The 115123-nt window shown below is 39.1% G+C and overlaps 5 protein-coding genes across 12 annotated transcripts; 2 read left to right on the plus strand and 3 right to left on the minus strand.

Moving 5' to 3' along the window:
* Positions 1–22948: 22948 nt before the first annotated feature.
* On the plus strand, positions 22949–37569 carry mapk13 (mitogen-activated protein kinase 13). The gene is made up of 12 exons (XM_026927901.3): positions 22949–23320; positions 26554–26683; positions 28024–28082; positions 28706–28811; positions 30006–30035; positions 32569–32616; positions 32764–32878; positions 33099–33170; positions 33403–33482; positions 33777–33855; positions 35778–35951; positions 36457–37569. Exons 1-12 carry the CDS (start codon positions 23124–23126, stop codon positions 36540–36542), a joined length of 1176 nt encoding a protein of 391 aa, XP_026783702.3. The 5' UTR covers positions 22949–23123; the 3' UTR covers positions 36543–37569.
* Positions 37570–40150: 2581 nt separating this feature from the next.
* brpf3b (bromodomain and PHD finger containing, 3b) lies at positions 40151–55291 on the plus strand. Of its 4 annotated transcripts, none has more exons than XM_026927894.3 (13): positions 40151–40740; positions 42673–44216; positions 44950–45106; positions 45312–45443; positions 46266–46394; positions 46734–47046; positions 47640–47918; positions 48263–48817; positions 49301–49382; positions 49808–49902; positions 51625–51716; positions 53016–53170; positions 53919–55291. In XM_026927894.3, exons 2-13 carry the CDS (start codon positions 42706–42708, stop codon positions 54100–54102), a joined length of 3684 nt encoding a protein of 1227 aa, XP_026783695.3. In that variant the 5' UTR covers positions 40151–40740; positions 42673–42705; the 3' UTR covers positions 54103–55291. The 4 variants fall into 4 exon arrangements, with proteins under 4 accessions (XP_026783695.3, XP_034162660.2, XP_026783696.3 ...); XM_034306769.2 differs by having other exon boundaries at positions 40180–40295; XM_026927895.3 differs by lacking the exon at positions 40151–40740 and adding an exon at positions 41114–41619.
* Positions 55292–56515: 1224 nt separating this feature from the next.
* nr1h5 (nuclear receptor subfamily 1, group H, member 5) lies at positions 56516–68547 on the minus strand. Of its 3 annotated transcripts, XM_026927899.3 has the most exons (11): positions 68383–68547; positions 65525–65665; positions 63141–63494; positions 62371–62511; positions 60563–60714; positions 59840–59935; positions 59133–59232; positions 58914–59030; positions 58726–58818; positions 57741–57854; positions 56516–57047 (listed from the first exon to the last, which is right to left on the minus strand). In XM_026927899.3, exons 1-11 carry the CDS (start codon positions 68516–68518, stop codon positions 56839–56841), a joined length of 1653 nt encoding a protein of 550 aa, XP_026783700.3. In that variant the 5' UTR covers positions 68519–68547; the 3' UTR covers positions 56516–56838. The 3 variants fall into 3 exon arrangements, with proteins under 3 accessions (XP_026783700.3, XP_026783701.3, XP_034162662.2); XM_026927900.3 differs by lacking the exon at positions 58726–58818; XM_034306771.2 differs by lacking the exons at positions 57741–57854; positions 58726–58818.
* Positions 68548–69690: 1143 nt separating this feature from the next.
* Positions 69691–81438, minus strand: slc66a1 (solute carrier family 66 member 1). 2 transcript variants are annotated; one of them, XM_026927902.3, is made up of 8 exons: positions 81322–81438; positions 78080–78275; positions 77011–77140; positions 76703–76790; positions 75136–75308; positions 74876–74968; positions 73756–73941; positions 69691–70902 (listed from the first exon to the last, which is right to left on the minus strand). In XM_026927902.3, the coding sequence occupies exons 2-8, from the start codon at positions 78271–78273 to the stop codon at positions 70819–70821; spliced, it is 948 nt and encodes a 315-aa protein (XP_026783703.3). In that variant the 5' UTR covers positions 78274–78275; positions 81322–81438; the 3' UTR covers positions 69691–70818. The 2 variants fall into 2 exon arrangements, with proteins under 2 accessions (XP_026783703.3, XP_026783704.3); XM_026927903.3 differs by lacking the exon at positions 81322–81438 and adding an exon at positions 79734–79882.
* Positions 81439–82783: 1345 nt separating this feature from the next.
* On the minus strand, positions 82784–109618 carry trim33 (tripartite motif containing 33). 2 transcript variants are annotated; one of them, XM_034306286.2, is made up of 20 exons: positions 108746–109616; positions 100470–100588; positions 100159–100306; positions 97691–97823; positions 96011–96127; positions 95632–95746; positions 95169–95315; positions 93040–93157; positions 92645–92925; positions 91574–91750; positions 91267–91476; positions 90996–91134; positions 90608–90671; positions 90011–90161; positions 89110–89519; positions 88397–88520; positions 88114–88188; positions 87259–87411; positions 83764–83814; positions 82784–83586 (listed from the first exon to the last, which is right to left on the minus strand). In XM_034306286.2, exons 1-20 carry the CDS (start codon positions 109377–109379, stop codon positions 83368–83370), a joined length of 3585 nt encoding a protein of 1194 aa, XP_034162177.1. In that variant the 5' UTR covers positions 109380–109616; the 3' UTR covers positions 82784–83367. The 2 variants fall into 2 exon arrangements, with proteins under 2 accessions (XP_034162177.1, XP_034162178.1); XM_034306287.2 differs by lacking the exon at positions 83764–83814 and having other exon boundaries at positions 108746–109618.
* Between the last annotated feature and the right edge of the window lie 5505 nt (positions 109619–115123).

Genomic DNA, 115123 nt, shown 5'->3' on the forward strand with positions numbered 1-115123 from the left:
TGCCTGATGTAGTGGTAATATGAATCACTACATGCTTTTTAAAAAGTAGCAAAAGAGTATGAGATGATGGCTGAAAAAATCAGCAGGATTTTCCAGGTGCTGTATTTCTGCATCTGTTGATCAATTTTTATCGTATCTTTTATAAATCATTTACTCTTAACCAGAGAAAATAGCCTGTAGAACAGTTTACATCTACATCCAGGTCGACTCTGTTCACACTGAAATGTACTGTATTGGGTGTTTTATTTTTTTCATATTTGATTCAAGAGTATTAGTAGAAACAATTAAAAATGGGTCACTAGGGTTTTTTATGTAATTTCATTTTTAAAAATTAATCATTTCCTAATTTAGTGTGTTGCATGAAAAAAAAAAAAAAAGAAAAAGCTGTTTCTTTGTTTTTCTTTTTTTTTCTTTCCCTCTTTCAGCTGCTCCCATTTCGGGGTCGCCACAACGGATCACCCATCCACATATTGTTTCTGGCGCCAGTTTTACACCGGATGCCCTTCCTGATGCAACCCTGCCCGTTTTCTGGGCTTGGGACTGGCACTGAGAGTGCACTGGCTTGTGCAAACCTCCAGTGGCTGGAGTTGGTTTCCTGACCGGAAATCATACCCGGGCCATCGCCGCATGCTAGCCTCTAGTCCACTCTTGTTTTCCCATTTACATTTCACAATTAAAAACGACAACACAACATACACAAATGACTTTTTAGGATGTAGAAAAATGGCCTTGTGAAAAATTATCTCGTCTTTTTTTTTAATTAAATCATTGAAAGTGTTTTGTATAATTTAAATCTAATAAAAGGATGTGGGTTTGATCTTCTTGTGTGTGTGTGTGTGTGTGTATGTGTGTGTGCTTCAACAGCTTTCCCCAGCTCCAGAGGTCAGAGCCAAAAAAAGCCAAATCATTGTCTGTTTTAATGACAGGCCCAAGTGACACATCAACATAACAGTTTAGTTCAACCAAGACTCAATCGACGAAAGGTTGCTTTCTGATATTGTATTTTTAATTACAGCTCCGGCTTCTGCTGTGTTCCCCCACCCCTTCCTCTTCCTCTCTGTGTTTAGGATGAGGGTGCGTGGGGTAACGTGTATCTCATGTCTGGTGAGTTGTACAGCCGCCTGTCAATGTGTCCTTCACGAGCCAGTGCACCACTAAGAAGTCATTTATACCAGCCGTCCCCCATATGGCTGCATTGCTATTCCAGCAGAGGCACCGCCGCCACTGCTCATAAAAGCCCACGCCCGTCAGCCTTTTTAAAAAATGGCATTATCCCGCTTAATGATGCAGCACTTTAATAGCAGGAGAGGAAAAAACGCAATAAAGAGGCTCCTACTAGAATACCATCAATGGCAGATAATAAAAGGGAAATTTGTCATTCACGACGGCGCGTGTCGTGTATCAGCACAAAATCTGGAGTGGATGCCGTTGCAGCCTGTGTGCGTGTTACACTGCGGAGGTGAGCTTGTACAGACACACTGCACTCTCTGGGGGGGAAATGTGCTCTGACAGGCAGAGACAAGATGGCAAAGGTAAGATCCTGCAGGGACCTCATCATACAGGAAAGGCACTTCCAGTGTTCTTAGTGTTTGATATAATCCTCTATGTGTGTGGTTATGTTTTTATATCTTGGTGGGGACCAAATGTCCCCACATGGATAGGAATATCTGACAGTTTTGATCTTGTCACGACATCTGGTTGGTCCCCACAAGGAAAACTTACTGAGGTTAAGATTTAGCATAGCATAGCATAGCATTAATTAGCTGAATTAATAAATATATCAAAAACTACTCTAAATTGGCCATTGGTGTGAATAAATGTGTGAAGGTTTGTGTGATGCCCTGCAGCGCCCTAGCATCCTATACACAGCGTTCCTGGGACAGGCTCTGGATCCACCACAGTCCTGGTCAGAATAAAGTGGCTAGCGAAAATTAATGAACAAATCAATTATTTTGGCTGTTTGAGAAATCTTTATATGGAAATAAATTATATGGATGGTAATATGGGAAAACCTGTCAGATGTCACTGTGGTTGAATTCTGACAAAAAGTCAAAAAAGACAAGAAATCAGGTTTCAGCCAAGTTTTCTGCCTATATAATACTTTGACACCTCAACTTGAAGAAACTCTAAATATATATTTACCGAAACAATTTGGGTAAGATGCCAGTTTAACAAACATGGTGGTAAAACATATCCAAAGCTGTCTAATTATGCCTATAAAACTTTCACACAGGGAATGTTAGCTTTGATCAAGTTGTCAGATAGTTAGATGTCATAGTGAAACAGACATAAGCCTAATCAATTCAGTTTGTAATCGGATACTGGATGCTCCTGTGCCACAGTTAGAATGAGATTTCCTACCTTTACACTTTTAGGGGTAACAAAAAGTTTTGAAATGCTAGAACTTTACATGTGATTGAGGTATATGCAAAAAAAAAAAAAGAAACATATTTCAGTTCAAGGAAGTCTTTTATTTTCAGAAGTATATATAGTGAAAATTTCACCATGTGAAGGGATTCCCAGGCCATGACTCATATCAGAATAACCTGTTCACATGCCGCACCAGGGATACAGAGACTCTGAAAGTCAGGAGGTCAAGGTACCAGATGCAACAAACTCAAGCATAATCACACACACTGTTGAAAACATTGGCCATGTTCAACGTACACTGAAACGCATTATTCTTTCTGGCCAGTTGTATGGATCAACCAATTTAAATTAGATAAATGGTCTCTAAAAATGTTTCTTTAAGATGTCTGGAAAAACAACCTAAAAGTTAATTCATAATTAGTCAATCAATTCACCTACTTATAATTTTAAAACAGTTACCAAAAAGTTCCTGTTCAAATGTTCATACCTCTCACTATCAATTTAAAAGGTCTTTCATTGGAAAGCATTCGCCTAGACCTCCAGAGATCACAAGTTCAAATCTCAACAACGAGACAGCCATCCATGGCCAGCAGCCAAGGGAGCAAATTCGCCATGGTGTCTGGGTCCGAAGGATTGGCATACTCTCTCTCTCTCCTGTCAATCAAAGCAACACCAGCCAATAATGGGTGTCTGTGAGCTCCTGTATGTGGAAGAGGGTAGACAGCACTTTCCTTTCGACTGTGAAATGCTGGCCTGTGATGCAGCATGAGCAGCAGTTCAAAAAGATAGAGCTGGCTGGCTTCACGTGTCTTGGAGGTAGCATGTGATAGACTTCACACTCCCCATTTGGTAGCTGTCGTATGATAGGTCTGGTTGGTAAATGGAAATTGGCAAGTGACCAAATTGGGGAGAAAAAATAGTCTTTCATTCACATAACCCATAGCCCTGGGTTAGTTCATTTCAAAACAAATATGGACAAGTTGCGGACAAAAGTCGCATGACACTTTTTGTCCCAATGACAAAACTAATGACACAAATGAGGAGTTAGTTTGCCAGTCATGATACCCCAAACCCTGCCAAACAAGTGAAGATGGTGCTCAAGACAGAATCAGCAAGACACTTCAGGTTCAAGTGTATGCAAAAACTCACCTGGATACCATTTGTCCAGGAGAATGGTAAACCTCTGTGGCAAGCATGTGATGAGTGAAAAGTGACATTAACATTTTCTACAAAGAAAGAAACAGCCTTATACTCCTAAATCTTACAGAATTTATTTTGAGTTGGCACCCATGGACATAGACCTTAATGTTCAATGATCTTTATACCAGGAATAGCATTGGCAAAACATTGCGCAGTGTCACAAACTCTTTGTGACAGTTTTTATGACCACCAGCACCCCATCTGAGATAATACAAGGCCAAGGGTGGATGTAAGTAGTTCACATCTCATTTTCTAAGTCATTGCTATTGTTGGTCCTTTTAGCTTTGGTTCATTCTATTTTTATGCACTTTGTGTGTGATTAAAGCTGCTATAGTTGGTGCACTGGTGGTTAACCATGTATTATGTTTTCATTGTTGTAGGTAGGTTGATGGGTAATTATTTGGTGGTAGCCTGGAGCTATGTGTTAAGTGGTCCTTGTGAGAAACCCTTGATAGCATCAGAATTGCATAAATATGGCCTCTCTTGTATGAGTTCATAAGTGCACCCTCTGAAAAATAGCTTAAGAGGTGTAGCGTCTTTCATACCACAGCTTGCAGAATGGTATGAAATTGAGCTTACAAGCCATGAGCAGAAACACTGAGGAGTTTGTAAGTGCTCTAAATAAAAGGAATCCTTGAAACTGAAAAGCAAATATGCACTCCTGAGGCATCATTGTCTTAGTCTAGTGTTGTGAGTGAACTGCAATTGAAAGAGATTCCTTGGTAAAAGTAACGAATGTAATTAGAAGCAGCTAAACTCTTAAGCTGGCTTTATATTGCATGATTTTTTTTGGTTGTGAGTTGAAATCAATGGTCTTAGATTGCATAATGAAAAGTGCTTACCAAAGGCCAATTTAGTGCCACTGTGACCAAAGACAGCCTATGACAAAGTTATTTTTAATTTTTAAAATTAAAATCTCAGAGTATGACCGCTGCTATGATGCTTGTCTAAAACCCAACAATAGGAAGAATGGCATAGGATTGCAAAAAAAAATTTTTTAAAGACAGCTACAAATACAGTAGTGGCAATGGGAAAACATAACCAAAACATGCTAATTCCCTCATGCTCTCTTTGAAGAATGTTTCTGTTTGTAAGACGAGCCAAGATTTTTTGGAATCAGTAATAACCTTAACAGACCACTGTCATGTCAGTGCCGGAATGTGCGTTGCACTACAGTTCCCAGAATGCACTACCGCATACAAACATTGCCAACCAGGACTACACATCTCAGCACATGCACTCACTGCCACGTTCTAGATCACCTGATGTCTGATTGCACACACCTGGACTCAATCTCACACACACAAACACACACACACATAACACACAAAACACACAAACATTCAACCAACACGAAGTATTGCTCAGAGTCTGCTCTTCATGGTCCCAAGCCTTATTTCACATGCATACTGTTTTCTGGTTTTTGATCCTGTTCTCACGTTCTTGTTTTTTGATTCTGGTTTTTGATCCTGTTCTTGCTTTCGATTCTGGTTTTTGTCTCTCTAAGTGTGTTTGCTGATTGCCTGACCCTTTGCCTGTTTTTGGATTTTGAAATTGAACACTGATTTGGATTTGTTCAGAATTTATTCTGAATTTCAGATGTGTACAGAATAAATTTAAGCTGAAGAAAATAGATCAGTAGTTTTATCTAGCAATATTAGAACAACAACAAAACCATAAGTAAGAATGTGGGAGAAGGGAGTTTTGGAGTCTGTGACTGATGTTATTAGGAATATTAAATGATACGCTATTTTCTGAGAACAGAGAAAACTACTACATTGCCACTACTTTGAAGTGGGCAAAGCAGGTTCGAGGTTACTGACAAAATTATACTTGCAGTCCTTTTCAAGCAAGGTTTGCTGGTTCATGCACTTCTTTTAGATCAGAATTCTTTGGAAAAAGAGCAGATTTGTCATTCATTTGTTAAAGCCATGTTTTTCTAATGTACTTGCTATGCCTGTTGATTTGACATTGAGGGCAGTTAGTGTGTCTGAAGTAGAAGGAAGCAGTGGTATTTATAACCCACTTGAAGAGTTTAATGAAGGGATGGATATTCCTTTGCATGCAGAAGAGGCTAAGCATCTATCACATTTGACATTTTATTGCGAGGTGGCTGTTGAGCAAGTGGAGCTGTTTGCCGGTTTATTTCCTGATGCTCGCTGTACTTTTGTTATGGAGTATGACACTGATGTAGGTTCTTGCTGTAGCAGCATGTCACCCATTATTGGCTCTGAAAAATAGTTGAATACATACCTGGTTGTAACTTAGATCAACCCAGAGTTATCTGTCAGTAAGCATGAAAGGATATATTACTTCTACACAATTTATAGGATTCTTAATTCCATTTAGAAGACTAGCAGTCACCTATTATCACAAATATGATATATGTAGATACATGGGAAACAGTTGCATCTGGCATATTTGTAACCTTCAGTTACTCCTGTCATGCCTTTTGGAACGTGTAATTCTCCTGCTACTATCTGCCTCCTAGTAAATAATATGTATTTTAGGATCTCATGGGTCTGAAGCTATCTTAGATGATACAGTCATGTCCAGTGTGTGTGGATCTTTCCTTTTTCTCCATTTTTTTCAAAATGCAGATCCAGAGGAACCAAAGAACTGAGATTTCAGGGTGCCTTAGCTTCAGTGTAAGCAAAGTTTCCAGAGGAACTCTTCGGGGAGGAAGGTGTTACAACCACCTACATGTCTTCTGGCTTAGTGTGACAGTGCAAGACAAGTAGGTGGCGACTATAAAATTTAGTCAAACATGAGACCTGCTGGGCCAAGGGGGAATAAAGGGAAAGTCCTGGGTCTCCTGGGGCAGACAGGTTAGAGCTGAGGCTCTTTGCTGTTATAACATATGTAGACGTGTATTCAGCATAAGGAACATATCAACTCTGATTTGTTAAATTTCTATGCAAAATAATATGATACAGTAAAGTGACAAATCTGAACAACTGGCTTGAATGATTCCTCAGATCGATCCTATTGCACATGGGGTCCAATGTTTTTTTCAGTTCCCCAGTCACAATTTTTACTTGCAATTAGTTCCCATTTACTGTTTGACACACAAAAAATGGAAGATAAACTTATAACCTTTGTTTTAATCTTATCCTGTCATATACCTCTCAACAGATGTCAATAGAGACAAAAATATAGAAAAATGAGGAAGGTGCTTGGAAGGAAGCAGCTGCACGAGATCGTTGATGTCTCCGGTAAGTGCACATAGCTAGTACAATTAGCTTGCTTTGCTAATCTGCCCATGAAGCTAGTACAAAGCCTAGCACATAATATGTACATCAAACTGAATTTGACACTGATTAGCGACTAAAAAAAGCTCGACAGCGCACACCCACAAGCGACAATACTAGCAGTTGGTACCTGCCCACAAGAGACAAGCGACAAGTGTGATTTGTCACCTGCTAGTGTGAATGTAGAGTTATGGAGCCATAACTGCATCTAATCACTTCAGCTAAAGTTTGTGTCTCTTTTTTATCTTACAGTTTCTAAGATCTTCTTCTTCAGTATTTGCCATTAGCTTTTTTTTATTGCCCAAAACAACATAATGATCTTTTTTCTCAGCATTCTTAGGCCTCAAGATGTGTAGGTCTAGTGTATTTACCTAATGATGGCAGCAAGGCTGTAGTGATGTGAGCATCTCTAACAGGTCTAAGATAACTGTAGGCAGCTGTTAAGGTTTGGTAAACCTGGTGAAACTCTTGGAACCTAAGACCTAGCTATATTCACTGGAGGTTGAACCAATTGTACCTGGTCAAAGAAATCTTGGGGCCTGTTCACAGCACTGAAAACATCAGTTCAGATGCTCGAGAGGCCATATAAAATACATTTATTATACATACTGGCCAAGAGGACAACCTGAAGGCAGAAGGGCAGAAGCTCAAGCCCCTGGGGCTTATCCGTACACATGCCTGTCACGCACCATTTGCTTCATTTTTTAAATTTTTGTGACACCATTCATTATATTCCAATGGCACTATGTCAATTGGTATTTTTAATGACTAACACTTGATGATAATTTAAGAGTGCAGCCCTCTATGCATTATACATTATCATCCCTATTGCTTTCACTCATGAATGAATAATGTAATGAATATTATATCTGAATAAATAATGATATAATCTTGCTTAAGAAATATAAACCCTACCATTCCCCAAAACGAAATCGTGGTGAAGGAAGTCCAGTAAGAGTAAGTTAATATATTTTCACCAAAGAAACGTAATGAAGTGGTAATTAGTGAGATGGTCAGCCTACTGCTGTGTTCCTATGCATTTCATATGCATCAATATGCTAAATGACATTTATCACGTATACAGCGACTCCATAAAATGACCCCAGTTTTATGTGAGATAACTTGAATTTAACAACCACAGTCATACTGCAGCCATGTAAGCAGAATTAACAGAATTGCATCTCTGATCTTAACCCTACTGTGGACCCTGGGTGGTGTTTATAATAACATCAGAGAATGAATTTTAATATCCTGCCTGCTCTGCATTTATGCTATGTACATAATGAATTTGATGGAGGCGTACAGTATGCTGGCATGTAAAATAGAAGATGCCAGTAATACAAAGGCATTGTGCCAGGACAAGTAATTGTAATATATTTTGTGTGTGTATATGTGTGTGTATTTATGCATTTTAATATTACAGTCTCATGGTAACAAAAATAAAGAAAGAAAGAAAAATCTTGCCTGAAATGATTGCTTTGTTCTCACATTTACATTTTCCTCATTTCTGTTTGCCAAAGGAATAAAAAAAAAAAAAAAAACCTTCAGTTGTGAAAGAACATGATTAAATGTGCCACTGCAGCTTCGACACACTGTGTTTCAAGGGTAATGGACAGAAGTGAGACAAAATCACTTTAATGGCAAACAAATTATGCTTAAATGACAAACAAGCAATATTTCAGTTTCTTATACTGAAGTAATAAGTTTGCATTATCATTTTAGAAAAAAAAACCACATGCTCTAGAAAATTAAACAGCCTCCAATAAATATTTTGGAAATTACAAGACATCTGCACTGATGATCCATATGGGTGGAGAAATTAAGATGCATTAGGTTAGGAGATACACAATATGGCCAAGAGTATGTAGAACCTGACTATCACACCTATATGTGGTTCTTCCCCCAAAGATGGAAGCACACAGTTGTATAGGATGTCTTTGTATGCTGTAACATTACAATTTCCCTTCACTGGACCTAAGAGGCTCAAAGATGTTCCAACATGACAGTGCCCCTGTGCACGAAGTGAGCTTGATGAAGACATGGTTTATCAAGGTTGGAGTGGAAGAACTCGAGTGTCCTGCACAGAGCCCTGACCTCAACCCCAGCGAACACCTTTGGGGTGGACTGGAACGCCAACTGGACTCCAAACCTCCTCACCAAATACTGTATCACTGTCGGACCTCAGTAATGCTCTTGTGGCTGAATGAGCACAAATCCCCAAATCTAGTGAAACCCTTCCCAGAAGAGTGGAAGTCATTATAACAGAAGGGAGGGGGACTAAATCTGGAATGGGATGTTCAAGAAGCACATATAGTTATGATGCTCAGGTGTCCACAAACGTCTGCCCATACAGTGTATGTAGATGTCTACTGTATAAGTGTGTAATATACCAGTATGGTGGTCCACCGTGAAGAATAAACAGATACACCATTAATGATAGTTTATACCGCAGTGATTTAGAATTCTGGAATCTGATTGGTCAGAAGTTGTTGATTTTTTTTTTTTTTTGTAACAGCAGCTCTGACAATAGTGTAGTCTGTAAGGCAAATCACAGGTTTATATTAATGCACTTATTCTAATATGTTATCATTTCTATAGTAACAAATTATTCACAGGGAGTTTTAATGCAGATGCTCCATACAACCTAAGCCTAATATTAAACAGATTACAAAACATAATAATTAAAAATTCTATGCACGAATATGGTTAAGCTTGGAAAGGTTTATTTAACGTTTCTGGAAGGAGTCTCCATTGTTAGCACTTTGTAACAGTCAGAGGTAAAGCTGTTCCTTTAAGTTTTCCACTATGGGGAAAAATGGAAGATGTTGCATTTTGCAGTTTCTCAGGGCCAAGATGCAAAAAAAGACTTGTTTCACAAACATTCCACAACCCTAAACGTAACTATAAACAGACAAAAAGTGTTTATCGCTCGATAGTAAATAAAGTAAAATTTAAATGCTACCATTGGCAAATTGTAGTGGGATAAGAAGAATAAAACACTGCGCTTTGCAATAGGCTGGATCATACCACCCTGACGCTGATTACGTTCCTATAACAGCACACCCTGTAGTGGTCTAGTGTCTAACTCATGCTCTAACCAAAGCACATATCAACATGAAGATGAGGCGGCCTGGCTCTTCATCAGCATGTCTCTCTTTCTGTCTCTCTTTCTCTGTTTCTTTTTCTGTCTCTCTGACTTTCCCTCTACCATCCTTCCCTCTCTCTTGCTCTCTCTCTCTCTCTCTCTCTCAGGGTCTGGCCTGCTGGATCCTCAAGTCACACACTGAGCATCAGTGTCACTTTCCCTTGACAGCAGGCCAAGAGGAAGACAGGCATGAGTAACACATTTTCACTCTGAGTTTAATACTTGGTGACATACATCACAGCACGTATACACACACACACACATCCAGACCCATGTACCTAAATGGAAACCAACCCCCATCAGCCCACACATACATTAATAGAGACACAACCATGTAGTCATTGTGAGCCCTGTGGGCTGGATAATTAGGGATAGATTTATGAGGCTTGCATGGTAATGTTAAAGTCTGTGTACAAGTAACAAACACAGATGTTGAGTAATGACTACAAAGCTAGTCTGGATTAGACCTCGGGATCTAGTTTTCTCATTTAAGAATACCATTCTGGGATGGCTGCGGTACATTCTGAAGTGTTCTTGATGTGGTTCCACGTGGGACTGTGAAAGTTGATTTTTGAGAGCATCAATACGTATATAAAACAACCTGGTCTCCCATTACTGGTTACAATCCGCTGCGGATTCATCAGTTGTGGCCTTCAGATTCATTGTTCTTTTAGCGCTGAAAACGAACATACGGTAGATGCCGAGGTGATGACAGGAACGGCAAGGAAAACAATCACAGCAGCGCAAACACTGCCAAAGGCAGCCGAGAACGAATTATAATCAGCAATGAGAATCACAACTTTCAGTCTTCTTCCTGATGACTTTTTATTTTCCTTCCGCTCCACTTCAGCTTGTTTTGAAAGACATGCTGTTGTTTTTGTTTGAATTCAACAGCACCGACTATAGCCTACGTTCCGTACTGGGCAACAGTCAGTATGTTTATATTCATGAGGGTTTTGTTTTTTGCTGAATGCCAACAAGGTGTTTGATTCAGCCTACACAGCGAGGCACTGAAATGAACATAATTGGTCAAAGATTATTTCCCACTGGTGGTTTTGTAAACAACATAAGGCGTAGTAGTACAATGTAGTAAAGAACACAATTTTATACCACAGGTTTTATATTACAGGGTTATGTTTATGTGCTCCTTCTAATGTTATCGTTATAGTAACAGCTAATTCGCTGGGACCCGTATGGCGGACGCTCTGCTTAAACAGATTTTAAAAGTGTGTACATTTTCTCTGAGGAGATATTTATTAAACATTTATGGAAGGAGTCTCCAGTGTCAGTGCTTTGTAACAGCCAGCGGTGGAGCTGTAACTTTAAGTTTTCTGACACAGAATCGAGGGCTTTATGATTTCTCGGTAACATGACAAGCTGCATTCTTTTTGTCTTACTAACTTCAAGAAACAGAAAAAAGAGAGATGACTGAGGACCAACTGTTTATCTAACATCTCCTAGAATGTAAGTGATAACAAGAACTTGTTTCGTGGATGTTCCACAACATTAAATATAATTATAACCGGTATAACGTTTATAATGAATTATAATTATTAAAAAAAAGGTAATAAGGTAATAAAATATTTGGAATTCTAAATGGTATAACATTTGGAAAATAATCAACTGCAGTGTGGTAACAGAAACTCCGCTTCATTTCAGGTCACATCACAACCCCGTGCCTTATTATTTTTCTCTGACAGCACAGTAAAGTGTTTTATTCATTATTTATCTAATCGTTATTTAACTACCTGGGGAAGATAGCAGACTGTGTTACAGTGATGTAGCAGTAAATTGCCTATAACAGATAAACACATGACGACACATATAAGCTATTCATGCTTCGTTAAATGTATATCATTTGGTATATCGAGCAAAAATAAGAGCATGAACATAAAAGTAAGCTGACCCAGTTCTAATTTGGCTAGCATCATATAATGACATGCAATTTGTGTTTAGTTAGCTGAAGCTAGTAGTTTTTAAAAAATAATAATAATAAAATCTGAATATTCAACACCCCCAGACCAACTACCACCCCCATTAAAAAAAAAAAAAAAAAAACATTTTTTTTTTATAGCCTGATAATTAATCAACATGACTGACAGGTAACTACACCCGCCTCCTTGTCCCAATTGGTGAGATGTTGGTGGCTCACACATTTAGTTCATCTTCTGATCTTCTGGTTCATCTCATCATCTTTACAGATGCTGTTACAGAATAAAAGACTCTTAGAGCAGATATTTTAACAGCCACCATGATGTGAGAGGAACTTACAAATGATATTTTGCCCTAAAAAATCACAGAGCGCACCTTTAAGAGCCAATTATCTGCCTTTAAATGAGTTTTAAGTCCTCTAAATAAAGGTAGAAAAGATGCAACCTTAAGGGTACCACCTGAGTGATAAGCATTCCTCCCCGGAAATGTACAAGAAGCGCTTTTTTTTTTTTTCTGGGACAGTACAACATATTCTATCATTTCACCCTCACACCTATCATGATGAAAAGGTATTAATAAAAGGTTCCTGCTTTTGGCTTGGTACTACTTCCTTGAAACTGCTATATAATTCTAGTTATAAAAAAAACTACAGGGTTGAACGGAAGAAACCATGAGCCAGTAAATCACTTTTGGATCACAGGTTTGAGATTACATGATTCAAAGGAAATGACACACTTGTGCTTGAAACCTCCTCTCCTCAAGAGCAGGTGCTGAATGGAGTCCGGGTGTGAGATTGGTTATTTCAAAGTAGAATACCAAGAAAAATAGTCAGCACTAAATGTCTGTCCATTCAGGCTTATAATGACTATCCCTTATCGTGTGTAGTGTTTCAGACTACGTCGGAGCACTTTGCCTGGGAAACGGCGAGCGAGATAATGTAGGGGTGAGCGCCATGGCTAAACAATGACGAGCCGAAAGAGCTCTCATGTGTTTAATTTCACTGTGAATCCAAATTAATAAGCAAACAAATCCATGCATAAATAATCTAGGAGATAAATAAACGGCCGGCAGCACAACAGAGTCTGCAGCACAATGGCATCTCATTAAGGAAGCACAACAGTGACATGAAGGGATGGGTGTTTGATATATCAGAAATACAGGAAGAATGACCGGGGTTGAAGCTGAGGAGAACTTTGCAGGACTGCTCTATAGCTCTCATCAGGTCTCATCTCTGTACGTAATTGATGCTAATGACTCGGCTTGTTGCTCCCTGAGTGTACTTCCACCCATCATACAAAGTACACAGTGCACAGGCTAATGGCATTGTGAGAGGAATTAAAAATATGTGGGAGCGTGTACATTGTGTATGCGTCAAAGTAAAAGAACAAGACCTTATTGTCCATCTCCCACCTAATTTCAATTTCTTTGAAACAAATGAACCATGCACAAGTCCGGGGACTTTTTCTGAGTCAGAGCACGGCTGGCAGGAAGCAAACAGGTCAATAAGAGCAAATAAAGAAGCTGGTAGGGGAGAGCGTGCGCATTACCAACCGCCATTTACACACCTGTCATTCTGCCAGTGCTCAATAACTCGACTCATAAATAGTGAGAATAAAACAATAAACCTGCTGATACGCTCACATTCTGGCAGCATGGAAATCATTTAATCACACTTTGAAGCCCAAGGAGCTTGTATAAGTATGCTATGAAGCCATGTGAAATCTTTAGCAAGCCCAATATTAATAAAAATACGAATGGACCAAGAACTGTAAAGATATGAGCTGATATGAGATGCAATCTCCATAACATCCCTGACATTCTACCATGTTCTGTCATTTTCCGTCAAATCATAAAGACATGTAGGTCTTTCCTGGTTTTAGCATAGGCACCATTTCTAAATGGCAGTGTATATACAATATACATTAATGCATTTATTCTGTTTCTGTAATAACAACTTACACACGAACTTGTATGCTGGACAGCCATAGAAACAGATTTTAAAATGTGTAAAATCATTGAGATGTTTATTTAACGTTTATGGAAGGAGTCTCCAGTGTCAGTGCTTTGTAACAGTCAGAGGTAAAGCCGTAACTTTATGTTCTCAGACACAAGAAAGACTTGACAGGACATGACAAGCTGCATTTGTTGTCTGATTAACTTTAAGAGAGAGAAAAACAGAAGGACTGGTTCGTGAATGATTGCTTATAGCTACTACTTAAGGAACTCACTTGTTTCGCTGACTTTCCCCAGCATTAACTGTAACTCGAAATGGATAAAAAAGTACATCATCATTCTTTAAAAAATAAATATTGTCATCTTTGGTAAATTGCTGTAGTATAAGAGGAATAATAACAATCCTCTACAGGGTTCAACTGAAGAAATAATTGTTTTCATCTTATCCGTACATCACTCCACATTTGAGACTTAAAGGAAATGACACACTAATGTTTGAAACATAACAATGTCTCCTCAATAGAAGGTGTTCCAAGAAGTCCAGGTGCTAGATTGATCACTTTAAGGTAAAATAGTAGGAAACAGTACTACATGTAGGTTCATTAAGCCTTATAATGACTTATCATCTTATCATCTTTGTTCTAAAACACTTCTAAAATAGTCATTAGCATTTTTTCATCTTAGCATTTTTGTCTTAGCAGTCACATTTCGAATACATTTGAGTATGCGGATGATGTTTGAAAGAACTTCCCCTCAAGAGCACGTGGCTGTCGGAGTCCAAATTTGACAAGGGCCATAGCACTGTCCAGACTCATATCCTACACCGTGAAGTAGTTTGACCCTATGAGATTGCAGCTTGACAGCCTTGGTGGAAATGCGCTGCATTAGATAGCATCGCTGTTTAGTTCTCTCTGAGGTAAAGCGAGCATTTGCATTCTAAGGTGTTCCTACTTCTGGCCCTTAGGTCATATTCCCACAAGGCAAGTAGACTCCAGGCCAGAGACAGGGTCATCCTCATTAATCACATCAGCATCCCATCTCATCTCTCTCTCTCTCTCTCTCTCTCTCTCGTTTCCTTTTCTCTTCACTTTCACAGCTCCTCATTGATTGAGAGCAGTAGTTAATTCCCTGGTGGAGCAAAAGGAACACACGAAAGCACACCTTTAACTTGTTTCTAATCGGCCACGCTGTGACCCCGCGGCAAGAAAAGAGTGAATGGCTTCCTGAAGAGGTGCATAAGATTAGCTGTTCTTCTTCCCTACTTATACCATCCACAAAACCGTTACGGAGTTTATTATACGTATGTCACCTCTGCATAATCAGTGACTGACAAAGAGGATCACGGCTTTCTCGACAGCAGCATGAGCTGATTAAGAGCGGATTTTAAAGGGTCAAAGTAATGAATGTTTTTTGGTTGGCCCATTCATTCAAAAATTTCTGACATTTCGTTTTTTCTGACTATAATCCTCTGTATCCAGGAAGTCAGGAATGCTTCTCTAATGCTAAGAGCTTTCTCATGCATCCACAGACAGCTCCTTTCTGAAACGATTCAAGCAACTCTTCTGTCCTGTGACAATACACTGCATGTATTTAACCAAATTATACCGATCTGCATCAAATCGCATACTTTTGTACTATTTTAGATTATTTTTGTGCACTTACAGTATAATTGTCCAGTGTTTTTACAATGAGAAAAGAACAAATGCATCCTGCTAAAAAGGCTATGATGGGCTATTTTTGATGAACTAATAAAGAATGATGTCTTGGACACTTCTACCAATGCGTCTCTGTCTCGAAACATGCACCACCTTGAAGTTGATTACTGTCCTATAACTTCACATCGCAAAGTGGTTTATTCCTCTTATACCACAGCAACTTGCCAATGATTGTTTCATTGTGTTACTTTTTATTCATTTATAGGTACCCTTAATGTTGCGGAATGTCTGCAAAACAAGTTAGTTCCTGTTATCACTGGTGTTATAGCAGCTATAAACAGTAGTTCCCTCACCAGCCTCGCTTTTGTTCTCGCTCTTGAAGTTAATAAGACTAAAAATGCAGCTTGTCTTGCTACCGAGAAACCAGAAAGCAGTCCTCCGTCCTAAAGAGTTTTCTATATCGGAACAGCTTTACCTCTGACTGACTCTGACTCCTTCCCTAAATGCTACACAGAATGTGTTCACCATATCAGAAAGCTTCTCCATATCAATAATTATACACATTTTTAAATCTATCCATGATACAAGTCCCTGTATAAGTTACTACTGAAACAATAACATATTGGAACAAGCGCATGAATATAACCATGTGATTTGAATTAAAGCTGGAGCTATTGTCAGAGCTGCTGTTATAGTTAATTAAACAAACCTCTGACCAATGATAATAAATAATTCAACAGTGCTTTGGTCTTATAATAATAGTAATAATAATAATAATAATAATTCTGACTATCTGTGATTCAAATTTGAATTAAAATGAGAATGGTGCAAAACATAGCAAGACTGATTATTTAGAGATTTACAGCACAGCACCTTCACTTGGACATAGTACGAGAGCAAGATTTGGAAGACAGTTCAAACTACACTGTTCAACACTTACTAGCTGCAATGCATTTTGGGATTTCAGGAGTGAGCTTGATATTTTCCCCCTTGTGCTTTCAATATGATTGATAAAAGGGCAAAACTTCATAATGTGCTGTCACAGTACCTATACTGTATGTTTGCTGTCTGTTTTTCTTCTGCTCCCACACACCCTGATTATTGTTTTCACCTGTTTATTGTGTCACATTTTATCTTGTTCGCCAGTGTTTACAGTATATTCCATTTTATTCGCCAGCAATCTTTCCAAACTCTTGCATGTTATATTATATTACAGTATTAAGCCATGGTCTACGTTTTCACTGTTTATTTAGTTTCCTGTTTTACAGGCTTCAGTCTCCTATTTCTTGGCTTCTCTAATTATCCCAGACCTCCAGCCCCAGGTAGCACTTCTGTTATTTTCTGTTCTGACCTTAGCCTGTCTGTTTTCTTGATAATGAGTGTGGATTGGCTCTGTTAGACCACACTGTCTGTGATATGACCTCTGCGACAGACTGTGACAATGATTATCAAATATCCCTAAATAAAGAGTCTCTGCACTGGATCCAAAATACTGAACAATTTATATTCAACATCAAGACTTGGGGATGATTAACTAAAATAAAACATGTAAATCAACAAAAAAATCTTACAGCTTCCAAATATAAAATCTGTCTATTAATGTCTATTAATGCAAGTATGTGACAGCAGAGATTGTTCTAAACATTAGGCCTGATTTCATCTGATGATGTCAAAAACCATGAAACTCAAATACAAAACATAATACAAAAACATATGAACTTGAAAACGTTTAGCACATCTTTTAAACATTCTTTCATAACCTATGAGAAAGTGTAATAAGTTAAATATAGACTGTTATGAGCACCCAGCATATCTTTTTTTAACATTTTTTAACATTTACACACATATTCTTGTTTACCAACCAACCAGAGGGGTCTGTGATTTGGTGGAAATAATATATACACTATAAGACCCAAAGTACAGTATATAGAACCTGATCATCACACCCATATGTGGTTGTTCTCCAAACTCCTGCCAGAAGGTTGGAAGCACACAACTGTATAGAATGTCTTTGTATGCTGTAGAATTATGATTTCCCTTCACTGGAACCAAGAGGCCCAAACATGTTCCAGTATGACAGTGCCCCTGTGCACAATGGAACGTCCATGAAGACATGGTTTGCCAAGGTTGGAGTGGAAGAACTCAAATGGCCCGCACAGAGCCCTGACCTCAACCCCAGCGAACACCAAATAACGCCAACTGCACCAAAGCCCTCCTCGCCCAACATCAGTGCCTGCCTCACTAATTCTCTAGTGGCTGAACAGATGAATCCCCAAGGCCATGCTCCAAACTCTAATGGAAAGCCTTCCCAGAAGATTAGAGGTTATTATAACAGCAAAGGGAGACTAAATCTGGAATGAGATGTTCAAAAACCACATATGGGTGTGATTGGTCAGGTATCCACATACTTTTGGCCATACAGTGTATATATTATATTAAATATTCTTAAAAGGTCACTTGCTGCAAAAAGGTTTGAGAACTCCCTAGACTAGAGAAGCTAAATGATTCAAAAAGCTGGCGTTATATTATAAAAATACATTATCTTCACATTATTGCCAATTACCTGTGGCAGGAGAAAGGGAGGTGAGACCCTGCTCGAGTGTTAGCTCAGGAAGGAAGAGCCCACCACAATGCATCACACTCTCACTAATGAACCAATTATCTCTGCACTGCAACACAGGAAGCCACGGGAAGTGGTGACTTCTGTCATCCCTGTCATTTTACCAGAATACACAAGTTATACAAGCTTCCTTCAGAAGAAAAGTGAATGTGAAGGTGTAGGAGGTGAAACCAGTTGATATTCAAATATCCAGCAATGCAACTTTCAGAGTGTGGGTTTTCAAAGTTTTCAGTGTGCAGAGGTTTTTTTTTTTTTTTTGATGATGAACTCAACAATTAGCAATAGCAACACTAATTTCATTAAAGGAAAACTCCACCTAGAAACACACTAACATGTTTAGATTTAAATATTAGTCAAGTGTAATTAGTGATTCTGATGCTAATTTGTTGGCTTGTCCTGTATTTTCAGTATTCCCTTGAGATGTTAACAGTTGTGTGATGTGCTGACGTCACAGGGGGACATTGCTTTTACAGTTAAAATGAAGTTTATTTAAGGAAAAATATTCAACAATCTCAAACTACGTAAGTGGCAACAGCCATGTTTCTCTATTAGCGCCTATAAACAAAAGAATAAGAGCTCCTTCTCCATTTATTAACAACATTCAAAGTTATATTAATGAGAAACCCAACATAGAAGTAGTGATGTTGGTACAAATGGCATTCTGGACTCAAAGATCCAAAATGCAGTGCTGCTATACATCACAGTTGTGCTGCATTACGGCAGAAATTTGGCTCGGGTTGTTAGCGATCTACGAGCTAACAAGCATGATGGCATTGAAGGCGATATTAGCATGAAAGCTGAAGCTTTGTAAGTTGAAAGTTTTTGGACAGACTGTATGGATGAGGACGTGAGAGAGCTGGACAAACCAAAGGACTAAAGCATTGCTGCTTCACTCACTTTAGGTGAAGATGAAGCAAGGGCTCAATCCCACTGCATGGCACTACTATCAGCAGGTAATCAAACTGCATTGTGGGTAATGTAGAAAACAACATGTCAAAGAAACACGTTTAAACTAAAAATGTCAATGCAGAATTTCATTACAAAATGAACCTTGCCATTGAAGAGCACTCTTAGATTAATATACAAGTCATTCAGGGTGGATATTTGCTTGATTTTTATGATACCCATTGCTGTTAAAGTGCCTGTGGGAAATGCTTTAAAGGTGTTCGGTCTTATTTTTGTTTCTCCTATACACACCTGCTCGCATCTCTGGAAAGAAATACAATAAACAATGCTTTAGGGCCTGTAACTTTAGTGGTTTTGTTAATATATTTGCATGCACCATATGACAGGAGTAATTATTCTTTGCTATACTTTTTACTTTACTTTGAACCAGAGTGTTTTTATTGTTTTCTCGTCTAGTGGAAATTCCTGGGAAAAGATATTGTCTGGGTTTATTCTGGAGAATTATTAAGTAAAAATAATTGTTGTTATTTCAACCATGTTTGATTGATTGATTGACTGACTGACTGATTGATTGATTGATTAAAGCTGTAACCAAGAGGAATCGTCTTTGTCTTAGTAGCTGTTTTATTTAAATAGATCAAATAAAATCCACTCAGTAGCTGTAGTATAGTTTAGTAATACATGTAGAGATTGGAAAAATTCTAGGGGTAGAACATAGTCCTTCATTATTATATATCACACAGACTGATTTGGAAAATTATGAGCACTAGTGGAGACTTATTGGAGAAACCTTATAGGATAATATTTAAACTCATAAAATGAATAACTAGAATACATAGAGCACTTTAAACTGATCTATGCTTACTTCCACATTCATTTTCCAAAAGGCCAGACCAGCTTGGCTTTATGTAGCACTATGGCACCATCTAGTAGTCAATATGAATAATACAAGTAATGCAAATAAGTGCTATTTAATTTCACTGGAAATTTATCCTAGCCCATAAATACTATATGAGGCTGCAGTGGAGAGTGGAGGAGTGGAGGATTGTTCTTAAATTTCCTGTCTGATGTGACAATGATTTTTATACTCTTTTATACTGCTGTGCTCTTGTCGAGTGTGCAGTAATCTCCCAGCTGTGTGCCAAGTCAGTAGATGTTTAGACCGAATTTAATGCTGCATCCTAAACCACATAATGCACATTAAGAGGCAGTGACACCAATGGTGTACTGTCATACTATTTCATACTATGCACTTATCTGAGACTCTGATATAATTATCTGTTACATTTCCTCTATATTACAAAAGCATTATGAGAATAGAAATCTCACATTGTGCTGTTGTGCGGGCTTGTGTCTATTTGCGCATCTCTGAAGCTGATAGATGCAAGCTAGCCCACTAATTCATAGAAAACAAGCCTCTGACAGATGAGAGCCTGGCTGTAGAGATGTTTTATATATATATATATATATATATATATATATATATATATATATATATATAAAATATATAATATATTATTATTATTATTATTATTATTATTATTATTATTTAATTATAATATAAACAGCGATTATTATTAAACCATTTTGTATAACTTTTACAATTCTTACTGTACTTTACTAACCTGAGGCCCCTCCCCCAAGTTGAGGCTCCTACCCAACCTGAGGCTCCTGCCCAGCCTGAAGCTCCTGTTCAGCTTGAGGCTCCTGCCTAGGCTGAGGCATCTACCCAAACTGAGGCTCCTACCCGACAAGAGGCCCCTACCCAACCTGAGGCTTTTGCCCAACCTGAGGCTCCTGCCCAACCTGAGGCTCCTGCCCAACCTGAAGCTCCTGCCTAGCCTGAGGCTTCTGTCCAACCAGGAGCTTTGTCCAGCAGGAGGATCCCGGGGGCTGCAGCTGGAACCCATTCACATAAGCACTGTGTGTTAATTCAACACTGTAGGACTTCATTTAGCACTGAGTGTTAAGACTCAGAGAATTAAACCGTTTCATAAATGAATATTTTGCTGTGTAGCTGCAGTGTTTGTACACTTGCATGTTTTTACTTCACTATTACTGTCAATACTCTGCTTCTTGCATTAGTGTGTGAACGCTGTGCTGCACTGAACACAATAATAATAATAATAATAATAATAATAATAATAATAATAATAAGCATGCTCGTGTTTCACTCTCACTACGGCTCTGTGAGGCTTTTAGCCGTTGATATTAACTGTTCTTCACTAACATTGATCCCTGTGCTAGCATTAATCCCTGTGCTAGCATAACACACTAAACTCTCAACTCAGGCTGAAAAGTGGGCGTGAGGCGGGGCGATGACGTCACCGCCGAAGCTCTGCTCCAAACCGAGGCTCCCTCACTAAAGAGCAAGCCTCTGTAGTGATCATTTTGACTCACTGATTCGATTCTTTCAAACTAACCTTAAATGAATCGAGTGTTGCCAGACTCACCATTCAGTAACAAAAAAAAAAAAAACGCTTCTGCCTTGATACTGATGCTTCTTGTTTACTGTTGCAAACAAAAATCAAACTAGTTAACTATGTATGTAATCAGTCCTGATTTCCTGAACCACTACAAAATCACATCACATCAAGACCAGCCATAATTATTTCATTTGTGGGCCACTGCAAAGAAAGTGAGGCAAAAGTCTTATTGATTGCTTCTTTATCTTGCATAGGTGAGTGGTAAGAAATGGCATTTGCTTATCATCAAGAAACATGTCATATATTTAAAATATTACACTGTAATATGAAATGATGCCCCACTTTGACACTAGTCCACTGTCCGAGTTGTTATAACAGTTGTAATAGTTATTATTTAGTTATTATAGATGTAAAATTAATTGACCTGTCTTTTGAACTGAATATGTTCATTATAAAGCTTATTAACTTCAGAACAAGTATAAAGATTTCAAATTGAATGTGCAATTTCAGAAAAAAAATTAAAAATTGCTGTTATATGATTCGAGATGTTTCAAATCCACATTTTGACACATTTTACACAGCGTAACTGGTTTAGGATCTACATACAGAAAGTTCAAGAATAAAAATTCTCAGTAAATAATCTGTTAAATAAATGTAACAGTATTCATTTGCCTAGTGTGTCTAATATTTGTATAATTGGATTATGTTCATTAATAAATGTGCTGTGAACATGAGGAGGTCTGTGATTTATTTTTTTTTAACTGAAAACAAGAGATAGTACAATCTTTGACAGTTGACTGCTGCTATTCTTATAAGTATTGTCTGAACTGGAACTTTAATGTTTACATTTATTTTAACTTTTACATTTATTTACGCAAATGAGACTTCATCTAATTACATTTGCATACATTTGCTACATGACTTACTAAAACCAGAAATCTAGTCCTTTGATATTGTTAGAATAAAAAAGTTTATTTCACTGTGAAGATACTCTCACAATACAACAACAACAACAACAACAACAACAACTTTTACAGGACTTTGTTGGAAATCATTTCATTACTGTTTAATCAAAAATATCATGAATACCAAGAATCCAATAATGCCAGCACTGTTATTCAAAAATATTATTATTAGTACAGTTTAAGAGAAGGCATCTTATAAATGCTATTCATCCAAAAAAATAAATAATATAATAACCAAATTCATTTTAACCAAAGTAAACAAATTTGTTTCAACCTGTGCATATCTCCTGCATTGTGGCATTTGTTTAGTATACTAGACATTGTCTAAAATGCTTCTGAACATCTAAAAATATTTCAGTAGTGCACTATCCATGTACTGAATCTAGATCTCTGCAGAGTGTCGTTTTGAGCACGCGCTTTAGAGTGATTCGCGTTTGCGAATCAATTAGTTTGATTCACCTAAACGAGTCATTCAAGAACGAATCGAGTCATTTAAGAATGAATCCTTTCAGAATCACTAAGTACGGGAAAACAGTACTCCGCCTCTGATCGCTACATTAGGCGTTTCCTTCACCGACGAGCCAGACGTAAAGCAGACTTAAGCATGGCTTTGAGGGGTGAAACCAGCATGCTCGGAGTGTGACCGACTCCTGTGGCGAGCTCAGTGCCAGTCACACGACTCACACCGGCTCCTGCGCGGATGCGAACCAGAGCCACAGAGCGCCGAGCGAGAAAGAGAAAGAGAAGCGATCTGTCCGTCCTGTCGTCCGCTGGGATGGAGGAGCCGCAGCAGCAGCAGCAGTTTAACCGCGAGGAGATCAACGGCACCGTGTGGGAAGTTCCGCTCAAATACGTGCGGCTGAAGCAGATCGGAACCGGAGCCTACGGCACAGTGTGGTGAGTGAAGGCGGAGGGTGGGATGGTGTTTGTTTGCCTGCAGAGCGGAGATGATCCATTATATAAGCCCGTGTACTAATGCTGTCCTAACACTGCCATAAGCACTTCTTTGGAAATTCCTCCAGAGGTTGTGTTTTGCTGAACAGTTCAGGCCCTTTACTCTCTACTGTAAACATTTTCGGTAATTTCACTCCGCCCAGTTCTCTTACAGCAACACCAGCCTGCCTTTATCCTGCCTGTAGCCTGCCTTTAGCCTTCCTCTAGCCTGCCTTTATCCTGCCTTTAGCCTTCCTCTAGCCTGCCTTTATCCTGCCTTTAGCCTTCCTCTAGCCTTCCTCTAGCCTGCCTTTATCCTGCCTTTAGCCTTCCTCTAGCCTGCCTTTATCCTGCCTTTAGCCTGCCTATAGCCTGCCTTTATCCTGCCTTTAGCCTTCCTCTAGCCTGCCTATAGCCTGCCTTTATCCTGCCTTTAGCCTTCCTCTAGCCTGCCTATAGCCTTCCTCTAGCCTGCCTATAGCCTGCCTTTATCCTGCCTTTAGCCTTCCTCTAGCCTGCCTATAGCCTGCCTTTATCCTGCCTTTAGCCTTCCTCTAGCCTGCCTATAGCCTTCCTCTAGCCTGCCTATAGCCTGCCTCTATCCTGCCTTTATACTGCCTATAACCTGCCTTTAGCCTTCCTCTAGCCTGCCTATAGCCTTCCTCTAGCCTGCCTATAGCCTGCCTTTATCCTGCCTTTAGCCTTCCTCTAGCCTGCCTATAGCCTTCCTCTAGCCTGCCTATAGCCTGCCTCTATCCTGCCTTTATACTGCCTATAACCTGCCTTTAGCCTTCCTCTAGCCTGCCTATAGCCTTCCTCTAGCCTGCCTATAGCCTGCCTCTATCCTGCCTTTATACTGCCTATAGCCTGCCTTTAGCCTTCCTCTAGCCTGCCTTTATCCTGCCTTTAGCCTTCCTCTAGCCTGCCTTTATCCTGCCTTTAGCCTGCCTTTAATCCTGCCTTTAGCCTTCCTATAGCCTGCCTTTATTCTGCCTTTATCCTGCCTTTATCCTGCCTTTAGCCTGCCTTTATCCTGCCTTTATCCTGCCTTTAGCATTCCTATAACCTGCCTTTATCCTGCCTTTAGCCTTCCTCTAGCCTGCCTTTATCCTGCCTTTAGCCTTCCTCTAGCCTACCTATAGCCTTCCTCTAGCCTGCATTTATCCTGCCTTTATCCTTCCTCTAGCGTGCCTTTAGCCTGCCTATAGGCTGCCTTTATCCTGCCTTTATCCTTCCTCTAGCCTGCCTTTATCCTTCCTCTAGCTTGCCTTTATCCTGCCTTTAGACTGTCCTTTACCTGCCTTTAGCCTGCTTATAAACTGCCGTTAGCCTGCCTTTTTCCTGCTTGTAGACTCCTATAGACTGCCTTTTGCCTGCCTTTAGACTGCCTTTTGACCATCTTTTTCTTGTCTTTTGCTTGTCTCTTGCCCAACCCTTGTCCGTGTTTTTCTTGTCTTTTGTCTGCTTTTGTTTTGCTTGTGTTTTGCCCACCTCTTGCTTGTCTGTCTCCTGTCTTTTGCCCATCTTTTGCTCATCTTTTGCCTGTCTTTTGCTTGTCTTTTACGCATCTTTTGCTTTTCTCTTGCTTGTCTTTTGTTTGTCTTTTGCTTTTCTCTTGCTTGTCTTTCGCCCATCTATTGTCTGTCTTTTTCCTGCCTTATGGCCATCTTTTGCCTGTCCTTTGCCTGTCTTTTGCCTCCCTGTTCAATTGATCTGCAAGTGGTTTGAAAGCACTTGTTATCATTAGGTAAAAATGGACAAGCTGAAATGTTGTGAACTGACAGTTACGTAACAGTGGATTATGAATCATGCTGTTCAGCGGCAATGAAACACAACTAATGCAAATATGTTGAGCACACTTTCACTTGTACCGTTAATAAACTCCTAAAGCATGTTTACAAATGAAATGTCATAGTGAGTCCGATTCCAAATTGCTGCCGCACACACACTTCCTGTTAGGCTCTACCGAAACCACCAAGACACTAAATAACCTGAAAGGAAAAGGGGCTTGAAACCCCTGATGTTGTTCATAGAGCCACAAGAAAAAAAGCTCTTACAGTTGAGTCAGATGATGATTTTTATCTTGTGCATTTACTGACTAAAAGAGAGCCATGTCTGGTACACGTATTATCTCAGCTGTGTGTTGGGGATTTATGTATGTTATATATGTGAAAAGAGCATTACAAAGTTTTTTATTTTTAAACTCATGCATTAAATTTGACTCGAATCTTCTCGTGCCGCTTGATTTACATAAGTCAATCTACAACCGCCTACACTCTCAAACAGCCACAGAGCTGCAGGATGACATTTGCACGGTGCAGTGGTTTACATTAACAATACTTTCACCCTGATGTTCCATCGAGCTGTCAAAACACCCACTGAGAATCTTTAGCTAAGGTTTACGGTATACCATAGACTATATATAAGATCTATACATATCTATATATATGTTTTTTTTCACTTGGAGTCCAAAATCTCAGAGTGCTTTATATAAAAGGTTAAAAATGAGACAATGAATTAAACAAGCTAGAAGCATAAACAATATGTATAAGGATAAAAGAATTAAAAATAAAAGATTAAAATCTTTTGTCTCATCCAAAATTAAAATTTTTGAAGCTTGTGAAGTTTCACAGTGAAAATAAATAGTAAAAGATGTTAGTACAACAATGAATAAATTTATATTAATAAACATTAATATTAAACACTAATTCAATCCGCAATTAGTAAAACAATGTATTAACTAAAACACTCAATACATTTATCACAGTCACAAATGATGTGTAATGACAGGAGCTATGAATAAGCCAGTTTGAATGTCTTTAATCTGCATTTAAATACATGTGTAGAAACTGAGTTCCTAATATTTCAGAGTTTAGGGGTAATATAAGAAAAACATCTACCACTGGCTGAGCTGCGAAAGATCCTAGGAATTACTAGTAAACCTTCCTCAGCTGAACAAAGAGCTCGAGCTGGATTAAAGCATTTCAGAAAATGAGTCAGAGCTAAATCATTTAGAGCTTTATATAAAATGTTGCATTCAACACAAAATGTAATGTGTAGCTAATGTAATTTGAATAAAATTTGGAGTACTGTGATATCGACTACACACTGTACAGAAAAGTGTACAACTATTGCCATTCGGTGGTTACCTTTGTCACCACTATTTCACCTCACACCTCATCCTGTCTCTGTCACAGCTCGGCTATTAATGAGAAAACCCAGGAGAAAGTCGCCATCAAGAAGCTTCACAGGCCCTTCCAGTCGGAGATCTTTGCGAAGAGGGCCTACCGGGAGCTCAGACTGCTAAAACACATGAAGCATGAAAATGTGAGTCTTCTATTCTGCCCATGTTTTTGTGCCTTGCTTTTGCTGGCCATGGACTTCGACAAGGTTGTTGCTTTAACATCAGGCGGTTGATAAAATCTTGCACTTGCAATGTGTCCTCCAGTATCTGTTCATAATGATTTCTCTTCAAAATGTGTCAAGGGCAAAAAATAAAGGATTTGAAAGGTCATTCAGTTTCCATTAGGAATTCAGTTGACCTAAAGACTGTGGCGGAATACAATTTTTGAGAGACATGCTTATATTTAAAGTCCAGGTGCACCCAGTGATCTGCAGTTTAAATGAAAAATAAATAAATAAATAAATAAATAAACACTACTGAGATAACACCAAGCTATGCTGTATTATTGTGTAGATTTGTATTATCTCATAGAGTAGCTTAATGCTAACCACTGGTAATAGTAATAAAGTACAAACAATAACCTGCAACGAAAAAATAAATTGGAAAAAAATTGTTGAACTTGTGTGAACTTTTGCAATAATTCTGGTGCAATTGCCAGAGTTAACCACATGCTATATGAGCACCACAAGATGCTATCACCAGTGTAATGTTCATATTATTTTATGCCACCATTGGTGAGGCACAAAGCAAATTTTAGTGAATTTTAGTGAATTTTATTCCTTCATAGCCAAATTTTATTTGGGCCTCATATTACTATACTATTACTATTACTATATGGTTCCTCTAGTTTTCTACTTGAATTAGAATGTAAGAAAAGTGTTATCCAAATGTTATCCAAATTAACAGTTAACAAAAAGGGGAAATTCTCTCGAAATCTGTTCATTAATAACGTTAAGATGCAACGTCTGGATGCGTGTATCCCAAACCCGTTTACCGACTTCATTTTCCAGCTGAAATCATCTGTTGAATAATTAACTGAAGATTGACATTTTCGTTTAAAAAAAAAAAATCAACATTTTCAATGAAATTCACTGTTTAATTCAAAATGGTGCTTGCTTGCTAATCAGGCGTTAAAGGAACCAGATTAAACCAGAGACATTCAACTCATTGCTTTCAGGTTGCATGTGTTCAGGCAGATCCACAACCGGCTATAAATCTGTAATGCTCTGAGAATGTGCTAAGACAAGCCCTGTCAAGGCTACAGACACAGTGCAACTTTAATAAGATGCCATAGTTTTGACATGTTTCAGTGATTCATTATCAGCTGTGTCCGTTCCCTATGGTATACGGAATACTTAAGTGGACATATGAGAGTTATAAGCACAGTAAAAAAAAAAAAAACACAAAAAAACATGATGTTGCAATACAGTGATTTTTTTTAAAAAATCTGAAATTCCCTCTTGTCATTTCCTGCCTGATCCAGGTGATTGGACTGCTGGATGTGTTTACCCCCGCCACCCGACTGGAATCCTTTCAGGACTTGTGAGTGAAATTATTTACTGTGTGTTATGTCATAGCTAGATCATCAGAAGCTCAGCAGACTATAACCGTCAGCTTTGTAAATCAGATATGAGCTAATTTATCTGGGGAATTGTACAGATTATTATACTTTATACATCAGTGCTGTTGAATTCTCTAGTAGTTCTCTAAAAGTGTTGATTAATTTTTTATAACAGCAGCTCACACAGTAATTCACAGGTTTAATATATGAATGTGCTCATTCTAATAGGTTATTGTTTCTATAGTAACAGCTAAGTAACACTTGTATGTATAACACTCCCTCTTCTCTGTCCGGTCTCGTCTCGTCGATAACCAAAGCGACCCACGAAAGCCAACTACTACTATTCCTCCCTACAATTCCTCACGCTTCCTACTCTGCCCCCATTTCGTCCGTTTCTCCAGCCAGTCATCACCATCCGATACCTTCCTTCCTCTCATCTCTTTCTCCGTTTGTTTATTAATAAAACACCATTGTTCAATCTACCATCTCTGTGTCTCGGGTCCTACCTGCAGTGTGACAGTAGAACAGTGACGCTGATCATTGGAAAGCTGAAAGTTGTAATATTTGTGCTACACTGAGTAAAACTAATTCATTTCTATTTCAGCTACCTGGTGATGCCATACATGTTCACAGATCTGTCCAAGGTGCGGGGCCTGCTCTCAGAAGACCGGGTGCAGTTCCTGGTCTACCAGATGCTCTGTGGACTAAAGGTAGAAAAAACCCCAAAATAGTCTCTTTCAGAAAGAAGAATTACCGTTACCAAGTTACTAGTGTAGTCACGTTCTGCCTGACTGTCAGAGTCAGAAGCAGAAATAATGTTTACTCTTCTTCTCCTGCAAGTTAAATGAAGCTACATAAAAACAAATTCGGCAAGATGTGCTCTCATGTCTGTCTCATCCAACACCTACAGTATATTATTAGAGTGTAACTGTTGTAGTTTTACGTTTGTCATATTGTTGGGTATTTGAAACAGTTATCGACATAATTCAGTAATTCAACTCATCATCATATTTTAAAGGAATATTTTAAGCAATAAAACACTTGGGGTGTACTGTTATAGGAAAATAATCAAAGACGAGGTGGTGCGATGCAGCCTGATGTGAAGCAGAGTTACTGTTACCAGCTTAAAGTTGATTATTCTGCAACAACAGGATGTCCCAAACTCTTTTATTCTTTTTATAGCACAGCACCTTGACAATGTTTTTTTTTAATCAATGAACGACACGTCATACTTTTTATCCATTTATATTTAGATTTAATGCTGCCTGCAAAACAAATTAGTTCCTGATATCAGTTACATTATAGCAGTTATAAACACTCACAGACTCATTTTCTCTTGATGTTAATAAGACCCCCAAAAAAAAAAAATGCAGCTTCATCACATTATAAAGAATTAGCTTTACCTCGGTTACAAAATGCTGACACTGGAGATTCCTTTTAAAAATGTTAAATAAACATTTCCATAAAGAAAACGATTTTCTTTGTTAAATAACACCATGTTTTTAATCCATGTTTTTAATCCATAGAGCATCCAGCATGCAAGTCTCTAATCTGTTACTATAGAAACGATAATATGTGAGAACGAGCGCATTAATTTAAACCTGTGATTTGCCTTGAAGCCAGAACGAATGGCCAAGCTGCTATTATAGAAAATTAATCTGCGCCTTCTGAGCATTTAGACTCGATCATTCAGCAGTACTGTTCTGTAAATAAAGTCCCTATGTTACATTTTTTTATTATTATTTATTATTATATTGCCATATTTTATACAGCTGGAACATAAATAGTCTAGAAAAACCATCTGAACTTCTTAAAAGAATCAGTTTTGAAACCAGACTGAAAGTAGCACTGAGTATGACTAATTGCTAGAGGCTAACTCATGTTTTTTTAATATCTCTCCACAGTACATTCACAGTGCTGGCATCATTCACAGGGTAAGTGTTTGGCAGCGAATAAACAGCATCTGGCATTGATCACGAATTCAGCACATTGAATTAAACTTGAATTAAAGATACATGACGTGTTTCTCGGGAAGACCACATTAACCATCCAGTGAAACTATGTACAAGAAATTACAATTCTAATGACAAGTTGTTTTAATCTTTAGAAACTGGCTTTTATCATAATTTATAATGCAGTATAATTTTAGTCTCTCATTCTAATCATTGTTGACCCTTTGAGTTTAACAGTGTTTAACGGTGTCTGATAAGGAATTGGTCTTTATTGCCAGACAGATCAAATGTATTCCCCATGAGGACCACTTCCCACTTTTGAGAACTTACACATTGATAGATTTTATTTCAATTGAAAATTAAAACCTTGTGTATTTACGTTGACAGAAAGCGAGGGCATTGCATCAAGTGCATCTTTCAAGCCAGAATCATACACTGTTTGGCTCATCTGCCATTTTTATTATGAAAAAAAATTATTATTATTTTTTTTTTTGGTATTTTCCATTTCACCCCTCACCGCACAATGACTATTTTCAAGTCAAGTCAAGTCAAGTGGAGTTTATTGTCATTTCAGCCATATACAAGTACACAGTGAAACGAAACAACGTTTCTCCAGGACCAAGGTGCCACATAAGACAACACAGAACAACACAGAACTACGAGGACTACATAAATTACATAAATTAAACGTAATATTTCTGAGGAATATTTTGAGAAATAGAAATAACTTCTTCAGAAAACAGCATGGATAGGCACAAACTGCAGAATGAGGCAAGACTGGTCAAAGTTTCTGTGGAGCAGGCAGGCATGGGATTTAAAAAACAGTCCCGTGCACACTTCTACTGTGCAGTCTGCTATTGCAACAGCCACTTGGTGTGATTTTCATTTTCAACGCTGCCCTTTCGTTTAGTTCAGGAACTCCTTAGTAAAGGTTTCTCTCAGCTGTTTAGTGAATAGGTTTTGAGAAGAAACTCTTAAATAAAAACTTTTAATGCTAGATAGAAGAGCTTGTACTGGTAAGTTAAGATTCTTTGTGAGGATGGCCCCTTGTCTTCACCATTTCACCACAGAATATCCATTTGAATCCCACTAAAGGTTTTTTAATTTATTGATTTTTGAGAGAAATGCAGAAAGCAAGTATCCCCATAGCAGAACTCAAGGTTTTGTTGAATCAGGTTATAACCATGTTGTTTTAGCGTAGGCATGACATTCAAGGTAATACAGGAAGCAGTTTCCTGTTAGGTGTGAGACTTTTCATGTCTTTGCATGTTCAGAACTGTGCAGCACTTGCTGTATTAGTACCTGGATACGTAGAGTTTCACAATGCAGTATTACAAAATGCATGACATCAACCAAACTCTGTCAATGTGGTTTTATTCTCCATCACTTTTTGGGAAGTATCATTGCTGACCTTTCTTAAAAGTTGTACAATAAATCCAGTTGTATAAAATTAATGACTACTCAATATTTAGCAGACTTTTCTAATTTAAGCAGGACTTTGGAGATGAATGAGGAGCCGCCATTTGTTCAGTGGGGTCACGTTTCTGAAGAACTAATCCACTTTTTGAGTTTTTTCCCATTCCTAATGCACATGATCCAGATAATCTGATTTCACAGCTACTGATTACCTAGCTCAGGTGTGCAGAGAACTGCACTGGCTGGGTATTTCAGAGAATTGGAACAACTGCCTAGATTTTTGCACACCAAAATTGCACTAGAGCATTACTTTATGCACAGTTCACAGATAACCAGCAGTGTCCACATAATAGCAACATTAGGTTTGTGAGTGCAGACCACGCCCTCAACTGAATGATATTGAGAGTGAGTGTGGAACTGTAAAAAAAGTGGGTAGAACTCTGAGAACTTGGGCTGGACTTCTGGGCGGCTTTTGAAGAATTAAAGACTCTTGGGTAGGTGTTGTTGAATAGTAGGGAGGAGACAAAGAAGTGGCAGATGCGGAAGCTTCGTCACTAGAGGAGAAAGATAAGAGGAATTTATAGGAAGTTAACTAGGAAGAAGGTGGTACTTCAGGTGTGGACTTTCTCCCAAACTTCAGTTACTTAAACTCAATTTCATGTATATATACCTTTGAATCCATAGATTCAAAGATTTAAATTACCATGTTAGAATTAAATCTAGGAAAACATATCAAGGGCAAGGCATTTCCAGTGGTGCCATGTTTGTGTTATTGTGCTTCATGCAACACTAATGTGCAATATTGTGCTTACAGTGACTGTCAAATTACTGTCACAACTCCTATACCTTGACCTTATCCAGTTATACCTCCATATGTAATGTCTCTAGTATGTTTTCTAGGAACTGTTCTTAGACTGAAGTATTCTGCTCTAAACTGTGTTTCACTTTAGTATTGTGTCTCCACTGTTCTCACTACACTTTATATAACACAATATTGAGTATTTGTCAGCAGTTCTGAATCCAGGAGCTAAATGACAAAGAGCATTAAGAGGAACAACAGTTCTAACAAAAATCAGGATTGGCGTTTTTTTGTTTTCAGGATCTGAAACCAGGCAACTTGGCAGTCAATCAAGACTGCGAGCTGAAGGTCAGTTACCTCTGACTTTTTGAGAAAATAGTGGTGGAAATGTGTTGAGGGTTTTGGATTGACTGATGTTCTTTGAGGACTTGACTGGGTGATGGTGTTAATGGGGTTGAGGGAGGTTTTAAAAGTGTCTTGTATCTGTGGCCACAGATATTGGACTTTGGCCTGGCAAGGCATGCAGATCAAGAGATGACTGGTTATGTTGTGACAAGATGGTACCGAGCACCTGAGGTTATTTTAAATTGGATGCACTACAACCAGACAGGCAAGATAACACTCATTCCTTTTTCACATTGCCATACCTTTTAAGACTGGTTTACGATACACTGATTAAACTCAGTCCTAGACTCAAAATTGTTTTTATTGTAGAATCTCAATTGACTGTGTAATTTTGAGTTTGCTCCAAATTTTAAAATGGACTCTAATCCCATCATATGAATCTGATGGTAGAGTTATATTTATTGTGACTGTTGCCTGCTCTTTAGTGGACATCTGGTCAGTTGGGTGCATAATGGGAGAAATGTTCAACGGAAAGACACTCTTCAAAGGAAAAGACTGTATCCTTCAATAACCATTTCTGTCAATATTAGTCCTTCTTCATCTGGTAACAAGCACTTCTGCGAATTTCTGCTCATTTCAGGAAATACTGTAGAGGCTTTTCTGGCATGTGTCGTGCTTTTGAGCCTCCTGGAGTGGGACAAATGTTTCCCGGAGTTAAAACCAAAAGAAATTGAATTCATTTGATATAGCCTTAAATATATATAACAATCTTTAATCTTTGAAAATCAGACATGGATCAGCTGGTTCAAATCATGAAGGTAACAGGGACACCTGGCCCAGAATTCATTGAGAAACTAGAAAGCCAGGAGGTAAGAAAGTTCGTATACAGATTCAACATTCAAGGTAAACCTGAACTTGGTTAATGGTTGTTGTAACATTAATACATTACACACATGCAACAGTTGTTGCTTATACAACATACCACACTCAACATGTTTTAGTTCATTTTGCAAAATTTCAGCTGTACATTCCTCATAAGGTAACACTTGAATTATTGAATACATTGATCATTACCTATATAAATTGGTTTTCTGCATGCCTGTCTTACTGCAAATGATATTTTAATATCACCTCTTTGGCAATGCCATACATTGTGTGTGCAGGCAAAGAACTATGTGAAATCGCTTCCCTTTTATCCTCGGAAAGATTTCTCTGCACTGTTTCCCCGAGCCAGTGAACAAGGTAAGAAGACAAAAAGCAAGAGGCCACATTTAATGGAGGTTTTTTGGTGTCATGTCATATTGAAATGTAATTTAAACTACTGTAATTATTCAGTGCACATTCCAAGAAAATTTACATGCTATAATTATTAATAAACTATTATTGTATTTTGATACTGTTTTTCACATACCATCACCGACTAATACCCACCACTTCCTATTGGGGAATTCCCTCTGCCATTTGAAAGAGCATACTCGCACATAATTTCTTTAAATACAGACTCAGTGCTGTTATGATGGCAAAGGGAGGTTGTACAAAGCACTAAATGTAGGAGTGCCGATAATTGTGACAAATGGTTTTGTTACGACACCAGCAACTTTAATAGCTGTACCCCTGTTGTAACCTGTACCCCTGATCATTCGTGCAATTATCCAATCAGCCAATGATAAAGTAGCAGTACAATGCATAAAATCATGCAGATACAGATCAAGAGCTTCAGTTAATATTCACATCAAACATCATAATGGCGGGAATATGATCACACTTGGTTGTTGGTGCCAGATGGGTTGGTTTGGGTATTTTGGAAACTGCTGATCTCCTGGTGCTTTCACGCACGAAAGTCTTTAAAAAAATATATATATATATATATTCAGTGAGCAACAGGCCTGCAGGTGGAAATGCCTTGTTGATGTGTGAGGTCACAGGAAAATGGCCAGATTGGTTTGAGCTGACAGGAAGGCTACAGTAACTCAAATCACCACTTACAATCATGGCGAGCAGAAAAGCACTCTTCAGAACAAGATGCCAAACCTCTAGTCAGCCAAAAATAGGAATTTGAGGCTACAGTGGACACAGGGTTATCAAAGCTGGACAGTTGAAAATTAGAACATCACATGGTTTGATGAATCTCAATTTGTGCTGCAACATGCAGATGATAGGGTCAGAATTTGGCATCAGCAGCATGAATACGTGGACCCAACCTGCCTTTTGTTTGCAGTTCTGGCTGTTTTGTTATTGGCCACAATTTACACAATTTATCCCCATTTTAGGGTATAAGATGGTTAAATTGTGAAATGTACATGTGTGCCAGTAAAACATTCCCCATGTCATTATACCACTACCACCAGCCTGAACTGTTGACGCAAGGCAGGTTGGGTCCATGCTGTCAACACCATTTCTGACCCTGCTATCTGCATGTCACAGTATGAATTGAGATTCATCATACCAGGTCATGCTATAGCAATCTTCAACTGTCCGGTTTTGGTGAGTCTGTGCCCACTGTAGCCTCAGATTCCTGTTCTTGGTTGACAGGAGCGGAACCTGACGTGGTCTTCTGCTATCCGCCTCAAGGTTCGATGTGTTGTTTTGGACAGAGATTTATTTCAGATACCATAGCTTCTCTGTCAGCTCAAACCAGTTTGGCAATTCTCCTTGGGTCTCTCTCATCAACAAGGCGTTTCTGCCCGCAAAACTGCTCCTCACTGGATGTTTTTTGATTTTCGCTCCACTTTGTGTAAACGGTAGAAATTGTTGTGCTTGAAAATCCCAGGAGATCAGCAGTCAGTGAGTCACTGAGAACACATTTTCCCCCATTCTGATGTTTGACGTGAAAATTAACTGAAGCTCTTGACTTCTTTCTGCATGACTTTATTCCAAGTGTGTTCTTTTAAGAAAAAAATACATTGCTACACCCGTATTCACTTGAGCTGCAAGGGGATACTTGTGTGATACTTCTGAATCAGTCAAATATTCCGGGATGAAAACAGTATTGGAATGCAGCATGTTAGAGCTTGTCCAGGATTGGTGGGGTGACTTTGTGCTAGCTCAGTGAGTAAACAACAAAATCTTACATGGGAATGGTCCATTACTTGTGATTATGTTTATTCTTGATCTATGGGATACTTTTGCCTTGTTTATCTAAACTAAACTGATATTTCTTTCAGCGGTGGACCTGCTGGAGAAGATGCTGGTTTTAGACACTGATACCCGTGTCACTGCTGATGGTGCACTGGCCCACAGTTACTTTGATGGCCTGAGAGATCCAGACGACTGTCCAGAGCCTAAGCCATATGATGACAGTTATGACAATGCCACGCTGCCTCTAGAGGAGTGGAAGAGTAAGTGCACAAATAAATTAGTAGAGTAAATTAAATATTAATGCCTGACAGTACAGTTACCAGATTATTCAAGGGGTCATGTAAACAGCATGCTATCTTAAATCAAAGATCACCTCAGTTTTACACCATTAATCACCAAGAATCACCATTAATGCATGTACTGCTAATCTAATACCATTTCCATTTTCTACATCTGAACATTTCTTTTCCTCAAAGCAACCTCAAAAACAAATACGTGGCAGTAAAGGAAGCAGGAATTGTACATCACATCCATCTTCTTCTGTGTTTTAATTGGTTTAGCATGCAAATCAGCTGTAGAGTTTTGTGCATGATTTAGAAAGAAATCTGCATTATGGAAGAAAGAAAGTGCATGTGAAAGTGTTGGTCAAATTCTTACAAGAATATGATTTTTACAGTTAAGGTTATTTTAAAAATCTATATGCACTCACCTGTTGTTGATCAGTGGTGTTGTAATGGTCTTATCTGCTGGATGTTTTCTGAACAGGATTGTCGTTTAAAGAAGTGAAGAGTTTTGTTCCGTTTCCAAGAAGAGACTCGAAGAGGAGAAACACATTGACAATGTCTCAGTGATGTTACACTATGTCACAGCCATGCCTTTACGCAGAGGATTGGTGCAAAGGAACGGAGTGTACAAATGTTTACACATAAATCTGTTACTAGTTATGACAATCCATGATGAGTCAGTAATGAATGTATCTTTGTTGTGTACCTGATAAGTGGGCTTAAGGATGTACTGCTGTTACAGTAGTGATTACCTTTCATTCGTTGCCTTGATGCCTTTGTTTTAGGTTTGGAATTATATAAAAAGAGTTATTCTTTAGATATTACTTGGATTCTTTGATTCAGACCTGTAACATTGTGGCTTTTTGTGCTCAGGTGACAAAAACACACCTAGATACTATATGTCAAGAGCTGTACAGTTTTTCACTATTAAGGTCTCTAAATATTATTTGTAAGATTGAACAGAGCTAATTAAAATTGCAGTAGTGCCCATAAGTGTATATTGTAAAATATACCACAGCACTGTGCATCAAAAACCAGCTCAATTACTTACTCTAGTGCCACACTGCTGTTTGAGAACTTAAACCCTTAGAACAACTTAAATTTGACAAAGAGCTGAGGGAGTAAACCAGGAGAATGTATTGAATAACTGAAGTGCAGCATAACTGAAGATACCTTTAAAAATTGTGTGTAGGGGGGTGTCAGGATCCTCCCCAGCTATAGGTCAGAGGAAAGCAGTTAAAATTTATATGAAATATGACTGATTGCACATGCCATCAGACTATAGTCTGACCATTTGGAGGGACCATGGTGTGTGATATGGAAGCTTTTCTGTTATGTTGGAGTTTACTTTTAATTGATGACTTTCAGCACAGCACAGGTATACGCAGTATGGTTACATACCTCCTACATAATAGGTATTGAGCTATATGTAATAGTCACTTGCCAGGGTATGTTATGAAATGATTTGTGAATGTTGTTTATGGTGCATAGCCAATGTAAGATGCATTTGACAATGATAATGAACCCAGTACACATTATGACAATCAGTGATGTATTTTAATTACATATTTTTAAATAAATGCCTTAATTAAAAGACTACAAGTATTTATGTCCCAAAAACATGCTTATATTGTTTTCATTATTGAATATTATGTATAACTGTAGCTTCATTTTTTTTTATTCTTTAGATAGTCTAATTGATATGGGTATTTAAGCTCTAAAATATCCCAGTGGTTTACGTTTGTAATTATTTAAATGCAGTCTGAAGCTCTTGCACTGCTTGTACTATGGAGGAAGCATTATGTATAAATAACAGTGTTATCTGCATACAGGTGTAATTATGCTTGAATGTCATTACCCAAGTCAACCCTGGGGGACACCTTTAGTTATCTCAAGAAAATCAGATTTGCGGCCCTCTGCATAGACACACTGAGTTCGATCTACAAAATAATTTTTGAACCATTTAACAGCCTTAGGTCCAAGACCAGCATTCCTGTTTGTTCAGCAGCAATTCATGAGCCACTGAATCTAACGCCTTAGATAGATCCACAAGCAAGGCAGCGCAATGCTGGTTTCTGTCCAAGGCACCAATGAGATTATTTGTCACAACCATAGCAGCAGTAATTGTGCTGTGACAAGTTCTAAAACCAGATTGAAAATATTATTATCAAGTAAAGACTCTCTTAATTGCAAATTTACCTAGGATTCAAGGATCTTAGCCAGGACTGAAAGTTTGGAAATCGGACGATGGTTCTTCAACTCGGAGGGGTCTCCACCTTTCAGTAAGGGGAGAACATAAGCAGCTTTCCAGATTTTAGGTATGGAGTTTGACAGAAGACTCAAATTAAAAATGAGTAATGGGCTCAGCAACAATATCTGCCTCCAGCTTTAAGAGATAAGGATCCAATTTGTCTGGACCTGCAGACACTTTGTGGTCAATGTCTTTCAGAGCTTTAGAAACTTGAACAACTGGAATAGGTTTAAAATAAAAACAAATCCAGATTTCCATCAATTTCAGTAGAGGCAAAACACCAGTGCGCAGGGTTACAAGAGTTCCTGTTAAAGTGGCCAGTGAATGTATACATGCCCTATATACAGTTGAGTTTAAACGGGTTCATTCCCCGTGGAGTTTGAGTGAAAGGGGAAAAAGTAACTCTATTTTACAACTGATCTACTCAGAAAAAGGATTTCAGTAGGTTAAAAATGAAGACCATAAACCAAAACATAAGGTAAAAATACTAAAATAATTTTTTTTCCTCCATGACCCTCAGTCAGTGTTTCTTGACATATCTGATAACCTCTGCCACAAAATGGGTAAAGATTGAACAGATACGTCAAAATTAATTATTTTATTAATCTGGCTAACTATTTGATTATTTTTGTTACTTGTGATAATGAAGGAACATCTGAACACCTAAACCTAATAGACTAAATGTAACATTTATTTGCCTTCTTCATTTTGTCTTAAGGGCGGCACAATGGCCCAGCAGGTAGCGCTGCCTCCTCACAGCTCCAGGGTTTGATCCTGAGCTCGGGTTACTGCCTGTGCATGTTCTCCTCATCTCCCAAAAACATGCTGGTAGGTGGATTGGCCACAATAAATGTGTGAATGTAGACTTGCGTCCCATACCAGAGTGTATTCCTGCTTTGTGTCCAATATTCCTGGGATAGACTCCAGATCCAGCGTGACCCTGACCAGGATAAAGGGGTTACTGAAGATGAATGGATGAATAAACTATTTGAATATTTTTGCAGCTTGTGATAACGAAGGAACATGTGAGAAACCTAACACACTAAATGTGACGTATTTATTTACGGCACAGTGGCACAACAGGTAGTGTTTCCACATTACAACTCCAGCGCTCCTGGTTCGATCATGAGCTCGGGTTACCGTCTGTGCCGAGTTTATCATGTTCTTCCTTCTGTCTGCATGGGGTTCCTCCAGGTTCTCTGGTTTCCACACACCTCCGAAACCATACTGGTAGGTGGACTGGCTACAGTAAAGTGCCCTTAGGTTTGAATGAGTGTGTGAATGTGTGTGCGTATGATGTCCAGAGATGGACTGGTGTATGCGTATGATGTCCAGAGATGGAATGGTGTCCCATCCAAGATGTATTCCTGCCTCTCATGCCCAATATTTCCAGGATAGACCTTGGATCCACCACAACGTTGACCAGGACGGAGCGCTTACTTAATATGAATGAATTTTGTTTTAAGGGTATGCAAAATTTTTCGCTCAATGGTACTTCCTCTATGCCCTAAATATGTTACACAGGATTCGAATGATTTTTAAAATCATCCCTAAAGGCATTATCATACTCTCCTGCTTCTTTAATTATCAGATAAAATAAGTGAAAGAAGTGTAAAACATGGAGTTGTAATTATTCTCAGTGGATCTGAGGCTAGATTTTAAGTGATCTAGGTATTTGTTAATCAAATAACTGTGTATTTTTCTTTTACATAATTCTTGAAACCTGTTATATGAGAATGACACATGTATGCTGCAGTTTAGTGAAATGTTTTGCAGACTTTTGGTCATTTACGTGCTTTAAAAACCTGCTCATTTCTCTTTAATTCTGAGCTTGAGATTTACCTCAGTGGTATGCAGCGCCTCTGTGCTAACTGGCTAAATCTCTGACTGCAGCTGCCAGTTGCCAATAGTTGTATTGAGTGCAGTTGAAGCTAGCAGGCACTGCACCTTTCCCATGAACCATGGCCACTCGTACAAGCCTTGATGAACGCTCTCAGCTAGATGAATGTTAATTACAATTTTCTTTGTCTATCAGACGTTAAATAAATATCCTACAACATGATTAATAGGTAAAGCAGACGATGTAAATGGCCTGCTTTCTGTGAAGGGGCGTGTTCTTACTATCTTGACTGAAAGCCCCGCTCTCTCCCTCTGTATCAGCTAGCTTACTATCTAGCAAGCCAACGGCGGTACATTATGTGGCTGAAAATAGCCAGCTTAGCTTAGCCTGCTACTCATTCTGTCAGAGAAACTACGGCAGAAATCTGTTTAGATTTGAACTGTGTTCTGTTCTGTTCGTGTAAGGGGAATATACTTGCCTTTATGAGCCCAGGAAGACATTTCCACGACTATACCATGAAAGACTGAGGACATTTAAGGGGACATTTTATCGGCGAATTTTTACCGGCTTTTTCGGAAAACCCTCTGCTAGTAGGTAGTAGCTAGCGGGCGCGAAAAAAGCAGCTCTGCAAAAGGCTCACGCTCGATTTCTGGTGTTTCTGTTTTAAAGATAAGGTAATTCTGTACCCATTTGCTTGTTTGCAGTGTATTTAACACGTATTCAGTGAATGTGTTGCGAAAATGTAGCCTGTCGTGCGCTCGTCAATGTCAGTCAGCAGTTAGCTCAGCAACTAGCAAAACATTAGCCTGAATAATAGGTTTGCGGGCAGACTGATGTGAGTTTAGTCCAGGTTTTAAAGCTAACTAGATGACTACTGAGAGCCTTTCCAGTCTCACTGACACCGTATACGGTCTTGATAAGCCGTCAATTTATATACTAGAGTTTGCAAATGCGTTGTAATACACTGCTGCCACGAATAAATCGTTAAATTTCCGTGACAGTCCTGTTACCATGGACTTCTACCTGAAGTTCTGGTAGACCGTTAATATGGCTGACATTTCGTTCTAGAAATGAGCACGCGCAACCTACCCCGACTATTTAGCTCGACTGTGATTGGTCAGACGAGGACTCGAGGTGCGTTCTGAGAACAGTGATTGGCTGCTTCAGCGCTATTACGCTGTGAAAACTTGCTAGTTCTTGGCGGCGGTCTGACTTGAGTGATAAATTCTCAACAACTTTTACATAACTTTCTCGATCTGTGGATCAAAGTTCGGATTAGCAGCGATACAAAAAGTGTCAGACAACTTCACCCTAATATGTATCCTGAAATGAGTGCCATGTTAACCGATTAAAAGGCGAAGTGCCGGAGGCCTTGAGTATAATATCAAAGTCCCGCCCCCAGAGACGGCAAAAATAAAAACACACTCGGTGAACTGTCTCGCGGCCCGTTGACTAATCTTTTAACTAAATTGCTTTGTATTTGGCATTTTATAAACAGTTTATAGATGTAATCATCGACCTTATTGCGTTACCTCTCAGCGTGTAACGTTACGGTATGTTGCTAGTTCTTATTTCCTTTCTACAGTGTCAGGTTTGTGTTTGTTTAGGTTAGTTTTTGATAGTATAACTAGCTAGGTAACTCATTCAGTACATATTTTGATGTTATTATTGCCCAATACTCTGATTTTTCTTTACCGTTCCAAGCATAGACAATAACAGTTACTTTATTCATAAGTTTATGAGCTGTCCAAGTTGTTAACTTTTAATGTTTTCCGTGTGATCAGTCCTGAGTCGTTATTTTCCATTATTAAGCTAGTTTTACTGAGGTATTGTATTGAGGATACTCTTGTAATTACCTGTAAATTATATGTGTCAAAAAGTTAATAATATCTTTGAAACCTCTGTTGGATTTGTCACCACTTCCGGTAAGAAGCAGCGCGCGCATCGCATTTAAAGGCACATGACTTCATAACTGTAAACAAACACGTCCCGTTTATGATGCTCGCGCGCAGGAGGGTTAGTTACTGAGATATCCTGGTCGCCTAATTAAACCCAGCATGATACTTAAATATCCGGGCAATCTCTGTTTTGGACATTTACAAGTTACTGAACATTTTTTTAAAGACATAAAACACGTTAGGAAACTTTAGAAGTAGCGCCTAATCTGCAAACAGACACTGCTTTATTGTTGAGTGTATAAAAGTTTTTATAATTTAAGTCATAATCGCTGAAACTATGGCACTAGGGATGTACCAAACAAAAACTTAAGTATAGGTTTAAAGACATATACTGGCCTAAAATGCTGGATTTGATCAGATTTACCATATTTTCCGATCTGATTTATTAGCATGAAGATGTGTTACTGAAATTTGTCATAATTAGCCACGCTGCCATCAAACTGCTGTTTCACCGAACTTGTTCAGCCAGGATCAGTATCAAGTACTGGCCAATACCCTGAGCTTTGATATTGTATCATATCAAAAATGGAAAAAAAAAGTGGGATTACTGCATCCCTGTTTGGCACTCTAAGATCGGCTTTGCCTCGCTTGAAGGAGAGCTGCGATATCAGTTTTGGTTTTATATGTCTTTTTTATGTGTCTGTGTAGGTCCAGGCTCAGCGTGGCTGCGTAAAGGTGTCCATGAGAAAGCCACGCCGGAGAGGGGGCCTCCCCGGGGGTTTGGGCGCCAGGAAAAGCGATGCTGCTACACCTCGAGGTGGTGGAGCTCGGGGGGTTGCACAGCCCCGCTCGCCCTCCCCCTACAGACTCAAAGTCTCCCCGACACGAGAGACCCTGACCTACGCCCAAGCCCAGAAAATGGTGGAGGTGGATCTAGATGGCCGGCTGCACCGCATCAGCATCTTTGACCCGTTGGCCATTATCACTGAAGACGAAATGATGGCACAGGACATGGCTGAGTGCAACAGCAACAAAGAGAACAGTGAGCAGACATCTGCAACCATTGTGGCTAGTCCAAGCCGCAGGTCTGCAAGCCAGAAGGGCAGAAAGAAGGACTCCAAAAATGCATCTTCTTCCTCTCAGAACTCACACAGACATCATCACACGCAGCATAACTCAGCCCAGCAGCACAATAACACCTGCTCAGCCTTACCCGAGCCCACGTTTAGGGTTCTGGAGTCATTTGAGCCCATTGATGCTCCACCTCTCCCCACCGCCTATTATCGTTACATAGAGAAGTCACCGGAGGAGCTGGAGGCCGAGGCTGAGTACGACATGGATGAGGAGGACGCAGCCTGGCTAGAGGTGGTGAACGAGAAACGGGCATCTGAAGGCCAGACAGCTGTATCGGCGGACATCTTTGAACTCCTGATGGACCGGCTAGAGAAGGAGTCATTCCTGGAGTCGAGAATCCCTCAGAGTGCCGTGGATGAGGACGCCTTCTGCTGTGTGTGCCTGGATGACGAGTGCCTCAACAGCAACGTGATCCTGTTCTGCGACGTGTGCAACCTGGCTGTGCATCAGGAGTGCTACGGTGTGCCGTACGTGCCCGAGGGCCCTTGGCTTTGCCGCCGTTGCCTTCAGTCTCCCTCTCGGCCTGTGGACTGTGCATTGTGCCCGAATAGAGGCGGCGCATTCAAGCAGACGAGTGACGGACGCTGGGCACATGTGGTGTGTGCCATCTGGATTCCCGAGGTGTGCTTTGCAAACACGGTATTTCTCGAGCCCATTGAGGGTGTAAACAACATCCCGGCAGCTCGCTGGAGATTGACGTGCTACCTGTGCAAGCAGAAGGGCCGTGGCGCCTCTATCCAATGCCACCGAGCCAACTGCTACACGGCATTCCACGTCACTTGTGCCCAGAGGGCTGGACTCTTCATGAAAATCGAGCCGGTACGAGAAACCACAGCCAACGGTACAACGTTCTCTGTGAAGAAGACAGCATTCTGCGAGGCGCACTCACCTCCTGAGAAGGAGGGGTCAGATGACGAAGAGAATGGAGGGAGGGTGCTGGGCTGCCGGGCCAGTCGAGGAATGAGTGCCTATGCGCAGAGTCCCCAGCTGATAAAGTCTTCACAAAGCAATAAGAAGGGGGTCAATAAGAAAAAGAAGAAGGGGAAGAAAAGTCCAGAAGTAACATCCAAAAAAGCATCAACACCACTGGTCACCGTGCCCCAGATTCCCCCACACAGGTGAGTAGATCTGTATTCACACATAGAGATGCGTGATATGACAGTCAGTATGATAAGGTGTCTCACAATACACTTTTCTGAGATATTGTCGGTACTTTCAACATCTTGAGAGCCAGAACTTGGGAACTTTTTATATTCGTGAGTGATATGACAGGTGACCAACCACAGTCGTTTTTCTGTAGCTCATCGGCAAACATGCAAGATTACCTCGTTTACTTGCCATTCACAAAACCCTCTAATAACTTTTAAAGACTAGATTGTGTAAACCTTTTTCATTCCACTGACTGTATCTTCCTCAGACATTGTGATCTTCAAGACTTTGAAGCTTGTGGGCAAAAAAAGGTATACAAATGGTACCAGAAGTGGGTGGAGTGTCTAAGGCTAGAGACTAGTACCTTAACTCCATTATTACCCCACTGATGAATTTCTGACCGGATGTTTAAAATACTTTTTTTAACCAAATATTACCAACTTTTCTGTGTTTATCTTTAGGTGTCTGAACACATTTTTATGGGGATTTAAAAATGCATTGGTGTTTTTCTGACAATCCACTAGCATACAAAGTATTGTAAAAATATTGCAGGAATGTCTTTAAATTGATATTTAAATGATATTTTTATCATATTGCCCACCACTGTTCATTTCTGTTGTCCTTTCTCAGTATCTGAATTATCTTGTAAGTAGTCATACATTTATTTATATTGGTTTATTTGTGTATTGTTGTCTTCCACAGGTTAAACAAAGTTTTTAAAGGTATTATTATTCAAAAGAAGAATTATTTTATGCAGAGGTTGCACAATTATTGGTTACTGAAGCGTCAGTCACGTAATGGAGTACCTCTCATTCGGCGGTTACACTCGCATCTGCAGGCCCAGAGGAGTGCGGATCAGGTGTGTTTTTTCTGAAATATTTCAATATTTGTGTTTCGCTGTCAAGAAAACCAAGGAGTGTTGATTGGATAACCTTCAGTTATACTGCCAAGAACAACTTCACACTTTATGTTATTATGAAGAGTCTTAATGTGTCTTCCATGTCTTGGCCAATCTCATAGTGTGTGCCTTTTGTGTGTGTGTGTGTGTGTGTGTGCATGCACAGACCGAACCAGATGAGAAGGTCAGCGCTGTGCGAGAAGAGCTCAAATACTGGCAGAAGTTACGTCATGATTTGGAGAGGGCGCGGCTCCTAGTGGAGCTCATCCGGAAGAGAGAGAAACTAAAGAGGGAGCAGGTACTGTCAGGTTTTACCCAAAAAAAAGGACAAGGCTTAATTACTTTTTTAAATGATTTTTTTGCTGATGGTGGGTTTTAGTCTCAGAATTTGTTTTTGTGCTGCCTGATGCAATGTTCCTATAACAGCATGTTCTGGAGTGTTTTAGTTCTCTTATACCATAGCCATTTGCCACTGATTACAATTTTTATTAATTAAAGAATGACACTTTATACTTTCGTTGTTAGGTTTAATGCAAATTGCACTGTCCACTGAGTGAAAAGTGCCAACACTGGAGACGCCTTCCAAAAATGCTAAATAAACATCTTCTCATCGTATTAACAGTTACACACAAATCTGTTTATAGAGAGTCCCTGTGTGCCTGTGATATTTGCTTGGCAGCTGTTGACAGCACTTCTGTTATAGAAAATTAATCAGCATCATCTGACCAGTCAGTTTCAGGAAATCATCAGCACTGTGGTTTAGCCATTTTCAATAAACAGTAAACATAATGGATGACCTCAGGTGCTATGCCTTGCCTCCTGTGCTATTAAGGAATGCAGTTATTTCATTGTTTGAGCTGTTCAAACAGACAAAGAGCTGAGCAAGTATTCATTTCACCACTGCCTCTAACTAATGCAACAAGTAGTTTCGAAACCACTGTTGATATTGTTCATTTTCGTACTTTCTGTCCTTCCCTTACGTCTGGTGCATTCGCTATGCCATGGATGGTTTTAAACACACACAGTTCAGATTTTGACATTATTTTACAGTGCTTTTGGTGTCCATTGGGCATAGAGAGAGTAAAATTAGACTAATCAAGTCCCACTCTGTGTCGTGCAGGTGAAGGTGCACCAGGCTGTGATGGAGATGCAGCTGACTCCTGCTCTCATGCTGCAGCGCTCCACCTTGGACCAGCTGCAGGAGAAAGATGTAGCACGTATCTTTGCAGAGCCGGTCAACCTTAAAGAGGTACAGGTCAAGTATTATCACTGCTGAGAATTAGAGTGATGATCTAAGTGGAGGAAGTCAAGATAAGCTCCCCGTTTGTATGCAGTATCGTGAAACACTATTAAAAAAAAGAGAGAGAGAAGATTTCTGTATGGTTCACCTAATATAGGCGTAAATACTCTTTTTATGCCTCTGCCACATGGTCGTAATTACATCATAAGTATCGTGTATCTGCTAATTATTTTTTCTGCGCGTGATGAGAACTTTGATCCTTTTTTCCATGGGGATCAGAAAAATTCATTTATCTCGGGGTACTCTTTCTCTCTTTCTGCCTGTAATGGAATTCTCTGTGCATCTCAGGTACCAGATTACCTGGAGTTTGTCTCTCAGCCCATGGACTTCTCCACCATGAGGTCCAAGCTGGAGGCTCACCAGTACCGTACGCTTTCTGACCTGGAGACTGACTTCAACCTCATGATCTCCAACTGTCTGCTCTATAACGCTAAGGACACTGTGTTTTACAAAGCAGCGGTGCGCCTGCGGGAGTTAGGGGGTGCGATCCTGCGCCACGCACAGAGGCAGGCTCACAACACAGGGCTGGACCCTCACACGGGCATGCACCTGCCAGAGTCACCACACAAAAACGACTACTACCGCTGCACGCTGGAGGACGGTGAGTGGCAGGGGACAAAACATATCCATCATGTTAGATCTGTGTGTATCAGTTTACTTGTCTAATTTATTCTCTTGAACAGTAACAGTCAAGGGTATGTAATATGGTATACATTTTAATGAAATATGGTGAGTACTGTGAAATGAGTACTGAACTATTCTTTTGATTTATCTTTGTAGTGTCAGATATTACTTCTTTCTAGATATAAACACTCAAAATAAAGTGTAAAAAAATATATTGATTATTTATAGGACAATAATCAACCTCGGCATGGCCTGATGCAGCCTAATATCTAGAAATATTTGCAAATCTAGATATGCAGAACCCTAACTCATTTATTCAGTGTACCATCTACCACTACAAGCTGCATAACAATCTCTTATGTATTTTCACAGGTTTTCTTTGTCTCAGTGCAGATATTCAAAATATATTTAGACATTTCTATTTAGACATTTCAGGCACAGAATAAAATTATGCCATGAGAGAATTCTACAGATTTCAGTGTTACATGGGCCTTAGGTTGCAGATTTGCCAAAGAAAGCCAGCTGAGTTTTTGCTCATGTACTCATCAGTATAGTGTGTATATTGTGCAGTGGACACCCTGCTAGACCCAGAGAACCGGCTGCACATGACGGTGGAGGACCAACTGAAGGAGCTGCTGGATAAGCTGGACGTGGTGACGTCAATGCGCTCAAGTGGGGCCCGTACACGTCGCATTCGGCTGCTACGCAAAGAGATCAACAATGTCCGCTACCGCCGTAACTCTCACCTGTCTAACGGAGACGCCAAAGAGGAAGAGCAGGATGACGACGAAGATGATGAGGACAAAGACATGGACGCTGAGAACAACCTGTCTTCATCCTCAGACAAAGGTTACATTAAAGATTGATAAGGGTTTAAAAACTAGATAATGTCTTTTGCGAACCAGCCCAGACCCAGGCATATGTGTTAGTCAAGTGTCATTAAAATGTAAAATACATAAAAATGTAGTATCTTTTGTGCCTGTTTTTGTTAATGTATTATATTTTTTTCCAAACAGCCACATCTAGATATCCCTTATTCAGTGTAACAAATTTGTATAAATTTGAGTTTTAGGTGACTTTAATACATTTTGAACAGTATTCAGTATTTATGCAAGCACAGAAGCTTCTTAAGCTTCTTATGTATCATCTTAGATCCACCCATTAACTAATCTAACTCCTCTTTTCATTTCTAGATGATTGTAAATCCACACCCCCTCCCACCCTTGAGCCCTCTGGTCTGGCCTTATCCCCTCCTCCTGGAGAGACCCCACTGGATCCCCCCACTCTCCGGCCAATGACTGATCCTAAAACCATGTCCCCTCCTGAACCCCTCAAACCAAGCACTGAGAGTCCAGATGCAGATTCAGAGGTCGATGGGGCCTCTCAAAACTCAAGGGTGCGAGAGGCCCCACCTGTGTTGTCGCCCAGCGAGGGGAAGCTGCTCAATGGCGTGTCAAACACTGAATCTCCTACACGGCCTGTTTCAGGAGGAGTGGGTCGCCGCACCTCCATCCTGTTCAGAAAAGCGAAAAATGGCGCCAAGCTGCATCGTGACAAAGACAATCAGCTGCAGAATGGTGAGAGTAGAACACCGCAGCACCCTACCGCTCCAACTACCACTACTACCCCTCTAACCACAGAGGCAACGGTTCCACCCATTCTCACCCCGGCCAATCAGAGAGCTCGCAGCCGCAGTGCTAGTCCTGAGGAGCAACGGGAGAAGACCCCACCTCGCTCTATAGAAACCGGTATAACTGCTAACTTTTGTAATGACTAATTTGTACTGGAATGAGTAATTGTAGAATTACTTAAGGCATTAACCTTGATCTTTCGCTGTACTGCTGATTAAGAAATGATGGAAGAAATGTGTTGCTAAAAAAAATGCTAGAACAAATACAGCAGCCCTAATAAAGGCTATTTGAAACATAGCCAAATTGTGTATAATATGAGTTGACTATAACAGCTGTATTCATCTTACTATGTAGGGACTGAACCAGTAAAGAACCTGCTGTTAGTTGCTGTTGTATTTGTTGCAGAGTTGTAATGATTGTAACGATTGTCTTATTGGCTTATGACCATGTAAGAAAGTAGGCTTGCACTGCGTGTGGCTTTCAACAATGTAACTAACAGAGAGTCTTTAGTCATAGTTTAAGAAGGGGTCTGTGGTTTTGGCAGTTGCTTATCTCTTTGGGCCTTACTCATTTCTAAAGAAGTTATTTTTGTGTTCACAGCTCTCACAAACGGATTCAAAAAGCACAAAGATGGTGGTTCAGACTCTGACAGCAGTTCTTCACCCATACTCAAAAAGGAAATGTAAGAGACTACTATGCTAAAGTCAGTCTAGACTATAAAACAGTGTCATATCCTTTCAGGAGAATTCATTTGAGTGTGCAAAGTGGTTAAAATTTGTGAGTGCTGTTCTTTAGCTGTGTTCCTTTAAATAGCTTTTAAAAAGGTAAGAAATTCTGAAGGTTTGATCTGAACATGTGATAAGCAAGTATTATTGTGTCATGAGACATAAATGCCTATCATGTCAAGGGGCTTCTGTGCATATTTCCTGTTGTCCAATGGCATTTTATTCATAATAATTAGAAAAATCAAACATCAGATGTATTTTTTAAAATTTATTTGTCTTTTTTTTTTTTTTTTTTTTTTTTACTTTATTGTGTGTTTGTTTTATTTTTTTATTTTAAATTGTAGTCTCATGTCAGTAACAGATGACCTGTTTATCTTTGTAGTACATTGCCACCAAAAAAAAGTCGAGGAAAACCTGCTTTGTCTAAAGTACCATTCCTAGAGACTGTTAATGGAGATTCGGACTACACTGGACCAGGTAAGATGACGTCAAACTACTGACATCAAACTTAAACAACAGGCTACATATGCAAATATCGATTCAAAAGTACAGTACTCGGCATAAATGAGTACACCCCCTTTGAAAATTAAGATTTTTACCTATTTCTCAGTGAACACCAGAGCAATCAGTGGAGTTTTGACAAAACTGAGTTTTATTAATCATCTGTTTTATTAAGAACATCAGAGGTTGGTCACCAACTTCATTAGGATAAGAAAATAATACATTTTATTCAAATGAGATGTTGTAAAAATGAATACATCCTACAACAAATTCTACAAAATCTAATATTTTGTATGGCTTCCATGATTTTTAAGAACAGCACCAACTCTTCTAGACATGGAGTGAACAAGTTGGCGACATACTGCCACGTCTGTCTTTCTCCATTCTTGGAGAATGAGCTCTTTCAGAGCCTGGATGCTGGATTGAGAATGATGCTTGACCTGTCTTTTCAGAACGACCCACAGGTGTACTATTGGGTTGAGGTCAGGTGACATGCTTGGCCACTCAATCACTTTCACCCTGTTCTTCCTCAGAAATGCAGCAGTGACCTTTTGGGTTATTATCATGTTGAAAGAGTGCCTTGGAGACCCAGGGCATGGAGAGATAGTAGCATCTTATCTTTCAGTATTTCACAGTACATCTGTGAATTCATGATGCCATTAATTAAATGCAATTCCCCGACACCTGTGGCACTAATACTACCCCACAGAAGAACAGTGCCACTGCCATGCTTTACTCTGGGTACCATGCCTTTTTCGTTGTACTCTTCCCCCTTCCGACACCATACGGTTTGGATGCCATCAGTTCCAAAAAGATATACCTTTGTCTCATCAGACCAAAGTATGGAGTCCCAGTATTCCTCACCTTTGTCAACATGTGCCCTGGTAAATACTAAATGGGCTTTTTTGTGCATGAGCTTTAGCAGTGGCTTCCTTCGTGGACGACACCCTTGCATGCCACTCCTCTACAGCGTACATCGTATTGTGTCTCGTGAAACAGTCACCCCAGTTTGGCTTTCTATAGCTTTAGCTAACTATGATGAATTATCATGGCGACTTTCCTCAACTCTTCTTAGCACAGCTTCCATGGATGGCCTGGAAGTCTCGGAGAGCTTGCCACAAGTCCATCCTTTTTGAATTTTTTAATCACTTTTGCTACTGTATTCTGACTGATTAGCACTGCTTTACTAATTTTCTTATAGCCCTGACCTTTTTTGTGTAAAGAAATGACTTTCTTTCTCAAGTCTTGTGACCTTTATCTTCCACGTGGTGCCATTATTGTCAGCATTGAATGGGAGGGGATTTAATGGTTAAATACAACTCTTAATTGTCAATTATCTGGCAGCCACCTGTGTGATGATTGATTAGACTGTTAAATGTCTCTGTTATTGAATTCCCATTAATTATCATTTTAGCAAGTTTCACTCCTAAAACCTTCATTGGGGTGTACTCATTTTTGCACCATGGTCTTAAATGATTTTGTTAAAAAAAAAATCCAGTTTTGTTTTTTGTACTGACAAATCTCATTTGCCACCAATAAACCAGAGTTGCTGGAATATTTTATTGTATAGTATCCCACAGAAAGTATTACTTCTCAAGAGAGACAGATGATTTTCTGAAATCTGTTGGGATGTACTCATTAACACTGAGTACTGTATTTTGATAGTCTTTATTGTGTCTATGTTCTTCTCTTTCTCAGTGGATATGCTGTCTATAGAAAGTGATGCAGAACCCGAGCCTCTGGACCTTGTGTGGGCCAAGTGCAGAGGATATCCGTCCTACCCTGCTCTGGTGAGAGATGATGCTCTGCAGCTTTTTAGTTACTTTAGTCATATTTACTCCACTGTAGACATGTGCATCGAGACTGGAATCCTGTAGGACTCAAGAAAAGACATGGGTGTTGGTGGCTCTTATTCTGATGCCAAGGGAGTCAGATATGAAGCCTGTGGGACAAATAAGTCCAGGCTCATGAACATGGGAGTGTATTGGAAATGTGATGTACTATATCTGGTGTAAACTGGTTTTTACTCATTCAATCCTTTATTCATTCATCTTCACTAACTGCATTATCATGGTCAGGGTCACAGTAGTTTACATTTTGGTTCAATTCAATTCAGATTTATTTATCTAGCACTTTTACAAAGTGCACCATTGTTACAAAGCAGCATTACAGAATCTGGATTTGGATTTAGATTTAGATCCCTAATGAGCAAGCCAGAGGCGACAGTGCCAAGGAAAAAACTCCCTGAGACAACATGAGGAAGAAACCTTGAGAGGAACCAGACTCAAAAGGGAACCCATCGTCTTTTCGGTGACGCAGGATAGTGTGATTATGAGTCATTACTCATCCACAATCGTATACTATAAAGTCATATACTATTGAGTGTTTTGAAAGGATCCTTAGTGTGAATGTCAGAATCATTTTTTACTTCATTAAAGTTTTTAGCGTTGAATCTATAGTATCTAACTGAATTTATCCAGTGAATAATGAATAAGACCTGAGCATAGACTGTTTTCAGTAAGTGCAATCTTTAAGTGAGACCCTCCACAGCAATCGTTAGGGTATCCATGTGGTACCATCCACAGCAATCTCACAGCAAAATTTAGGCTATGCATGTGGGGCCATTGTTAGCAGTAGTAGTAAAATAGAATCAACTAAGTACATTAGAAACTAATACAACTGCAGTAGTGGGCAGGATTGGTCAGAATTCCTTCAGGAGTGAGCGTGAGTGGGATTGATAAAACAGTTCAGAGTACACCTCCACTCCACTGTACAACAATAAACTTGCAACATTGGTAACCTTCTGAAAACATCAGTCATCAGTAAAATCTGGCAAATGTCTGTCACCATGAGATATAGTGACTAATAGTGACATTTTATTTTTAAAAATTGCTTGCTTGTAGGTGTTTCATTCCAGTAAATTCCAGGTTTGTAGAGATACAGTGAAACACTAATCCTAGTTTTAACATGCTAGATTTATTTATTTATTTATTTATTTATTTTTTAAAGTTCGGTACTGAGCTCTAAATCATGCCTATGGTGTTTGACATGTACACCGTGTGGCTAAATTTTCTTTTTCCCCGCGGTAGATCATAGATCCGGACATGCCAGAGGAGGGTGTGTTGCATAATGGCGTGCCCATCCCTGTGCCACCTGCGGATGTGCTGCGGCTCGGAGAGCAGAGACAGGAGGAGGCTGGAGAGAAACTCTACCTTGTTCTCTTCTTTGATAACAAGCGCACCTGGTAGGACCAGTGTAGATAAAATCTGCATAACTTTCACTGAGAGCAATATAGAACTACACAGGGAGGATTTATTGTCATTTAGGGCTGGCTGATATGACAACGCAATCAACTGTCATTGTTTACCAACGCGTGACTAACAGTACACAAAGTCAGCAGTGGAGTGATGTGATCTTACTGTGGATCTCTGGGTTATGTGGTTTTTAAGCCATGTTTAGACTGAATAAACTTGTAAATTGCCTTTTAGTTTCAGACATAGCTTTTGAAATGTATGAGACAAGATTCATCTGTGCATCACTTCTTAAAATATATGAGCTGTAAATAATGTAATATTTACAGCTCATATATTTTAATATTGGGCTGGCTTACTCTTTAAGGAATTCAGTTTTGCAGCAGATGGTGCTGTAGCTCTTAACCAAAAACATATCAGAAAGTTTTCTGGCCAAGTGCTTAACAGTATTTGCTTACCTTTTCATTTATTGCATTACAGGCAAAAGTGCAAGGATTCAATAATTTAATTAGCTGGAATATTTTTAGTAGAATATTTATTAATAAATCTATACTTAAGTAATCCCAAAAGTGGAAAAAAAACAGCATCTTGACAGTCATTATATGGCATCCCTGGAGCAGTAAAGAGTAATTACAGTTACCACTGCCCCAAAATGTGTACAGTATATAATTTAAATTAATTTTGTTGTATATTCAGTTGTCTGAATATACTGTCTCACTGGCTGTGTTGTTGCCATCGCAGGCAGTGGTTACCTCGGGAGAAGCTGCTGCCGCTTGGAGTAGATGACACGGCGGACAAACTGCGTCTGATGGAGGGCCGAAAGACGAGCATCCGCAAATCCGTGCAGGTGGCCTATGACCGAGCCATGATCCACCTGAGCCGAGTGCGCAGTGACCACGGCTTCATCGCTTCCAGCTACCTGTAGACAGGATTCCTACTGCGCATCACTACCTGAGCTCATCACTACCGCTCAAACAGCATACGCACAGACGGCTGCTTGCCAATCCTCTCACTCTACTAGTCTCGTAGAGTAATATTGAGAGGTGAAGTTGCTTGAATGCAAGTTCAGTGCATTTCTTTCCAGTGTCAAGAAGGAGTTGCAGCCATGCTTTGTTTTTTTTCTTATTCCTCTTACGGTCTGGGTGGGTTAGAGAAAAGATTTTTAATGAACGTAACTGTGAGTGTTTTTTTTTTAAATACTAGTGTCACTTTAAATCCCGTGGTTTTGAGTGTGGACCGTCTGAAGGCTGGATATAGACATCTAACGGTATCTGTTCTCTGACAACGATTCGCTTAATACAAAGGAGTGAATGAATCAGCTGGCAAGTGTGTGCGAACGTGTGAATGAATCACTGCCATTTTTCTTACGATAGCTTTTTACTTTTTAACGTTTTACAAACCACTTCTTGTATATTGTTAAGACACTCGTGTATATAACTACTTTTTTATCATATGATATTTAATTTGGATCTTGTGTATGAAATCAATCGCCTGGATGTATGAAGAAATTAGATCTCTTCTGTACATATTTGTTTAAAAAAGAAAAAAGAAAAAAAGATCAGATCACTGGCTTGCTGCAAAAGTGTATCCTGCTTGTCCTCGACTGTGTGCGTACATTCAGTTGCAAGAAAAATATATACTTACAGTTTATGTCTGATTTGCAGCCAGTTGTCTGTGGTTAAATATTATCACTTTTTGATACACAGAAATGTAATTTATTTATGGAACACAAAGAAAGAGAGAGAGAGAAAGAGAGAGAATTAAATTATATATTGGTTGAAGATTCAAATCAAAGCTTATTTAAGGTAAACTATTGAAATGGGTTTTAAAAGAAGATGGGCTTTGTGACCTTGAGTTAGTTATGTTAAGCTTTTAAAATGTATGTGCTGTAAGGAAGATGTTCACAAACTGTTAGACAGTAAAAATTCCTTTTTTGCACCACGAAGCACAGAGCCTGTATTTATTATAGAACGTTGTTGAGCTTGTACCTGTTTATAAGATGTTGAGAAGTTTTACGCTTGTATAAACTGCAGATTTTACCTACTCGCCAAATATCCTGTCTGAAACAGTATTTTCTCATGTCGGGGAAATAAATGTTCTATTGAAACTCTTAATTCTCATATGGTTTTATTTATAAGTCTTACAGGAATATTTTGACCTTCTTATTCTTACTAATCTCATCATTCCTTATCGCACTAGTGAAATCTATATGTACTGTATATGTAGACCAATTAGGGAGACTGTATGACTCCGCCTACTTAACACAGCAGTGTCTTTGAACAAAAGTGGCCCTCAGTGGGTGATAAAATGGACCTACAGAGGTATGGAGAGGGCCCTGTGCCAGAGTGAAATGCAATCACATCTGTGAAAAAATGAAAAAAAATACACAAACTGTTCTGATTTACAATATTGACTTGCAGAAAATGTACGACACAGAAAAGCAAAACCTTCATTGCATTGCTCTTGTGTTGTTTTATCTCATCAGTGACAAACAATTTTCATCAGTGTGTTGTCATTCCACACTTAAATGCAACGGCTGCTGCCGTTAGGGGTTGCCACAGCAGATCTTTGGTCTGCATATTTGATTTGGCACAGTTTTTACACTGGATGCCCTTCCTGACCCAACCCTCAGTCATGTGCAACCCTAACCCTGGCCTTGATTCGGACCCGAGCCGTGGTGGTGAGAGCACCGAGGCCTAACCACTAATCCTCCAGGGACCCCTACTAAATAAAAATAATAAAAGTGTTAAAAAGACTGAAAATGCTAACAGCTCACAGCAGGACCTAGGAGTTACGTTATTAATTTTTGGTCATGTTTGTCCCCCAGTATGATTACATCTCTATCTGTCACTCACTCTTCTCCATACAGAGGTGGTGTGTTTAGGTTAATGTATGGTTTAGATGTAGCATTTGTGAGCTTTGACCCCCTGCTACGGCGATACATGTGCCGTCTAAACCTACTGCATTTTTGTGTTTGATCAGACCAAACATGAATAAATTTCACCCTTTGTGCCTTTTTCATAAAAAAAGGAATTCATCATACATCTGTAGTTTCAACAGACGGGGTGCAGTCAGATGCGGGAAAGAGGAAGGCTTATTTATGTTTGCATTCTGACTGCGATTCACTTCACAGGCAACAGAGGGCTCTAGAATTACAGACTGCTCCTTTAAAGAACATTGACCATGTAACACGTCAACAGACGTTTGAAATGGACAAATCTGTTGCTTTGTTTCATTTTTGAAATACACTATCATTTGGCGCAGACATGCAATTAAAAAACTCAAATTCATTTTGAATACAACAGACTGCGTGTAATGTTAACAGACCAGACAACAGCTTTGGAAACATTTGTATATTTTTGAGTCAGGCTGTTAGGCCTCAAATATAGTGAAAAATAAATGCAACTCCAGGTCAAAATAAGTTTGTACAAGGGTATAACACATTGAATTGGACTACTGTATTATCAAAAATAAGCTGCAGTTTCTTCGAAAAGTCCATTTTCACAGAACACATCAAAGGAAGAATGCTGATCCAGCCCCTTGTTTGTGCCAAATCCCAACTTACAACATGTTTTCTGTGCTTAGACCAGCATGCCTGCTCAGAATGTTTATAAACACAGGAACTGACCATGTAGTCCTCTGTCTTCCTGAACAGTGTGTCTCAATGCTGCATGTCCCAGATCTGCTGCGGTCGGAGTGTGAGGTGGTTGTGGTGCAGCGTCCTCAGCTCAGTTAGCCGCCCGAGCAGCCTGGCGAAACGACATGGCCCGTGAGTCGTACCCTGCCCGTTCCTGCACACCTTGGAGAGCAGCTCCAGAACAAATTCCTGCAGGTTCTCTACACAGCTCATTGCACGCAGATATGGTCTGTCTGCCTCACACACAGAGAGAAGAGGAAAAATATCATTACAAGATCTAATACAGCGCTGTTCTTTGATTTAACAGGAAGTTATGTGGAAAGTGTGAATTAGAACAATTTCTATTTATAATTATAAGTAATATGAACCATTAGTAACTGTTTAATTTAGGATTGCACCATAGTGCAATCTGAAAACTAGTGTGTGAAATAGTGTTTGACAACTATACAGTCATAATGCGACCTGTTTCTAGTTTCACAGCAGTGGGAAAAAACGGATATTGTGGTCCGTGAAGTAGTCATGCAAGCGACTACAAATTAAACATTAACTTTTGTGTAAAAGTAAGCAGCTTCAAAAGAAAAGAAAAACACTTGTGTAAGGAATACATCACTTGGGGGTGTGCTGTTATGGGAAAATAATCAACGAGGGGCTTGAGTAATGCATGCATGTACTGGATTATTTTCCTATGACAGTCCCAAGTTGCTTTATTTCTCTTATTCTATAGCAAATTTGGCAGCAAAAGGTAAAGAATGACAGATGCAGATTGTGTTTCAGAGAAACCACAGACTACAAAGTCCTCTGTCCTGAAGACTCTCCCATGAGAGAAAACTGTTACAAAGTGCCGACACTGAAGGCTTCTTCCATAAATGTTAAATAAAATCTCCTGACAGAATTATGTGTCATATCATTATGTGAAGCCTGCAGACCTGAGCACAGCACTGAAGTAGCAACGAGAAGAGCGTATTCAGCATCCGTCACTGAGATGGCTGCCATACTGTGGAAGAAATTCAGCACAGGCCCCAAGAGTTCCTCACTCATCCCTGCCCACAGACAAAGACCAGAAAGAGGACATCATAATGTCTTCTGCTAATACATTCTTTGGCTCTCACTGTCTTAATGAGTTGAACATAATAAACTGCAGTTTTAAAAAAATTAAGACTCTGTTATGTCTTTTCACCGCATTTTTAAGCTAACTAAATACAGCACTACACTAATGTTTCAGATAAGTATTTAGCTTAGCTAATGTTACCTCTGCAACAGTAACTATATGACTTTAGTAACTAGCCAGATTTTTTTAACAAGCTAGCTAATGTTTAGCCAAGTGTTGTGTAAATAAATCCCAGAAGTCACAAGATAGCTTACATTGGTCCAAGTATTATATTGTGTAAACAAGTCGCAAAGCTAGATAACATTAGGCGAATTACTATATTGTGTAAACAGTTAGCCAAGGTATTAGCCACTAGCAAGCTAGATTGTTCATATTTGGTAACATTAGTTAAACACAGTACCGTTGCCAGATAAGCAGTTAACACTCCAGCAGTAGCAGTTTGACTTCAATACATTTCAAGGTTTGCTATCAAGCTAGTCAATGTTAGGTTAAGTATAAACATGTAAACAAGTAGGCAAGGTTGCTAGCAAGCTAACTAACATTAGGCCAAGTATTATGCAAACAGGTAGCCCATCTATCTATCTATCTATCTATCTATCTGTCTGTCTGTCTATGAAAAGGCCTCCTATTATCTAATTAAAATATTAGCCAAGTAGAAATTGTCAACAATCAAATATGTGCAAAAAGCATATACTTCACTGGTTTTGAGCTAGGCTTCTGCCTTTAAAGAGCAGATAGCTTAAACTTGCTATTAAATTATACTGCATAACACAATATAAAAAACATCTCACAGTAGCAGTCACCTGAGTTTAATAGCATCTCATGACTGCTGGTCTTAGACTGTGAGGTTTTCACCCAGCCGTGACTGGAGCCACTCGCACTGCCAGGATACAGAGCTAATGAGAAAGAGACTCAACCTTAGTGACTAGATATAAATGTTGTGCTTGTTTGGACTCCTGAGTAGAGAGTACACTGATCAATGCAGCCTTACATGAGCTGTACAGGGATGGATTCTCAGTGAACTGTTGAGCCAAGAGCAGGAACATGACCTCCACAGACGAGCTGGAGAGAAGAATGCTCTGATCAGCACTGTCCAAGAGCTCAAACCCTGAACAAGCAAACAAACAAACACCAAACACAGATTAGCTAATCAATCCTGTTCTCACGTCATCGGATTTGTACTGATTCTGTGGAAAGAGACGTGTCGAACCAGGTATGCTCTTTGAGAACTGCAGAAGTCTTTCTATTTCGAGAGGTGTCAAGTCGGTCAAACGATCAGCACCATCTTGTAAACAGGACCACTGGGACACCTGAAATGATACAGGAATATTATGAGTTCCTGGACAGGTTTTTCCCAAACATAATCCTGTTGTGGCCTTTTGACTGACAATTTTTAAATCATGACTCAAAGTCCACATTATGTTAGTACAAGGAAAACACCGAACTGGACACATAATTGGGAAATGTGGGAAATTCCAAAAGCAAAAGCTAATTGATACCAAAGTTCATATTGCAAACATAAAACTAGCAACCACTTAACCTGATATACTGTATAGGTTATCATCAAGTAGTTCCAATATAGGTCCTCACAACAGTGTCATTAGCATGTGTACCTTTGTTGACTTTGTTGCTTGTTCATTTGTGCTAATTACCTTTGGTTCTTCCACACTCTTAATTTTTATTATTGAAAAAGAAGGTTTGGCCATATTGTAACATTCACCATACCAAGCTAGCTAGTGAAAACCCTTCACAGCAGAATTTGTGCCCCTACACAGGGCTCTAGTGTTAACTTACCAAACTAGCTCCCCTCTTAGCCATGGTCCTAGTGGGGATTATGCTAAACATGCTAGCCTGGGACTGGGCTTAATCAGTGACCTTTTGCAATGATACACACTAAAGCCATGCTGACATACGCACCCGGAAGCGAGTGCCATCTTGAGCTCTGTACCGACGATAAGCTTCCACAATTCTGTTCAGGACACATTTCTGCTCTCTGGACAATCCTGATGGCACCTTAAGCACACAGAAATCCAAACAAGACAACCATGCTTACAGAGAATTGAAATACTGGCAAGTTGATTACCATTAAAATCTCTAAAATAGCAAAAACATTTACACTGTCTGTCTTGTGGAAGTGATAAGGCTAGGTGACTGGACTATTATTCGGTCTTGAATATGTTTTGCCACTTATCTGAGAGGCTTCATCAGTGAATCACTGCTATCTAAAGACTGTGTGTGATTTTCAACTGTGATGGGGTCCAGAGGTGTGAATCATCGACATATACATTAAAGAAACCTGGTGTAATGGAAGAGTAAAGGAAGCCAATGTTGTAATGACTTGATTACCAGTACACATCTCTGGATCTCAATCTCATCATGCCACAGGTGCAAATCATTGTGTTTAAATAGTGGGGATTTTCCCACCATTCAGTAAAAATGATGAAGTCCCTGAGATGAGAGTCGCAAAAGCGTCTTCATATACACTTTTCTGGGACAGAAAATGATGGACTAAATCTGCATTACAGGATGCTAATAACAATCATATTGTCCAAACAATGAAATAAATTCACTGACTGTCTGAACACCTCTAAGGACCTTCAGAAATGTAGCTCCTGGGGATTTTAGAATTTTAGCTCATACCCGTACTGGTGCAGGTAGTCTGCTGGTAGAGGACACATTTCTGCTTTCACTGCTTTCCTCATCCTCAGTGGCAAGCACTGAAAGTGAGTCTCCTCTGTGCTTGGCCCCCTTTCTTAACCTCTTTGACTGGCACTGCACTTCAGTCAGCAGACCTGTTGGACAAGATCAAAGAGCTGAACAGCGCAAATCACCTTTCTCATTCTGTTTCATGTTCTAGCAACTATACACGTATACCTAGTGGCCAGTTTATTAGGTACCTACATTCAGGTCATATTAATCTAATGTATGGCATGGGGCTGGTGAATATATGAGGCTCCACTACTCCGACACTATATGAAAGGGACTACATGGGGCAAACATCCAACACACATGAAGAAAAGATACAAAAGGAACTTCAGTTATCAACCGGCACAATGATGCACAAACAGCAAAGTAGCAAAGGAGCATTATAAATTTATAATTAGCCCTATTTATAAATAGCCTTACTTCATTACTTCGAAGCAACTTCATCACATGACATCACAAGTCATTAAAGTTACTTCTCAGTAACTCATATTCCAGGACATATTCCAGTTAAATGGCTCAGAAGACGTTTTCCTTTGTGCTCCATTCTTAAACCTCTTTCCCAACATTTGGAACACATTAAAACTACCAAACTATATCAAACTATATAACTAGCCTACTAGCCCCTTTAAGGAACAAAATCATTGTGAGTGATTTGGGTTTTCTATAGTAGCGTCCTAAAGACAGTGTAGCGGCCCACCTGAGGGGTGTGATCCTGGACTATAGCCCTGGCAACCTCTTGGCTTAACATGGTCCATCTTACAATTCATGCAATGGCCATTTTGTCAGGTACACCAATCATACAGGCGTAGGTATAAAATTACTGACATTACCATTAACAGTTTGTGTTAATAGTCTTCTAGCTTTCATTAGTGTTAGTTTCTGAACAATTAACACAGCATTGCTGCTGCACCTGATACACTTGCGCCAGCACCACACACACTATCATGTCCTTTTCACTGAAGGATCGAGTAGAGGAGTGCTGGCAAATTATACATAGCAACAGACAGGCTGCAGCCGGTAACTGTAGACCCATAAGGAGCACCTATATGATAGATTTATCTCATAAAATGGTAAAATATAGGTGTAGATAATAAAATGGGCAACTGAGTGTAATATGTATGCAAGGGGGAAGCTGATTGTAGTCCATTGTTCTTAATATCTGAGATCAAGTAAAAACATTATAGTATAAGTAGGTTTTAATCTCTCTAGTTTGATCAATCTGATATGTAACAGATAGCCCATTTGGTATGCATGCTAGATCAATCATTTATGTCTGACCCAGGAAGTATTCATTCTCCTGGGAGCTAAAGCTGGAATGTAACTCACAGAAAAAAATAAATCCGTTTGGCACTGTGTCCTCATCACTTCCTGCATGACATCACTTCAATTTTATTTTGTTCATTAATCTCAGAGGAAGCCAGGCTTAAATCTGGCACAGTCAATAACATGTAAGCTTAACACTATACGATCCATAATAATAATAATGTATGCCACAAGACTGCAGATTCTGTCCATCAATATCCAGTCTTGAAGCCCCATAATCTGACACAGGAAGTTCCACAACTTTAAATGTATTATTGGAAAATAATCAACTTCAGGGTGTAGGAACAACTTCGGTTCACATCGGGCTGCATCACAACACCCCATCACTGATTATTTTCCTATAACAGCACACCCTGTTGTGTTTTATTCCTTACGTCACCAACCATTCATGAGCCGAAGGAACACAGAGTCTCACTCACACTCAGCTAGCATGCCGACGGCTCGACACTTGCGCAGTCGGCAGTCTTGGCACTTGCGACGCATGTACATGTCCATCTCACAGCTGCCACCACTCTTGCAACGATACACAGCCTTCTTGGTGACACTGCGCCTAAAGAAGCCTGTAAAGAACACAGGAATAAGAGTGTTACCTTTATTTAGCAACTGTTGTAGAAATGTCATAGTAGAAAAAGTACTAAAGATATACAGTAGATACTTGAAAGAAGAGTACATTACTTATCTACAAAGTTTTGTAGTGTAACATTCAATAATACATAGTAGGACATATTCCTTCTTTCCATATAAATATATATTTTTATGGTACGTTGATTTATGGAACCAGAAATCAATATTCTCACTGCAGGTGTGATAAAATAACCGTGTGACAGTATATTGTGGTAAGAAAGTCTGAAATAGTTACACAATTAATGTTACACACTACAACAATAGATGAGGATATTACAAAAAGCTATTTCCCAACGCACTCTCAATGTTGCTTAAAAAAGTTATTTTTTGCATTTGAATTTTTTTAAATAAAAAAAAGTTGAAAAAGAATTATGGATTAATTACCAATTTTTTATACTTTTGTGGTATTTTTAAAACTGATTTAAAGGAATACTCCAGAATTTTTAACTTAAAATTGCAGGAGTATTCCTTTAAATCAGTTTTAAAAATACCACAAAAGTATAAAAAATTGGTAATTAATCCATAATTCTTTTTCAACTCCAATAAGCACAATAAAGATTAGCACCTTTGCAGCCTTCACAGGTCAGAGCATTGTAGTGGTATCCTGAAGCTTTGTCCCCACACACCACGCACAGTTCGTCCTGACCCTTGACCCGAGCTCCGGGCCCCAGTCGGGGTCTCTTCATGCCTGGTGTCATGCCCATGCTGCCTCTTGCCTGCCCGTGCAGCTCCACATCTGCTTGGCATGGAGGCTCGGGACACTGCGGGCTGTACGGGTACGCTGGGTTACATGGTTGAGAGCTGGGGGGTCCGTACACAGAGACTTGCACGTTCGCTGGATTGTAGTGCTGCTGGCTATAGGGAAAAGCCTGCAGATCAAGGTCCTGGTACGAATATCCCAACGGATCCACCAGCACATCTGTGAAAAGTGAAAACGTCATAGTATGTAATAATGTTTTTCATATATTTAATATGCAGCACAATGGGATGCGCAAAAAGAGGTCAGTATGATTCAGAAATGAGTTAAATGACAAAGTGCAAAGAAATTCTCGCCTGGAACGTGATGCACATTGACAGACTGTGTTTTAGGAATTATTTGATGGCTTTAATGAGACCTCTGGGACAATAAAAGACTCAGAGCAAGACCTTGTGAACCACTGAGTGACTCTGGAAACAGGATGCAGCTGAAGAGCTTTTGTAATGTTTATGATATTAGTTTGCTTTGGTTTTGACCTTTGATAATCACACTGAATCAGTATAGACCGAAACGTCAGCCTTATGAGAATGGGCTTGGGATTTGTGAAACATTTCACAAGTCATTCCACAGAGAGAACACGTGTTACTGCTGGCACTGCTTCTGAAACACATCTGTGCAGCGAGACAGGATTGCCCTGATTCGCACCTACATGTTGCAGAAAGAAACCTGCAGATTGACAGGAAATGTGGATAAACACAGTAGAAATAAATCAGTTTATCAACACGACATAGGTAGATGCATATGCAGTTCTCTGTTTGGCTGTGAATTTAACAGAATATTTCAGCATTCTGTCAACCTTACCTTCATCTACCACATCTGTAGCATATGTGTGATTAATACAGACAAGAATTTTGACAGTTCCCTGTACTAAGAAAAGAACGGCAAAACTTTAAACTGACTTCTATAAAGTAGTCTAAGAGCTGTTGCCGAATTCTGTCAATAAATGCTTTCTATATGCAACTCTTCAATGCAATTTAAAAACTACATTCTTTTAAATGAAGGCTCAGACATGAGACAAGGCTGTTCTTATGTAATCTTCAAACACCGGAGCAATACAGTCAAAGCATTTTCAGTTTCTTACATTTTCTCCAAGGTTTTGTGCTCTCTGGGTGTGATCACGCCCACACAGCTATGTTTGTAGGACATGTCTACAAATATTTCCAGATGACTACAGAATTCATTATAGCGTTCTACAAAAATAGACATTTTGCATACATGTTTTACTAATGCTATTAGATATCTTATTATACATAGGTTTCAGTACCAGGTTTCTTGAGTCAAGTATGTCAAAATTCTTGTTTATGGTAATTGAAAGTGATAAGGTTGGGGAAAAAAAAAAGCTACAGTAGCCCTTTAATAATTCCCCACATCCACATGCTTGTTGGATTTCACTGTTTTTCATGTTTTCCGCTCTCCATTTGTGACACAGCATCTCATTCATATCACTCAGCCTCCCACTTCCCTTTTCTCCCAGATGTTTTCTGTCTTGTTCAGCCTGGGATTCACTGTGTGACACGGCTGAGCTCACATCTGTTTGTAAACTACTGGAGTTCTCTATAAACAGCCATGTTGGTGAACACTGTTGCTCACATAATGTAATGTAACCCCAGTCTCCACCCTCATCATATTTTGCTATCTTTATATTATCGTTATATAGATATAATGGGGTTGCTCTGTGGCACAGTAAGTAGCATTGACACTTCACAGGTCCACGGTCTCGGGTTCAATCCTGAGCTCAGGTTACTGTCTGTGTGGAGTTTCACATATTCTCCACATGTCCAAGTGTGTTTCCTCTGGATTATCTGGTTTCCTTCCAATGCCCAAAAACATGTTGGTGAGTGAATTGGGAAATGTGTGTGAATGCATGTGTGCATGGTATGATGGACTGCCAATCCATCCAGGGTGTATTCCCATCTCACACCCAGTATTCTTGAGATAGGCTCTGGATCCAACATGACCCTGACCAGGATAAAGTGCTTACTGAAGATGGATGAATGAATGAATGAATGAATCTAGACCTAATAATCACAAGTTATGTAGATCACTGGTTTTGCTTTTAAGGAAATATACAAAATGTAACTTAGCATGCAAGCTAGAACCAAAGACTGGAGATATAAAAATACTGAAGATATGAAGTGTTAAGTTTCTCAGTATAAACAGTTACATAGGAGTTTTAACAGGAAGAACCTTACCATAGTACTGTGGTTCTGCAATGCCGTAAGCGTCTGCTCCAGAGAGGTAGCCTCCAGTCATCATGCCCATCTCAGGATCCATCCACTCTCTCATCTCCACTGCTGATTTCCCAAACACGCACTTCACAGAGACGTCCACGTCTAACGCAGATCAGGATACAGTCAAGAATTCATTATACACACATCTCAGTCTCTCAATCTATTTCTTTCAACTGAGTAGTACTTTCTGACATAGACTATATCATGTCTGGAGTTGGAGGATCTATATTTAGTGGATGATTCAAACACAGATCATAGAGGTCTAAGGAGGTCAGAGTGCATAGAGACATGGGATAAGGAGTGTGAGAATAGGATGGAACAAGTCCCGTGTGTCTCAACAGCTGCTCTGGCGACGGTTTCAGAGAGCGGCTCATGAAACGGAGGCGAATCCCTGGTGGTCTCTGTAGGTTTGGCGTGGAGAAGGACATCCAGCTTGAGACCTTCTATGAGCCACCTGAATGTGCGGAGCACATTTCTAGATACAGATACAAGAAATAAGACTGTACTGGGAGCCATATCTGGACTTCACAAAGTCCTTTCTAGTGCCGGCTTCTCTCACTTCCACTATGACATTACTTTCATCCTAGAGGCTTCAAATCTTCAGTGAGTAATCAATGAACAGATCCAGTGATCAGGTGAGTCTACGTAAAATTGCTGAACCATGAGACCTTAGAGTTTATTTCCTGTTTTCCAAAGCCTTATCTGCTGCGTGTGTATGTTGATCCACAGTCTGTGTCGGTCGATCTGTGCGTCCCATGGGAGGAGAGAGTGATAGACGGCTCATCTCTGATGCTCTGCTGACTGTTTGCTCTGTTTCACTGTTTGCTACGGCTCTGTTTGTCTTGCAGTTAATATTTGACCCTGAGGATTTAGGATTTTAGGAGCTTCAACTAACCCCCTATCCCACACACACACACACACACACACACACACACACACACACACATGCACACAGAGAGGTCCTGAGTGGACAGAAAAAAGACACCATCTTTTAGACCCTTTGCATAAAGTCATCTTTATACACACACTACACTATTGAGACAGAGTGCCAATTTGATGGTACTTTCCTGATTGATTGTTCGATGTGGGGGAGCCGTTATGATAGAGCCATTATTAGCATTTCTACATCCTGATGGAGGGAGGACTTTTGTTATTTCTGTTGCCGTCCATCAAAATGACTTGCAGGTCATTTCCTTACAAATCCAGAAGAAGGAAAACAGGACCTTTGCCTGGTTGCCGCACACAGCTTCACTTCACACAGGGTGAGAAAGAGCGGGACTGTTGAACTCCCTCTGAGAGGCGAGCGGGTTAAAGAGTTTGAACGTTCATTCATTTTTCATGAATACCATAAATAGCAACATGTATAGCTTGCTTATTCCTTGGATGAAGGGGCAGGGGTGGTCTTGTGTTGCAAAACCCTCTGGGCGTAGGAGTTGTGTTAGAAGACAGAGTGAAAAGAGATTAATGATCCTGAACTTCCCGAAACGTTTTGGCTGTAACATATCAGGCCACACTAAACACCAGCTTACTACTTGATCATTTCCTTTGCCCCATTGAACCACAAAACATGGTCTATCCATCCATCAATCCATCTATTTTTTTTTTTAAATGCTCTACAACATTGTTTGGCTCATATGATGCTGTGTTTATGGATCCTAACAGGAAGCAGACTCTTAGATTAGAGTGGCCTTGCAGGCTGCGTTGGTGGAGGGGGGGGGGACTAAAGTCCATGGTCAACTAAAGAGATTTCAGTGGAGGAGATAATCGGTAGTCATGTTGCTATTCAAAGACTGAAAGCTCCATTAGCACTTTTATCCTGATTCATGACTCTGACAGTGCGGGAGAAAAATGAGGTGTCATAACAGATAGCCGACACTAATTGGTTTGTTTGAACATAAACTCTTCTCACATATCTCTTCTCCAACTCAGCCTTGAACCCTTAGTTGTCCCAGTGACCTCTTTTTTTATTTGATATATATTGCTTATGTAAATAGAATCACATTAAACTTTATATACATCAGTAGAGTGACAAAAGTGAAATGTGATGGGGAATGACAATAAAAACAAAGTAAATTTTTTAAAAAAAATCTATGGGGGAATAAATCTGTTGATAACATCTTTATCTTCGTTAAAAAGAACAAATGATCTTGTATGCATGTGTATATATATATATATACACACACACACACACACACATGCATAGAAGATCATATATACATACATACATACACACACATATATAGATAGATAGATATAGATATAGATATATATATATAGATAGATATATGAATATAAGTGTTTTTAAACATATTATTTTCATAAATAAATAAATAAATACATTCACCTATGGAGCACATTAATCAATAATCTGTGTATATAATCACACCATTATCATATTAAAAGTACTAATATCATTAGATATAATGAAGCCAATGCCAAACAAATTTCAAAAATGGTAGTGTGTGTTTTAGAAGTGTACATAGTGCAGTACAATGAATTTTTAAAATATGATGAACATTTTTATGCATTAAGACAAATACATATAAATGTACAGTATATAGACATATAATGTTCTGCTCCTCGAAAACATTAAACATCTGTTGGCTTTTTAAATTCCAGCACCAAGACCACACACAACATCCTGTCCTCATGTCTTAAAGCACACTATATATCATTATGCTGAATTTTATTTACATCCATATTAAGACTGAACCAAACATTTAACATCATATCATGGAAAAAATCAAGTCTTTATCCTACAAATAAAAAGCGCCGTAACCATCTCGTTATAAATAAATGCAGGATTTTGGAGTACTCACCAGCTCTGATGTTCTCAGCGTTGGCTCTTCCAATATCCTCTTGATTTGAATCCCCGTACATTTGTAATGCTGACACAGGGCCAGCCTCTGACATCCAACACTCACCAAACACACACACACACACACACACACACATGCACTGAACAAACAGTGCTTTTTCCCCAATTCAAACTGTTCACTCAAACACATACCAGCACATGCAACACACATCTCTGGACTTACACACATAACACAAAATGAAGATGACCAAAATATGAAGTGGGTTTTTTATTATGAGAAGATGTTTAATATGATCTGTAAAACAATATAAGAAAGAAGAATGAGATGTTGATACAGTTGATACAAATATTGTATGAGTTTTTTTTTTAAAGCATAAACTTTTTTTATTAATACACTTTGCTTCACTTTACCTTAAGATTTACTGGATTAACTATTTAGCACCCATCTTACTCTGGTCAACGTGTACATGTAGAGACCATGAGAACACATACTACCACATTTGCACCAGTGAAAATGAACAAGATGCATGGATTTACTTGAAAGGAGTGAAAGCGAAGGCTTTAGTGTCTGAATTGAGGCTCTCATTAGAACATTCCCAGCGTTCAGTATTTATAAACAGCCCCCGTTCAGGCTGCTGATGGATGAGCCGTCACTATCTCTGCACTCTTCCTGCGGCCTCGTGGAGCCCTGCTGCCTTTCTCGCTCCATCCTGGAGTTTCACAATCAGAGCGACACAATCACACTCTCACTCCCTCACTGTCACTGCGCACACACACACACGCGCACACACACACGCGCACACGTACAGTGTTCTGACCCTCGTCCTGCCTGGGTGGGCTCTCACAGAGGGCAGGAGGGACATTTTTAAGGTCACACATTCCAACCCAGTTCCCTTAACTCACACGAGAGTAACGACAGTGACTCGGCTAATGAGGGGAAACGACACGAGTGCCTTTTCCAGGAACAACATGCAACCGTGACAGGAATCATGCCGAGTTAAATGACTTCCACAAATAAGGAGCACTTTTTTCGGTTGTGACACTCATGGCACAGCACGCATGAAGCCTCTGTGATCAATTTACACCTATGTGAAAGACACAATGAGAAGTTTTTCTATATGGGTAATGTCATGCTGATGAAAGTGAAATTCACATCAAGCTACTACATGGACATAACATTGATTAAAGGAATACTCCAGCTTCTTTTTTTTAAACCTGAGCTCTATTTAGCAGCTATGTAGAATATGTGTGATTACTCCAGATAATTTAAACAGATTTCTGTTTCACAGTATTGAGAAAAGATACCCTGTTGAATAAAAAATTACAGAAGTTTAATAGCAGTTGTCAAACTCAGTGACTAAATATAACGAAATAATTAACCATGTAACCAGCGCAAATTCAAAACAACCGTAACACACTAAAGGTCAAGGTCCTGGGACGAGACTGAAATGAGAGCTGAAATGATGGTATGTGGTTATCCAACTTTCCAACTCTGTACAAAGCAACTCTAGTTTTGTACGCCTTTCTGAAGATTTCTGGCATCGATATGTTATTAGATTCACACAACGACACTGATATCGCATGAGCACAAAAATCTCAGAAAGGAAGAACTATACAGATATTTATTTACAAATACATTTGATTCATCAATGCAAAATTTAATGACTTCCCCAACAACTGCCCTTTGACTTTCATTACAAGCAAGTCCAACTAAACATGTCTTCTTTTCTTTTCTTTTCTTTTCTTGTCTTTTCTTTTCTTGTCTTTTCTTGTCTTTTCTTTTCTCAGTAAAGGGGTTTAAATTAGTGTCTGTTTTTTAACTAAAATTACAACAACAAAAAAGTCCTCCCAGAATGTTAGGCTGTGAAATCATCTTTAGTGCAGCCTTTCAAAGAAGCACAATTTCAAATAGATAAAAACTAATTTACAAAAATAAACATATTTTAAGATTGAAAACCCCCAAAATAACAACTTACTATAAAAAAACAAAGACAGTCAGCATCCTAACCATCAACAGTGATTAAAAACATTTACAACACATGCAGACAGTTTATTCCTAAAAACAAAACTCTGTAAACAAAAGACGTGATCTGTAGCACTTCATCATGTCCATGTGACATGTGGCTCTTCTCCTGATGAACATATTGCACCATTTGGAACATCATCCAAAAAGGAATTGTGCAAATTATGAAATATAAATGCTGCAAAAGATTTCATGTTTTTTAAGATGAGTCCGTTTGAGTTTTTAAAAACGTGTAGAACTGTAAAAACCCACAATTAATATAAAACTACTATTAATACAAAATAATGGGGGGGGAAAAATGAAGAAAAAAAAAGAAAAAAATGTGCTTTTGACAGTCATTTGTGCTCAGGCATGGAGGAGTGGGAGTCGAGCATGAATGTCTCGAGGTCTGAGCACACCCGTGAGGATGACGACTCAGTTAGTCAGAAGAGCAGCGGTCTCCTCGTTGTCCTCTTTATTCTGTGAAGCTTTACTGTACATCATAAACTGCACCGATATCTGAGGATGAGGAGTGAAGGAAAACAATTATAGAGCAAGCACTAGAATTAGAAAATATATTTTCTCTCCCACACTCACACACTGACACACACAGAATATAACTTACTAATGAATGAAGCTCATTGCTCATAACAGGAAAAACACACAACAGGGACTCACATCAGTACAGTTTTCAGGTGCGTTAAAATAATCAGGATTGCATTTAAACTATCTTCTAATCCTGGTTTAAATTTTTTCACCTGGTCCTGGAGTAACTCCACCTTTCATATTTTGACTTGATTTTTTCCCTGTTCCACCACATCCGATAAAAATGTAATAGTTATTTAAAAGAGCCGGCATGCATCTATTAGAGCAGGAAAAAAATAAAAATGTGCATGTCAAGAATTCTCCAGGATCAGCTTTTGAGCTCAATGTGCTAGAAAGCAAAAATAATAATAATAATAATAATAATAATAATAATAATAATAATAATAATAATCCAGGAAATACGTAAATTATAAGAACAACATCTGTAATATAAATATATGTAGTCTTTGGTCATTAGGTTTCCTGTAATAGATGTAACATCCACCTCATTTCTATCTATCCATCAAGACTAAAACCTCAAACTTCACGCCACAAAAACAGTTTCTTTCCATCCACAACTGGCCTCATCAGCAATACCCAGGACCCACAATGTTCTCTTATCCGCCTCCGTGGACATTACACATCACATTAACGGAAAACCCCACTTCTCTGTTTCATATGCGTTACATTAACGCACACAACTCAGACGGCTTTACTGCAATTCTTACTTCAAACTGTGAGCATTTGCACTGGCCCACTTTTGCACATCCTGCACTAATGTACAGTTAATGTCTCTAACTTTTTATTTTCCTAAATTTTTATATTTCTATATTTATGCTCATAGTCGTTTACCTTATTAATATTGTTTTTATTTCTTGTATTCTACTGTTATACTAAGCACCAGTACACCAAGACAAATTCCTTGTACATGTAAACCCACAGTACTTAATAAGCAATAAAGGTGATTCTGATTCTATACTGATGATTTTCTCCAAACACTTAAAAAATGTTTTGCTGAACCCTTTAAAATGGCTGTTTATTTCAAGCAAAATGAAATATTGCAACTTAAAAAAGGACACACCTTTCTAAAACACTCTGCACCACTTGCGGGAACAGAATCATTTTCGATTGAGATGTACATTATCAGGATTTTACTGTTGCTAGTTTCGATGTGTTGCCGTGAACTGCTTTTAAACTGGGTAGAACTTTCGGTTTTGTCTGCTGGTTGAGAGCATGAGATATGCACATTTCATTTGTGTGAGCTACTGTATGAATGTTGTGCAGGTCTTTTTTCTTTCACATGGCGGTGGCAGTAATCTGTGTTAACACAGTTAGCGAAAATGCAAGGGCCTTTTTAACCCTATGTCTACAACCACAAATTCATTTACAGAATGATATTTAGTCATGGATACAAACAAAAAAATGCAAAGTTAACAGTGAGACCTTAACTAAAGTGGATTTGCAACCAAATATTAAAAATGATAATTTACTTTATTTACTTTACTTTATATATGTTAGTTTGTCCAATTAATTTTGGTCCCTGAAATAGATGGGGACCACATATAAAAAGTGCTTTAATTACTACATCATGCACCCATTTTAGATGTAAATGCCTCAAATTAAAGCTTAAAGTCTGTACTTTTTTAGCTCATATATATTATTTCATTTCATTTCATTTCATTAATTAGTTAACTCCAATATACTGTAGTAGACATTTATGATTTTCTGTGTGTGTGTGTGTGTGTGTGTGTGTGTGTGTGAGAGAGAGAGAGAGAGAGAGAGAGAGAGACTGGCCCTCTGGTATTTTGATGAGTACTAATCTGGTCCCCTTTGACAAAAGTTTGGACACCCCTGTCCTACATGGTCCCTACTCCTCAATCATACCACAAGAGGGCCCCCTGCAAAATCCTAAACCAGAGTAAAAACCATGTCCTCGCCGCCCCTTATTGCCAAAAGATATTACTACAATAATTTTAAAAAAAAATCTGTTTTCTTATGAGACTTAAGGAACCTTAGTGGCTGCTGTATTAGTGAAATTTTTATAATGTATTTTTCCATAGTAGTCATGCTGTTAGACTTTTTAATACAGTGTACAGGATTTAAAGTTGCATATTTTGAGTTCTGGGCTCCTTTTTGTTGCTACTTTTTTAACACAGACCTAACAACCCTTTAAACAGAACAAATACACAAACAGTGTCTGTGAAAGTGGTACAAATGTGGCAAAGAGCAATGTTGCCCATAGAGCTGATAAGAAAAAGTGAAGTGAAGTGAAGTGACTTGTGGCCAAGTATGGTGACCCATACTCGGAATTTGTGCTCTGCATTTAACCCATCCAAGTGCACACACACACACACAGTAGTGAACACACACACACCGTGAACACACACCCGGAGCAGTGGGCAGCCTTTTTTGCTGCGGCGCCCAGGGAGCAGTTGGGGGTTCGGTGCCTTGCTCAAGGGTCTCACCTCAGTCGTGGTATTGAGGGTGGGAGAGAGCGCTGGTCATTCACTCCCCCCACCTATAATCCCTGCCGGACACGAGACTCGAACCCACAACCTTCAGGTTCATCTTCGGGGTGCAAGTCCGACTCTCTATCCATTGGACTGCCCCATGGATACGTATAAGAGATTGAGATGGGGTGGTACGAGTAATTTTTTTTTTTTTTTTAAATGTGTTGCTTTCACGAATGCAAGCCACCACAAAAACAACAGAACCAGGCATCAGACTGCCACTATGGACACATTCTGGAAATATTCAGCACTCTTTTTTTTGCGACTGAAAGGATACCAGTAGGTCAAGTAAGAGCGTTCCCAGGCTGCCGATGAGCCAGGGCAGGTGGTGGACGATGTAGCTGATCTCGCTCTCCCCTCGCTCCGGGTTCTTCACCAGCACACTCAGTCCGTACGTGACATTACCCAGAATCACCAGGGCGAACAGAAAGAACGACACGCCCTCTGTCGACTTCCTCCGAAACTTTAAAAAGAGAGAGCAGATGAGAAAGGGTGAAGGTGAGAGATGCCAGCCGAGGCATTCAGAACATGCTGTGAGGAATGTGAAGTGACACACACCTAAAAAACAACTGTATACTACTGACACTCAGTGAACATAGCAAAATGAACATGCTAGGATAGACCATGTAGTGAGATCATGAAAAAGAAAACGGACCAGTATTTTGTCATTTATACATGACCTACAGTGTTTTGTCCTATAAATTTACTATATTAGAAACACCTGTACAGCTGCACATTCATACAACTGTCAAATCAGCCAATCATGTGGCAGCAGCGTAGTGGATAACATCATGCAGATACAAGTGGTGGTTTGAGTTGGTTGAGATGGGCTGGTTTGAGTATTTCAGAAACTGCTGATCTTCTGGGATTTTCACACACTCTAGAGTTTACACAGAATGGTGTGAAAAACACCAGAGCAGAGCAACGGTTCTGCGGGTGGAAACGCCTTGTTGATATACGAGGTCAGAGGAGAATGGCCAGAGTGGTTTGAGCTGACAGGAAGGCTAAGGAGCTCAAGAAACCACTCTTTACAAGCATGGTGAGTAGAAATGCATCTCAGAACACTAAAGCTCGAGGCAGATGGGCTACAATAACAGAAGGCCACATCAGGTTCCACTCCTGGAAGCCAAGAACAAGAATCTGAGGCTACAGTGTCACAGGATCACCAAAACCAGGTGATGGTTTTCTAATCTTCTACTGGCCAGGATCAGTGAGTCTAACTGAATAAATAAGCTTTGGTTTTGTGTCATTAAATTTTTAGCTATGTATTTTTAAGTGAAGTGCTTCAGTAGAAAAAATCATTACAAAGTTTAATAGTTTTATCAGATGGGTATCAATATCGATTGACACTCGAGGTTTCAGTACCAGGATTGTTTTACTGTGACACCTCTACTTACATTTGTGACAATCTGTGGCAGCCTGGAGCAGAGATAAAGCATCGAGGAGACCGAGCCGAATGTGAAGCCGATGATCTCCTTAGTGTTGAAAGGCTAAAGAAGAAAACAAGTCAATACAATATGGACTGCTTTACCAGATAAACATGAAGCTCAGGTCAGGACTAACACAATTTCAATAAAGAATCGACACGAACTGAAACAATGTGACGTTTCACAAATCCAAAGGACATCAACAAATTCACAAAGCTGCCTTCGCTCACCTGTATTATATTTGCATTCAGCTCATCCACAGCCAGCAGCGTTCGGCCCCTGAAGCCCGAGGAGGTGTGTGTGTGTACTGGCGAGACGGGGAACTGCAGCAGACAAGAAAACGCACCGAGCGCATACAGCGCTCCGACTGCATACAGCACTGCTCTGTTGTCATCTACACACCCTAGAGAAAGAGTTTCACTCAATACACTCCTACAGCATAGGCATGGCTTTTGACCCTTAGGCCCATGTGTTAAGGAGGAAACTGTGTAAGAGACATAGCGATCATCTTCTCTGCTACATTTATTTATCGGCTCCTGTAGAACAGCAATCAGAGACCTCTGCTTTTGGACATGTGACTGTGTAGACAGTAATGTGTTGTAATAAGAAAGTGTTTATTTGGTCAAGGGATATATTGATAAGCATGCACTGATGTCACTAATCTTCCAAGAGTACTTCAATTCCTTACATAACATTTAAAACATGTAATTAGGAAAAAAAAAACGTTTTCTAAAAGTCAGTGTTTTCTCTTAACAAAAGATAAAGACACAAAATTTGGTGGTAGTCTGAAGAAGTAGTCTAATGTCATGTCTACAAAAATCTGGTTTTGGCCAAAATTAGGTTTTATGACTATTAAATATTTAACATAAATATATTTCACCGAAATGAAGTGGACACGTTTTTTTTTTTTAATTATTATTTACTTTTTAATCTTGCTTAAACTATTTTCCCTCCAGGATCATGTTGGTAAGGAGCCAGCTTAATGCATGCATGTCTACAAGCTTGTTAGCTGAGTGTGATTCCCCTCACACAGGGAACGTCAGATCAAGTTGTCAGACAGTTACACGCTGTAGTGAAACTTTGATCAAGTTGTCAGACAGTTACACGCTGTAGTGAAACAGACATAAGCCTAATCAGTTCTGTTTGTAAGCAGATTCCGGCTGTCAAAACGTCTGCGATGCTTCTGTGCCGCAGTCAGAATGAAATCGTTAAAAGCAATTTTCTCCCTTTTCACGCTTGCAGGTAACCAGGTTTTTAAAACTTTACTTGTCATTAAGCTACATGCAAAACTGAAATATATTTCAGGGAAGTCTGTAGTTTTCAGAATTATATATAGGAGATAATGTCAGAATTTCACCATGTAGTTTTCTCAGTTCACCACACAATCCGAAACGCCTTTTTATTTAATAAATTTAATAAAACATTTAATAAAGTGTTTGCAGCTGTTGGCACTGGACTGGAAATGATTCTGCATTGATCTCATGCAATCACTGACACCACCCAAATTCTGATTCATAATAATAATAATAATAATAATAATAATAATAATAATAATAATAATTTTATTATTATTAATATTATTATTATTATTATTTTTATTTTTATTTTTATTATTATATGTGCTATATTTAGCACAGTATCTATTTCTTGTATCTGATTCCTATCATTACGATGCACGCTGCCTTAAAGTCTCTGTACATTGCGCTTACTAAGTCAAAGACATTATTGGTAACAACAGGAGACATATCTGAAGTATGAATATGCTTTAAAAATATATTAAAAATGTACGCGACTCACTGTCTGACAGTTTGTTCCTCATCTTATAGTAGGTATACATGCTTAACATTAAAAGGTCAGCCAGGACATAGTACACTGCAGTGTATTTCTGTAGGACAGATAAGAAGAGGGACAGAAATTCAGGAAGGTCAGCAAATCATACTACTTACAAACAGACACAAAGTGCTAACTGGTTAACGTCTAACAATGTTTACATGTAATGTTTTCCCAAGATTCTCCAAAAAAAAAAACACCAAAGGCAAATCTCTCATATCAAAGCTGTTCATCGACCCGGAGCTTATTGACATTCATATGTATCTGTCTCTTACCTGAAGAGGAAGCTGGTCAGCTAAAAAAGAGCCTGCAAGATTACACGAGTCGCCTGCAAGCCACAACAACAGAAACCAAATGGATAAAGCGCTGTCCATATTCCCCGTCTTACACGAGCTGTAGTACTGCCTAAAAAAAACAATATAAAGCAGTCAGATCAGTCGTTTTGTTTAATTTCCTGCAGCAGAAAAAACTTACTTGCTCCAATTTTTATATCATAAACAGAGATATACAAAAGAGCTTACATAACTGTACAAACAAACAATGGAGGATAAAATCAATGACAGAGTGGTGTGATGTGGAGTTCATTATTTTCCTCTAACAGCATGTCCCAAAGCGTGTTATTCCACTTACACCACTGCAATTTGCCAATAATTACAAATCTTAATTTGTTAACGAATGACAAATCATACTTTTTTAACCGCTAATAGTTTATATAGTATAGTTTATAGTTCAACAATGTTGTGATATAAACAAATACGAGAAATACCAGTGATGAAAGTAAAAACCCCACATGACTGAAGTGTCATTTACATTTACATTTATGGCATTGGGCAGACGCCCTTATCCAGAGCGACTTACAATTATCTCATTTATACAAGTGAGCAGTTGAGGGTTAAGGGGCTTGCTCAAGGGCCCAGCAGTGGCAGCTTGGTGGTGCTGGAATTCAAACACTCAACCTTCCGATCAGAAGTCCAACGTCTTAACCACTGAGCTACCGCTTCCCTTCCAGTTCCCTTGAAGTGTCAAATCAAAACGAAGCTTTCACTACAAATGATATGATCTTTGTTGTATTGATATGATTATCTTCCACTGATAAACTATAATTGGGAATTTGTTTTTTCATTTAATTAGTCCAAGCTGGCAAAAAGCAAATGTACACAATTTTGCACTTTGCCCAAATTCTGCAGATCAGCTAGGATGATCTACAGAAGCAAACACAAGCCAATTATGTCTTGGCTGATCGACTACATTTACTGTAAACTGAAACAAGAAATGGAGGATTTCACCAGATTATGATACAGGACTTAGTGTGGATGAAGTTTAAAGTCACGGAGTTGGACTTACGGGAAAGAAGACACAATGAAGCAGACGATGGACAGCAGACCGAGGACCACGCTGCTCATGTCCCGGGTGTCCTGAGTGCACTCTCCGAGTACGCTCCAAATCCATTCTGAGCCATTCGGGCAAAGAGAGCTGAAATTACCCCCATCGCTGGACAGAAATCTCCCGCTGGACAGCACACCATCCTCGTCTGACATGTCTGTGAAAAAAGATATGATAAATACTACTATACTGTGAACTAATTCAAAAAGTTACGGTTTATAAACTGTTTATGCAAGGAATAAAACAACAGGGTGTGCTGTTATAGGAAAATAATCAACGACAAGATGGTGTGATGTGGCCTGACGCAAAGCTGGGTTACTTTTACCACCACAAGGTGATTATTTTCCAATAACAGTATGTCCCACAGTGTTTTATTCCTCTTATACTGCAGCAATTCACAAACAATTACAATTTGTAATTGATTAATGAATGACATCTTCTTAACTGTTAAAAAGTTAAAAACATGTTGTGCAACATCAGTGAAACAAGTTCGTTCCTGTTATCACTTACGTTATAGCAGCTAGAAGCAGTTCTTGAAATTAATAAGACAAAAAAAATGCAGCTTGTTACAAAGCACTGACGCTGGAGACTCCTTCCATCAGAGGTATAGCCAGGAATTCATTTATATACTATACTAAATAAAACCACTGCATGATCTGTACAATTCTGTACAACACTGATAAGTGCAAGCGTGTTCATGCGTTGCACAAACAGAAGTGTAAGTGGATGACAAACAGAAGTAGGATCAACGATTGAAACATTTAAAGCAATCTATCCTCAACCAATCTGGCCTTATTAATAATGTTGCTATAAATGACTTATTACGGTTACACTGAACATTATTACATTTTAATCATTAGTAATGGTTTAGTTATTTAGTAATGGTTAGTAATTATAAAACCAGATCAACCCTTTTTTTTCTCCTCACGCAGCAAACTTCCAGCACTTCAGCAGCTCTCAGAGGAATTAGCAGCCCAAACAAAACAAAACTGTATGATCCACACATGGTTAATCCTGTTCGTCAACATAGCACAATCAAATGCGATTAAACAAACCTACAGACATATTTGTTTGACATCTGATGTGGGTAAATATGGAGGAATCGTAATGATGACGTTGTAGATCATTTATTAAGAACATTACAGGTTCATTTTTAATGCAATTTCAAAACAAAGTTATTTGATACTGTGTGTGTGTGTGTGTGTGTGTGTGTGTGTGTTAAAAATCCATTAAAAACTGTTTGGTACTGTCATAAAATATTTCAGAGGAGGTTCACACCTGAAATCCACCCAGTTATGCCCCAGGCTTTCAGAACTATTAAATAAACGTCTCCTTACAGAAAACGTCATCTTATCAATGATTATACGTGTTTGTGTGTTAAATAACCGCACTGATTACTACCTTTTGTTATTCTTAGTTTATTTATAATTATCTGTTACCATAGAAACGATAATGTGTAAGAACAGGCGCATTAATAGAAACCTGTGATTTGCCTGGTGGCCGGAGCTACTGTCCGAGCTGCTGTTATTGAAAATCAGCTGAGAAAAAGTCTAAATACAGCTGAGAAAATGATTAAACTGATCTGAGTCCACACAAACGGAGAAAATAATCGTACCTGAAGGTCAGATCGTCAGAGGTAGACAGAAACACAACCTGTCCGGCGAGTCCGCTTTCGTACAGCGACAAAAAACAAGCGATCAAAACAATGTCGAGAAAGACTTCCTCAGTCGATGCTGATTGGCTACCTTGTATCTGACGTCACACCCATGCGTCATCGCAACGCCTACACTCTAAAGTGGCTTCCTATTAGACATCTAGTGCACTAGGTAGGGCATAACAGTTACAATAGAACTATTATTCATGTAGTGCACTAAGCAAGGGAGTAGGCAGGACATTTGAGATTCATCCAATCGGACTGAGATTTACAGCTCTCAGAGGGCGCTGAGGGAAAGCTATATGCGTGGCGAATACTTGGAAAATGATGATTTTTAGGAATTTGGTTTGGGAAAATGTTTGTATTTGTGTTCATTGGCCACTATAGTACGACTGGCTAACATTTAGTAAGATAAGATAAGCCAGCTCAAAACCTGCAACGTGGTACTTTTCCAGTTTCACTTTAGCAAATGGTCTTTGGCAGAAAAACCCGGTCACTGTTCTCTATCTGACTGTTTTCTGCTGTTCCAGGCGTCGCGAATCAATTGAGTCGATTCTAAGAATCGATTCCTCTCAATCATTTTCTCGAGTCTAGATTCTGAAGATGAAATCACAGTGCAGGCAAATAAACAGCGGAATTAATTAAATATACTGTACACTGTTATGATGAATCATTTATTAACTTCATGTGGGCTCGTCTCAGCTGTCAGTTTCACTGTTAGGATGAATAGTTTGATAGATAAGACATAAAAGCTGTTTGGCTCGAATTTGACCTTTTTATTCACCATTTTATCACCTTATAGATTCAGTCGAAAATGCTTCATTTGTAGCTGATTACTATATACAATTGACAATAATAATAATAATAATAATAATAATATAATTAATAAAATTAATAATAATAATAATAATAATAATAATAATAAATAATAACAATAACCAGAAGAACAATAGTAATGATAATAGTTGTAATAATAATAAGCAGTCATCCTCATCATTTTAAAAATAACTTATTTTACGTTTTCTGTGCGCGAACTTGAGCTGAATCAAACTCACTCTGATGAATCCTAACTTTTAGAGTCGACTCTATTCCCAATAATCAATTCTTTTTGCACTCGAGGGTCATAAGACTAATGTAACAAGTCTAACTCACTCGATATCTTTTCCATAATAAAGCTAAAGTCTGTAGTTTTGTGTTTTCTTTACGCGAATAAAAATTCACGGTGTTGAATCGACTCCTAAGCCTAAGAGTCAACTCGCTATTCCCAACATCTGGAGTCGGAGAATCGATTCTTTTTCCCTAGCAGTAGCTCTGTCTGCGTTTTCGCACTCCTTTACCACATGCAGTGTAATAATAAGTCTTTCCGAAAAGACATCACATTATATAAAATCTCTTCACTATGCGTCCTCACGTCACGTGCCAGTCTTATGGAGCCTGCTTACAACTTTAACACAGCTAGGATCTGCCATTGACTACATGGTGAAACAGGTCGTTAATGCTGTTACTGCTGTAGATCCTACAAATAAACACTGAAGTGCTCACACTTTACCTTGCGTATCTAATCACCTTCCCGGAGCCCTAAGCGTCTGGATCTCCAACACCCTCCTCCTGCCTATATCTGTCAGTGAAACAATGCCTTCATGGCCCTGTGTAGTGCACTGTATGTCTTATAGGGTGTGATTTAGGATGCAACCCCAGACGTCACCTGACTGCCTCTCATGTGACCTAAAGTTTGGCAATTCAGCACAATGGGCATCTGTGTCTGCAGAAGTGTTAACATACCACAATGTTCATTATAACAGAAAAATAGCCACGTGCTGGACAACATCCTGTAGAAACAGGAAGAATGAAAAGATTACACATTTCAGTCCCAGAACTGAAGCAAATATCTCTTCTCTTAATGGGAATCCGGCTCAGCTCATAGGAGTCAATTCTTTCGGCTCCCAAATGGCCAGTGGCCATTGCTTCCTCTACAATGCATGTGATTTTTTTTTAAACCAGTGATTCTTTTTCTTTGCCTAACTATAACTAAAACTGTTCCAAGAAATCCTTCTCTGCCTTCTAATTGTACTAGCTGTACAGGCTGAATAATTTATAATCACACAAGAGCAAGAAGATTTGGTTTAACACTGATATTAAAGGAGCAGGTTGTAAGTTTTGGAGCCCTCTGCTTCCTGGTAAGAAAAAATGTTTTTGGAGTCTTGTGCATCCTCTCCTTTTTTATTCCATAAAATGTTTTTTTAAAAATTGTTTATTTTTGGTGGTTTTTGTTGTTGAGACAGCTCAGAGGAGAATGGCCAGACTGGTTCAGGCTGACATGAAGACTACAGTAACTCAAATAACCACTGTTGGCAAGTGTGGTGAGCAGAAAAGCATCTCAATATGCAGAGGACATCGACCCTTGAGGCAGAAGAGTTCCACTCCTGTCAGCCAAGAACAGGAATCCGAGGTTACAGTGGGCTCACCAAACCACAGCAGCTGCAGATTGGAAAAATGTAAGCTGGTCTTTTTTCCTGATTGGCTGACTGGATAATTGAATGAATGAGCTAGTGTCTACATTAAGAAAGAATAATAGCATGATCATGCAAAAGAAAGATTGAAAAGTGAAAAGGCCTTTATGCAGGTCTCAATGGCCAGGGGTGGAATTAGTTTCTGGGCCAGAAAAATGTCAACAAAAGCTTAAAAGGAACTGGCCAGATCAACTGTATGTTAATACTTCAATTCATAAATTCAATTCACAGTTATTATAAGTTATCTAAAATTTTACTTCACTCTTCACTTTTTTCTAAATTACAAACTATATCTTTAATGCAATAAAATGTCACATTATTTTAAAATAAAATATTCATATTAAAGTCATCCTGCTATTGAGATTACATCCTGGTGTTCTTTCACTGTGACAAACATAGGAGGACTCCGACTTTTTTAACTTCATTCCTTAGGAAAACCTTTCATAACGACATGCCGGCATTTTATATACATCCGAAAGGGGAGTCTGAGATTTGAGAAAATACAGTGGTGACTGTTTTATTGGGGGAGGGAAAATGACCATTTATCAACCTCTCAAACTGAGATGAATTATTTACAGAAGAGCACAAAACTGCAACAGAACAAATGCACGTATACAAGGAGCAGATAAGCCATAAATGTATTATACAGCAAGACGAGTAGATGGGAGTTTCAGTCCTTTTATAAAGCATAAATCACAACAGATTTACAAATGTGGTCATATATGATATTCTTTTTTAAAAAAAAAAAAAAAAGGAAAAGAAAAACAATTGTTTACTTAAGTCCAAACCCAGGTTTAAATACAAGTTTTTTTTGGTCCTTGTCAGCACCTTCTGGTGAGACAAAGACTAGAGACAAAATCCAACTCATCTGATGACATCTCCCAAAAAAAAAGAAAGAAACATTAAGACTCATGTTTCATAGTTCATACTTATTTACAATAAACCTTCGTAGTAAGCAGGACAGGAACGTGTGCTCTGGATACCATCGAGTCCAGCATGAGTCAATCAGAGCAGAATGCGCGAGAGATTGTGAGGAAGACAAAAAAACACTGGTTTTGCAGCTCCTATGTCCTGCAGGATCCTCTTCACTTTATGTGCACAGGCTTTTCTTCGGGTTTTAATCGCTTCCGCTTCGGATGCACAAACTCGTCATCCGAGTCCGCTGCTGCTTCCTCGGCGGTGTCCTCGTCCCGGGATCTCTTCTCCGGTTCCACTGGGAAACTCTGGTCAGGAAAGATCAAAGCCAGCTTTTCCTCAAAGTACAGACTCACGGCCCTCCCTGCCTCGGCGACCTCCGAGTCAGCCTGCGAAAGGGAAGAGAGAAAGAGAGAGGGAGGGAAGAGAAAAGGGACAGAGAGATCGAGAAGAGTGAGAGACGAAGGAGAGCAAAAGAGGGGAGAATTAGAGCAGAGGGTTAAGTGGCTCGGACGCCAACACACCTGCCCCAACCCTCCATCGGTGTGTGTTACGGAACGGCTTACCTGCACATTACTCTGTTTCTCCTCATCATATACCTGGATTATTCGAGACATCTAAAAAGGGGGTGATAACAGTGCAATAAAATAGAAAAAAAAGGAAAAAACAGAAAGGGGGAAGAAATATTTTATACCATAGATACAGAGAGGCAACAACCTCAACTGTATTTGAGGAGCACAAAATGTCCAAGGAGCACAATATTCAGTCTGCACAAAAAAAAAATTACGTTTGTCAAAAAAAATTTACCCTTTTTTTTTTGAGGAAAAAATAATATCAATGTCTTTGATGTCTCAATATCACATTGTATACCAAGAACAAAAATAAAATTCTCTAATTGAATAACAAGTATATAGTGCTTCTTTGACATTGATTCCAGCAGAGTCATTGCAAGAAATAATACTGTAAAGTCACAGAAACTTTCCTGTCACATACACATAATTCCTGATATAAAAACTCCTAGTGCCTAGATTTTGCAGGGAAAATGAATCAACAAAACATCAAGATGTTTTTACTGAACAAATAAAAGTTCGTGAATGTCATGAATGCCGATCACAGATGAAGAGGTGGTACACAGTGAATAGAGACAGAGGAAATGAGACGTGAGTCACTCCACTGGGACCGAAGCCTTTGGAAGTCTTGTGGTCTTTCATAATCTCTTCACTAATCGCTTTAATTAAAGACTGATTACATTAAGAGCTTTTTGTGCCATGATGGCATTTCATGAATTGACCTTTAAGGTGCTTAATAAATGTAGATAAATTACAACTGCACTCAACAATCAAAGCTCCTCAAAGACCTGATTGTAAACAGATTAGCTGTAAACCTGAGTGCTAGGCTGCTTTTAAAACCTGGTATTAACATCCTCCTCACGTGATCAAATCACAAGCGGACAGCTGAGGTAGATACCTGTTTACAGATAACTGTTATGACTGAAAAAACTCCTTTTTTATTTCTGAATCATAAATAATGCATAAAGAGGTTTAATTACATAAACAATACAGGTTCACCATATCTTAAAATCATAAAATCAATAAATAAACAAGAAATAAAGTCTATGACCCAGGGAAAACAATCTTTGAAACATAATGAGCTCCATAGTAGTGCCTGAGGCATCATTTTATCCACAAATAGAGCTCCAAAGTTAGCTAAAGTGCCCAATTTCCGCTGCCTCTTTCTTGGGCACTGTAGATTGCAGCACCGCAGGGCTTGAGCCTAAGCTGCTGAAGTGCTCTTTTTAACTGTTATAACGTGGTTGTATAACCGTATAACCTTTAACGTGCGTCGTTGTTCCTGGTAATTCCCAGTAATGCCGCAGGCTCTCCAAGAAAGAGTGCAATCGTGACTAGAGTGCTCTCTATATAATTAAACTCTATGGATTGTGCAAATTATGACCTCTGGTGTTGAAACAGTACAGTTGCATTAGATGCATAATTAACAGAACGCTGATTTCCACAAGGTGAATTGCACAATTCCATGATGCATGTCACATGATGCATCGTTAAACCCCTACTATATGTAAATGTAAAGTCTGCAAAAAACTTTACCTTTACTTCATTACACACTATTTCATTCCTGCTAAAATCTACATTTTTTCTGTGACTGAACCCCAAATGAATGCAAGTTCCAGTGCACCACTATATCATACCCTATAGAAGACGGCGAATCAAGTGAAATGAAAATGAAAAATGTGACATTAATTATTTTCTCATTGAGTGCTGGAATATTTGAATTGGATAAAACATTTCATTATGTAGAAAAATGATATACTTATTCAATGCAAAAGAAAAACGAAATGAAGGTTTTCATTTGACCCACCCTCATGCATACATATAAAGCCATCTGTGATTCGATCTAAAAGTGTTTAAGGAACTATTTTTGAGGACAAGCTGAAGATGGCAGATTGCTGTTGGTTAAAAAAGTTAAACGAATGTGTTTATAATTTTCCTGTTCATATTAATGTTTGCTCTGTCTAAAGGAGTATAAAATTATAGACCAATTATTATGCAAAGGCACTTAAAAGTGATGCGCAACTACTTTCTTTCCTACCCCTACTAAAGCGTTATTTGAATATACCTTTTTTTAATTTCACATTTTTTGAAGTAAAGGAAAGTTAAATGTTTTTAGCGACTCTTCCCTGGTTACTGGAAATACACTGGGGACGCATTAGCCTTGATTCTACAAATTTTATGTAGTGATATATGTCTGACCCCCTCTAAAAACCTGTAATGTTAATACCAGGTATGAATGATGACAAACATCAAAATGTCACCAATGTGAATTGAGGTGAAGACACAAAGAAATGGACAGCTAGCACATCAAAAGGTTTTGTATAAGAAATAATAATTTGATTATTAGATTAGAAGCAAACAACTTTAATCTGCAAATCCAGTATGACGGAGAAGCTACAGACGAGTGAACGATTAAAGCTAAAAAAAAAAAAAACTAATAGTGTGTGTGTTGAGACACCACGGAGCTCCAGAACAACTCTGATGTGCTTTGGCACAGATTCTACACGTCGATGGAACTGAACTGAAGGGATAAACACCATTCTTCCAGTTGGTGTTTTGATGATGTGGTAGAGAGCACTGTGTAACACGTAACTCCAAAATCTCCCATAGCTGTGGTATAAAAGATATAGAACACTAAGGGACATGCCGTTATAGGAAAATAATCAACGATGGGGTGGTGTGAGGCAGCCTGACATGAAGCGGAGTTGACAGTAACCCCGTTCACCTCAGGCTGCATCACACCACTGCACTGTTGATTATCTTCCTATAACACTACATCCAGTCATGGTTTATTTTTTCCTTACATAATTGGCTTAAAAGTAAAGGCATACATCTTCATAATGTTGGTGAGTTTTGGGCTTGATAATTAATGACAGATCTGACTAACTGGGAATAAGTTTTGCATTTCAAATCTATTTGCTTATCCATGATTTTCATACTGTACAACCCACCACTTTGGTTCGTATAATTTGTTAAATGGAACCATTTTATATATTTATGCAAAAACGATGTCATCTGAATAAACAGACACTCGTCTAGCCAAGGCTTCTGTAAAGTTACTGTGAGAAAGCGCCATACCACTGAACTCAACATCAGGCAACATCTGGATTTTACTAAAACAACCGTGCAATGTGTGTTACACAAATGTAATACTGGTGGGAAAGTGTTTGAATTACTGAACAGCCATTGCATTCAAAAACACGCCAAAATGTTCATAGCCATATCGGGTCCATTCACTTGTTAGTATGGGTGTGTTACGAAAGACTGGGTGTACACGATGCACCAAACTCATGCAAAACACACTGCTTTCTATGCTGATTCTGACACCAAAACATTTACATATATTTGTTTGGTTACGTATTTATCCAAAACCACTTGAAAGTGGGGAAGAATAAAATCCAAAACACAGACACGCACAAAAACATCACCATCCTTGTTCCTGCATGCAATGAGTCCCAGACCCTTAACTGGCGTGGACATGCTCCCACTCACCTCGTTGTACTTGGCACAGTTGCTGAATACGAGACGGACGTCGTACACAAACTCTTTGGGGCTCTGGTAGTGCTGCGGGTGCTTCAGCTGCAGTTTCCTCTTCACCAGATTCAGGTCCATGGGGTGCTTTATGATCTTATAGTAGTTGGGCACCTGGTAAAGAGACCAAAGCCTAAATCTGGGCTGTATACAACTGGTCTGGAAATGTAAAACAACCTAACACTTTGGAAGGCTTTGGGATGAGAACACAGACTGCATGTGAAAATCTGTTTAATTTTTTTTTTTTTTTTTGCCAAGTTGGTTTTAAAATAAGTAAGCAATAAAACATGGGGGTGTGTTGTTTCACTTTCAAGTTAATTATTTTCCAATAACAACACAAAAAAAAAGGTTTTTGCTCTTATACCACAGGAACTTGAAGCCAATGATTCAATTTATTAATTAGAGAATACCATGTAATACTTTTTAACCATTTAAAGTTACATTTAATGTTATGGAACATTCACAAAACAAGTCAGTTCCTGTTATTACTTATGTTATAGCAGCTATAAAGTATGCATTAATATAAAACTGAGTAAATTAACATAAACCTGAGGCATTAATATAAGTCTGTGATTTTAATTACAGCCAGAACTAGTTCCAGAGCTGCTGTTATAGGAAAATAATCAACACCTTCTGATAATCACATTCAAGAAATCTACAGTGTTGTGGTATAGTAGCCCTTACAACCAGGTCCACTACATGAACACTATTTTTGTGTTCAACATAAAGCAGTCAGACTCAGTGATAAACATTTAAAGATTAAACCGGACAAGAAAAAGTTTTGGAAACAGTGACATGACATTCTAGCGATCTTACCGAAGAAGGAACAGGTTCCTGAAACTCTACACTCAATTCATGGCAGAATAAATAAAGCAGCAGACGCTCACATCTCTGTAAAACAGGAAGAGAAACAATTAAAAAAGAAATTAAAAGCTAAAAAACATGTTATTGCTGATATATACACCATCACAAACTCACAAATATAATGTACATCGATTGTACATTCCCCTTAGCAGAAACAAACTGTCTTTTTCAAACTAAAAAAAAAAAATGGACTGACGAAAGGATTTTTTTCCCCCTTTTTTTTTCAGGAACTCACCCTCTGGTCCTCAGGACTCAGACCCTGCTCATTCTTGTCTTTCTTATTAGGAGGATCATCATCGCAATTATACTGTATCTCAGGGTTGGTCAGACTTCTACAAAATGTGCACATCCAGTCTCCACTGTATGAAAAGAAAAAAAAAAGGAGAGAGAAAGGAGAAAGAGAGCTCAACATCTGAAACAAACACATAAGAGGAGTGAAGCTGCTTTTTTTTTTTTTTTTTTTTTAAATCAGATTTGAGCTACATTTATATGTGTTCTGACGGATGCATATGTGGTCATGCAAGTGTAATCAGAACAATTAGACTGAAATCATTGATATTTGCATCAAAAGTCACTTGTTTGGCCACTCCAGGGAAAGTAGTAATCACATACACTTGATGAGATGAACAGGGTGTGTTTAGGATCCAAATGTGCCTTAAATAAATGTAACTGTCTCACATCCTAATGAGAATGTGAGTGCTATTAAGGTACTGAAAGATTTTTCATACCCTATCTATTGCTAAACACTAAAAATACTCCTTGCCACAGTCATTAGACACTAAAGGTAAGACATCATCACCTTACTTTATACATAATATAAATTTCACGTATTGTGGATAATTAAAAAAAAAAAAAAAAAAGGTAGATCATGAGTAAAACTGACAAAGTTGAAACCCAGAGCACATAAATCGTACAAAACATGCAGCAGTATGTTAAGATGGCGCTAACCTGGGTGAGGAGCGGAGTGTAGGAATATGACAGGTGATGTGGAAGACTTTAGGGCAGCGGTCGCAGCACAGGAGTTCTCCCCCGTTCTGACACACTGCGCACCAGTCTTCGTTCGGGTCGTCCTCTTTTCCCTCTGTGTTCGACTGGCTGTTAGCGTTCGTCTGAGAGCCGCTGATGCTGCTCCTCTGAGAGCGATGGGAAAGCAGAGTGGTCTGGGTCCCGTTGGTGAAATGAGCACTGCTTTGGGAGCTCGGCTTTTGTGTGCTGCTGCAGGACGGCGGCTGGTTCTCGCTCTGTGGCTCCATTTTAATGTTCTCTCCCAATGTCCTTAAAATGTCCTGCACAGAACCGGTGGACACGGAACCCAGCACGGGGAGAGGAGGAGTCAAGCTGGCCTCCGGACTGCTCATCTGGACACAGGGAGAAGAAGAATAGAAATAAGTGACAGACTGTGGAAAAAAAAACAGCAGTCCAGATAGTACCACATAATGGCAGAGGAAGCTTTTTTTTTTTTGGTATAATGAAAATTCTAAACACACACATTAAGTTGAGTCATAATAAAATTCATGACTCAACTAGGAATTAAGTTCAGGAATTTAGATTAGCACACCATGGCACCCAAAATTAACCTTAAAATGAATAAAAACATCTGTGTTTGGTGTGTTAAGGCCTTAAGACTTATACAGTGCCTGACACAGGCATGACCAACCAGAATGGTTTCTGGGAATGATTTGTGATTCACAGCTGCACTTGACAAATGCTGTTATAGAAAAGACAACAGCATCCATCTGAATGATTTTCAAAATATGCTGCTGTAGTTCTATCAGGGTCATGTCAGGTTTTCAAATGCAGCTGGAAGTGTGTCTAAAGGCAGAGCTGAAACAGAGAGAAGTCAGAATACCATGCAAGCGCTCCGTCGGCCATCTTTGCCCCGTTCGGACTTGACGTTGGCCCCGGAGAATCCACACTCTTCCTCCGCTCCAGGCTCCTGTTTGACCTTCACCTGTTCTGGAGCTGCGTTCACAGGCCCTGAACTGCCCGCTGACCCTCGGCTACAACAGACACACAGCACGTTTCCACAACAAAGGCATCTACATACAACCACTACTAATTAATATAACCAAACTAATTAATATAATATACTAATTAACTAAATAAGCTATTTCTATGTTGTTGTTTAGTGGGTGACATTCAAAACAACAATATTGTCCAACAATATTGTCATATGTGCTAACAAAAAGTCAAAGCAAAAAGGTGAACATATGCACGCTGTACTCAGTGCTCTTTCACGCGGATGTGACCGTAAAAATATATATGTTTTTGTTTTTTTGTTTTTTTTACGGTCACATCCGAGTGAAAGAACACTGTGTGCAGCATGCATATTTTCACCCACACATGCTGCTGTTAAATATCACAGTGCTCTTTAGAGAAACTATCTAATGACCAACACGGAGGGAAAAGTGCACCAGCATGTTTAGTGCTGCATTGCACCACTGACCTGCCGCGACTTCCTGTGCTGGAAGAGCTGGACGGCCGTGCAGGAGTGAGTGAGCTTGATAATCCTGGGAAAACATTACAAACATGCATTCAAAACAAAATATCCATACATATACATCGCTGTATTTATTTTAACATTTTCTGTCAGTTTACAATTACATTTGTTCACCTAATCGCAAACTTGATCGTATGACATCACCAATATTCTTATCTTACTGTACTGGTTGGCACAAAATACCGATTTTATTTACAGAATGTAATATTTTAGTAAGAGCAATAGTTTTATATTGTCATCTTTTTCTTTTGGCCACTGGTATTATTTATTTCATTATTATTATTTTCTTATTTTAGTTTGAAATACATGACTGATGTATGTTAGACTGACATACCTGATGACCCTGGAGAGTGTGTGGAGGGGCCCGGTGAGGAGTTGAGGTTGTTGTTGGATGCCAGAGCTGGGGGTTGTGTGCTAGCAGAAATGTAGCGACTTAAGAGATTGTCCAACATGGTGGAACCTGCATCTTCCAACTGACAAACAGCAGGAGAGAAAAAAAAACAAAAAAAAACATTTCAGTGGGTGGATCTTAGCATGTTGTACAAATCAGTAGAGATAAGATCAGTTCAAGAGCAGTGTGTGTGTGTGTGTGTGTGTGTGTGTACCTGAATGGGGGGGATGTCGGGGAGGCAGGGCAGGTTCTCAGGGTTGGTCACTGAAGGAATGAGTTCAATGGGGCCCACCACAGGGCTGGTGGGCCCCCGGTGCCCATGGGCACTGGCCATACTGGCGCTGGTGGGACTGGTGGGGTTAGCAGCACTGACGTTGTGCAGGGATGTCACAGGGAAGGGGCCGGCGTGGCCGGGGTTGGAATGCTGCAGAGGAAGAGAAAATGGGTTGTTTTTAAGGAAGGCTGTGGAATGAGGTTAAACACAACTCCTGATTCCACAATATAAAGCGTGTCACACTGACCTGTCTCTGGAGCTGTGGTTGCATCATGGGATACGGCTGGCCATTGAGGCGGGGCTGGGCCACAGGCATGCGGTTCTGCGAGTTCGCCATGCGCAGGTGAGGGGGTGGGGGGTACATGTGGGGCCCGCCGTTAACTCCCTCCCGCTGCAGCGACTGCATACTGATGAGTCTTGGAGGCTGAAACAGAGACGATGCTCATTAGTGGTAATGTATGACACAGGCTGAAAATAATAAATAATTAAAAGAACACAAATCAGACACTAATTAGAGTACTAATTAAAATCTGAGGGAATATTTGTGCAGAGGAATCGCCTATACTTTTTGCCACTATCTTTTTCCAACCCTGATACTAGTACAAATAATAACTTTAGATAGCATTTAATATTTTTATATTTAACATATTTTAAATTAAGCTATTTTACAATATATGTAAAAAGAGAAGGAAATCATATGAAACATTTGTCAAACTTTACTTTGATTTTTGCACCTATACTGTCAAGTGCTTTAAGTTTATTTATATAAATATTAAAGGTTCTAGACATTTGTTGTTAAGGGCATAAAAATTTTGAATTTGTGCCCATCAGTGTCTCAACAAAAGTTAGAAAAAAATGAAAACCAGTTTTTATTACTAGCTTACTATTATTTAGAAACATAGCTTAATCCAGAGCTACTAGATTGTACATACAGAAAAGGAAAAACTGGAAAGAACTCACACTGGTAGAATGTTTCAGCAACTTGTTTGTAGCCTACTGATATTCAACTGAAATTCCCCATAATTCCATGCAAATACCAGCACTCCAGTTACACACAAAGCAGCAGTGCTATGCAGTGCAACAGTTGTGCATTGCCTCAGTGATACCATATCCTTTTTTTAATCATTAAAATAACAAAAGGGGAAGGTGAAAGGAAAGTAACTAAAGACTAAAAAAATTAAGAATAAAGCAAAAAAATTTGAGACTATTTTATATATGGTCTCCAACCATACACTGTAACCCTAATCTAGCCCTCCCCAACACACACACACACACACACACACGCACGCACACGCACACACACACACACACCGCTCACCTGCTGCTGTATCATCTGAGGTGGTCCTCCCTGCCGTGGATGCTGGGACATTTGCGAGGCAATGCGCATTTGCTGCTGCATCTGCTGCTGATGCTGCTGTTGCTGCTGCTGTTGTTTCTGTGCAAAAGCAGCCTGCTGCATGTGCTGCAGTCGCAGCTGTGCCAGGTTGATCTGCCCAGGGTGTTTTCCTGCTGTGTTGTGGCCCGGTGAAATCTGCTGCCCCACCATCATGTTGGGAGGGTGGGGGGCTGGAGGGGGCACCTTCTCAATCACCAGGTTTCCTAAGCAAGAGGAGACAAAATACAATTTAGCTTGAATGTTTATGGAGTGCTTCAATATGTTGCAATGTAGTGTTTTGCCTTATCATTTGGTTGTTTTTTTTGTGTTTTGTATACCAAGGTTTACGACGTTCTTGGCCCAGAAGGTGGGGTCACAGAAGAAGCGGACCGCTCCATTGGCATGAGGCACCGGGTCAACACGAGCTTTAAGCATGAAGCGCAGCTGGTACGTGATCTAAACAAAGGCAAAGGGAAAAACGTCAGAATGAAATTTTAATATTATGACTCTAAAACAAAGCAAAGTGTATAAAATAAAATACGTGGTCACAACAGCATAGAACGTAACCCAAACTGTAATACATAAATGAACATTGGAGGCAGTGCGGCTTGTGCGCAAGGTCTTATAAAATGATTTGAGTCACATTACAACTTGCAAAACTCAGAAGTGAAAAATTGGCATGAAAACACAAATGTTTTACAGGTTGACATGGTAATTTGCTGGCCAGTGAAGTTTCAGCTCTGACCTGCCACCTAGTGGACATCACTTTTAAGAGACAACAGAGCACTTGTTCAAGCTGCTAAGCGGCTCTGGAAAACAGCGTCTGCTAAATGCTGTTAATGTGAATGATGACAGATGGGCATGTGAACAATGCTGGTTGCGTAGACACCGTGTGCACGTGAACTGTACCACTGGCCATTAGGAGTTGATTGAGATTTCCCTGAAGGACATGCCACAGTTAATCAAGTGTACTTCACTCCCAGGAAAGAGAGCTGATACAAACCTATGCATAAACTGAACCAGTTGTGTTAAACACATAACACTCCTTTACTTAAACTGAAGAGGATTAATTTTCACCACATTCATAAACTGACTAAGCCACCATAGTAAAAATCACATGCTGCTGGGTTATCCAAACACAGCTTCTCCACCCAGGAGAGAGTACTGCACGGACCCGATTGTTACAGACGAAGACATTTAGGTGCTGCTCAGACATTAATGCACATCAAATTGCTCCTTCACGTTCTACTGAGAAAGTGCATCAAATCCATACACTGTTACAAAACTGTAAGAAATTATAGTGCCTCTTTGGCCCCGTTCACACCTCGCATTAACATGCGTCCTGGGTGATCAGATCACAAGTGGACAGCAGGGACGCACAGCCGTTCATACCTAGCATTACGAATGCGTCTTCAGTGAACCTTTGTGATCAGATATCACACATCGTTTCCACTGAAGGAAGGATGTCACGCACAATTATTAAGTTAGTCTTCCGCTTCATTTATTTTCAGGCAAAAATGTCCCGCAAATTACATTTCACACACCTTAATGAGCTGTTTCAAAAAGTTTAAAATCACACGGTCTTCCGCTGCATTTATTTCCAGACAGAAATGTCCCGCGAATCATCTTTCATGTAGCTTTACAGACTATTTCAAAAGTTTCTGCTAATGAAAATTATAAAGGAATGAGAGAAGAGATGACGAATGAGGCTATGAAAAGCAGATTTCACCTCTGCTGTTATAGCATCATCTTTATCCATTAGCCTAGCGGCAGAGAGCTCTACAGTTCAGTGCGATTTCCAAACAGTCTCGCTATGATTACATATTATCTAGCTCGGGCAATGACGCAGTCGATCAGGTGGTCCTTCGTTGCTGTCCGGGACACATCGAGACTACAAATACGATGTGGCCATGTGTGTCCCACACCACCTCCAAACGTGGTTTGAGTGATCGGATCACAATACATCTTCGGATACTTGTGATCCGATCACTCAGGAAGCATGTTAATGCCAGGTGGGAACCTTACACCTCTTTCACAAAACCATTTGGATAACACCAAATGTTTCACTCATCCCAGCTGTAGAGAAAGTTTCTCACCTCTGGCATCACATTTACACTTGCACTAGAGGACCATCGTGAACAAAAGGGGCACCAAATGTTCATTATTAATTTAAGTAACCCACAACTGTGATTCAATTTACATTAATTTAAACGTACTTGTTTTGCTATCTTCACTGACAAGATGAGTGGTAACCGTTGACAAGATTGTGGAACCTTCTGAATATCTGGTAAAATCATGTGATTTAGCTCTTCTTTAATTTGAACCGACTTTTAAATTTCAAAGTTCTTTTTATCATAAATATCTCACGATTGCTAAAATAAAGGGTGGTCTTAATACAGAAATACAGGCACATAAGAAGCCTTTCCATATGTGTAGTTTAGTTTAGGCTCAAATCAGAGTGACTCACCAATCTCTTGCTGTACAGCAACGCGGTGCTGCTGCCGTTGCTGATGGCCCAGTGAGTGAAGCGCAGAACGTGCAGGATCTGCTGTGCCAGTGAGCTGATGTCCCGCTGCTGGTTTAGCAACTTCACGGTGCGCTCCTTCGTCACGCTCTGCAACAGAGCAAGAAGACAAGGACATGGAGCTCAGGATTTATTTTCCCTTCACTGAACGTGTGAGTTAATCTCATTTATACCACTATGGTGTTAAATTCGTTGCGGTGTTAAGTTTGCATTAATGAGCTCGTTCTAATATATTATCGTTTCCATAGTAACGGCTAAAAGGACATAATGTCCAGTAATACAGAAACTCTACATAAGCCTAACAGAAACAGATTTGTTATATTATTTAGCAATATTTAAGGAACACAGAAACAAAAGCCTGCTGTTTTCGTATTTCTTTGTGTTTCTGCATCAGCACTCCCCATACCTCCAGCTGCTGAAGTAGAGATTTGCCTTTCTTGTTGATTTCATTGATAAGCGTGAAGACGGCAATCTTAATCTCATGCTCAACCTTCTTGTGCGTCTCAGCCGCCTCTTTTAATCTGTAACAAGAGGAAGGACATCCATTAAATATTTTTTTAATAAAAGAACAAGTGTCTAAGTCTTATTTAATAGAGAGTATTATAGAGAATTATATAATCTTATATAATAGGGAGTGTCCAAGTGCAGTAACTGTCACCTTGTGAACTAGTTTTGTGAAGCATTTTAATAATGAATTAATGGGTTTAATTGACATGTAACTACAGTAACACACCTGTGATTTACACACATTTAGTCAGAACTGCAACAGGACTTTTCAGTCTTACCTATTTTGCACCTGAGCTGCAGAAAACTGTACAAAATTCCTCTTCTCATGCAGTTTGGCCATGAACGTCTCAATAATTCCTTTCTGATTCTCAAAGGCCTCCTCCAGGAACTGGTACCTGCCACAGAGGACAAGAAAATCAGAAGGCTATAAAGACAAGAAAATCAGAAGGCTATATAGGGTTTCACACCACAGCGTTGTTAAATTCTCGATTCTGATTAGTCACAAGGTGTTGATTATTATATTTTTTTTTTAACAGCAGCTCTGACAGTAGTGCCAGCTGTAATTCAAACCACACGTTTATATTAATGCGCTCGTTCTAATACGTCATTCATTACGCTAGTAACAACAAATTCACAGGTATTTGTATGGTGGACAATCCAAGATTAATAATAAACAAATGAATAAATGTTGTCATATTACAAAGCAAAATATACATTTGTTGATATGCCAAGGTTCTCTATAAAGAGATATTTAATTAACATTCATCGAAGGAGTCTACAGTGTCAGAGAATTGTAATCATCAGTAAGTTTCAGGAGACTTTCCTGTTTATCTGTAGACATTCCATGACATTAAATGTAACTGTAAACGGATAAAAGATATAAGGTATAAGACGTCATTCTTTAATTAATGAAAAAATATATTAATATAATAAATATGTTGCCTGTAGTATAAGAGGTATAAAACATTTTAGGGCAAGCTCAGGCATCACCCCACCTCATCACTAATTATGTTTCAATAACAGCACAAACCATCATGTTTTATTCGCTACATAATGCAGGTGTCAGTATGCAAAATGAAATCACTCCATAATGATTCATTATTCTGAAGGCCTCAGTAATGATAAGAAGCAGCATGACAGTAAACAGGTTGCAGAGCAGCTTAGGTAGAACAGGCTAGGGTGGATATTAATGTAGACAATCAAGTAAATTAATAGCAGATCACCATCTTGGAATTATAACCCCAAAAGAATCACCCCTTAACCTCTTTGATTATTCACTTTAGAACTGTATTATTCAGTAACTACAGAGAAGCTACTGGGAAAGGAGTATGGTTATATGACTTAGGAATGTGAATTTTTAGACAAGTGATTATCCTCTGACCATATATCTGTTGATAGGTAATTTTAACAAACAAAATATCAAAATATAACATTATGTAATCATGCAGTTATTGCCAAAATATTTTGACAGCTTTACAATATTATTGAAGGGAATAAGCATTTATGTTAATTACAAGGTGTTAATAAACAGCATATTACCATATTTCATGTTAATGGCAGAATGGCAGAATGAATATAATTTGTTACAAGACTTGACCTAGTGATTGGGACAGGATTATGTGTCTGTGTCCTATGTCAGAATCTACAGGTATGACAGTAAACAGAAAGGGCCACGTCTGTTACCAGGTTTAGTTATTATATTACCATGTGGGTGAGTAAAACAGGACTGAGAGAGGGCTGTACTTGGGGGAAGCTTATTCAGCTGAAACAGTGTTAGAATAACATCCTTACAAGTGATTCTCAGTCTTGGGTTTATATTCTCCCTGGTTTAACACACCTGAACTCATCAAAGCCTTGAAAATGAAAATCTGGAAGGACTAGGAATGTGGTTGTAAACACAACAGCTCACCTCTGGGGGTGGGTAATATTAACAGTGATGATGTGCGTGGATGTCTGACCTGTGCTCTTTGTGCTCCAGCAGCTGGCAGTCTCTGCAGGTCAGCTTGTCGCAGGTCTCACAGAAGAGCTTGAGCGCCTCCTGTTTGTGGATCGGACAGAAGACCGTCCTCTGTCCCGATGTACCTACTGACTCTGCAACACCAAAACACACAACTTAGCCAAGGCCCCGTCATAAGATTTAAACATGACCCATCATGCAAAAGAACATAAGTCCTCCCATTTTTGCTTTTATTTTCTGAGGCTTTCTAAAATGTTGATGAATTAGCAATGTAGTAGTGCATTATTTCAAAACTACTAAAAAATATCATGGTGAAAATGATATTAAGAACATCCTTTCGTTATTATATAATTATAGAGATTTTGACCCTACCCATTAGACAGTAATACACTATAATGCCAAAAGTATGTGGACACCTGACCAATCGCACCCATACGTACTTGTTGAATATCCCATTCCACTCTTCTGGGAAGGCTTTCCACTAGATTTGGAGGGTGGATGTGGTTATTTGTGATCATTCAGCCACAAGAGCAGTAGTGAGGTCAGGCACTAATGTCGGACGAGGAGGCCTTGCGTGACATCTACCTGAGATAAACTGCCTATTTTGGATTTAATTACCTGTCAGGGCTCATGTAACTGAAAGCAATATATGAAATCAGACAGATCAACATGTCTGTGTGCCTCCTGATAAGAAATGAGTGTGTGACAGCTCTGTTTCTCACCATAGCCAAACACTTTCACATCATTCACAGGGATTAAAGTGAGAAAACTCTTCATGACTGAAATATTGTCAGGAGGTGGTTGAGGTAGTGGTTACGCGAAACATTTCATTAATAACTGCGCAGATCATTAATAATTCTAATCATATGCGTGTTATTTCTGTGTGTTAAGCAGTTCCTGCGTTATAAAACTGAGAAGACAAAGTGCAAAAACTGGATTTTTCTTTTTTCCACTGGCTTCTATTATTATTAATAAATTATGCATTGCACTAGCTAATTAGTGTTGTCTCAGCTGTACTGAGCTGGGGAGAATGTAATGCCGTGCAGCATTAATGACCTTAATCCAGGTAATGCCTAAATCTCAGTCTAATCTAGGCCGTGATATTGTCTTTGTACACACATATCACGTTTAAAATCCTTCCCTCGCTCCGTTTCCCCTCTCAGTCACTCCTGAGTGGCCATATGGTTTAACAGCTCCTCTCCAGATCTGTTCGAGTTGCGTTTGCAGTAATGAAAACAGTGCGGCCGAAAGACCGACTCACTTGAAACTCTGCCTGTCGCCATAGCAACTGCATTACGATCTCCCTCCCGTTGGAACAAGGCCAAAACTAGCAAATGATTAAGATCCAGCTTCTCGACTACTTATTAGTTCATATATTTACTGTAAGAACCTTGTAGGCAAAAAACAACAGCTTGAATACTTGTCATGTTAATAAAACCTAGGGAATGCAGATTACATATATGGGCTATCAGTGTTTGATTCACATTTACCTGGCAGCAGCAGGTTTAGTAGGTTGTTGATATAACAGTCACCCACATTTTTTTTTTCACTCGTTCAGCGACCTGAGTGTACTCCCCTCTTGACTTTACCAAAGAAAACTTTTCATTTGAAATGTTTGTTGAAACGCAGACTCCAGCTGGTTCATGTATTTGTCCGTAGTGTGCGCGCTTTTTTTTTCCCCTCCAAAATTCCACCACCTGCTGCACTACACACGCACATCAAGGACGTGGCCTGGCTGTTAGTAGGAACTATTTTTACTAGGTATAGTAATTAGAATTCCCAGCATCAAGAACAGAGAGGGAAACAGTGACTAAGCTGAGGAGAATACAGCACAGCACAGCATAAAAAACTGTTATATAACTCTAACGTGAGCACAGCACACAGTAACCTCACATTTATCCACTTCATCAAGCAAAAATGGAGGCTCTAGTCAGACCCCAGTAATAATCTTTACATGCGACAAGAGAATACCACAGCGCATTGCTAAAATGTCAGCCAAAGAGTATTTGGCAAGGGTACAGACATGATGTTTCATCACCAGGGACATTATCAGGACAGGATAAAGTTTTTACTTTGATAAAGTCACCCTCTCTCAGGACATGCCTGTTTTCCACAGACTGCATTAAAGCCCATAATTAGCTTGCTGTTTTAGTCCAGTTAATTTGACTTCCGGGCAACGTAACATAGGACTGGGCAGCACACTGGAGCTTTCATTTTCCTAGTTCATGAATTCATGACTTGTCCACACCTGTGGCAACTTACCAAGATCTCCAGCTCCTCAACTACTCACCAGCTCAAGTAACAGTGTACAAACTGAATCTGAAAACATGCCAAAATCATATTGAATGCATCCTATTTATTAATCAGTGTGCAGCTTTGATGCAGTTTTAGCAAAAAGTCATTTAAATCAGCGTGACCCGGGGCAATGCTACTCCTGAACAAAACAAGCACCTGAACGTAAAAACGTACCTTGAGAGACCTCCTCTTTTTTACGTATTGTATGATCCTTGGTGAATTTCACTCTCTGGTGTGCTTCAATGCATGTCTTGCATAGCCATTCACCGCACTCCACGCAGAAACCAATGGCGCTGGCGTTGTCTTCACAGCTGGTGCATACCTGCAGTGTTACAGCCATACAAACAATAGAAATACACTTACAAGGATCATGTGCACTTCCAAGACCCACTATGGCTGTGTGTTCACTAAAAAAAACAAAACAAAAACAAACCACATAGTGATGGTTACACTTGGATGCATGTGTAAGGCGCGGATTCTCTCACCTGCGTCGATTTTTCTGTCGAAGTGCTAGAGGCCTCTGTCGTGTCCTTCACGAAGTAATTTTCCACCATGTCGATCTGTTTGTAGTCCTGGTAGCACACCGTACACCGCATGACATTCACTAGCATTGGGTTAGAGAACAAAACAAGAAACAAGGAACTGTGAGATCATCACATCACAGGATCACATGTACAACAACATTAACCCAAGAACGTAGCCGTGTAGCAGTGACTTCATTTAGTAGACTTTACTTCATCTGGCGTCTATGCTTGCCATATTTCAGCCAGAAGGAATTTTTTTAATAAGAAGTGTTTAAAGACTTGTTCAAATGTTTGTGCAAGTTTCTCAAAACCTCATCTTCGAATTGTACATGGGTAATATACTGGAAGCGAGAAAGTACCCTCCGTAATTATATTTCAACCCTGAAGTAATATTTGCCTAACCATATTAATATTAACCAAGGATTTCTAAAATATCTCTCCACACATACGAAGCCATAAATGGAAAGTCAAGGATAAGCCTTTAGGAAAAAAGATAAAAGATACCAAGGGATAGTCACACTGGAATATTAGCTTAACCTAACTGAGAAATCCTGTATTATGAAACCAATACTTCATTGCACACACCCACGTATGCAAAACAGGGAGTAAAGTCTAGAGGATAATAACAACAATCAAGCAAACAAATCGTGGACATTTTCATATTAATGCTTTAAACAAATTTAGCTATGGAAATGAACGGTGCCTGAAGCACAAAGGCGCACATTACTTTTATATTACTGTGGCGTCTTTATTTATTTATTTTTTCTTTAATAAAAATTATCGCAAGGTCTAAGAGACAGCTGCGATGGTTTGCCTTTAACAAAGGGCCAAGAGTGAATTTTTCATTCTGAGTGTGCTCCAAACGAGTGCACGGGCATTACATTAATCCATCTATAAAACTAATTGAATTTTACTCTAAAACAGTTTTTAAATCAGATAATGAGTGTGATATGGCCTTTTCCCTTCCCCCTCACTCCCATTCATCACTCCCCCCTCTTAATAGCGTCTTTGACATGCCATCAATTCACTTCCCCCCATCTAGCCGGCTGCAGCCAGAACCGGTACGAACTGGTTTGAGCCTGTTTGAGCCGGCGCTTACTGCAATCAGCCAGTTCCCTCTAATCCCCGGCTGGGGAAAAGCCACACGCTGATTGGCTGCTGAGTGCAGCTGAAGTGAACACAGCCAGTGGAGAGAAATGATGGACTGTGTCCACTGCACAGGATTTATTCAGAGCCTTCATTAACACCACTCATATCTGCTCCATAAAACACCTCACACAGAAAAGAGCTCAGAGGACAGATAATCACCACATGCACAGTGACTATTAGAGATTAGTGTTTAGACAAATAACAAGTCTTGTTCCAGAAGAGCCAAAACATTCACAGCTCCTGTGGGATTGTAAAACACAGGCCTCTGACTAGAGTTTCATTTAAAGCATGAACATTCTTCTTGATGTGAAGTAATGACAAGATTAATTATAGACTCGAGTGGCACAGATGCATTGAAAATGCTGAACTGATTTACTGATTAATTTAAAAATATCCAAATAGCTATTTCTTCTTACAATGTACATTTTTCAAATTCCAAATCCTGACTAAACAAAACTCACAGGTTAAAGACACAGAGATGAAAAATTAAATGTAAAAAATGAAAAAGTCTTTTTAAATCACTAATATGACAAAATCACCAACAACACCAATAACCTTATCTTGAGAAACTAAGCCAGATAGTAAAATTATGAATATGTTTTAATATCATAACATACAAAGCACCGTTTATTTTTACTAAAGCTTAAGAATATAGTACATTTTCCAAAAAAAAAAAAAAAAAACAATAAAAAAAAGACACAAACAAGTGTTGCCCTTCTAACATAAATAGGAGCAGAACTGTAAAATAAAGATGTCATTATTACAGAGATTTAAGTGAAATATCTCCAACCACCAAAGATATATAAAAAAAAAAAGACATGTGATCAAAATCCGCATAAATTTTAAGAATCAAAATATGGACAATCTCATATTTAAGAAATGAGAGGCATAAATATAGACCAGGATTTTAAAATGAAGGCTGGTTTAAATGGTTATCCAAAGCACCTTTTCTTCTTACTAAGCATAAAGGCAACTGCAAATTTTTCAAAATACAAATAACGACAACCTGAGAGGCATCACCAGAGATCAGGAATGTAAAATGAAGCCCTCCATGATATAAAGATTGATTTTAAATGCTCAAAGCATCATTTCCCTTTACTATCAGAATGATGAATTATTTAAACACACAAACATAGACAAAATCATGTTACTGAAAAACTCCTGTGAGTGTTAAGACACAAATGGAGATAAATATCTACATAACAAAGGCCTCTATCTGGAAATTTCATTTTAAAAATGTCAAAAACGTCCAAAAAATACTATACATTTCTGCCTAATTGTATAACGTTAAGAGGGACATTCAAGAGGCCCCGCATCTCATATTTCGGTTCTGTGCACAAAAACGAAATTGAGCATACTGTGACAGAAAAGCAGAAAAGAGGGACCTCTGTATGAGAGAAATCGCTTTAAAATCGGAACCAACATTCACAACATAGTTGGCACATTATCATTTTAACAGACAAGAGTTCAATGATTTGTTAAAGAAAAATCTCTGGTTCCAAGTAAAGTCAAGTTCGAAACTATCACCTGGACCATGTCTCAAATTTCATTTGTAAAGAAAAAAACCACACTTCCCTTCACAAAACAGTGTGTACTTCATTCAAGCATCATTTCTTTCTTGCTGAGCGTGACCGCGAGCTGCAGCTCACCTCTGACCTAATGTCACACTGCTGCCACTTCTCTATGGCGCAGTCTCACATGATTCAATAAAAAGCGAAAATGTAAACATGCTATGAACCGACGTGACCAGGGGTTAAATGCATAAATAAAAATACAAACAATACAGAACCCTAAATGAACCAATAGGTGGATGTTGGGTTAGCTTAGGTTAGGTTCAACTTTATTATCATTGTCAGAGTACGAGCACAGAGACAATGAAATGCAGTACAGCTTGTCTTTGTTTACGGTCTCGGCGCCGACGCCTGCTACTTCCGGTTAGATTGGCTGACTTGCCCAAGTGTGGTCTTCTGATAATCTCTGGAGGTAGCTGGTGGGAGTTGAATCCATCGTCTAGTGCAATGTCCATGCACTGAAAGTCTACGTGACTGAAAAGTGACTGTTGGCTATAGGAAATATATACATGGCTGAATCGAACAACTAAACTGAAAACCACTAAGCAGATTATCGCTGATTCACAACAACTAGTGAGACACCGATGTGCATGTGTCGCCATCTTGGTCTATTATGTGCAACAGATTGCACAACTCAAAATCAAAAAAAAAAAAAAAAAAGATTCAATGTAAAGAACAAAATCATAGCAATATCAAATTCTATACTTATTTCTTAGCCCAAAATTTCACTATGAACAGCCGTGTGTACTTTAAAGAATAGCAGCAGAAAAAAGTAATAGCTCATCATTAAGCACATATTAAGCACACGTGTAAGGATGTACAACGATGCGTGTTTTTATTGGAAAGTAATCAAGACGCGGTGGTGAGATACGACCCGACACGAAGCAGAGTTATTCCTAGTACACCGAAGTTGATTCTCCATAACAGCACGCCCTGAAGTTTTTTATTCCTCTTATACAACAGCAATTAGCCGACTATTACAATGTTTTATTTATTAAATTATTTATTAAAGAGCAACACAGTTACATTTAATGTTGTAACACGTACACAAAAAAACTTAGTCCTTTTACTACTTATGTTATAGCAGCTATAAACAGTCGTTCCCTCACCAGCCTCTCTATTTTCTTTCTCTTGAAGGTAGTAAGACAAAAACAAAACAAAAGCAAACATGCCATTTTACCTAGAAACCATAAACCTCCTCAGTTCTGAAGCCTTTCCTGTGGCGGAAAACGTACTGACTGTTACAAAGCGCTGGCACGGAAGACTCCTTCCATAAACGTTAAATAAACATCATCTCACAGAAATCGTCACCATATCAACGATTATACCACTTTCGTTGTATAACAATAAAAACAGCACGCTATTACAACCATTTATTACTACTCTTAGATTATGTGAAGTCCACCATACAAGTCCTTGTTACTGCAGAAATTATAACGTATTACAATGAGTGCATTAATACAATCCTGCAATTTGCCTTGCAGCCAGAACTATCAGAGCTGCTGTTATAGAAAATGAATCAACACCTTCTGACCAATCAGATTCAGGAATTCAACAGTGACGTGGTATAAAACAAATGAATCAAAACAACAGGTTCAATAGCTATGATTTGCCTATCATGTGTAGCACAAGTACAGGTAGTAGATCTGTTTCAGAAGATTCAAGATGGACTCTCTTATGCTTGCAATTAATATTAAATTAAAGCCAAGCCTGATCATGTGATGTGTATGCACGGACACATGCACACACGCATGCACAACAAACCACTAAAAGCTAGAACCTAATACAAGGGGTAGCAATAATGAAGAAGTAATGCAGTTCCTTCCCTTTTTTACTCATCCATGCTGATATTTTTAAATAATTACATAATACTGAACAGGTACAATGGACAATTGATATTAAATGACATTAAATGAAGCGGTTGTAGCACACTGATGAATAACAACATCTCACTCACACATGACACTAATAGTAAATTTGACCTTTCACCCTCAGGGATTTTCTAAATGATTTTTATAGATTTTTTTTTCTGCATATAAGCTTTGAAAGTATGATTTGGTCCAAATATGACTTTGGGCTTCTACAGGATGCAGTGTGACACAGGCTGCATCTGAAATCGCGTACCGTGCCAGTACGTCCTGCATTCGTTTTCAGCGCCGTTGATACAGTACGTACTGATCAGTATATGTGTGTAGTATGAATACAATCCAGACATACTACATCTGCCATGTTGGCATCGTCATGTGACCTACGACGTCATAGCAACTGTAAAATCTTAAAGAGCCAGCCAGATTAGAGCACCTGCACCGCAACAGTTTTTTTCTTGTTTAAACCTTCAACAAGTTAACAATTTACTCAGGTGTTGTTAAACAAGTACGGTTTAACAACAAGGAGCAACGTTTAACCTATAGCACTTGCATGTAAAAAGAGCCGACACTCTGCCTTCTGCCATTTTTGATTCCGACAGCTCTTCCGCCCCAGTCCCGTTGCCTCGTGGGATAGCGCAGTGTCGACTGGTTCCGTACTGCAGAATCTCGGCGGAAGCAGTACGTCATCCGGGTATTTCTCACCTACTGTTTTATGAATACGGAGAATTCGGACATACTACTCTTTCAGCGTACTGCTTTTCCCATACTGTGTAATAGGGTAGTAGAGATATTCAGATATTCACCCACAATGCATAGAGGCCACACTTTCTAACAGTCATGCTTTTCCACTTTATGGCTTGACCAGATAAAGCACTGAACACACGTAACCCTGTAACTCACCCGAGAATATTGTGTAGTGTAGTGTATATAGTGTAGTGCATATGTAATTTATGTAATGTATATGCATATATACACACATGCATACATATAAATAGATAATTTCTAGATGACTTGAATGTGCAGAGTTTGATGCTCTGGAATGATCGGAATGATCCCTACATCACACATTCACTTTCTCAGGTGGAACACTAAAGAAGATTACAAGTGATCAAGCTAATGAGGATTTATGTTAAGCTTTTTGGTAAACACATTAAAATAACTTTCATTAATTTATTTATTCTTCTTCAGTATGCACTTTATGCTATTCTGGGTGGATACTGATCCAAAGCCTATCACAGGAACACTGGGTTTGAGGTGGGAATACACCCTGGATGGGACGCATCACTCTCTCTCTCTCTCTCTCACACACACACACACACACACACACACACACACACACACACACACACACAAACAAACAAACACACACACAAACAAACAAACACACACACAAACAAACAAACACACACACACACACACACACACACACACACACAGATGGCAAATTTAGAGTAGCCAGCATGTTTTCAGCAGGAAACAGGACAACCCGGAGGAAACCCACACAAACACGAGGAGGACATGACAATACCCGAGCGCAGGATGGAGATGTGGACCCTGGAGGTGTATAAATGCGTGTTTTAATGTATATCAGAGGTACATTAAAATGTTTTTAGAAACATGTAAACATGTAGAATTTTCTTTTTTTTTTTCATTCTAATTTTTCTGTCGATGACGAAACATTCAAACTCCATGTGTTTTGTTGTGCTGGATTAGCTTTTCCTGCTGCCTGGGATGGAAAATATTGTTAATGGTGAAAGCTCAGTGCATTCAGTGAAAATTTCAGTGCATTGCTAGATTTAATGATCACATCCTGCCATCAACTGTTAATTCATTCATTTTCAAGCGCTTTATCCTGGTCAGGGTTATGGTGGTCAAGAGACAATCCTGGGAACGCTTGGCTCAAGGTGGGAGAATTCACCCCGGATGGGACACCAGTTCATCATTGGGCACCAAACACACACGTTCACACCAATGCACAGTTCAGCAGAGCCAATTCACCTAGCTGCATGTTTTTGGACAGTGGGAGGAAACCGAAGAACCGAGATGACATCCACGCAAACACAGAGACATAACACAAAACTCCATCACAGACAGTAAGCTGAGCCAGGGAGCCTGAAGCTGTGAGGCATCAGCGCTTCCCGCTGCACCACCGTGCCACCCATCAACTGTTAATAGTTAATATTAATCAACAGCTCATGAGTCACATGCTTCGGTTCGTAATAACAGACACATTGTGCTCGTCTCTCCGCTGCTGAGGATAGGACAAGATTTACAATAGCAAGCGAATCTTTGTGCAAAACACGTTCCTTTCAGTGCCAAATACAGGAACAAAAACAATAGTGTGGACTAAGTGGGAATAAATAGCCACCAGCCATCAGGTAAATCCTGAAAAGAAAAGAAAAGAAAAGAAAAAAAAAAAAAAAAAAAAACATACACAGCTTAAGAAACAGCTGCTCATCATTGGTTAAGTAACACCTGAGCTCATGACTGACCATGCTCATCTTCTCAGTTCAATGGATACTAACACAACATATGGCACTAGTCATTTACAAACAGGACTGAAACAGATACACGTGTGCTACAATGAAATAACAATATGTCCAGGAGCATCCTCGTAAATACTAATGACACAATGCTGAATGTTCAGTATTTTAGTAAGCCTCCGACACACGCCAAACGAGCCTCATTTTAAAACAACATCCTGCTTATTTCAGGATAACAAAACATCACCATCAGGAATAGATTATATAACCGTCTAACTAATAACTGTTCTAATCAAAATATTTGATGTGTACACTACCGAGATGCCAAAGACCTGATCCAAGCAGTCGCACATGACATGTAGAACCAACTAAGGAAGGAATACAGCACACAGAGGCGTGCAGTTCTAGGAAAATAATCAACGACGAAGCGATCGATGCAGCCTAATGCGATGCAGAGTTACTGTTACACTCTGAAGTGGATTAATTTCCAATGCATGTCTTGAAGGGTTTTATTTCTCTTATACCACTCAACAGTCACAAAGAATCCTCGCATTAATGTTAAATAAACGTCTCCTTACAAAAACCTTCACCAAAGCAATGATTAGACTTGGATTACGTGTAGCTTCCACCCTGAGAATTAGCTGTTGCCATAGAAACGATAAGAGAACAAGCACATGAATATAGACCTGTGATGTGGGCTGCTGTTATAGAAAATTAATCAACACCTTCTGGCCAATCAGATGAGAATTTAAGAACAGCACTGGAGTAATAACGCCTAATCCTTCTTAAATCAAAAGAGTTTGTCTCTCCTGGATGCCCAGACATCACGGAGATATTGGAGTGGATCAATACAGCAGAAACACCAGTATTATTAGGAAGAAACTGCCTGCTTTAGAAATGTCTAGCTGTTGACTGGCAGGCCATGACTGTTCGCTTAGCCTGCTAGCTGACATGCTTTCTGTGTGAAGTGACTGATCTCTGGCGTTATTTATGACCAGTAACTCATCCGAGAAGTTCCAGTAAGATGTTAGGAGTTATGTTTTTCTGCTAAAGCTTGTCATCTGTGATGATTATTACCTTGCTGAGAAAGATCACGTCAACATCTGCGGTTACTGATCTCCGGAAACCTCCGGTTTGGTTTTATTTATTTTTTCCCCTCCACTCACCGATATGCGTGTCCTGCCCGTGGGGACCGGCGACTCCCACGCTGATCTGCCTCTCCGGCTGAGGGATACACTTTAAGCAGAAAGAGTGCAGACATGGCAGGAGTTTGGGTTCGCAGTCGCGGCTCTGGAGGCTCTGTTTACACACGGCGCACGTATCCAGGAGGTTTAGTGGCACCGCGGACGGAGCCGCAGCAGCGCCAGGCGCCGTTTCTGTACCGGGAGCGGGGGAAGAAGTGCCCGCCACTGCGGCAGCGGGAGTGGCGGTGGCCGTGGCGTCTACCGCGGGCAGCGAGGGCTCCGTGCTTTCCGTATTCGAGTTCCCGTCCGGGCTAACGTTAACACTACTGCGGCTGGAGCTCGCTTCCCCTCCTCCTTCTGCCTCTCCTCCACCTCCTCCTCCTCCTCCTCCATCAGCGGCGGCGGCGGCGGCGGACTCGCTGCTCTCGGCGCTGGGTGTCGGCGTCTCCGGAGCGGTTTCCCGGGACTGTCCATCGTCTCCGTCCTTCAAGACAGCGTCTGTGCCGTTAGCCTTATCGGAATGTTCAGCGACAGCGTCTCCGTTAAGCGTCGTCGGAGGTTCTACCTCCATGCTAGCTGGGCTCTCTGTATCCCCTTGGCCTTTGTTGTCCGCCATCTTTGCTCCTCTTTGAACCGCCTGACGTGACGTCCCCGTGCGCTGAGAAAATTCGCGGAGTCTGACGTCATCACGCTGCAGTTGCAGTCCGCCAACGTATGAGTCGGTGATTCATCCAAAACAAAATAAAAACTTTATTCCTTTTTCTTTTCTAATAAAACTTTAAACCAAAGAGCATTCACACTCATTTTTAAAGCTAAATGTAGTTATAATCATATAATCATTACGTTTTCATTTTAGTTTTAAAATTTCAAACTATAATAATTATAGCAGTTGTGAATCTTACAATCTTCAGTGAATTGGAATTTCAGGTGTTTTTAAAGGAACAAATCTGAAACATTGTGAATTTAAATAAAGAAAATTTTGTATATAATCAGTTTCAACTCATTTACATGTTGAGCTTTGGTTTCAAAATAACATCCAAGTAACACAACAGCACTTCGTCTGCCATCCTGACTACCGTTAGCTAGTTCACTGAAGTTAGCATTAGCTACCATTTTAATCTGCTGAGATATATTATGCTAACTGAAGCTACAAAACAAAGGTCTTATGTGGACTAATTCAACCTAAGAAGAAGAAAGAAAGCCTTTATTTGTCACATATATAATTACAGTACAGTGAAATTCTTCTCTGTGCTTATCCCAGTTTGTCGGGTAGTTGGGGTCAGAGCACAGGGTCAGCCATGATACAGCACCCCTGGAGCAAACAGGGCTAAGGGCCTTGCTCAAGGGCCTAACAGTAGTAGTTTGGCAGTAATGTGCTGGGGCTTGAACCCATAACCTAATCAGTACCTCAGAGCCTTAACCACTGAACCATCACTGAAAACACTGAAAAACAATGACAGCAGCATCATCTGTTTCCAGTGGTGGCTCAGTGGTTAAGGCTCTGGGTTACTAATCACAAGGTCTGGGGTTCCATCCAGAGCACCGCCAAGCTGCCACTGTTGGGCCCCTGAGCAAGGCCCTTAACCCTCTCTGCTCCAGGGGTGCTGTATCATGGCTGACCCTGCGCTCTGACTGCAGCTTCCTAACAAGCTGGGATATGCAAAGAAAAGAATTTCACTGTGCTGTAATGAGTATGTGACAAATAAAGGCTTCTTCTGTTTAAGAGGTTAAAAAACGTCAGCCATGTTTTTTAATCTAAAATGGCGGCACGGTGGTGCAGTAGGTAGTAGGTTGTGAGTGCCTGCTTTGGTCCCGAGCTCGGGTTACTGTCGGAAAGGACTGTTGCATGTTCCACCCATGTCGGCAAAAAGCCAGAGCTCTTGCTTCACTTCTGGATTTGGTCACAGAAATCAGAAATTAGAGGCTCAGATGAATGTTCTTCCATGGATACAATTTGGTAATTACAGTTGCTCCAATATTTAAAAAATGCCGCATTAGTTGCTATGTTAGCATAGCACCTAGCATTTTATAATGTTAGTAATGTTCACATACTGATAAGTGTTGCTGATGCTGTTGAATAGCTGGTGAAACAATTTGAAGTTGGCCGTCCAGCAAATGTGTTAAAAATTTATGGTGTTTGAGTTCCCACCTCCTTCTGACCATGATAAACATTAGTAAGAAACACGGTAGGGCTCATTACTGAAAATACCACTCCATTAGTGCACACTCTTCCCAAAGGCCTCCCATAGACTTGTCTTGATTTTTTTAGGTTTATAAAGGTGTTTTTGTTGTTGTTGTTGCTGTTGTTAAGATACAGTATGTAAAGGAGCAGAACTATAGTCTATTATCTGATATAGGCCAAAAAAGGTAGCAAAACTTACATAGCTTAGCCTAAATCTGTAAAAAGCACGTCTTTCTCTACTATGGAAGTGTTTGGTAATGAAAGATTGACTCAGTTATTCTTCTAATTTAAATTTTACTTCTTTGTTCAAATTGTACTTTTGCAAACACAATAGTGCTTAAAAGGCTTATTTTCCTAAAATATGAAAATAGTGAAAGCTCTAAATAAATCTGATGCAGTGCTATCTGTGAACAAAAATCAGCTAGATAGATTTGAACTCTGAAAGTTCTTCCCAGTAGTCCTTTGCAGTAGTAAACAGACCTTCACAATATGGAAGTCTTTATAACGGATTTACACTGTGATTCTTCCTCTTCAAACAAGCTGGAAGGAACCCGTTAAAGTAAAAACAAAACAGACTGCAAATGTAGAAGTGGCTAGGGGAAGTGAGGAAAACTGAAATGTGTCTAAACTATAAAAGGAAGATTTGATTGTATTTATTTCCTGGTGGAAACGCTGCAGTAATAATTCAATATCTGTTGAAATCTTCTGAACTGAAATCTGTTACTGTAGTCACTTTTTATTTAATCTTTACAGTACGGAGTATGGTAAAGAGAATGGTCACTCACACACTATTCATCCAAAGAGTTCAACTTTGGTCTCATCAGACCAGAAAACTTCATACACATACCTTCAATTGCAAATAGGTGCAATTACAATGAATGGCAACCGGTTGCATGAGAGCTATGGAAGAACTTTTCTGTTATCTTTATCAATATTTGTTAATCAGTATTATGTCAATCAGTATCTATGCAACAGTATTATAATGTGATCTTGTGTTAAACCATGACCTTAAATCACCTCATGTATTCATGCAAGTACCTAACTTTCAGAGCTTTACTCATACACTATACTGTATCTTTTCTGATAACTCTTTATTAAAAATAATAGGCAAGTATAATCAAATATAAGAGATTTAGTACATTTAGGGAGTGACTTTATGCATATGAATCAAGAAAACAAACTGGTGTGGCCTTGTAGGTGGACTGTGCTTTTGGGAAAAACAATAAGCACACAGTTTTCATAAATTGTATCATTTCCAGTCCAGATGGGAAGTGTTTTTCTCTCTACCAGACTGCTGAAGTGCATTGTTGAAGTTGTGATGAAGGCTAATTTAAAAAAATAAATAAATAAACTGACTGAACTCTCGCCACGGTTAAAACTAAGATAACGGGACAGTGAAATAATTGTGGCGAGAGGCAGGTGTGTGATTAAAAGAAAAAAAGAGCAAACTCCATTTAATGAGATCATTGTTTTAGAATTGTATAAAAGCATGAGCCACGGCTATGTAAATCAGATGTTCTGCAGACATCTCGGCTTAGTTGGTCAATAAAGTCTATAGATTTTTGGCATCTAGAACCTTGTCTTTGGAAGTCTTTTTTTCTTATTTTGAATTGAAGAGTTTTTGCCACGACAGAGCTAATTTAGGGGTTTGTAAATTACCTATGACAACTTTTTCTAATATACCTAATCATAATAATCTTTGTTATGGCACTTACACTGGAGTATCATATTCAATAATGACAGCAAGTCTTGATAGAGTATAACAATGTGTATAGAGTATAGAGTATAATACTGTGTATAACAATTCTGTTTCTTTAATTATTGCTTTTGTGAGCTTTGCAAATTTTTTTGTAACACTACCATTACTGCTTGAAGAGTAATTCTATGTTTTAGATGAGTTACATGGCAGCGTTTCTTCTTTGGCTCAATATCGCGTCGAGTTCCCATGTGTCAAGATACTATGAATAATACTATTTACTGTGTACTAAATTCTGTGATAAATTACTGCACATTCTGGAAGATTTTTTAATCCTTCGTATATACTGTATCTTATTTTTACACTGTATCCAATTAGTGTTTAGTGAAATATGTAATCCAGAAGGGAGTGTGATATGATCTCATCCTATGTCACAGTGTTAAACCAAGTATGCACATGGTTTGTGGAAATTACTGAATATACAGAGCTTTATATCATATACTGTCTTATCTTTTAATTAGCTCTTTTTTTTCTTTTTTTTTTAAATAGACTGTCTGAGCTCACGCCACAATTAAAACAAAGTCAGTGGGCCAATGAAATAATTGTGGCGAAAGGTAGGAGTATGATTTAAAAGAGAAAACTCCGCCTAATGAGATCATTACTTTAAGAATTGTATAAAAGCTTGAGCCATGACCATGTAAAACAGGTCTTCTGCAGAAATCTCGGCTTTATTGGTTGATTCAATAAAGTCTATTGATTTTTGGCATCCAGAACCCCTTGTCTTTGGAAATCTTTCTTCTTACTCTGAATTGAAGAATTTTTGCCACGACAACATTATGTAGAACTGCTCGAGAATATGTTCAGAGTGCCATGATATTGCTCAGAAATCTTTTCAGCTGATGATATTATAAAATGCATTCACCAGGAACATAAATTAAACATGGAACCCTGGAAATTTACTCAAGAGAAATACTTTACATAAATGTAAAATAAAATCCTGACTTATTTGCACAAGGACTAAATCCCCTTCAGACATGGAGCATCTGTAACAACTCTAAAAGCTCTAATGCTTTTATATTGAAATTCTTAAATTTGATGGATTTGTACATCAACTATAAAATTAAGCCCCTGAACTCCAGCCTTCTGACATTTTTCAACTATCTTCTGAGTGTAATCCCAAGAAATGTATTCTATAAAGTGCTTATACAGTGATCATTAGCAGTCTGTTTAATTTAGAATAATGTCTTTTTCTGTTATTCTTGAATTTTCATGCTTGATAATAATCAAGGCAGTAATAAATTGGCAGTGTTTTTTTATGTAGTTATGAGTAGATTAATGTATGAATTATTTATTCATTACCCTTACAGAGAAATCACAAAAATTTTACCTGTGACTAATCACGTGACATTTCACATATTTTCACATGGACAGCGCATGACTATTTGCCATGACACATGAAAAGCAGATGTTCACATATGAAATGCATGTGATTTTTGCAGAAGTTAGGATTTCGAGAAAGATATTTTCAGTAGAAAGCAGTAAATAATTAAACATGTAAAGATGAACTCAGTTAAACCAACACTGGCTGTAATTCCTAAATGGATAATGCAACATTTCTGTTAACCCCCTTGAATTAAAGCTGAAAGTCTTCATTTCAAATCCACTGTGGTGGTGTACAGAGGCAAAATTACAAAAATTGTGTCACTGTTCAAATACTTATGGACCTGAGTGTATCTCATAATTTCCAAGTATGTGTCTTAGAAGTGTTATATTCTATTAGATTAGATAAACTAATTCAGTTGTTCATCATTTGCCTAAATGTTTTATATCATTTGCATTACTGTTTGAATCTATTTTGTTTATACATTCTGAATTAGTATCATTTGTAGTTCAAAATAATAATCTACGAAACAGGACAGATCTTTCAAATATGGTTTTGATAAGTTGGTTATTGTTGTAGCTTACTGTACATACTGTACTACTTTTCCAGATCTTCCCAAAAGTAACACAAATGCTTTATTTTGTTGCAAATGACTTCTGCAATAATAAAGTGCTCTTGTTAACTTTGTGATTTCTCATGTGACCGTTATAGATGTTTTGTGGAGGCCAGAGTGGTTAGCCAGTGGACAAACAAAAAACCTTCGGCACTGGTGTAAATTAATTTATTAGGATTTAAAGGTTACTTTTTTAAGGACAATAACATTATTTAGAATGCTTAAAGACTCCAAGGACGACCAGCAAATGAGATAGCAAATGAGTACTGGCCCAGACTTACCATTTCATCTGCCCACACATATTGCTGTGGAAAGACAGTAATGAATACACCAAATCTGGCTGCCAGGACTTTTGCTTGATGAGATCATCTGTTTATAGCTGGGCCACTTTCAGCCCATAATATGTTGCATTTGATCCATTTTTGGCCCAAAAAAAAAACATAAAAAATGAAAATGTTTACCGTTGAGAAACTTTTGGTCCACAATAC

Source organism: Pangasianodon hypophthalmus, chromosome 8, assembly GCF_027358585.1.
Source record: "Pangasianodon hypophthalmus isolate fPanHyp1 chromosome 8, fPanHyp1.pri, whole genome shotgun sequence".
Lineage (NCBI taxonomy): Eukaryota > Metazoa > Chordata > Actinopteri > Siluriformes > Pangasiidae > Pangasianodon > Pangasianodon hypophthalmus.

Bases quoted from the DNA above. Each gene is read 5' to 3' on its own strand.
- slc66a1 (XM_026927902.3), bottom strand. From the start codon at position 78,273: ATGTCAGACGAGGATGGTGTGCTGTCCAGCGGGAGATTTCTGTCCAGC. The intron at 77,141-78,079 runs GTAAGTCCAACT...TGTTTTTTTTAG, and splicing joins TTCATTGTGTCTTCTTTCCC to GCAGTACTACAGCTCGTGTA. The intron at 75,309-76,702 runs GTGAGTCGCGTA...CTCTTTCTCTAG, and splicing joins GAGGAACAAACTGTCAGACA to GGTGTGTAGATGACAACAGA.
- nr1h5 (XM_026927899.3), bottom strand. From the start codon at position 68,518: ATGTGTGTGTGTGTGTGTGTGTGTGTGTTTGGTGAGTGTTGGATGTCA. The intron at 60,715-62,370 runs GTGAGTGAGACT...CTTGTCCAACAG, and splicing joins CGTCGGCATGCTAGCTGAGT to GTCTGCTGACTGAAGTGCAG. The intron at 57,855-58,725 runs GTGACTGCTACT...GTCTGTGGGCAG, and splicing joins TGAGATGCTATTAAACTCAG to GGATGAGTGAGGAACTCTTG.
- mapk13 (XM_026927901.3), top strand. From the start codon at position 23,124: ATGCGAACCAGAGCCACAGAGCGCCGAGCGAGAAAGAGAAAGAGAAGC. The intron at 28,812-30,005 runs GTAGAAAAAACC...ATCTCTCCACAG, and splicing joins AGATGCTCTGTGGACTAAAG to TACATTCACAGTGCTGGCAT. The intron at 33,856-35,777 runs GTAAGAAGACAA...TATTTCTTTCAG, and splicing joins TCCCCGAGCCAGTGAACAAG to CGGTGGACCTGCTGGAGAAG.
- trim33 (XM_034306286.2), bottom strand. From the start codon at position 109,379: ATGGCGGACAACAAAGGCCAAGGGGATACAGAGAGCCCAGCTAGCATG. The intron at 88,521-89,109 runs GTTAGCGCCATC...CTTTTCATACAG, and splicing joins ACACTCCGCTCCTCACCCAG to TGGAGACTGGATGTGCACAT. The intron at 87,412-88,113 runs GTAAGATCGCTA...TCTCTTTACCAG, and splicing joins AGGAACCTGTTCCTTCTTCG to GTGCCCAACTACTATAAGAT.
- brpf3b (XM_034306768.2), top strand. From the start codon at position 42,062: ATGATGCTCGCGCGCAGGAGG. The intron at 42,083-42,672 runs GTTAGTTACTGA...GTGTCTGTGTAG, and splicing joins TGATGCTCGCGCGCAGGAGG to GTCCAGGCTCAGCGTGGCTG. The intron at 51,717-53,015 runs GTGAGAGATGAT...TCCCCGCGGTAG, and splicing joins ATCCGTCCTACCCTGCTCTG to ATCATAGATCCGGACATGCC.